General features: G+C 54.4%; 3 protein-coding genes across 7 annotated transcripts; all 3 read right to left on the bottom strand.

Moving 5' to 3' along the window:
- Positions 1 to 6392: 6392 nt before the first annotated feature.
- Positions 6393 to 28356, bottom strand: LTBP4 (latent transforming growth factor beta binding protein 4). Its single transcript, XM_080828940.1, has 30 exons — positions 28088 to 28356; positions 24632 to 24823; positions 24201 to 24448; positions 24022 to 24124; positions 23569 to 23643; positions 23332 to 23454; positions 22635 to 22799; positions 21859 to 22005; positions 21622 to 21729; positions 21119 to 21250; positions 20907 to 21032; positions 20023 to 20148; positions 19208 to 19450; positions 18592 to 18717; positions 18384 to 18503; positions 17369 to 17497; positions 17071 to 17196; positions 16581 to 16703; positions 16226 to 16357; positions 15108 to 15239; positions 14903 to 15028; positions 13354 to 13500; positions 11710 to 11976; positions 11358 to 11429; positions 10918 to 11046; positions 10580 to 10726; positions 9541 to 9693; positions 8483 to 8863; positions 7913 to 8065; positions 6393 to 6831 (listed from the first exon to the last, which is right to left on the bottom strand). Exons 1-30 carry the CDS (start codon positions 28326 to 28328, stop codon positions 6677 to 6679), a joined length of 4647 nt encoding a protein of 1548 aa, XP_080685066.1. The 5' UTR covers positions 28329 to 28356; the 3' UTR covers positions 6393 to 6676.
- An 8095-nt stretch (positions 28357 to 36451) lies between these two features.
- On the bottom strand, positions 36452 to 47986 carry SHKBP1 (SH3KBP1 binding protein 1). 4 transcript variants are annotated; one of them, XM_080828944.1, is made up of 19 exons: positions 47857 to 47986; positions 47592 to 47645; positions 47411 to 47456; positions 47229 to 47302; positions 46878 to 46936; positions 46576 to 46656; positions 45103 to 45264; positions 44926 to 45016; positions 44642 to 44832; positions 43897 to 44012; positions 43026 to 43113; positions 42795 to 42911; positions 40376 to 40546; positions 39274 to 39429; positions 38801 to 38897; positions 37449 to 37627; positions 37040 to 37154; positions 36652 to 36888; positions 36452 to 36488 (listed from the first exon to the last, which is right to left on the bottom strand). In XM_080828944.1, the coding sequence occupies exons 1-18, from the start codon at positions 47940 to 47942 to the stop codon at positions 36657 to 36659; spliced, it is 2115 nt and encodes a 704-aa protein (XP_080685070.1). In that variant the 5' UTR covers positions 47943 to 47986; the 3' UTR covers positions 36452 to 36488; positions 36652 to 36656. The 4 variants fall into 4 exon arrangements, with proteins under 4 accessions (XP_080685070.1, XP_080685069.1, XP_080685071.1 ...); XM_080828943.1 differs by having other exon boundaries at positions 36453 to 36888; XM_080828945.1 differs by having other exon boundaries at positions 36453 to 36888; positions 46576 to 46678; positions 46878 to 46967; positions 47580 to 47645; positions 47857 to 47919.
- Positions 47987 to 48380: 394 nt separating this feature from the next.
- Positions 48381 to 117559, bottom strand: SPTBN4 (spectrin beta, non-erythrocytic 4; the record flags this gene model as incomplete). Of its 2 annotated transcripts, XM_080828938.1 has the most annotated exons (35): positions 117373 to 117559; positions 104413 to 104564; positions 103105 to 103278; positions 101266 to 101357; positions 100250 to 100330; positions 98999 to 99114; positions 96947 to 97059; positions 96663 to 96850; positions 96470 to 96587; positions 96046 to 96204; positions 95186 to 95488; positions 94780 to 94930; positions 91601 to 92564; positions 90235 to 90372; positions 86245 to 86995; positions 84588 to 84790; positions 80839 to 80929; positions 77167 to 77313; positions 75648 to 75911; positions 65823 to 66047; positions 64791 to 64880; positions 61970 to 62248; positions 61749 to 61879; positions 60748 to 60952; positions 60016 to 60396; positions 58819 to 59063; positions 55976 to 56114; positions 55796 to 55880; positions 55238 to 55434; positions 53798 to 54417; positions 53030 to 53099; positions 52136 to 52428; positions 50809 to 50982; positions 50620 to 50662; positions 48381 to 49435 (listed from the first exon to the last, which is right to left on the bottom strand). In XM_080828938.1, exons 1-35 carry the CDS (start codon positions 117542 to 117544, stop codon positions 49277 to 49279), a joined length of 7713 nt encoding a protein of 2570 aa, XP_080685064.1. In that variant the 5' UTR covers positions 117545 to 117559. The 2 variants fall into 2 exon arrangements, with proteins under 2 accessions (XP_080685064.1, XP_080685065.1); XM_080828939.1 differs by lacking the exons at positions 48381 to 49435; positions 50620 to 50662; positions 50809 to 50982; positions 52136 to 52428; positions 53030 to 53099 and having other exon boundaries at positions 53794 to 54417; positions 58681 to 59063.
- Between the last annotated feature and the right edge of the window lie 288 nt (positions 117560 to 117847).

The following is a 117847-nucleotide window of genomic DNA, read 5'->3' as shown; positions in this document are numbered from 1 at the left end:
CAGGTCATGATCTCAGGGTCTTGGGATGGAGCCTCACATCAGGCTCTCTGCTCAGCGGGGAGCCTGCTTCCCTCTGCCTCTCTGCCTACTTGTGATCTCTCTCTCAAATAAATAAATAAAATCTTTTTTTTTAATTTTTTAAAATTTATTTGACAAACAGAGATCACAAGTAGGCAGAGAGGCAGGCAGAGAGGGGGAAGCAGGCTCCCCGCTGAGCAGAGAGCCTGATGCGGGGCTCGATCCCAGGACTCTGGGATCATGACCCGAGCCGAAGGTAGAGGCTTTAACCCACTGAGCCACCCAGGCACCCCTAAATAAATAAAATCTTTAAAAAAAATATTTAACAACCAGTGCTTTGGGCACTGAGCAGTCAGTCCCAGGCACCCCTAAATAAATAAAATCTTTAAAAAAAAATATTTAACAACCAGTGCTTTGGGCACTGAGCAGTCAGTATGGTTCACTGCTGTGCAAGACAGTGACACTTCTCCTGCTGCATTGTGGAGAGGTCTGGGACGCTCTGGGGAAGGGACCAGGGCAGCTGGAGTGGTCATGGTGAGGGACATTTGCAGGCCTCAAGGCAGCGTAATTTACCAACCAAAGCAAGCACTTCAGTATCTCAGCCACCAACACAGCGAGACAGTCCAGGCTGACTGTTCCGCTCTCCTTGCTGACTGATACAACCCCCTTTTGACATAAGCTCGTGTGAATGGATTTCTGTTTCCCGCAAGTGGAAAAAAAGACATCCTTTCATGAACCTGAGTCATGAATCAAACCTTTAGGAAATAACAAATAGCAGTGAGATCTCAGTGTAACCGAATGAGGTCATTTCAGCTTCGGGTCAGGCAGAAACTCTACCGAGATTCTGACGGAGCTGCCAGAGTCCGCACCCTTTGGCCCAGGAATCCCGCTTCTGGGACGTACAAGGATGTGGATCGCGGCATTATTTATAATGGGAGGAAATTGGAAACAGCTTCAATGTCTGGCAACGCTGCCTCGTTGAGTAAACATTGTGCAAACATTAGAAATTGTGTTTATACAAAGATGTTTTAACAGGGGAACAGCTTACGTTTTAAGAAGGGAAAAAGTAGGGCTGTATAAACAATTCGCTCACAGAGTTATGTAAAACACAGACACAGACACACACACATTTTCTTAAAGCCTGAATAAAATAGAAAAGACTCAATGGAAATACATTAACCTGTTAACTACAATAGTGTCGTGGGGTTTGCAGGCAATGGATCTTTGTCTTTCTAGTTTTCTTTATTTTCCAAACTCTGCTTAATGGACAGCAAACTTTTTTTTTTTTAAAGAAATGTTAACTATTGGGGTGCCTGGGTGGCTCAGTGGGTTAAAGCCTCTGCCTTTGGCTCAGGTCATGATCTCAGGGTCCTGGGATCGAGCCCCGCATCGGGCTCTCTGCTCGGCGGGGAGCCTGCTTCCCCCTCTCTCTCTGCCTGCCTCTCTGCCTACTTGTGATCTCTGTCAAATAAGTAAATAAAATATTCTTTAAAAAATAAATAAATAAATAAAAATGTTAACTAGTATTATATTTACGATTTTATTTTTAAGTAATCTCTACACTCAAGGTGGGGCTGGAATTCACAACCCCAAGATTGAGAGCTCCTCTCTCCACAAACTGAGCCAGCCAGGTGCCCTGAAACTTTTATTTTTCAAAATTGTAACTGAGATCATGAACATCTGCAGATAAAACAAAACAAAACAAAAACAGAGAGAGAGTAAACCCACACAGGCCCATCACCCAGCTTCAAGAACCATCAACATTCTGCCATTCCATCCTCTTTCCCCTCCCCATTGTTTCCAATACTTAAAAAAAAAAAACAAACAAACCACCAGACATCACATTCATTTAAATGATACAATGAGCGTCGAAAAGGGGGAGGGGTATATTTCCTTACATAACTACAATGCTTAATCACATCTAAACAAATTAACATGTTTTTAAACGTTTATTTATTTGTTTTTAGTAACCTCTGCCCCTAACGTGGGGCTCAAACACTGGACCCCATGATCAAGAGTAGCTTGCTCTTCTAACTGAGCCAACCAGGCACACCGATACATTTCTTACAGCCAATCCTTATTCTGGCTACATTCACTGTACTTGTTCTTAATTGTTGTTGTTTTAACGAGTTCTACTCCCCAAGGTGGGACCCGAACACAGGACCCCAAGGTCAAGAGTCACACCCCTGTTCTTGTTTCTTTTTTTTTTTTAATATTCTTATTTACAAACAGTGAAAGTCAAGTGAGTGTGTGTGTGTGTGTGTGTGTGCGCGTGTGTGCATGTGTGTGCAGTTCTATGAGTTTTGGCAACTACAGAATCATGCTAATGACCATCAGAAGCAGGATTTGGGGCACTTCTATTCCAAAATGCCCCTGGGTTTTGTAGTCAAGTGTGTTTTGTTTTTATGTTTCTGTACGTTTTTTTTTTTTTTTTCCCTAATGGAAGAGAAAGCAATAATCAGAGGTGATTTAAGCCCTGAACTTACTTAATAAGATTTCCAAGCATCAGGTTAGGTAGGAGACCTGGGCTCCTCTCCCCACTCTCTCCAGCTTGGGGCCTTCCTCTGTCTGGGCCTCAGTTTCCCATCAGTAAGGTAGGTGCTCTGAGGACCCAGTGAGTTAGGAAGGTTCTCAGGAAGCTCTCAGTGACGGGAGATGGGCGGGGGGGTGGGGGGGGTGGGGGGTGGTGGTCTGACCTACTCTCCCTTCTTTAATTACCGCCCCCTAGACTGAGTCATCTGGTCCAGGCACGAGGCCTGCGCAGAGCAGCCCGCACTCCTTGGCCCCTCCCCTTTCTCTCCCCGAAGCCAACCAGACACTGTTCTGTGGTTCCTGCTGTTAATGAGACTCTCAGCGGGCGGGGACCCCAGTGCCTGTGCCACCTGGGCCCCTGCCTGGCCTACAGCCTTCCCTTGTTTCCCCTGGAACCCGCTCCTCCTCCCGCCTTCCTAAATCACACCACACCCTGCGTGATATCCAACAGGATATCACAGAGGCCTGCCAAGTGCCCTCGTGCCCTATATGACAAAATTATTTCCAGTAATAATCAGAAAATGAAACGAACAATATTAATGGCCACAAAAAAATGCAGAGTGAACATTTTCTTTTCTTGAACCTCATATATATAAAATCATGCCAGTAGAAAAAGCATTTAAAAATAAACATTACAGTACAAAAAAGAAAAAAATAAACATTACAGTACAAAAAAAGAAAAAAACACTATTAATTATTCAAAGTTTATGGCAAGATTCAAAGTTTGAACTTGGGTCCTCTGGTTACAGTCTGATGTAATAAAGGTTTATGTAAATAACTGAGTTTTTTTCCTTTTGGACGAGAGCGAGATTGGGAGGGAGGGAGACAGAAACAGAGAGAGAGAGAGAGAGAGAACACATACAAAGAAGCAGGGTGCATTTCCAATGGCTCCTTTACAGGAAAGGCTCAGCTCTGAGTCCCATCTTCCGGACACAGGGCTCTGAGCACTAGGGGGCGCCCTCCAAACCCACCCACCCCGCCCCGCCCCGCCCCGCCCCCAGCCCAGGAGTTAGGGCAAGGGCTTCGCAGAAACCCTACCTCCTGGGTCCTGGCTCCCTCCAGAAGCTGCATCCCTCCAGTTCGCACCTCCAGCTACGCGCTGGCCAGCCCTGACTCCCCAGAGTTCTCTGCGGGGCCTGCCTTGAACCTGCGCAAGGAGATGGGCTTAGCAAAGTGGAGGGTGGGGCTGGCGCTGGGGCTGGGGCTGGGGCTGGGGCTGGGGCGGGGCGGGGGGAGGGGTGGCGTGGAACTGAGACCGGGGGCAGGTGTGTGGATATAAGAGCACTGGTAGTGGGAGAGAAAGGCCTGAGAGCTGAAAATGGCCTGCTTCCTAAGCTGGGCGGTGGGAAGAAGGAGGTTCATTTCTTTTTTTTTTTTTTAACCGTCTATTTAAGTAGACACACGTGCAAAACAGTACAATCTATAAGTGTACAGCGGGGTGAGTTTTTGCCAACTGAGGTCATTTTCATTGTGGATCCCCCTGTGTGACTATACCTACTTTATTTATCCCCTCTCCATTGGGAATGAGGGAGTAAGCCAAAGGGAAAGGGTTCACCAGGCAGACGGAACAGACAGTGCAAAGGTCCTGAGGTGAGAACATGTTTGCTATTTTAGAGGACCAACAAGGAGATCCGCGGGGCTAGAGAGGAGCAAGCAAGGGAGGTGGGGTGGGTAGATGAGGTCAGACAGTGCGAAAGAAGCCAATGGTGCCCAGTCTTAAGGGCGGCAGTGGTGAGTCTAGCTTTTACTCTGAGTGAAATGGGGCCAAGGGAAGTTTCTGAGCAGGGGAGGGACCTGATCTGACTAGGGTATTCAGAGTCCCACTAACTGTGTGAGGGAAGAGAGCCCAGGGGCAGGGGCAGGACGGGGAAGAGGGAGGGAGTGGGTAGAAGCAGTGGAGGTAGCCAGAAATGTTTAGACGCAGAATACACTTTTGTGTATATGATTAGGGATATATTTTATTGACTTCTGCCATCTTATTTTGTGATTCTGTTGTTCCCATTTTTGCTATGTATTCCACTCCCTCTAATGTAGGCTTCTTTGAAGTGGCTAGCTGCATATTTGGCTTGGTTTTGTCTTACCTCTTTTTTGCCTTTCTTTTTTTCCTTCCACTAGTTTGCAATTTATGCATTTTTTTGTATTTTTTTAGTAGTAAGCCTTTGCAACTTGGATTTGCAATGAATTTCAATCCTTACAATTCGTGTACACTTTAAGAAACCAGGCCTGAAGTTTAATGAAGAGTTTAATCATTATACCAGACGCTATTTGGGTCACGACCCCCAGTCCCCAGACCAAAGGCTGGAACTGGCCTAGTGTTTACTGAGGATTGTGCGAGCACCGGCCACCAGGGGGCACGAGCGGTTTGGGGTGCACCGGCGCGCAGTGACCGTCAGGGGGCGCGGTGGCGCTCGTCCCGTGAACGCCTTGACCACCCGGACTGCTTTCCTCCGGACATTCCAAACGGGAACGCGTTGGTCCCCGATTTGTGCCAATGGCCTCATAGCACTGGTTCTGAGGATTAGTGCGCAGGATACAGGCAGGATAAAGGCTAGATCTTCGATACACCGTCCGGTCCCCGGGGGGTGGGATGAGAGGGAAGCTGAAATTCGACCTCAAAGTTTTCCAGCACTGTTGGCCACCGCTGTCCCCATTCCTGGGACATTTATACCGCAAGGTGGTCGTGGGAGGAAATGGGATGAACGTGGGCTTCCAGAGGTGCCTGAGGGAATGAGAATGTGGAAATTGCCTACGTTTGTGTTTTTCTTCTATGAAGGTTCAGAGCTTCAACGGATTCTCAAAGGGACCTATAAACCCCCAACACAGACTGTTTGGAACCCTATCTCTTCCTCCAGGAAGCCTTCGCTGATGTTCTCTCAGACTGGGTCAGGTGCATTCTCTAGGCATCCACAGCCTCTGATCTTCCCCATCCGGGTCCTGACCCCTCTACCGGTGCCTCTGCTATCCCAGAATGGATTGCCAGCCCCCTCCACCACCACCCCCCGCCCCCCCGGCCGGCTCAGTCAGTTAAGTGTCTGCCTTCAACTTAGGTCATGATCCCAGGGTTCTGAGGTTGAGCCCCACACCAGGCTCTGCACTCAGTGCGTAGTCTCTTCTCCCTCTGCCCCTCCCCACCTCTCTCTGTCCCAAATAAATAAATAAAAATCTTAAAAAAAAAAAAAAAAAGACCCTAACACTGCTACGTGGGTGAGGAATGACTCAGGCAGAGACTTCCGTTCTGTTTTGTTTCGGTGCCAATGAGCCCTTCCACTCCCAACCATTCCTTGTACCCTGAGCTTATGATTTGCCAGGCTGTTTTTTGCTTTTTTTGTGGGAAGAATTTTGGACTCTCCCAACCGCCACCATCATGGCCAGAAAGTAGGCAGGGGTCACCGGGGTAGGGAGGCCTGTGTGGGACACTTCAGCATAACACACACAGCTCATTGTCACTTCCACATGTCCCTGCACAGGCCACCCACCAGGATGGCCACTCCCTGCTCCTAGCGGGAGGTCCAGGTCTCCTCCGTTCACCCCTCCAGGGACTCCAGCCCCCACCACCTCCCAAGTCCCACAATAGCTTTTGACTTTGGGGAGTAGGGGAAATCTAGGGCCCCCTCTAGCTGAGAAAAGAGGGAGCCTTCTAAGCAAGGCCCCACACGGCGGGGGTGGGGGGTGGGGAGAGGGGATCTCTCCCGGGATTAGAGAGATAGGAAAAAATAAAGACAGACACAGAGACTATGTCCCTGTGTCATAGAGAAAATGAAGCAGAAAGACGAGAGCCAGAGAGAAAAGAGAGGCAGAGAGAAACAGACATAGGAGGAGAAAGATACATAGGCAGACAGAAGCAGAAGGTACAAAATAGGTGTTTTTTAATTGAAAATTTTTATAAAAAGGAGAGGGAACGTGAAGGCGCCCATGGGCTAGTCCCAGGGCTCCGCAGCGTCGGTAGGAGGGTCTGAGGGTGGCAGGAGCAGTGAAGGGCATCCCTCTTTCCATCGGTTCATGCTTCGTGTGTCCCTCCTTGCTGGCCCTCAGGCACCCCCTGCTCATGAACACAAGCGGGCAGGAGGGTGCGTGGCAGGGACCTGCGTGCTCAGGCAAGGAGCAAATGGCCTGGGGCCACCGAGGCTCAGGCCCGTGGCCTGGCAGGAGTACAGTGGTGCGGCTGGTGCGAGGGTGCGAATCCTGGGCGGCAGATACAGCGGAAGGAGCCATCGGTGTTGACACAGCGTGCGTTGACGCAGAGCGGGGAGGCCGCCTCAGCCTCGTCACACTCGTTGATGTCTGCAGAAGGAGGTACAGGGAGTGCTGCTCAGGCCTTGGGACCCTGGAGCCCACTTGTCTGGCCCCTGGGGCTCCTGAGGCAAAGGGGTACAAATGCTGAGCCTCCTACTTGGAGTCGATTGTGGCCACTACCCCCTGCTGGCTGTGTGAGCCTGGGCAGGTGGCTTAACCTATCTGTGCCTCAGCTTTGTGTTCTGTGAGATGGGGACGGTAGCCCTTAGGTCACTAGGTTTTTGTTAGGAAAATAATACTGATAATGATATCACAACAACCAATGCTTACTCTATACCAGACATTGTTTAAAGCACATTACATGTATTTATCCTCCTAATAACCCTACGAGGTAGGTACCGTGATCCCGTTGCCATCCGGGCGAACTGAGGCCCAGCCTGGGGAAGCTCCTTGCCCAATATCACACAGCAAGCCCCCTTTCTGCCCAGCGAGTTCTCAGGCCAGCTCTCACAGTCTCTGAGTCCTCCGTTCCCTGCTATTTCTTGGCTGCGAGTCCTTGGGACACTCAGTCCTCTTTTCTGAGCCTTGGTTTACACACAGGCCTTGGTGTCATTGTCAATCAGTACTGATGATGGTCACAACTCTATGAAATGGGTTCTACAACTATGCTTATTTTTTGAATGCAAAAAACTAAAGGGCCAATGACCTGTCCAGGGTCACACAGCACGTTGCTAGACTGAGCCTGAGGTCTGTCCAACTCCCCTGGCGTCCTTGACTAGAACCACTTTGCCTTACTGCTCCCTAAACTAGGCAGCCCTGACTCATTCCCATTCTACAGAGGAGAAGAGGGAAGCTCTCCGAATCGGTCAAGCAAATCGCCCCAGGTAGCACCGGGAGATCGCACCTGCAGGATTCTGCAGGGTGCCTCGATCCTGCTTCAAGCCCAGCCCCGCCGAGGTCCTCCCAGCCTGACCTCAGCTTCTGCTGGCAAGCCCCATCCCTGTGCGGGAGCTCCTTCCTGCTCCCTGTGATCTGGCCCGGCCCCTTGACATCTCCGACTCCCTCCACCTCCGCTCGAGTCAGGGCGTCCACCCTCTCCCGGTGCGGGCTGGCTCTGGCCGCCCCTCACCGACGCAGGCCATGCGGGTCATGTCCAGGCGGTAACCACTAAAGCAGTCGCAGGTGAAGCCCTCGGGGACACGCACGCAGCGGCCGTGGGCACAGCCGTCCAAGATCCCGCACTCCTCCGCTTCCAGTCCCTCGTAGGGCCCAGACAGGGTGCCTGCAGAGAAGGCGGGGACTCCGGGGTTGTTGTTGGGGGGTGCGTGTCTCAGCCTCCCACCCTTGGAACCCCCACCGTGGGGCCGCGCCCCTGCCGGGTATCCTCTTCTAAACTGTGCGTCCCGCTCCGGGGGTCTGGGGGGCGCTGTGGGGCCAAGTTTCCCTCGCTCTGCTCTCCTGCGGTCCTCACCTCTTGGTCTGCAGGTGTTTCCGTCCCTCTTCTTCATGGCTCTCCGTTGCTCTCTCCGACTGTATCTGTGTTTTCCCATCTCTCTGAGCCAATGCTCCCCAGCCCCGCCCCCACCCCGCTTCTCTGTGTTTCTGGATCTCTTCCTCTTTCTCTCCCTGTTCCCTGTCTCCATCTCTGGGCACCCCTAACTCCCCATCTCAGTCTCCATCCCTCGGCCACAGTGCTCACCAGGATAGCCTCCACCTTCAGGTGACTCCTCAGGCTCTGGGAAGGAGCCACGCGTGTCGCGGGACCGATAGCGCCAGCGGCTGCCTGGGCCAGGTGGCGCGGCAGCCTCAGAGTCACTGTAGGGGCCGCCATCGTCCTCAAAGTCGGGCATGTCGAAGGGTGGTGCTCCGTACGGGGCCTCCCGGCGGGCGAAGGGCCCAGGAGGAGGCGGGTAGGGGTCGTAGGGTAACACGGCTGGCGGGTACAGTTCGGGCCCATAGGGAAGGCCCTGGTAGGGTGGACCTAGGTCAGGGCCATATTCGTAAGGGAGTCCAAAGCCACCTGGCCGCGGGGGACCGTAGGCAGGGGGGCGCAGCACATTACACAGGGCCTCAAAGTCATCTGTAAACAGGAGCCAAGCCTCATGGTTAGCCCAGGCTAGCCTCAGCACCCACCATTCATGTTCTAGTGTGGGAAGAGGAGCCCAGAGGAGTGAGGAGGGCCTAGGGCTGAGGCATGGGAGGGGCTTCAAAGGAGGGGGCTGGGATCCCTTGGTCAGGATCAGGGGTTCTGGAACTAGGATTAGGCGGCTGAGGGCTGAGACTGGGATTCCAAGTTGCTGGGATCAAGAGTACTAAGGAGAGCTGGTAGGAATCAGGTTTCAATGTTGGAATTTGGTGGACCCCTGGGATCTTGGACTAGGGGCCTAGAGAAATAAGATGGAAGGTGTTTTAGGGACCAGAGCTGGGGAGTCCCAGGAACTGGGGGCCTGAGGTGCCAGGATGCATAGGAAGGGATCTGAGCCAGGGGAGCTGGAGGTCTGAGGACTGAGGACCAGGGTTTTGGGCCTGGGTTTGAGTTCCCAAGGGCTAAGGATTGGGGGACTCAGGGGTTTTAAGAGCCAAGCTTTGGGGTCTCTGGGATTGTGTGCTGGGGTCTTAGGCACCTGGAAGTGAGTGTCCAGTACACTGTAGTCTGTGGGCCAGGATGGTGGGGTCAGGTCAAGGATAGAGGATCTGGAAGGAGGGGTCTCATGGGCTGTCTCGGCCCCTGGGTGTGGCCCAGGCAGGTGGCAGTACCTGAGTCCTGGGCGGGGCAAAGGGCACAGTCCATGCCCCAGGCCTCGCCATAGAGGCAGCAGCACTCTGTGTAAGTGGCCTGGCGGTCCAGCCGAGGGCGACTACACACGAGGTCAGCTCCCACTTCCTGCCAGCACACTCCCAGGTTGTCATCTGAGGGCAGAGGACAGTGTGCATCAGGGTGGGACAGGTAGGATCAGGTCCTCCTAAATGCTTGGAGCAACCCAGCCACCTGGTGCCTAACACCAGATGCTTCTCCTTAGCTGTGATCTGCCTTCCGGAGGCCCTCTGAGGTAGCTCCCGGGCTTGGTCTGAAATGAGGCAGTCATACAGGAGGTAGGGTCTGAGAGGGTTCTCTCCAAGCCCAGCCTCTGAAGGGCAGTTGCTTTTTATATCTGAGCACTGTTTGAATGGAGTCCCAGGATGTTTGGGGGGTGAGGGGCGGGGGGAATTTTAGAACAGGGCGTGGAAGGAGAAGAGAGCTTAGGTGAGTGCGCAAAAAGAAAGGACCCAAAGAGATAGAGACAAATACATCCCAAGAGTCAGAGACTCCCAGAAAAACAGGAAAGCAAAGATGCAGAGAGAGGGAAAGAGAGAAATGAAAAGAAACAGACCTAGAAAGACCCCGAGAGTGGCAGAAATTCCGGAAAGCCCAGAGAGGTGGAAAGAGACAGACACACACAGGGAAATCATCACAGGAAGCGCGGCTTCAGCGCTTAGTAAAACCAGGTCCCATAACAGAAATAAAATTCCCCATAGCCACCAATCGCCAGCGCACCCAGTGTGCCGAAAGGAAGCTGGGGCCCCGGGGCTATAATCAACGTGCAGATACACACGGCCAGCCAGTGGCAGGCTCCCCTGGGACCTCTGCTTTCGGGTGAACCCCCGGACACCACGCCTCACACACCGCGAGGAAACGGGGTTAGAGTTAGGGGCGTGAGGGGGCGGGGCCGAGCGTGGGGGCGGGCCCCGGCGGGGCGTGAGGTGGAGCCAGGGGAGGGACGAGGGGCGGGACGGGCGGGTCTGGGGGCGGGGCTACCGAGGCTCTGGCTCTCGTTGGATACGCAGCGGCGCCGGGAGCCGTCCAGCACCAGCGGGGGCTCGCAGGTGCAGTGGTAAGAACCCACGGTGTTGACGCAGCTGCCGCCCTCACACGCAGGCTCCTCGTCCGCGCACTCATCGTTATCTAAAGGAGGCGTGGAGGGAGTGGTTAGGAAGCAGCCCTCTATCCTTTCCCACTTGCCCAGCGCGTTGACAGTGATAGATGGAGTCTAGACTTCAGGAAGGACTTCCTGCTGGCGGTGGCCACATTCCAGAGAGGGACTGGTGGGGCAGACGGTTGGGAAGGTGGGGAGCGGGGGCGGGGGGGGCTCGTACCGACGCACTCCAGTCGCTGGGCATGGTAGTAGTAGCCGTTGCTGCAGTAACATGAGTAACCTGGGGCCGTGTTCACGCACACGCCGCTCTTGCACACCTGGTCTCGGAAGAGCTGGCACTCGTCCACGTCTGCGGGAAGCACGGTCAGAGGCGCGCCCCACACCAAGCGAGAGAAGGGGGCGGGCCAGGGCGTGGGGCGGCTGGATGGGGGGAATGGGTGGCTCCGAGGTTTGACCGGGGAAGAGAGGGACCGAAAGGTGGCGACAGAGACCCAGAGGTAGACAGACAGGGAAAGGTGGAGTTTAGAGAGAGAGCAGGGGGTGTGGGGGAGTGGGGGACACAGAGAACCGGTGAGTGAGAGAGGGGAACAGACCCAGCGGGTGAGACTGAGCTGGGCCTGGGGGCTGAGGGGGGATTTGGCGCTTGAAGTCTGGCCTTACCCCTCCGGAGGCTCAGGTCTCCACTCGGTGCCAGATAGCCCCGGCCATGGGGGCATAGTGACTGGTACTCCACTGCACACAGACACAAGGCTGAGCACAGATGCGCTACACCCAGCCCCTGCCCTGGGTCCTGGGCATACTCTTGCCCCCAGGGCCACCCTTCATCACCCAAGTTTTCAGGCCCCCTGCCTTTGTGCTCACCTCTTGGCTTCATGCCCACCTGGCTGGCAGCTCACCCTTGCGGTTCCCAGTACCCCAGCCCATGTCCCAATGCATCTGCTGTCCCAGTCCCATGCCCCCCTCTCTCGACCCAAACCCTCAGCCCTCCATCCACCCCGTAGCCCCTGCCCACCTGTCTCAGTGCTGGGGCACTGCTGGATGCGGCAGCCGCTGCCCCAGCCCTCACCCACGGTGCAGCAGCACTCTTGCCACGTCACATTCCGTGCCAGGATGTTGTCACACGCATCCGGGGCTGCTGTGTCAAAGTAGCACTCCCGGCGCCCGCTGCCTGCAGGGCCCTGCCTGGGTGGGCTGGGCCGGCGGGGTGGGGATGGCGGAGGTGGCCGGGCAGGGAGACCCGGGCTGGCAGGAGCCTGGGGCTGTGGGCCTGGGAATGTGCCTAGGGAAGCAAGGGGCTAATTTAGCCCAGTGTGGGCTGAGCCTCCCACCCCCATGTTATAGATGAGAAAACTGAGGCAGAACCCAACTCCACACCTCTCTCCATCTGTCCTCATTCATTCTCACTTCCTGTCGTTTCTCCATCACTTGCCTCCCCAGTTCACACCCTGCCAGGTGTCTGGGCCCTGGCCCAGGGGCAGTTTGGGAAGCGGGGGCAGGAGGGGGGTGTCTCTGGCCTCCTTTTTACCTCCTGGGTCCTCAGATCCAATGCATTCTAAACAGGCCCCAGAGTCTTCCCAGCCCTAGCCTTAGGCCTGGACACATCTCTCTCTTCCCCCAGGAAGCCCACAGCCTGGCCACCGGCTTCTTGCCTTCTGCCACCCACCCTCCCTTCCTCTCCCACAGCCCCCTGCCTTGGTCTAGTCCTCTCCTCTCCTGCCCAGGTCCCTGGCCCAACCCGCTCTCTAGGGTCCCAGCCCCTAGTGTCACCCACTCCAGTCCACCTTCACAGGGCAGCTGGAGGGAGGTCTTAAAATCTGATTATACCTCTCTCCCACTCAAAACCCTCCCCCGGGTGCCATAGTGCCCTCAGGAAAGGCCAACCTCCCAAAGATGGTAAATCAGTGCGATCCGGCACTGCGTCCCTTCTGTGGCCTCGTTTCTCCCTGCCCCTTCCCTTGCTCTGTACAGCATGCCACCCTGAACTTATTTTTGGTCCTCAAACAGGTCAGGTTCTCGCTTGCCTTGCCAGGCCTTTGCCCTTGCTGTATCCTCTGCCCAGAATGCCCTCCCTCACCCACTTCACCTGGCTTATTTCTACTCATCCTACTGCTCTCAGTTCAGACCTCCCTTCCTATAGGAAGCTGTCTCTGACTTTCATCTCAGGCTGGGGTAGGTACCTCCTCCGGATTCCCATAATCCCCTACCCTTGCCCCGGCACAGCCTTGTTCCTTCTGGCCTGGGCTTCCTCCTTCCAGCCCTGATTTCTCTGGCTGTCACTATCTGGTGATATCTCCACCTGTCCCTTCTGGTCTGTGAGCCCCTTAAAGACAGAGTGGTCTCAAAATTAAAAAAAAAAAAAAGAAGACAGAAAGACAGAGTGGTCTCTCCTCATCACTACTGTGTCTCTAGGACCTAGAATAGGGCCTAAACACAGTGGATGCCCTGTTAACATTTGTTGCATGAAAGAATCTGGTATAGAGTTAGGGACAGGGCTGACACCAAGTCCCGCCACCCGTGTTAACCCATGTGTTTTGAATTTTTTATTGTTATTTAAAACAGCATTTAACATGGCAGCTGTCTGTGCCTGGAATGGTTAGATCACATCATTTTTCTGTGAGCCCTGCAGCCATCAGTTAAATAGACGCATCAGTCTTACCAACAGAAGTTCGCGGGGGAACACAACGTCCAGTCATGGGGTCAAACTCCTCAGGGCTGGTGGGACAGACACAGAGGAAGGAGCCTTCGACATTCTCACACAGGGCAGCTCCACACACACGCTGTAGCGTTTCACATTCATTCACGTCTGTGAGCAAGAGACGAAGGGGAGGGGGTCAACGGTTGTAAATGTCTGTGATTCCAAAGCTCTAAAGGTCTGAAATACCCAAATGTAATGGGTATTTTTAATGACTCAGACCCCATCATTTACTTCTCTTTGGGGGACAAACCCTGGATTTCCCTTGGGAGCCTTCTGCTCCTCCATTTTCAACTCATGTATTTTTGAGTACGGTTAAATCTACTCCAAGTAGACCCAAGTCCCAGGCATGGCCGACCAGGTTACTGCATTTCTCTGGTTCAGAGAGACGGGTGGTGGCCAAGCGGGGGTAGTCAATGCCAGTCCTGGGACTTTTGCTAGGAATATCAAGAATGAGCCTCCCTCTTTCGCGTTAGGGTTGCCAAGCTAAGGATGTTAGCCTGGAGGTGCTAGGGCCTTCTTTGTCATTGTGAAGTGTCTGCCTGAAAATAAATACAACAGAGGAAAGCAGGGCTGAGAGGAGGAGACAGCTAGCCTTGTTAGAATCCCTGGATCTAAGTGTGCCTCAAGTTCAAACATTTTCTAGGACTTCAGCGTTTTAATTCTCTTCAAAGAAATAAAGCCTGTTGTGTTTGCACACAGGGTGCCTGAGTGGCTCAGTCGGTTAAGCATCTGACTCTTGATCTCAGCTCAGGTCTTGATTTCAGGGTCGTGAGTTCAAGCCCCACGATGGCTCAGCATGGAGCCCACTTTAAAAAAAAAAAAAATATATATATATATATATATATATATACACACATATATATATATATATGCACAAAAAACTAGGATTCATGCAACTCACTGTACGTAAATTGAACCTCAAGTGAAAAAACCTGGAAACTCCTACTGGACTCTGGTTAATGCGATACATACTTTAGAATTTAGGGAGAAATGTACTGATGCCTGTGATTTAATTTTAAACCAATCCTAGAGAGAAGATGAATTACAGACAGGTAGGTGAGCCAAGAAGTAAATAAAAGAATGATAGTGGAATATAGATTATGGGCATGTGGACATTCATTCTATAGGTCTTTCAATTTTCTGTACATTTAGATGTTTTCCTCACAAAATGTTGGGCAAAAAGAAAATGTTTATGTGCACTTAAGATTAGTGTGCATTAAAAAAAAAAGATTAGTGTGCATTTTACACACTTTACACATGTATTTTTTTAAGCCCTCCCCAAACAAGATCTGAATGAACAGGGTTTCTGTTGCTTGCAACCCAAAGGAGTCCTGACCAATAAGGAAATAATGTATATTCCAAGTCTAAGTTCCACAGGCCCAGTGTGTGTGTGTTTATACTGATTCACAGCAAATGTGAACTCAGAGCTGTTTGGGTCTGCAGAGGGGAGCAGGGCCTGACCAACCTCTTCCCCACCCTCTGGACCCATCCACCCCCTGGAGCCCCGTACCCACGCAGTGACGCCCGTCCCTGGCCCCCTCGTATCCCTGGTCACAGAGGCACTGGAAGGAGCCGGGCAGGTTCTGGCACACGGCGTGGGCCCCGCAGAAGGACCGATTCCGGCATTCGTCCACATCTGCAACCACCAGACAGTCAGGCCCTTGCTGGACTTTCCCTCCCCTCCACATCTCACCCAAAGCCAGACGGACACCTACCCTGGCATCCGCCCCCTGGCGTGGGCTGATAGCCAGGGTCACAGGCCGGTGTGCAGCGGTAGGAGCCAGGAGTGTTCTCACAGCGCTGGGCTCCACAAATCGCTGAGCCATATTCTTGGCACTCATCAACATCTGCAAAAAAGAGTGGCGTGGGTGGAGGGGAGGGGAGTCACACGACTGGATTCACAAGCTCCTGATGCTGTTTCCAGTTCCCGTGGCTGAGAAGTCTCTATAAATCTGGTATTCTAGGAGTCTGGGCTTCTAAGGACTCTTAAGTTCTTACTGCCAAGTTTCTCACACAGTCCAAACATGGTCCCACCTCAGGGCCTTTGCACTCGCTGTTCCCTCCGTCGGAAACATTTTTCCCTCAACTCTCTGCATGGCTCCCTCTCTCATTTCACTCAAGTGTCAAGGTCAAGCCCTCCTAGCACCCCTTCCCCCACCGTTCTATCATCTATGTCCATTTATCCTGCTCTATTTTCCTTCTTAAACTTGATATTATATTATCCATGTGTCTCTTGGCATACCAACTGTCACCTCCCTAGACTACAAACTCCACCATGCTGGAGCTTGTGTCTGTCTGGCTCCTGCCACCCACCCCCAGCCCTGTATCCCCAAGGTGTAGAACTGTGCCTGACACCCAGTAGGTGCCCCCAAAGTGTTTGCTGAATGAACCTTGCATCTATTTGCGTATTTATTGCCTATCTCTCCCCACCCCCTCCCCATCCCCCGTCAGCTCCATGAGGGCAGGGACTTTGTTTGACTCGATGCCTGTTGCACCCCCAGTGCCTGACACACAGGTGTTTAATGAATTCTTGTGGAATTTGAATGAGGTCCCCTGAAACTAGGCTTCCACAGATCAAAGGTCTGGTAGCCAGAGAGCCCAAGTCATTTCATTTGCTCCCCCAATCCTCCCACCTCACCTCCACGAGAAAATGCAAGGGCACACTGGTGGCTTATTTCCACCACAGAGATGGAGACACGGTTAAGTGCACGGGTTGGGGGCTCCTTCCCTCCCCTCAAGTCCCGAAGGCAGGGTGCTCCTCCTCAAGTCCCCAAGAGAGCTGACTCCAGCAACTTGTCCTAGGGGCAGGGGTGGGGAAGGAGAGTAGTCTCACCGTCACAGGTGCCCTCAGGGCCCGCGTGGTAGCCAGGGTCGCAGTCTCGGACACAGCGGTAGGAACCCGGGGAATTCTCACAACGCTGGGACCCACACAGGGCAGGGCCCCGCTCGCGACATTCGTCCACGTCTGAGGAAGGAGGCAGAGCAGTCAAATGGGGGAAGCAGGGGAGTCTGGGAGGCAAAGGAGGACAGGTGAGCGAGTTAAGGAAGGCAGTAGAGAGTCAGAACGGGGGTGGGGTGGGGGTGGGGGTGGGGATGGGGGTAGGGAGGAAGCAGCGGAGGAGAGCCTAATGGGAGAGAAGGGGAGGTAGGAGAGAAGGGGCAGGGATCGGGCCGGGGGCGCCTCTCACCCAGGCAGGAGGCGAGGTCTGGGCCGGCGCGATGTCCGGGAGGACAGACGCACTCGAAGGAGCCGTCGGTGTTGGTACAGATGCCACTCTGGCAGAGGTCCTCCTCGCTGCACTCGTCCACATCTGCCGGACCACGTTCGAAATCGCCGCCCACCTCCGCCGCTTAGCATTGCAGGCCCCGCCCCTCTGACTGAGGCCTCCTACTCTTTTCCCCGCCCGTCTTAGGCTCCTCCTTTCTCTGCAAGTCCCTCCCCTCCGACGGCTTCAGGCCCCGCCCTCTCCAATCACGGCACAACTTACTCCGACTCCGCCCCTTTCCCCTCCAAACCCCGCCCCTCCCTGATCGCCACCAGGAGGCTCCACAATCCCGGCTTTGAAGCTTTGCGACCTGAGTCCTAAAATTCAGACTCCGCCTTCCGCCCTCTCCTAGCCCTGATTTTCTTGGTGTAAGCCCACCCTTTCCCGGTCCAGACCCAGCCTGGGTACCGACCGAGGCAAGAGGCTCCACGGGGTCCGGGCCGGTAGCCGGGGGCGCAGGTGCAGGCAAAGGAGCCGTCAGTGTTGAGGCATTCGCCGTGGGGGAAACAGAAGTCGCCCTCTAGGCACTCGTTCACATCTAGGGTACGGGGAGAGATGGGACTCCGGGGTCGTCGCCCAAGTAGCAACTCCGCCCGCAAGCCCCACCCACAGCCAGCTTCCCCCTCTCCAACAGTGTTTGCCGAGGAACGCAGACCCCTGGATTCCCAAGTTCTCCGATCCCCCGCCGCCCTCTCCCCTGCCCTACCCACCTGCGCAGGGCCCAGGCCGACCAGAGGGCGCGCGGTAGCCCGGCTCGCAGCTGCAGCGGAAGGAGCCTTCGGTGTTGGTGCAGCGGCCATGGGGGCCGCAGGAAGCACCCGAGCTGCACTCGTCCACATCTGTGGGAATGCAAGTTTCAGAAGGGGTCTGGTCTAGGGACACTGCAAGGATCCCCTTGGGGCCGAGGGGTCTGGAGCAGTTGGTGGGTAGTGTCTCAGGTTGGATAGGAGGTGAAGGCTCTGTGGCAGAAGTGAGTGGGGGACACCAAGATTCTGTGATTCTAGGGACCATAATCCTGTGAATCTAGATTTCTGGGAATTCCCTGTGCTAGGATCCTGGAGTCAGGGAGGGACTCTGGACTAGGACTGGGGTCAGAAATTAATTAGGTTAAGAGGCCAGGTATTACAAGCCAGGAGCACTGGATGGCATTCTGCTGAATCAGGGGTCAGAGTCAGTGATTGGCATCTGAGACCAATTCGGATCAGGGGTGAGAGTCAAGGTCCAGAATTCTGCCTCTAGTCAGGGTCAGGTCAGGGGTCATGAACCCAATCAGGCCCCAGGTAAGGAATTCTGAGAATGGGCAGGGGCAGTGAGAGACAGGATCAAAGGTCACAGAGAGTCAGGGGTTATGGCAGGAGTTATGGCTAGGTCAAATGTCACAGTCAGTTTCAGGGGTCACAGGTCACATTCAGGGTCAAGGGACAGCCAGGATTAAAAGGGTTACAAGTGCTATCAGGGTTGTAGGGAGTGTTTATCAGCAGGGGAAATGGTTAGAGTCAAATGTCACAGTCAAGTTGAGGGTTCATGGGTCACAGAATTAGATGTCACATTCAGGGTCAAGTTTCATGGTCCAGATCAGGAATTGCAATACAGGTCAGGGGCCCATAATCTAGGTCAAGAGTCACAGTCCGACTCTAGGGGTCATGGTCCAGGGAACTGAGGTCCAGGTTAGAAGGGTATGGATCACGATGCAGGTCTAAGGTCATAGCCGGGGCTTGGTCTCACCAGTGCATCGGCCATGGTGCAGGTGGTGGCCAGCAGGACAGGCCCTACACTGGAAGGAGCCGGGTGAGTTCACACACTCCTGCCCAGGACAGGCCAGGTGATTCTCACACTCATCCACATCTGGGGGGCAGGGAAGAAGGTGGCCTTGAAGGAGCAGCCCAGAGCCCGCCTCACCCATCCACACTCCTCCCTCCCTCCCCGGCCTCACCCTCGCACTCGGAGCCGGCAGCATTGGGTTGGAAGCCCGTGGGGCAGACACACTGGAAGCCGCCTTCTGTGTTCTCACACCGGCCATAGGCGCAGGGCGGTGGGCTACGGGCACACTCATCCACGTCTGGGGGAGAGGGGACCACTGGGGCTGAGAAAGGGGCCTGGACCCAATCATCCCCATTGCTTTCACCATCTACTCCGACTTCTCCGACATTCCGGGCTGGAGGCAGTCTCCTGGACTTTGCTCAGGCTCATCCCACTCCCAGGAGAACAGACTCCTTTCCCGGACCCCCATCAATGGTCTCTCCAGCTGCCATGGGGAAGCTAGGACCCCACCTCCTACGTGTTGCCCTCCCCACCTCAGGGTGGTCCCCTCCCCAGACAAGCACATGAGTCATTCCAAAAGGGAGGAGGAATGCAGGGCACCCTCACATTCGGAGAAAGGGGAGAAGACTCTGGAGTCAAACCCTCCCCACCCTCTCAGTACCTCCACTCCTGTGCCCCTGCTCTCCATCACCAAGCCCCACCACCCTGTCTCTCTACTCCCCAACCATGTCTCTCTCCAGTCCCCACAGCCAGTGGGGGTGGAATGGACTTGGACCCAGCACCCTCACCTTGGCACGGGGCCCCTGGCCCTCGGGAGCGGAAGCCAGCAGGGCAGGCACAGTGGAAGGAGCCCGCTGTGTTGTCACAGCGGCCTGGCCCGCAGGGCGGTGGCTCTTGCGCACACTCATCCACATCTTCTTCACACGCCGAGCCCCGGAAGCCAGCCGGGCAAACACAGCGGAAAGAGCCGGACAGGTTCTCACAGACCCCTCTGCCACAAAGGCCCGGGCTCTGCGTGCACTCGTCCACATCTGCCCAGGGCAAGGGGTCAGCCAGAGTCACACCTTTTTGCCCCCCCCACCCCCTACCCCTGTGCTCCGCTCTGCCTCCCTGACCCTCCAACACTTTCACTTTCCCCTCTCCATCATTCTGCCTCCCTGTCCCATCACTCCCCCTCCTTGTCTGCCTCATTCTACGTCCTCTTCTCCGTTATTCAAATTCTCCGTCCTCCATCCCTCTACCTTCTCAATCCCTAAGCTTCCAGTCGCCCTCCTAGAACACTAGTCCCCATCAATTGGTCTCTTGCTGCACTCTTGGTAACTCTACCCCCTTCCCCCATAATTGACATCTCCATCCTCCATCCTTCTGCTTCTCCATCTTCCATGACTCAGCTTTTCTGTTTCTGACCACTTGGCCTCTCCATCCCCATGTCGGCCTGTCTCTACAGCCATCAGGCTGCCTGCCTGGCTCTTAGAACCTGGCCCCTCCGTCTCGCAGCAATCAGTCTCCCCCTGCCTCATTGCTCAGTTTCTCCATCCCTCATCACTGCCGCTCTACCCTTCCCCCCACACCCCCTTCCCCTCAGTCCCTCCCAGTTCCTCACCCTGGCAGCCGGCACCGTGGGGAGCCGCCTGGTACCCAGCGGGGCACACGCACAGGAAGCTGCCTGGCGTGTTCTCGCAGCGCCCGCGGTCACACGGCGGCGGCACGCGGTGGCACTCGTCCACGTCTGCAGGCACCAACCCGGAGGTTGAGACTGGGGCAGACACTCCCCCTCACTCCCCCCACGCCCGCCTTCAGAGGGCTCAGGGAGGATGGGAGGTGGGGAGGGCAGGGGCGGAGCCAAACTTGGGCCGGGGCCACACTGGGGCGGGAGCCAGCGGCAGTAGGACAGCCCGGAGTGGGTAGGTTTAAGGCGTAGGCGGGGAAGGAGGGAGGAGGGCAGGTGAGAGGGGAGGACCAGACGACGACTGGGGACCCGGCCAGGGCAGAGGCGGAGAGAAGAACAGCGAGGGGGGCAATTTGGGGAGGGCAGGACCTGGGCAGGGCTAGGGCGGGAAGGGCAGCTTTTGGGGACCGAACAAAGGGAAGGCAGGAGCGAGGGAAGGGGCGGTGCGGGGTGAGGACGGGGCAGAGGTGCGGCAGGTTGGGAGTCGTGGGTCGTGGTCAGGGGATAGGATGCGGCGGGTGTAGGACAGGGGCGGAGCCGGGGGGACGGCGGGAGCCCGTCGGGAACACGGAGGGGGCGGGGCCAGGGGAGGAGCGGAGCCGGAGCGGGTTCCCGAGTGAAGCCGGGCGGTTGTACAGCAGGGACCCGCCCCGACGGGAAGAGCGGGCTGGGCGCCGAAGAGGCAGTGGTGGAGCCGAAGGGAGAGCGGGAGCAGATCGCGGGGGCGGGGCGGGGGACGGGAGCAGAAGCGTGGGGAACTGCTGGAGGGTGACCCGGGCAGGGGTGGGGCCTGGAGCTGGGCGGGGCGGATTTCTCACCCAAGCACTCCGCAGCCCGCGGGCCCGCTCTGTAGCCCTGGCCACACACGCAACGGAAGCTGCCTGGCGTGTTTTCACAGCGCCCGGGGGCACAGGGCGGGGGTACGCGGCGACACTCGTCCACGTCTGAGGGCATGGACGGGGCTAGTCAGGAGGCGATTGGCAGAGCACCCCCCCGCCCCGCCTCCGTCCACCACCACTGCCAGGCTCACCGATGCAGTGTGTGCCCTGCGGGCTGAGCCGGAAACCGGAGTCGCACGCGCAGGTGTAGCCACTGGGCCGCGGGATGCAGCGTCCCGGGCCACAGGCCTGGGGATTGCGCTGACACACGCCCGCCGAGGAACCTGGGGGGGGGGGCACGGTCCAGACAACCAGGGTTCCCCCATCTCTGAATCCTCTGTCCCCTTCATCCCAGGACAATCCCCTCCGATCCTCTGCCTAAGGCACCCTCATGGATGTCCCTCTGCAAGTCCGCTTCTGAGCTCAGAGAGGTTAAATGACTTGCTTAATTGACAGAGAACTTGAACCCAGGCCTGTATGACACCTGCTCCTAATGTTACTCAACACTTGACCGTCGAAACCTTTCTCTCTTCTCACCCGTTCCTTAACTCCTCCTGCTGTAACATCCCTATCCTGAGATCTTCACCTTGGAGCTCCCTCCTAGAATCCCCACCTGTAATACCCCCATCGATGCCCCCGATTCCCTCTACTGCACCTGATTCAGGGATCTCAGGACCAGACCAGGCAGGGATGCTGGGCAGGGGAAGCTCAGGGCCCGGCCTGTGCTCAGGTGGGAGTTCTGGACGGCGGGTGGGCAGAAAGCCTGGCAAAGAAAGGGTACCAGTAAATGGAGACCTAGATTTGGTGTCCCCCCTCCTCTCTCTCCTCTTTTCCTTATGAGGCTGAGGCCTCCCCTTGGAGATGGCATCTCCTCCTCCAGAAGCCAGCTCACCTGTGGGTGGCCTAGGGGTGGAGGGTGGAGCCCGGTGGCTCAGGGACACTCGGGGTGGCTCCTGGCCCAGGGGTCTGGTGTTGTAGCGGAGGTCAGAGGCCGAGTAGTGGTAGCCAGGGCCAGCAGGGCAAATCTCCCGAAAACCCTCTGGGAACAAGAAAGGGAGGGAGAGAGACAGAACGTGAAAGTAGGAGGGAATGAGAAGAGGGGTCTAGAATCTGGCCTTGACTGGGGGCAGCGCTTGGCTTTAGGTGTGGGTCAGGGGTTTGGGTTAGATGCTGGTTTGAGGTAATATCCTGGCCAAAGAATGGGACATCTTAGAGGCTAAGGGTGTGACCAAAGGTGTTTTTCCTTATTTGGGATACGGACAGGGACAAGGGTTGAGAGTGGAATCTGGTTTCGTCTGTCGGAGGGTCTGGCTTTAAACAGGAGGCAGACTGCCGGGGAAATGTCTCAGGAAAGGGGGTGTCTGGGGTGGAGCCCAAGAATGAGCGTAGGCTGAAGGCAGGGTCTCAGGAACTTCGGGCTTGGCCAAAGCTTGGGGACACCGTTGGGCAAGGAGCATATCCAAAGGGCTAGGGGTTGTCAAGTCTGGCGGTGACTCAGGGGTGTGTCTCAGGGGTGGGTGTGGCCAAAGGTGGGGTGGGGCCCAGCCCGAGTCCAGTCTGAGGATCTCAGGGGCTCGGGGCGTGGCCAAGGCTAGGGCCCGGGGGCGGGGCTAGAGTGGGCACCAAGTTAGTCAAGTCTAGAGATAGGCCAAGGCGGGAGGCGCTCACCTGAGCCAAAGGGTGGGCAGAGCTGGCAGCCTCGACCCCAGGCTTTGCCCACGCGGCTACAGCAGCAGATCTGCTTGGTGATGTTGCGCAGAATGGGCAGCGAGCAGCCACCGTCGCGGAGCACGCGGAAGCAGGGCCCTTTGGCCTCTGAGATCACGTGCTGGGCTGGCGGTGGGGGTGAAAATTATTCAGGGCGGGCTTGGGAGTGTAGCGGAAGTAGGGGATCTGGGAGACAGGAGGATAGCCCCCGGGAGGGTTTAATGGGTGTAAAGGCCGTTCAGAAGAGGTCTGAGAGGGTCTGCAGGAGAGGTGAGGGGTCTGGAGGTCTGAGAAAGGTTTGGGCCCTGAGGAGGGAATGAGGGAATCTGAGAAGGATCTTGGGGTCTGCAGAAGGTCTGGTGGTGGAGGGAGACAAAGGGATTCCGGGCCTGAGAAGAGCTGAAGAAAATCTGAAGATCTGAAAGGATACAGACCTAAAGGTTTGAAGGGTTCTTAGATGGGCTAAAGAAGGTCTAGGGAGTCTGAGGGTGTGTAAAAGTCTGAGACGTTCTGAGGGGGGTGTAATAAGAGTGACGGGGGGAGTCTGGGAGGACCTGGGGAGTCTAAGGGAGTTAAGGCCCAGGGATGCTCTGGAATGGGTCTGAGGGCTGGGAGGACGGACTTGGGATACACCCTCAGCCCCCTCCCGGTGGCTCACAGATACAGCTGCTGCGGGATGAGTCGTGCAGGAAGCCGTCGGGGCACACGCACGTGTACCCGCCGTGCGTGTTCGCGCACTCCCCGTGTTGGCAGCGCCCACCGGTCGCGCACTCATCCACATCTGCCAGGAATTCCGTGGTCTCAGTAGCTTCAGGGAAGAGCTCCCTGCCAGCCCAGCTCATAGAGCCAAGCCCTTCCCACTCCTGCCCCGTGCCCTCCCCCTCCCCGAGCTTACCTTGGCAGGACCCATTAACCCTTTGAAAGCCGGTTGGACACGGTCCATCTGGGGTGCCCACTCGGTCTGAAATCCCTGTGGAGAGAAGAGAGGGGTGGGCCAGGGGCGGGCGGAGCGAAAATAGGTGGGCGGGGACAAAAGAGGGGTGGGAGGGGTTAAAAGATGTTGGGTGCGGCTTGAGGAGGTGGGACAGAAGGCAACGTGGGAGGCTCCAGAAATGCATGAGTGGGGCCGTGGCATAAAGGTGGGGTGAGGACAGAGTAGCCAAAGTCAGAAAGTGGAGTGGGCGGTCCCAGAGCGGTATGGATAGCTCTAGACTGGAAATGATCCCCACAGCTGGGCAGGTGTGGCTTGATTTTGTGAACACGGTTTGTCTGCGGGCAGAGTACCAGGAGCCACGGGGTTATCACCTCTCCCCAGCTCCGAGCACCTCAGGGACGTCCTGGGGCTTACCCAGGTGTTGCGAGCATGACTGACAGTCGTGAACGCCCCAGGCCAAGCCTGCCCCTCTGCAGCACACCTCCTGAGTCCGGAGCCCGGGCAGCGGGGACGCACACTGCGGAAAAGTGTTGGGTGAGCGCACCCCCGCGTGGTGGCACGCTCCGGGCCCCTCCCCACCCGCCTCGTCTCACTTCGCCTCCGCGCAGCTCCCGAAAGCAGTAACCGAAGCCGGAGGCATCAGAATAGCTGTCCTCGCGCGGAGCGCTCTGTGCCAGCACGGTGTAGGGCGCCGCCGCCTCCGCCCGCGCCGCCGCCTCCGCCCGTGCCACTGCCTCGGCGTCCGCCTCCTCCCAAGAGCCGGACACACGCTCCACCTGGTGCACCACCACGGACGCCTCCTGCGGGTGCTCCACGTGGACGCTCACCATGGACGCCACGCCTGGAGGGAGGCACGGCAGGGCAAAGGGGTGTCGCCACGGGTTCTTACGGACTGGGGCTAGGAATGGGGAGAAGGGCGCCCTGGAGAAGGGTACTCAGGGGAAGGCAGGAAAGATGAGGGTCAGAGAAACGGCGAGATAGTAAACAGATGGAGCAGAGGGGACCCGGGCCTCATTTTCCTCACCGTGCTCGTCGTCGCGGTGGTTGGCCAGTGGCATGGTGTACACCGAGCGGGTGAGGCCCGGCATGGCTGGGGCCGGTGGCCGGGCGCCCGAGGAATGCAGCTGACAGAACTTGCCAGCGAAGTCCGGGGGACAGAGGCAGCGGTCAGGCTTCACGCACACACCGCCGTTGTGACAGATCAAGGGACACAGGACTGGGGGGAGAGAGAGGGTAGCTCAGACCTTAACGTTATACTCAAAGTATGACCTCGTTGTAAGTCGCTCCGCCTTGAGCTGTCTTGTGTCACCCCCACCAACCCTGGCCACCTGCACTGGCTGGGTCCCGTCGTCCAGCCCTCTGGTATAGCTCCGCCCCCTGGATCAGGTCCCCAGGCCCTCCCGCTCTTCATTCACTCTCAGGTCACTCCGCCCTTCCTCTCCAGTCCCACTTTGAGGCCGGGTCCAGACGTTCCAGCCCCACCCAGACAGCGCTGTCCCCGCCCATTGGTTCAGCCCAGACCACTCTCGCTCTTTCCTAAGCAGTTAGCCCCGCCCACCTAATCATCTGGCTGGGTCTTTAGCTACGCCGGCCCGGCGCCGGTCTCTTCCATTGACCAAATCGACATTTTGGCCACCTGCCTGGCACCACTCCCGTCTCCCAACTCTATCTCTTTACCATTCTAGGCACACGCACATCCCGTCTGCAGAGGTCCACGACACTCAGATTCCGTCTACTGGCTGTGCGTCCCCTTGCAAGCTACTCGCCCACATTACCTTCTATCCACCGGATTCTAAACCTCGGCTGTCAAGGTGTTTAACCAGCTGCCTTTAGCCCCGCCCACCCGCCTTTCCTCACGCCGATTTCCCCCAGCCCACGCTCCTCCCGCCCCACCTCCCTAGCTATCTGGGCGTCCTAGCCCCACCCACCGCGCTTTGTCTCCGCCCACGTCCCCTCCGGCTCTGGCTGCAGAGTTTTCGCTCTGCCTTCCCGCCTCCTGTAGCCCCGGGGCGGGGCCGCGACGGGGACGCGCCTTCTCTCCCCTCTGCGCGCCCTCGCTGGGCCCCTGGCCACCTCTGGGCGGGGCACTGCCAGCTGTGCGGCGGGGTAAACAAAGAGAGGGGTGCGGCGGGGGTAGGGCGGCGGCTCCGCATTCCGGACCCTTGGGGAGCCCCGAGTCCTCTGAGCCAAAGAAGGCCGGACGTATCCTGAGAGGGCACCCCCTCCCTTTCTCCCCTGGGGCTGCAGAGAACAGCTGGAGACAGCTGTGCGGAGGGAGGAAGGGGGCAGGCGGCTGGGGCCGTCCAGGAAGGCGTGTGTGGGATTCTGAGCCACACAGTGGAGAGGGGAAAAGCAGAGAGGGAGACCCTTCTGTTTAGAAGGGTAGAGACTGGACTCCTGGAAGGAGATCAGATAGAGTGCAGTGCTCTGGGATTCAAAGATGGCTCAACTTCTAGAATGGAAAGAGAGCCTAGCTCAGAGGAAACTGAAGCTCCCTTTCATTAGAAGTCTGTTAAACTCTTTTGGGGAGAGTTACCTAGAAAACAGGACTCCAGTGCCTTCTGGGGGACAGCCAAATAGGGTGCTGAGAACAGGGTTTACATGGAGAAGTGGGATTCCCTGGGAGTCCCCAGTACACAGGAGCCTCAACTGTCTGGGAAGATTCTTACATACTGTGGATCCCCCATCCCCTCCCAGCTAAGGGATTAGGTGCCCAAGTTTTTGGATTAATGGCTGCATAGAGGGCACAGTGTCTGCAGAGTCTTCTTGTGAGAACCAGCTGATTAAGAGCAGTTCTGGGGTTCTCTGAAGACACATGGATCAGAAGTTCCCAGGGAGGGGTCAGCTGGAAAAGCAGGGCTTGGAAAGACAGGAATCAGGAATCTGATGGCACTCAGTTGGAAATATAAGAGAATGGTAGTCTTTTGTGGAAAGAGAATTCAGCGAGGGAATGGGTTTATCGCTGTACAGGGTTTGTAATCTGGGGTTTCTCTGAGAAGTAGGGAGGAGTAGCTGAGGGACAATACTACAGAGTTCTCTGGTGAGGGGCACAGTTTGGGGGGATTACATCAGAAGAATGGGAGGGAACTTTACTGGAGGGGCTGGTCTCTGGAGTCTGTTGATGGGGGGGGAGGAGGCTTAGGGTCTGAAGGCTGAGATGCTGAGCTCCCCTACTTAAGGGAGTCAGGCCAGGACTCTGGAGTGCCCTAATAAGGGTCCTTAATTGAGTAGCAGGAGAAACTTAACTAGGAATCACGGTTCCAGAATAGGAAGGGTCTCTGGTAGTGGTCACAGTAATCCAGCTAGGTCTCAGGGCATTTTCCAGCCTCCACCGGCATTTCTCCACCTTTTCTCCATCACACCACCCAGCCCCCTTGGGGCTCCCACACCCCGGACGGCTGGTTACACGGGTACAGCCAACTCCATGCCCCACGCCTCTGGAGGAATAAGGAGCTGAGGACATCGGGGTCCTGCCAGGGTCAGCCCCCCTTTACATGCCCCTCCTGAGCCTCCAGGGGCTTGGCACCCGCCTGGGCACGGCGCCTGGCACGGGCGCGTTGGGGCTGGGCCGGGAGTGAGTGTAGGAAGGAGGGAGGGAGGGGAGGAGGGAGGGAGTGGCAGCGGGCGGGGGCTGAGGCGGGAGATGAGCTCACGCCGGCCAGGGCTGGATTGGCTGGGGGCCAGGCTGGGCGAGTTCTCAGAACCAGGGGCCCCCACTCCCCACTCCAGAGGGCCTCTGAGGTTGGGGGCAGGTAGGCCCCGACCCTGAGAGCCCGCCCATCCCGGCATCCTGGGGCCAACAGGTGGCTGGCCCTCCCTACCTCACCTGAGGGGGGGGGCTTCCTACTGTAGGGGTGCCGGTAGAACACCCTCCTGTCCCCTCTGCCCCCCAGGGGGCGCCCCTTCCTCCAGGCCTCCTATCTGGATTTCTCTCCCACGTGGGACTTTTGCAACTCAGTGGCCTGCAGAGACCCTCCTTCTAGGGACCCTTTCCCTCTCAGCTCTTGGGATCAACTTTCCTCACCCCAATCCCCCTCTTCACAGGCATTCTCACCCTGGACTTTAATAATGCCTCCCACCCAAGACAGAAACTGGGACACCTCTCAGGGCCCTGAAGCCCTCCCTTGGTCTCCAGGGATTCCTTACAACCTCAGAATTGGGGCCCCCTTCCCCCAAGCTCCAGGCCCCTCAGTTCTGGTATCTCCCGCTTTAACTCAGAGGCATGAAAGCTGGCCCCAGTCCCCTCACGTGGGACGCCACAGGTCCCTGAGAATCCTCATTGCTTGCAAAATCTGGACCCTCAGGGCTCAACCCCAAACGCCAGGAATTTAAGTCCCCCTTCCTTAAATACCCCAGGGATTCCCCAGCACTCCTGCATACCGAATCTGGGCTCCCTCTCCCTGGGGGGCTGTCTCGCCCATCCCCGGGGACCCTCCTCCCCCAAGGAACCCCTCCCCCGGGACCACCACCCCGCACTCACAGGCGCGGAAGCCGGGTCCCCCCGGGGCCGCCCCGCCGGGCGCGCCGCTGTCCACGCTGGTGGCGTTGCGGGGCGCGCAGGTCGGGGTACAGCGGGAGCCGGTGGGGCCATGGACGCAGCGCAGGCCGCACACGGCCGGGGTGAAGCGCACGCGGAGGCGCTCTCGGGGCCGGCCCAGCACGGGCTGCGGCCCGAGCAGCGCCAGCAGCACCAATAGCGACACCCGCGCGCCGCCCGCCATGGCTGCAGCGCCGCGCTCCGCCGCGCCGCCGCCCCAGCCCGCCCGAGGGGCCCGGCCGCGCCCGCCCGCCTGCGGGGGAGGGCGGCCGCGCCCCCGCTCAGGCCCCCCCTCCCCACCACTCCCTCCCCGGCGGCCGCGCGGGGGCGCGTGGGGCTGGGCGCGCAGCCAGAGGCGCGCAGGCTGGGCGCTAGACTCACAGGGGGGAGGGGGGCGCCCCGTCTGCCCCCGCCTCGCACCAACAAGTGAATGGGGCCCGCAAGGGAGCGGCGGGGAAGGGAACAGGTGGGGGCGGGCCGGTTTCCCCCCAGACAGGGCTGAATCCACAAAGAGGAAAAGAGTAGTGGGGGCCACTTTGGGGAGGCCGGTAAAGGCTGATTCCCCGCCCTAGACACACAGAAAGAGGCTTCATCTGGATAGGGGGCTGTCATGGCACATCTGGGCAGCCAGGTGGCCCATCTGGGGGAGAGAAGAAGGGTCGGTGCACCTGGGAACGTGAAGGAATTGGGGGTCTGGATTGTGGGCAGGACGCTGGCGGGGAGGGGCACATCTGAGGATGCAGTCACATCTGGCCAGGACCCCCCACACCTGGTAGGAGAAGTCAGAATGGACAAGAGCGAACGGTGGATTGAGGCTGTGGGCGGGGGTCCTCACATCTGGCCGGATGCCCACATCTGGAAGACTTTAGGGAGAAGGGGACACATCTGGGCTGAAGGCCACAGCAGGAGGGGGACTTTAGAGGGTAGTTGAGACTAGGGGGTGTGCTAGCCCAGGGGCCGAGCACCGGAGTGGGAGGAGGGCAGAGGGAGGGTCGGGGAAGCAGGGGGAGGCCTTTGGCTCCGGGCCGGCCCACAATTTTGGGCATTCGGTGACCGGGCAGGCGCCAACCCGCACAATCGCTTTTGTTGTCTGGGCTAGTTCGGCTGCGCTCTCTGCCGGGACAGCGCCCCCCTCTTTGGCCGCAGGGAGCCCGGACGCCTGGCTTCCCGGCCCCACCCCCGCGGGTCAGCGCCTCTGGCCGGCGTCTGGTCCTGTCCCGGGCTCACCTCGCGCGGCGGGACGCCAGGGTCCCTAGAGGGTCGGTGTCCTGGGGGCCTGGATAGGGCGGGGGGCTGAGCTACAATGGGGGGCAGCTAGGCGGCGGCTGGACCGTGGGAACCAGACGGCTTTATCTGGCCCGGAACCCACCCCCCTGCCCCCCGCCAGAGGAAGGGCGGATGTTCTTACCCTGGGTCTGGCCGGCAGGGGCGCGCTGTGGGGGCCTCCTTCTCAGCAGTGCCCGGCCCCCCGGCCCCCGGGGCCGCCTTCGTCTCAGCAGAGCTCTGGCCTCCTGCAGCCTGGGTAGGAGAGGGCCGAGGAGACAAACGAAGTTAGGTGGACACTCCCTCCCCCCAGTCCCTAGCTGGAAGGGGCCTTCTGTGCCAGGAGATCTCCCAGTGGCTGCTCTCCAACCGCGCCCCCCCCCAAATCCCTTTCCAGGGACCAGACCTTGAGTGTTCTCCACAGGCTTGGGGAGAAACGGAGGCAAAGATGGGGCGGGGGGAATGGAGATGAGGAAGGGAGAAAGAGGAGAGAAGACAGAGGCAGAAAGAGAGAGACAGTCAGAGACACACAGAGGAAAATGATGGGAGAAACAGAGACAGAAATGGAAAAGAACACATACAGACAGAGGGCATGGAGACAGGGGCAGAGAAATGGAGACTGAAAGACGCAGAGAATGGGATAGGTGAGAAAAGGAGAGCTAGAAACAGCAATACAAGTTGAGAGAGAGAGACAGAGAAGGGAGAAGAGACACAGGGAGCAGAGAGAAAGGTGTGTGGGGAATAGTGGCGGAGCTGGGAGCTCCCGAATGTCTGGGCAGGGAGGGATCGCACACTCACGTCAGTGGCTGCCAGTTGAGGGACACCTGTCTCTTCCTCACGCTGGGGCTGGGGGTCGGCAGCACCAGGGGCACGGGGGTCAGGCACTGCGGAGGGCCTGCACACTTTTCAGGCAGGCAGCTCTGGACCCTGCAGGAGGCTTCGGAGACAGCCAGGGACTAAGTGGAGAAGGAGGGGACCAAGTCTTTCTTTCCACCAAGTGCATCCGGCATTCCAGCTGGGAGGCAGGGTGGGGAAGGGAGACCCCACCCCTCTGCTCTTACCCCCTTGCACTCACTACCCATACCCCACCTAGAAGAACCCACCTCTGAGACAGCGACTTCTCCTGGGCGATCGGCCTGGGCAGCACCGACAAGCAGCAAGACTATAAACAGGGGTGGAAGTCACTCAGGCCCCCAGTTCTCTAAGACTCCCCAGAGATGGAAACAAGGAGTAGGGGAGAGAAAGCCAAGAGAAGCCTTGAGAGCACTCGAAATAGATGTTTGATCAGTCTGAAGCACCATGCTGGAAGCCTCAGTTTCCCCATCTGAACCCTGGGAGGCAAATTGGCATAGACTCTCCAGGGATGGAGGTCACAGCAACCCTACTTTTACTTATTTTCTGAAGTGTTTAGTGGTAAAGTCTCATTGGTAAGGACATTTTAAAGTCTTTTTTTTTTTTTTTTTTTTTAAAGACGCAAAGAGGGTTTCTAAGCTCATTTCCAAGCCCCCGACTGTCTGGGAATCTAGAACCCAGCCCTCCCCGCTTATCCCTGTCTTTGACTCAGCCGTCATCCCGAGCAATGCCGGCAGGTGGCGCCACGTCCACAGGCCTCCGCAGCTGGGGAGGGAGGTCCTCTTTTGACTGTGGGTCCTGCAGGGTGCTGAGGTGGAGGGGGTTACCGAAGGAGCCACAGCCCAGAACTGGGAATCCCAAGGCCTGAGTTCTAGACCGTTCCTGCCCTTCCACGAGGTGTGTCTTTGAGCCAGCATCTCCTGGTCTTTGGGCCTCAGTTTCCCGCCTGACCAGGAGGAAGGAGTCGTTCTTCGAGAAATCTCTGCGCCCAGAGGGTCTCAGATTCTGGATAGCGGAGTCCTCAGCTCCAGCGCAAGTGCGTCACAACCAGGGGGCCCCCCAGACAAATCCATTATCTCCAGGCTAAGGGGGACGAGAGACGAGGACGCGCGCGCAGGCCCCGAGAAAAGGGCCGTGGGGAGATGCTGTGAAGGGGACGTCGGGCGCACGGACTCTTTCCAGACGGGTGGGGGCCAGTGAGGGAGGAGACCGCCCGGATGGAAGCCTCCGGGACCCCCGATATTGCCGTTATTCCTCCCGCCTTTTCTCCGGGTTAACCCCTTCCCGGCCCCGCCCCCGGCGCGGCTCGGGTTACTAAACGCATTCGCAGATACCCGGGCGGGAGCGGAGCCCGGGGCCTTTGTAACCGAGCGCTGGGCCGCAGGGCTGGGGGTGGGGGTGCTGGGCATACTGCTTTCTTCGAGATCTTCACCCGTAGACAGGAAGAATAGCTATAAACCTCAAATCTATAGGAAATTTTGGATCGCATGCCGCGAAATCACAGGTCCCTCATTCAAGCCCGGGATCCTCAAATTCTAGGAAACCAGAGCATTCCCAACCCTCATGAAATCCGAAGAATCTCCTCCGCACAACCCCCCCTTGCAAGCTCCTCGGCCATCAAGCCCGAAGTCCACGTCTTCCTAAGTTATTAGGAAAATCCAAGGGTCCCTTTTAATTCATCCAGACGTTCCCAAACCCTAGAAAACCAGGGCATCTCAACCCCACCATAGAGCCCCTTCATAACCTCCGCTACTCCTGTTCCTTCCAAGCACCTAAGAAGCTTGGGGAACCCCATCCCATCTGAAGGGCCCCACCCACCTATCATCGTGGGAAAACTCAAAACTCCATCCCCATAGAAGCTGGGACCCTTCGCCGAAAATACCCTAGAATTCCCTGGGGCCATATTCTCCATCTACCACACCAGCGACGAATCCCTCGCCTCCACATTTCAGTACTCCCCGATTCTAAGCCCTGCAAAATAGAGGGTCCTAATAAATCCAAGGGCTCTGGCTCTTTCATCACTACCCCCGAAACACTGGGTTCGTCATCCCCCTAAATCCGCAAGTCCTGGTGCTTCCGGACCACCAGACTTATTGGGTGAGGGGGCACAAGGAAGAAGGGGTCGCAGCGGGGCTTACCCTGCCGGGCGGCCCGGGATCCCCGCAACCTCGACGGCCTCGCTGGGGTTGGGGCTGGGGCTGGGGCTGGCGGCGGAGGCGGTGGCTGCGAAGAGCTGCAGCAGCAGCACCAGCAGAAGGGGGCGGCGGCCGCTGGGGCCAGGCCGCCGCCGCATCGTGTCCGGCGTGGAGTCCGGCTCCAGGCGGGCTGTCTGTCCAGCGGGTCCGGCCCGGCGCGGCCCCGCCCCCCGCCCCCGCCCGAGGCCGACTCATTTTCTCCACAGTCCCCGCCGCGGCTGCGAACTTCCCGCCAATCGGAGCCCAATGCCGCCAGGGGGCGCTGCCCGCTTGGCCAATCGGAAGGCGGCAGGGGAGGGGCTAAGAGGGACAGGTGCCGGGCGGGGGGCGCTGGGGCCCGGAGTTCTCAGTGCTGGAGGGGAAATCGGGAGTCAGGTGCCGACTCCGGAAGGAGAAGCTGAGGAGTGGAGATGCTGGGACCCCTCCCTATGGCTGGGAGGGATGCGTAGGCACTGGGTCGGCTCCCCTAAACTAGACTCTCATGCACAGGCCTCATCCTTCGTTCAGTTGTGGGAGAATTTAATCTGAATTTGCTCCCTGACTGGGATAAACGCTGGAAGCCCCCAAAAGTGTCCACTTCTCATGCGGGGGGGCGGGGCGGGGAGTGCTAATCCTGCAGTAGGCCCCAAGTCTGGCCCCTCTGAGGCCCCAGGCCCACTCTGTACCTTCCCAAAGGATTTCCTTTTCTCAAGGCCCTGTGGCTCAGGGGTTCCAGGTGCAACAAGCAAAAGCTTGTTCCTCAGAAGGCCGTAGCTTCTGTTCCTCATAGGATCCAGGCTCCGCCCCGACCCCCAGACTTGGCTCCCAGAGAGCTGTTCTCCATACACCTCTTCTCCACCGCTGCCCCGCGAGGTTATTAGACTCTCTTTCCCTAACCTGAGCCTTTATAAAGATTCCCAAGAGCGCACCTCCCAACTGACACTCCCTTTGGAAAATTCCAGTCCTCTCCCCTCCCAGGGTCCTCTACCATCCTTCTGGAGCCCCAAGCCACAGGGGGCCTTAGGCCCCACCTGCACTCTCTTTAGGGAGTTCCAGGCTCCAAGCCTTGCTTACAGCGGGCCCCCCTCTCGAAGTGGTAGGTCTCAAGCCCAGCCCCTTCCCTTCATTATAAATTCAAGGCCCCACCCTTTGTCTTCGCAATTACACATCCCACTTCTCTTCTTCTAAAGTCACCGCCCCCCACCCCCACCACCTTCAGATCCGGCTCCCCACTTGCCCCCTTCTCCTCTGAGTTTCAGGTCACTGCCCTTCCCACAGCAAATTCGTGCGCAGCCCTATACTTAGCATCCCAAGCCCCACCCCTTTCATGTCTGCCCCGCCTCGGGTGGGGGGGTTCCCAGGCCCCAACCCTCAAGGCGGTTTGAGTCTTAAGATTTCCAGTTCTGGAAACTTAGCTCCGCCCCCAGTGGGTCACAGGCTCCACCCCCACAGGATAGGAGGCCGCGGGCCCTGACCATATAGGGCCCATCCTAGGCTAAGAATATCAACCGATCCAGCTTCATCCTCACCCCCCCACTCCAGCTCCTTCTTCCAGTGGAGGGTGTGCAGGATGGACGGGCACCCCTCACCCCCCCATTACAGCGAGGCACCCCGGTAACTCACACAGCCACACGCACACTGTTACTGCCACCTACAGCAATCCACGCCTCCATCCCACACTGACAGCCAGAATCTGGGCCCACCCGCCATCCAGGGACACGCAGCTCTTTAGAGCAGTAACAGCGACACTCAGGCCCCACTCGCGGGCATCCATGGGCAGTCCTAGCATGATGATGGAGTGTCTGACTGCCCACTGAATTTGTGCTGTGTCCCTGTTTTTGTGAAGCCCCCGCAATCTAGTTAACATGGCCCGGCAGGACAGCGTGTCCTGACAACCCCCCGCCCCCTTGCCCTCCTCCTCACCTCCTACCCCGTGGCTGGAGCATTTGCTGGGGGCGCTGCCGAAATTTCTCCCTTCTGCCTGGGAGCCGGGGCATCTTCAATGCTTGTTGCTAGGCAACGGCCTCTGGCTCACCACTACAACTTCCGGGGATGGTGTTGGCTTCCCATCCCCCCTGCCTCTGGATTCCCCCAGGCTCCCAATCCCTCCCTGACAGTGCCAGTATCTCCCAGGGTTGTTTCTATGTCATCTCTTGGATCCTGATCTGCTTTCAACCCTTCAGAATCCCTCCGAGTTCTAGAGTCATGGCATTCTGGAAGCTTCCTTCCATCATGTGCTCACACCCAGGGTTTTATCCCTAGTATTAACAAACAGACAAATCTCCTTAGCATTCCAGATTTTTTTATTCTCTCTCTCTCAGTTCTAGAATCACCAGCATTCCAGAAACACAAGTGTTCTGCATTCCCTGGCAAGGAAAAACTATCTCAATATTCTAGATCTGGGAGCATTATAAAACATCCCACCTTCTAGATGCTTGAACATCCTAACATTCTCGACTTCCTAACATGCAAACACCCCCCCGGGGTTCTGGATGTCCCAACATGTAAAAACATTTCCAGAGTCTGAAATTTGCAGGTATTCCAGAACACTCACATTTTAGAATCACTCACGTCCCAATCATATTTTAGATTCTCTGACAATCCAGATCCCCCTGCCATTATGGATTTCTCAGAAATCCAACAAATCCTTTAGTGGTCTAGAAAAGCTGACATTCCAGAATGCCCCTATGCTCTAGATTTTCTAGTACTCCAGATTGCTTTCTGTGTCCTAGAATTGTCAGCATTCCAGAAACTCTGGCATACAAAATAGTCTTACAAGTGTAGATTCATATGTATTCTAGAACACTCCCCTATTCTAGAATCATTGACTTCCAGGTCCTTTTGCCAAGAAAACTCTTACAGACTGCATTCTCTGAAATGAGGGGGAGGACCCTAATGCTGTTCATCCACTAGCATTCTAGAAGATTCCCTTACATTCTGGACCCCTCTCCACTGTTACAGAAACTCTGGCATTCCAGAAACTCTGGGATTCTCAAATTAGCAATATTCTAAAACCCCTTGTCCTGAGTCTGGCCCCCTCTCCTCTTCATTGGCCCAAGGAAAAGAGGCAGAAAACTTTCCTGAGAAGTTGCCATAGGAATAGGTATTATTTGGGGGAAAACCTCAAGGATATTAAGCTGGAGTGAGTGGAACGTGTCCCACATAACTTCTCTGGTTGGGGCAGGAAAGGGATGAGACTGGGCAGCCAGGGATGTGGGCAAGGTGTTGGCCATGGCTAGGTTTAGGGTACAAATGTTAAGGATGTGGCAATTGTCTAGCCAACATCTGTGTTTCTGTTGACCTGCAGCCATCCATCCCCGCTTGTGGGAACAGTACCCTGATTCACCTTTCAGGAACTCCTCCTCCCGTTGGAGGGGAGAAATGATCTCACCTCCTGGCTTGTGAGGGCAGAGGACCCTTGGAACAGTGGAAGGCCTCCATCACACGGGGCACAGTGATTGGTTCCGGGGTGGTCATCTGACTACATTCGAGCCAGTAAGAATAGGGCATGTGATTTTTTAGCTGATGCTAGAGAGGAAAAAAGTTGCTAAGGAGGTACCTGGAGTCATCTTGGCACCCAGAGGGGAAAACCTGACTGAGAATGATGCATCCAGAGGCAAGCAAAGCCAAAAGATGGAAAGACATTCTGGATGGATTTTTGAATCCCTGGATCCAACTATGCCTGAAGCCAGGGGTAAACCATTACGTTCCCCTTCTTTGCTTAAACCGAAAAGACAGCCAGATGTTCCTGAATCTATAGCCAAACATCTGGTTGGTCCCCACATCTCTCCCACCCTTTCCCTGGGGGTCCCCAAACCTTCTAAGAATGTCAGCAAGGTTGGGGTGCCTGGGTGGCTCAGTGAGTTAAGCCTCTGCCTTCGGCTGGGGTCATGATCTCAGGGTCCTGGGATGGAGCCCCGATCAGCAGGGAGCCTGCTTCCCCCTCTCTCTGCCTGTTGCTCTGCCTACTTGTGATCTCTCTCTCTGTGTCAAAAAAAAAAAAAAAAGAATGTCAGCAAGGTGTTGGCAGTGAGAACTTTATTAGGGAAAGGTGACTTTGGCTCCAGAAAAGGGGGGACAGTGGGGGCTTAGTAACAGTGACCACTCCAAGGAGGCCCTGGCCCTGAACCCAGGGCTCTGACAGGAAGCAGGGAGGCACCAGAGGCCCCCCTGACCCCCCACCCCCAGGATCTGGGTATCCAAAGGCACCATGGTAACTGTGTTCAGAAGGAAGTTTCGTTGAGCTTCACCTTGGGGGGTGCAAGGGGGGCTCCCAGACCCGTGGCGGGCCGAGGGGCTGGTGTTGGTGGCCGGCGGGGCTCTGGTCCAGCCCGCACCAGTTCTTGGCAGCGTTCCACGAAGCTACCTGCCCCACGACGCCGGGCCTCAGCCTGTGGGGGGCTCGGGCTCCCGCGCCGGCCAGACAGGGAGGTGTTGCTGGAGGCCAAGTGAAGACTGGGGGGGCAGGGAGCGGTGATGAGGGTCAGCGTGGGTCATCCTGGGCTGGTGAGGGGTTGCTGCTCACCAGCAAACCCCCTCCCCCCACCCCACGGCCCTATTCGGCCCCCTCCCCCACCTCACAAAGGGGAAGTGGAGTCAGGCCTACCTGGTGACGGAGGTGCGGGGGGAGGGGCTGCGGAGGGAGCTCCGGGAGGCCGACAGGGGCGCCAGCTCGCACTGCTCCAGCTGCTGCATCAGCTCTTCCTCCGTCAGGCCACCAGCTGGGGGGCACGGAAGTGGGTCAGGGGGGCAAGACAAGGATCACTGGGCAAGGGACGAGGGTCATGTGCAAGGGCTGAGGTCAGGATGGGAGAAAAAAGGCAGAGGTCCAGGAACAGGGCTCAGAAGCTAAGAGGGTGGGGTGGACACGCTGGGGCAAGGTAGGGTTCAAAGGCAGAGGAAAGGGGTCAGAGGCCAAGGGCTTGGGGAGGGAGACTGATGAAGGGGGTTGAGGAGAGGGGCTGGAGTGGGGAGTGGAGGGTTCTGGGCCAGCACTGAGGCGGGGCAGGGAGTACCAGGGGCCTGGCCGAGGCCGTCCATGGCGGTGGTGAGGTCCCACATGGCCAGGCTGCCGTTGGCCTGCCCGGTGAGCAGGTAGCGCCGGGGCCGAGAGCCAAGCCGCCGGGAGCCCTCACACTCGAGCACCGTAAAGGCGGTGGTGGGGGAGCCGTCCACGGAGCGCACAGAGCACACCCTGAGACAGAGGGGAGGGGGTCACCCTGGCTGTGGCTAGTCTTCTTGTCCTTACACCCTTCCAGGGCCTCAGACCCCACCGTTATGGCCTCAGTTCCTGCCTTTGCAACCACCATCCCAAGGCTCCTTATCCCCCCGCTCCTCCGTGCTCTCTCTCTGGGTGCTGCTGCCTCAGGTGGGATTCTCCCCTGCATTGGCCGCTCTCCCCTGGTCCCACCGCAGGGAAGGCCTGAGTCATCCTGGGTACCTCCCTCATCTATCGTTCCCCCCAACCAGTCCCCTCCGCCTCCAGCATCTCTCCCAGGGCCCCCTCCTCCCCTCCTGTCTGACCCAGTTGAGAGCTGCCTGCTCAGGCCAGGCATCTGTCCCAGCCTCCTCCCTGGGCTTTGTGGCTCCTAGCCAACCTCCAGTCCAGCCCCCTCCGCAGTGACCATGGCTCCCCAGTGCCAACCTCCAGTCCAGCCCCCCCCAACAGTGACCATGGCTCCCTAGTGCCAACCTCCAGTCCAGCCCCCCCCACAGTGACCATGGCTCCCCAGTGCCAACCTCCAGTCCAGCACCCCCTGCAGTGACCATGGCTCCCCAGTGCCAACCTCCAGTCCAGCACCCCTGCAGTGGCCACGGCTCCCCAGCATGCGCCCCAGGAAATCTCTCTCCACTCTTCCACTGGATTGGCCTGCCCCGCCCTGCAACCTGGCCACTGCTCCAGCCCCCAGACTATGCTGCACCCCACTGGATGTCCTATTTGGTCACTTCTAGCCTTGAGGGCCTCAAGGCTCCCTCCTCAAGAAAAGCCTCACTGACACCCTTCCCAGGTTAGGGCGAGCACCCCCTCGGGGCTCCTACAGTGGCCCACAGCCCACACCCCACCCCCTGGCCCAGACACCTGCGCCTGTGCTCCCTGCCCCCACACCAGGCCCTGACCACCCTGGGCCACCTGCCAGACGTCCAGCATAGGCGCCTGGGGTTTCTCCTGCGTCACTGCCACCCATACGTGTCACACCTTTGCTTCCTCCAGCCCCCAAACCCAGGCCAGGCCTCAGGCTCCCTCCTAGCCCTTGCTCCTTCAGGGATCCCTCGGCTAGGACCCCACTTTTGGCCTCCATGCCCCAGCTGTTATCTTGCCTTCTCCTCTGACCACTCCCCACACCCTGTTTGATGGGATGGTCCTCACCTCTGGCCAGTGGACGAAAGACGCACAAAGAGCTGGCTGGCGCTTGGCACCACCTTCTGAATGAACACCTGCTGGTCATCCCGCTCGCCATAGGGGCCTGCACCAGGGTGGTGGTGGGGGGGGCGGGAGAGTCAGGGCCAGCAGGGGTCCCTGGGACTCCAGACTCCCAGGCTCTGCCTCCTTCCCCGCGGATGAGACCCTCCTAGGACCCTAGGTCCCCATTTCCAGGTTTCTGGAATTGGGTGAGCTCAGAGAGGGCCGGGGGTTAGCAACAGTCAGTGGAGTTCAGGGATGCGGGGTGAGGGGGCCTGGGTCAGGGGGCAGTCAGAGGACACAATGGGATAACAGAATTCAACGGAGTGGGAGGTGGCGGGAAGAGAATGGAGGTCCACCAGGCTCGGGGAAGGGGCCAATGGCGGCCAGTGGGGGTCAGGCAGGGCGCATGGGGCCAGGGGCCAGGGGCTGGTAGGCACCAATGTCATTGCCAGCGCTGCAGCCGCCATGCCCGTCGGCTGACTCCAGTGCCAGGATCTTGAAGGAAGCGAGCGGGGTAGAGCCGGGCTGGGTGGAAATCATGCCCCGGAAGCGAGTCACGGACCACGTGCGCACATGGTTGTTGTCGGCACAGACTGAGGAGCAAGGGGGTGGGCAGCAGGTCAGGCCAGCTACGGCATCCCCACCACCCCATACGCCCGAGCCCCAGGAGGACCCCCACGAAGGTGTACCGATGCGGGCCCCTATGAATTCCTCCCCTTTAGAGAATGCCCCAGAACGCCGAATGGTTAAAAATCCTCTTGGCTCTGCCTCCAGAATCATTCCAGAGCCTGATCTCACCTAACCCCGTCACTGTCCCCACCCTGGTCCTGTCCATCATCACTTCTTCCTCCCTGGACTCCCTGCTCCTGTCCTGCCCCCAGGGTCTGTCCCCACACGCAGCCAGAGTGACCCTGTGAACACATGGCCCTCCTCTGCTCACAGCATTCCTTCCAGAGACTCCTTCCCATTCAGGGTCAAGGACAAAGACCTGCGTGGCTCTGTCGCCCTTGCCACTCCAGGCACAGGGGCTCCCTGCTCCCCGCTCAGATCCATCCATCACCCTCCCAGCTCAGAGGCTTTGCAATGCCTGTTCCCTCTGCTGGAACGGCTGTCCCCGTGTCCACTCCTTCATTTCAGCTCCAAACTCCTTCCCCAGTGACCCCACTGTGCTCTAGCCATGCACACGGCTCTGTTTTTTTATTCATGGTCTTCATCACTGCTTGTTGGTGGTTTCTATTCTGATGCATTTGTTTATCATTTGCCATCCCCAGCAGAACATGAGCTCCCCAGGGGTAGGGATTTGCCCTGTCTCGTCCATCACTGTATCCCCGGTGCCTGGCCCACGACAGGTGCTCCAGCAATGTTTGCGGACTTGGTGAATTACTCACTCTCGCCTGGATGGGTCCCCTTATAGGATTCTCCCACTTCTGCAATTACCATTCCAGGTTAAAATTCTCTGCCACCCCCTGGTTTCACACTCCAATCTGGGCCACCATCCTGCAGGGAGACGGGCAGTGGGGGCAGCCCAGCGAGGCCCACCTGAGATGAGGTGCTTCTCCGAGAGCATGATCTTGGTGACGGGGCTGCGGTGCACAGTGAAGGTCTGGAAAAGCTGGGGACCTGAGCCCACGGTTTCAGGGTGCTGAACGATGACCCGCACGCCCCCGGAGCTGGTGCCATAGGCGATCTCAATCCAGTTCCCACTGTCACCTGGGGAGGGGCCAAGGATGAAGAGAGGAACCCATCAGAAAGAGAGAGAGAAGCAGAGACAGAAAACAAGAGAGAGAGACAGAGACAGAGCTCATATAGAAAAATAGAGAAACAGGGAGGCAAAGGGAACCAAGACTGGATCTCGGAGAAGGCTATAATGACCGATAGACTCAGAGGGAGATGGGGTTACAGAGCAAAAGACTGAAAAACAGAGACCTATAAGCAGACAGACGGCAAGACAAGAAAACGCAACCCGATGTCTGAGACACTGCCCACCCTCACCACCTTCCAGAGGGGAACGGTTATTTTGCAACGGTTGGAGACTTAATGGACTATCTTAAGGGATGTGGGTAGGTAAAACGTGGCTTTTGTATTTTGTGCAGCGGCTCAAAACCTTGGATTAGGATCCTGCACAGCCACACAGATGGACATGAAGCCTAAGGCAGGGTGGGCAAAAGGAAGGGGACAAGTGAGGTATACACCCAGGCTCATTTCTGCGATTTCAAACCCTGCTGACAACACCCATCTTGTAAGGACACAAACCAATGAAGAGAAAATGACAGCATGGTGGCATGCGGCAGGGAGGGGGCTGGGGAAGAAAGGAATAAATACATGAAATCAGCAAGGGGCCCTCCGTGGAGGAAAGGGGATGACAGGTGGGAAGTTAGGTGTGTTACTCATTTACTGCTGCTGGGGAAAAAAATGAACTGTGAGCCTTACCTCACACCATACATAAAAGGTAATGGGAAAGGCAGCAGAAACCTGTGTATAAAAAGTTAAAACTGGGGGTGCCTGGGTAGCTCAGTGGGTTGGGCCTCTGCCTTCGGCTCGGGTCATGATCTCGGGGTCCTGGGATCGAGCCCCGTGTCGGGCTCTCTGCTCAGCAGGGAGCCTGCTTCCCCCTCTTTCTCTGCCTGCCTCTCTGCCTACTTGTGATCTCTGTCAAATAAATAAATAAAATCTTAAAAAAGTTAAAACTGGGGGCGCCTGGGTGGCTCAGTGGGTTGGGCCTCTGCCTTTGGCTCGGGTCATGATCTCGGGGTCCTGGGATAGAGCCCCGCGTCGGGCTCTCTGCTCAGCGGGAAGCCTGCTTCCCTTTCTCTCTCTCTGCCCGCCTCTCTGCCTTCTTGGGATCTCTGTCTGTCAAATAAATAAATAAAATCTTTAAAAAAAAAAAAAAGTTAAAACTGGGGACGCCTGGATGGCTCAGGTGGTTAAGCCTCTGCCTTCAGCTCAGGTCATGACCTCAGGGTCCTGGGATCGAGCCCTGCATTGGGCTCTCTCCTCAGCAGGGAGCCTGCTTCCCTCTCTGTCTCTGCCTGCCTCTCTGCCTACTTGTGATCTCTCTCTGTGTCAAATAAATAAATAAAATCTTAAAAAAAAAAAAAAGCTAAAACTGCAAAGCCTCTAGGAGAAAGTAGAGGGGAAACCTTCAAAACCTGGGAACAGGCAAGGACTCAAGATCCAGAAAGCACTCCCAATGAAAAAAAAAAAGAAGAAAGAAAGAAAAAAATAAATTTATGCCATTATGCTAGCTGAAAAAAGCCAGATTGTTATGGTCCCGTGTCCCGTGTACATGAAATGTCCAGAATCAGCCAATCCACAGAAGCAGAAAGTAAATTAGGTCTCCAGGGGCTGTCAGGAGGGAGAACAGGGTATGACGGCTAACAAGTTCAGGGTTCATTTTTCAGGTGATAAAAATCCTGCTCAGGAATGACACAGTAGTGATGTGCTCACAACAGTGTGAATCTCCTAAAAATAACTCAAGTGCACACTTTACAACAGGGAATGCTCCACTAGGTGAATCACAGCTCAAAAAAACCCAAAAACCAAAAAAACAAAACAAAACAAAAAAAAGGAACCTATTGCTCTGGATTTGAAGTCAAGAAACAAAAAACTGCCCAAGTGCAAGAACTAGAAAATGTGCACCTTCTTTGTTTTATGAGCGCACAGGCGTCATGTCCTAAATGCAGAGGTGGGAAGAAAACTCAAAGGTGAACTACTAGTGGCAGTTCTGCCCCCGGCTGGAGGGGTCCGCCATGGTCCAGCTCCTGGAAGAGTGCTTTCATACAAGTGGTGCCCCGTAAGTGTTGGTTGAATGACTAAATGAGAGTTGAATCTCCCTCCCCACTACCCACCCCCCTCCCCCCGCCCCCAGCCAAATCTCACTGGGTCAAGCTACACAAGTGGTAGGGAGCCAGCTGGGGGCAGGGGTTGATGGCAGAGCGGGAAGCCCATCAGAGCTTACTGGTTTTGGGGGTGAGGTAGACGCTGAGGGCTGTGACTCCATCCTCTGCTGGGTCCCGGTAGAGCTCACTGACAAGGAGATCGTTGTCCTTCATGCGCAGGGGAAACTTCTGCACATCTGGGATGGGCGGAGAGGGCTGGGTGGGGTTGTTCAAACCACCCAGGCTTTCCCCTCCCTTTCCGCTTCCCCAGGAAGGTTCTGGGGCATGAGGGGGGGCTGGCTGCTGCTTACCCACGTAGTAGATGGAGCCATTGTCGCAGCCCAGGAGAAGGAAGGAACCTGCCGCGTCGTAGCTGGTGATGGGTTGTACCTCCTGGACCTGGACGCAAGCGGGGACTGGCTGTGGTTGGCGGCCGGGCACAGCACCCCTCAGGGCCTCCGCCCCCCAACTCCAGAACCCTCCCAGGGTTTCTAGGCCTGCTTCTCTCCAGCCTTACCTGCTCCAGGCCTATCTCCATCTGTGTCTCTCCATCTCTAGAAATCTCTGAGTCAGCGCCTCTGTCTCTTGGCCTCTCTTTGACTCTGTCTTTCTGGCTTTTTCTAGTCCCCTCTGTCTCTCTCTCTGCATCCCTTCACGTACCACACCGCCCTTCCCTCTGTCGACCCTTCCCGCTCTCTGTCCCCTCTTTCCGACTTCCTCTACTTCCTCTACTTCTATTTGTCTGTTTCCCTTTATCTCTGTCTGTCCCTCCCAAACACACTGGACAGGAGAGAGCCACACTGGAGATGTATTTTTCTTTCCATTTAGAAAGGGTTTGGGAGGCTGCAGAGGGAATGACAGACATTTGCACGTCTCCCTCTGGGTTTCTGCCTCTTACAGCGTCTCCATTCACTCGCTCCCCTGTTTAGTGCCTGGAGAATCCGCTCTCCTCCTTTGCAAATCCATCATCTTTCCTGTCGGCTCGGCAGCCCCTCTTCCAGAAGGCCTCCCTGATCTGACATCCCTTAAGCCTTTCTCCTGCCAGCACTCCCACCAGGATCTAGCTCACCACTGGGTTCTCTGGCTCTCTCCAGGCAGGGCAGAGCAGAAAGGCACCCCTCCCTGGCTCTGTACGGTCTGGACACCTGGGAAAGAGGCAGCCAGGCTGGCCAGCACCCTGACCTGCCAGTGCTTGGTGACGGCATTCCACACCCCGATGCGCCCCGTGTGGCTTGTGGCAATGAGCTGGTTCCCAACGAAGAATAAGGCCTCCACGGGCACCCCCAGATGGAAGACGCCTGCGGAGGGCAAGGAGCACTCAGCCGGGACCCCGCTTCATGAGGGAGAAGGGAGGGGGCAGGAAGAATTCCAAGGCCCGGAGGCTTCAGCTGGGCCGTGGAATCTTTACAGAATAGAGAATTCCAGCAGGAATTATAGAGGATTATATGGGCCGGATTCTTGATGGGGCGTGGAATTCTAACACTTGGAGATTTTCAACAAGGCAAATAGAGATTTTTTTCCCCCCAAATAGAGATTTCTAATGGGAATACCGCGGGGCTTGATCCCAGGACCCTGGGATCATGACCTGAGCGGAAGGCAGAGGCTTTAACCCACTGAGCCACCCAGGCGCCCCAAGGCCCTGGGATTCTATCCGCATGGAGATCTAACAGGGCAGGGAATTCTGACAGAGGGGAGGATCATATGTGAGTGGATTTTTCTACAAGCTGAGGCATTCTAACAGGATACAGAATTCTAAAGGGTAGGAACATCTTAATAATGCAAAGAATCTTTATGGGTGTGCGAACTGTATGTGGTGGGTTGTTTGAGCAGGCCACAGCGTTCCAGTGGGGTAGAGAATTCTAACAGACCAGAGGTTGAAGCATAATTCTAAAGGGCGGGAGGTTCTGGAAAAGTGCTGGTATCCTACCTATCTCAGAGCCACCGCCTTCGGCCTGTAGAGCCCACAGCAGGATCTCGCTGCCTGTGGCCGCTGCCACCATCTTGTCATGCTCACCCAAAGCCCCACCAAGCACCCGAGCCGTGAGCGCCAGTCGCTCAATGGGCCAGTCCAGGCGTGGACTGGAAAACACCAGCTGCCAGCCAGAGGCTTCCTTGAGCCTGGGGGATGGGGGGATATCATCAACCGTCACCGTGACCCCTCCCCCACAATCCACAGGGCTGGAGCCTCGGGCCACCACCCTCCCTGAGCACCTGTAGCAGACAAGGAACTGGGTGTAAGCCACAGCGATCCAGTTGTGATGCCCACACACCAGGCGCACCATCCCCGGCTCCTCTGGAAGCCCTTGAGGGGGTGGGAAGAACAGGGATCAGGACAGGGTCGCAGGGGCCCCACTAGCTGCCCCAGCCTCCCAGGGGACAGCAACATACCCGAAGGGGAGGGCGGGGCTCTCTCATCCAGCATGCGGCCCAGCAGCCCCGCATTGCCCAGGTTGGGGGGCATGGTGTTGCTGCGTCGAACGGGGGCTGGGCGTCCCCCTGACTGCTGGGGCCCCACTAGGCTGTGCCGGTTCCGCCGCTTCACTGGGAACACTATGGCAGGGACAAGAGCAGAGTGACAATAATGGTAACAATCGTACTAATGGCCACATCGTGAGCACTTAAAATATGCCAGATACTGATTTCCCCCCAGGTGGGGCAGAGTCTCCCAGGGAAAAGATTTTAGGTGGTGTGGGGACACTGCATTCAATGACACTGAATCACACAGCAAGTTACTCCCTTTTGGGTTCCTTTGAGCCCATCACAAAGGATGAATCAGTTTGGTGCTGCCCTCACAGGCTGCCTTTTCAGTGTTTGCTAATCTGTTTTAACAAATGGAAGTGTAGGGCGCCTGGGTGGCTCAGCCAGTTAAGCAGCTGCCTTTGGCTCAGGTCATGATCCCAGGGTCCTGGGATCAAGCCCCACATAAGGCTCCTTGCTCAGTGGGGAGCCTGCTTCTCCCCTGTCTGCCCCTCCCCTTGCTTGTGCTTGCTCTCTGTCTCTCTCATTTGCTCCTTCTGTCAAATAAATAAAATCTTAAAAAAAAAAAAAGAAATGGAAGCCTATCTTCTTGGCAGGCAACAGCATCACAACACTGGTATTTGGGGGGTTTCATTTTCATGTTTACTTATTCATGGCATAAAGGCAGTGATATAAAACTTCTATGTAAAATGACTCTTGTGCCAGGCACTGTGGTTGGCTCATTTGGGAGGGCATGGGACGCTTGATCTCAGGTTTGTGAGTCTGAGCCCCATGTGGGCCGTAAAGATTACTTAAATCAATAAACTTTAAACAATGACTTTTTAAAAACAATACAGTAAAATTAAGTTAAAAAAACAAAAGCAGAGATCTTCGCATTTGGCAAACTTCATGAAGGTCGGTATTGACTGAGGTTAGGGAAGTAGTCATAAATCAAACTTCCCCATTTTGTTCCTTCTACTCATCAGCAAAGCCTAGTGGACTGCAGTTCCTGATAACCACTGGGGCATATTTTCTATGCCCAGTGGGGCAACCGATCCAAGGTCCCATGGTGATTATAGCCAATAACTCCCCTTTTCTCCCTTCCATGCAAAGGACCCCAGTCCTTCCTAAGCTCCCCCACAGGGAAATCAAACCTGGACTGAAACCCCCTTCAGATTTAAGGCATATTTCTGAGCCTCCGTGGGGCTAGCTGGACCACTGCCTCACTGGAAAAGCTGTTTCCTACTTCCTTTCCATCAGTCTGGTCTGTGATATAGGACTACAATTCCCATAGTGTGTATAGTGTGTCAGGGCTCCCAGCACAGGCCCCCAAGGGCTGCGACCTTATGGGAAATGTAGTCTTTAGTCCACCCTCCCTCCCCTCCATCCTTTAGTTGTGCCCACCTGGCGGAGGCAGGTAACCGTTGAAGAGTACGTTTCCACAAGAAGACCGGTCCAACTCCTCCCGCAGTTGCAGGCGGCGAACTGAGGCGGAATAACTCAAAAGCTGGGACTTGGAGAGTACTAAAGCAGATCCTATCCTCCTCCCCTAGCTCATTCTCCACCACTCCCCCTGAGACCCAGGACCAATTCCAGTGCTCTCAGCTCTAACCCAAACTTCCTTCAGGAGAGTGGGGAGAGGGAGCATCAGGAGAGCTGGGGCTGGTTTTCTGTGCAATGAGGATGCTGATGGGGTCCCCACTTACCCAGAGGAGTGAGCCCATAGAACTGGGCTTCGTGGAGGAGGCTGGAACCGTGGACACCCCTGGGTAGCAGAATTGACTAAGAATCAGAGTCTGGGGAGTGGGAATGGGTAGTGAATTCTGAGTGGGAAGTTTTCAAAACTGCCCAGAGAATCCCAAAAGGTAGGAAATTTTGACTGGATCAACATTCTAAGCAGTGATGATATATATGGGCAATGAAAATGGGTGTGTGTGTGTGTGTGTGTGTTTGGGGTAAATTCTAAGGACGCGATTTAAACAGGATGGAAGAGCTTAAGTGAACATTCTGAGGGGAAGAAGGTGAAGACGGTGGGGTCCCTTTACCCCCATGCAAACCTGGGGTCCAACTCTTTGGTGCGCAGGAAGTTGAGGATGGGGGCAAAGACGGTGGGGTCCCTGTCGATGAAGATCTGCGGGAAGGGAGGCAGAGGATGGATGGGGCAAAGAGCGCGACTGAGCGGGTGTCCTGTCCCTCCTCCTACCCCCGCTGCCCCCTTTCAGGTCTATGCCCTACTCACGGCTCCGGTCTCATCTTTCAGTGTTGAGATGCGTCCACTCAGAAGACTGCAGGGAGGGGACACAGAGCAGGTGTCACGGGCCACGGCGTGGGGGGGGGAGGGTGAGTGGGGGAATTAGGGTTCCCCATACTGTTTCTTCCCGACCCCCCACAGCCCGCCCCAAACTCACTCTCCCGATCACCTGGAGAAGAAGGAGTCTGGGATCCAGGTGAGAGTCTGACGAGAGGTACTGAATCTAAGCGGGGGAAAGTAAGCAGACGCGAGACGTTGGACGAAGGATAAGGAATGCGGCTCCTTCCCCCAAGGCGTCAGTCCAGGCACTCGCGCCTTCAGAAAGAGGCGGAGCAATCCCTGATGGACAAGGATTCCCCCCAGGAGAGGCGGGTACTCCCATTCCGCTCCCCGCCCCCGGGTGGGGGGGGGTCTCAGGAATCTCCTACACTCACCTCTTGCCTCCCACATTCAGATGAATCACCTCCCCGGGAGGCCCCCGACCTGGGACCCCCTCGGCTGCAGGAGCCGTGGCTGCCATGGCCCCCGGGCGAGCCGGCCGGCCAGCACCCGCTTCCGGGTCTGTACTCGGGCCCCGCCCCCACCGCCTGCTCATTGGCCTGGAAACTCCGGAGCCGCCGGCGATTGGACAAAGAGCTCACCCGTCGCAGTTAAATTCTCCGCCTCCTTAAAGGGACTCGCCTTTCCTGTGCTAGACGGGGCGTACCGCAAGGCCCCTTTGGGGAAGTTTAGCTACAAGGGTTAGCAAAACATTCCGCTATCCTTCCGGTCCCCATTTAAAAAATAGAATCTAGGTATTTCGTCGGGGACTTGTGTTTAGATCCCTAAATGAGTACACACGGAGAGGTTATCTAAATGTTCTCTGCAGTCAGTCTTTCCCTGCGCCGCCCCCTCCACTCCGCCCAACACATCCTCCCAGGCGCCGCCCATGAAACGCGAACAAACCCGCATAGACCGTCAAAGCCAAAGGATTTATTATAGGTACATACAGTGTGCGCCTGCCACACCGCCCCACACCCCCGGGCCCCAGCGGCTCCTCCAGGCGGCCATGGGGGCTGCCCACAACCCGGTTCCCCCACTCCCTAGGGAGGTGCTCCTGCCAGAAGCATGCGGGAGGGCGGGGGGAGGGCTTCCCCTCGCCCCTCCCCTCACAAAGTGGCCTTTACAGCTGGAGGGGGGAGGCGAGAGGAAGACGGTTTTGAGCTTTGACGCCCCTCCCGTTAAAAGCCTTCGCGGATGCGGGGCGGGGGAGGAGAAGGTTGACGTTTTGCAAAAATAAACTAAGTCAGGAATTAACCGCATGGCTCTGAGACGGCGGAGTGCAGGGGCCAAGGCCCCTTCACTCCCCCTACCCAGACAGAGATCAAGGCAGCATTGGAAGTGAGGTAAAGGCGGGGAGGAGGCGTCCCCTCCCCACCCCCTAGCACCCTGGATGGTCCAGGGGACCTCACCAGCGGCCCCGTGCCCATCCCTAGGGCGGAGGGGGGGGCAGGAATTATCGCCCCTACCACCCCAGCTTCTTGGGGCAGGATCCGGAGATCCGGGCAGGGGGCTTGGCTCAACTGGCCCCTTTACCCGCCCCCCCAACTCAGTTATTGCATAAAAATAATGGAGCCCCAGCACCTGGGGTGGAGTGGCGAGCAGGAAGGGGCCGAGATATGGCTATAGGGGCAGCAATCCCCCCACCACTTCCTGGAGTGCAGAAGTCCCCTCCTTTCCAGTGCCCATCTTGGCGCGTCCGTCCGCAGTGTCGGTGGAACTAGGGGCTCCCGCCCCTGCGGAAGAGAAAGTGTCTTTGTGCCCACAGTGCGGAGAGAAGGGGCGGGGATTGTGTCAGGCCCAGGGGCTGGGAAGTCACTTCCGGCGCCCGCTGGCCCTGCGCTCCCCGGCCTCTCGCTTAGGGTTGCCCTCGTCTGTGGAGGACGTGGTGGGTAGTGTCTGTCCCCAGCGGGCGATCTCAGCGTGTTCTCCCACGGAAGCGGCCACAGCCTCCAGCCAGCCGTTCATCTCCTCCTGGAGAGAGAAACAGGGCACAGAGTCCGGACTTGGAAGAAGGGAGACTGAGTAATAGATGGGCCTGGAATTGGACCGCCCTCTGAACATCAGTTTTCCAATCTTACATCGGTTAATCATAATAATGCAAACAGTTACATAGCCCTTAATATGTGCCAGGCTCTGTTCTAAGTGCTTCTGTGGACTGATTCACTTAATCTTAGGCAATAGGATTATATTCCCACTATAGAGATAAACAACAAAAAACCAGTAACATCAGCAGACATTTCCAGAGCACTGACATTCACCAGGCCACAGAAGTGGCTCTGTATGTATCAACTTACTTACATCTCACAAGAACCCTAGAATGGAAAACTATTTTTATTCCCATTTTAAAAATAAGAAGGCATGGAGAGAATACAGGCCTACTCCGGAGCTTCTTGTAAGGATGAATAACAGCATTATTATTTTCGACCTCTCTTTAAACCACCGCCATGCCTGCTCCTCCTCCCCTGACCTCGCCCCTTAGCCCCAGTCCCAAGGTTCACCCTCAGCCAACTCCTCCCCTCCCACATGCCAGCTGGGGTCCAGCCTTGTGCCGTCCCCACGTGGGTCCCTGTCCTGGCTCCCTTCCCCTAGTCTACCCTGCATATTACCAGGGAGATCTTTCTTATACATCACTGTAAACTCCACCACCCCCCTCCCCAGTCTTGCTCAAAATTCTGCCATGGCTCCCCAGTGCCCTTAGGACAAACTCCAACCTCCTCCAAATGGCCCAGATTGCTCTGTGAGATCCAGCCCCTGGGAACCTTCCAGGGATCCTTCTTCTTTGAACCCTCCACCAGCACAGTTAATGCTTTGCATTTCCGCACCTCTAGTTCTCTGCCCTTGGCAGTTCTCTCTGCCTGTATCATCCCTTTTTAGCTAACTCCCACCTCTTTATCTGTCTGGTGTCCTCTCAGAGGCTGAGGCAAGGAGGTTGGACTTTGTTCTGGGGCCCCCAGGCAGCCTTCCCATTCCCTGTCCCCTGTCCTTATATAGGTTAGGAACTTCCTCTGGGTGCTCACTCCCAGTGGGCTTTCCCGTGACAGCCTGGTGACTCTGGTTTGTGTTTCTGGCTCATAGCTCCATTTCTCTGGGCCAGGAACCAGTTAACCAGGTAGTTCTTGAGGTCCAGATAGGGGAGAGAAAGGACCAGATCTCACCTCATCTTTAGCCTGGAGCAAAAACTCGCTGCCATCCTGGGTCCTGTAGGAGGGGACAACAGGACTTGGGGAATCTGGGGCAGGGGCTCGGCCCACCCGCCCACCAGCTAGCCTCCAGGGGAGCAGGGTATTGCTGGGAGGGGGAAGTTGGGCCTCGGATCCCTCCCTCCTGCCCATTGGGGGGCTCACTGGAGCTTGAAGACGTGCTTCTTTTTCTTGTAGTCACTAGCCACCTCGCTGGTGGCCTTGTGCAGGCTGAGCAGTGGCTCCCCGCCGTGTGTGCCCCCAGACGCCGGGCCCTTGGCGTCCTTGTAGAAGCCCAGCTCCCCCTTGCTGAGCACGCAGTACAGGCTCACCCACGACCTGGGGCGACGATATGGGGCTCAAGGCAGAGTCACAGCACTCTGCCTGGGAACTCTTCATTAACACCCTTCATGGCTGAAAAGGCCTGACCCTTCCTTCCTCTGGGCCCTATGTCTGGGGTCTATTCCTATGTCTGTTCCTGAGCTGAGGGGAGAATCTAAGACTCCCGGTTCCAAGCCTGCTGGGGTAGCCCTTCCATATCCGCCCCCCTAATCCCATGCTGAAAATTCCCGAAGACAAGACTTTAGCTATCTTCTCCATAAGCCTTTGCTTGGGCATGTTCCTTGCCACTCCTCCCTGCCACCATGGAATCCCCTGCAAGGAGATCTATTGGTCCAGTGCCTGGAATGAGGAATTCCTGTCTCCCCGTTCAGCCAAAGCCTCAGCGGAGGAGGGAGCCTCTCGAGAGTGAAATACACCGCAGGTGCCTCTTTATTACCACCTTGGCCTTGCCGCAAGGAAGAAAGACTGCCTCATGGCAAAATTTCAACCTGTTCCTTCCATTTCACATATATCTAGGCCTCCATCTGCTCGTTGGTCAGCACTTCCCATTTTGGCTGCACCTCTCCCCAGATTCTGCCTCCCAATTAAAAGGCTTGGACAACCTTGAGCTAGGCTCTCTTTGGACTTCTACATGTGCCCCTGACCTCAGACCTCAGACCTCAGACCTCAGACTTCGGGCTCTGCCCCTTTTCAGACCTCTTCCGCCCACTCTGACAATTTGAAATTTCGAGGGTGGCCCCACCCCATTCATTGGTTGGGTGACTTCTCCAGGCTCCACCTCACAAGCCATTGGAACTATGTAGACTGGACCCCACAATCCAACTTGCTCTTATTTCTAGTTAACTCCTGAATTTATTGCTATGAGTTTGGATTGCAGCCTATTTGCACTCGGAACATTTTCTTCCGATCCGGATCCCACCTAAGCTCCACCCCCTCGCCCACTGGACACACTAAGTTTAGGTCCCGCGCCTCCAGTTTATAGATTTGAGCGCTTGACGTTAACCCCGCCTCCTTCAGGCCCCTCCTACTCCCACCACCCGTTGGATTCCCTGAACTTTAGTACCACCCCCCTCCTCAAGGCCCCATCTAGTCACTTATTGGATACTCTGAGCTTGGGACCCGCCTTCCAAAACCCTGCCCACACGCTCACCGGTTGGACGACTTGCGGTTAGCGTCGAGCTCGCGCTTGCGCAGCAGGAAGCCCTCGTGCTGCACTGTGTGAGTGGGCGGTGGCGGAGGCGCGGGGGCGGAGCCGCCCTGGGCCGGGGCGGAGCGCGAGCGCCGGCTTCCCCCGCCCTCACCACCCTCTCTGGGCCGCGGCCGCCGTCGCGGCTTGGGCCGGTCGCGTGCCCGCGGCCGGTCCGGCCGAGGTGTCCGCTCGGGCGGCTCAAGCCCGTTGGGCAGGCGGCCTGGGGGAAGCTCGCGAGGCTGAGGCAGCGACGGCTGTGTGAAGGGAGGGGGAAGAGGGGTGCTGTCCATAGGGGGGCTGTTGGGGCCATCTCTCCGGGGGATTCATGGGTCTGGGGGGGTCCCATCTGTCTTGGAGGCGAGTATGGGAGGACCTCAGGGCTGGAGGCTTAGCTTTTAGGGGCCCCACCGGTGTTGGGAGTGAGACTGTCAGGACTCCCAGGTTTGGAATTGCTCTCAAGCTTGGGGAGGAAAGCACTCGATCTATGGAGGTGGGGATGCAGGGAGGTTGGTGCCCCAGCTGTCTGTAGGAGGAATCTGGGACTTCTGTGTGTGTGTGTGTGTGTGTGGCTGTCTGTGACGATATCTGAGACCCCGGGACAGATGTGGAAAGAGTGTGCAGTCTGTGTGTAGAGGGGGGTAGGAGTCTCCTTAGGCTGCTGGCCTTCTCTTTCTAAAGGAGAAATTTTCAGATTGTGGGAAGCATCTGGGGGATCTCCCCATCATCCCCTGAGAATCTCTGCAGGGCTCAGATTTGGGGAAAGCAGGTCTAGGCATTGGTGCTTCTGGGTCCTGATGCCTGCTCGGTGGAGAGGGTTCCCCATACCCCCGCCCCCCATCCTGAGGCTCAACTTACCCCAACAGGGAGCCCTGGGCCTGCTTCTTTCTCCTGCAGCTGCTCCACAATGTCAGCTAGGGTGGCCTTCCTGGGAGGGGGAGGCCAAAAGACCCAATGGAACTGGGATGCCCTCTCCCAGGGACCAGCCTGGTTGGCTGGAGGCGCCCGAGATGCAAGGCACCTGGCCGCTCCGGCAAGCTGCCTTTCTGAGATGCTTGCCTTATACACCATAGGTAATTGGGCCATGTCTGGCAACTGGTCATGATATACAAAATTAAAAAGGAGTCAAGAAGTCATTGTCTCCAAAACATATCTGACCAAATGCCTCTTTCTGGGGACACAGCTGGTTGGCTCACTCCGCTCCTCACACTGGTTAACACTGAGGTCTGGAAGGCCTGGGTTCCAGTCCTGCTTCACCCAAACTGAGTGATTTGCCCTTTCTGAGCCTCCACAAAATGGAGATGACAGCAGCTCCCTGTTTATAAGGTTGAGAGAGACTACGATAAAGGGTCTTATCTCTGCTCAGGGAGAAGATGGTCCCACCACTAGCCCAGTAGAGAAACTGAGGTGCAGAGAGGACAAAATTCCTGCCCAGGCCACCTAGCTGTGAGACAAGGGGCACCTCTCCTAACCTCTTTCAGCCCCAGCTTACACCTCTGCAAAATGCGTACCAGGACAGTATCTGAAGCAGTTCTGAGCCTTGTAAGCCCTCTCCATTGGGCCTGCGTGGGTCCGGGTACTCTGCATCCCCTTTCCCTCACTCCCCGGGGCACACCGGGGCCTCACCCCTTGGCCAGCTCTCCTCTGGTCGGCATCTCCTGCTCGCTGGACTCCTGCCTCTCCAGCCGCCTCTCTCGCCGCTCGCGCCGCCGCTCCATCTGCTCGTAGCGGCCCAGGGTGAGGCTGTGTGCCGCCTCGTGCTCCGCAGACTCCTGCCGCTCTGGCCGTCGCCTCCGCGCAGCCTCCTCGGATTGATCGGCGGTGTCCTGTCGCTCCGGTCGCCGCCTCCTGGGCAGCTCCTCAGCGCGATCAGCTGACTCCTGGCGCTCTGGCCGCGGCCGGACCTGCTCCGCCACCACGAGGGCCCCCGGGGTCTCCGCCACATCCTCTGGTACCGACGGCGGGGCCGGGGGCTCCACCCTCCCCGGGATCTCCGGCAGCCGGTCGATGCGCGGCTGGAGGCGCTCAGGCTTGAGCTCCTGGCGCACGTACCCCACGCGGGTCCGCACCTCCGCCGACAGTGTGTCCGAGGCCCGGCGAGCCAGGGGCTCCAAGCCCCTCTCGTAGCCCCCTGGCCTCAGGAGGGGTGCTGCCTTGGCCGCCAGTTCCGTGGGGTCTCCAAAGAACTTGCGCCCCAGCAGGGGAGTGGGGGGCTGCTTGCTCTGCTCCGCCTTGAGTTTCTCTATCTGGGAACGGAGGGCCAGGGTCAGGTAGAGGGGCATGTGTGTGTGTGGGGGGGGGTGGTCTGGGAAGACCCCTGTGGGTTGTCTGCCTTCCCGCGCAGTTTAGTAGTTTCTATTATTGAAAAAGCAAGGTTGTGCGGGCCTGAGCCTATGCTTTTTCCCTGCCGGGAACTTAATTCCTATTTTCCTTGGCATAAATAGTGTTCTTTTAAGAATTGCCTAAATCGGGGGTGCCTGGGTGGCTCAGTGGGTTAAGGCCTCTGCCTTCCTCTCAGGTCATGATCTCAGGGTCCTGTGATGGAGCCCCTCATCAGGTTCTCTCCTCATCGGAGAGCCTGCTTCCTCCTCTCTCTCTCTCTCTCTCTCTCTGCCTGCCTCTCTGACTACTTGTGATCTGTCAAATACAGGAAGCCTGCTTCTCCCTCTCCCACTCCCCTCCTCCTGCTTGTGTTCCCTCTTTTGCTGTGTCTGTGTCAAACAAATAAAATCTTAAAAAAAAATCGCCTAAATCATCACTTTCTCTAGGTGCCTTTCTGACTCCATCACCTCCTTCCTGAATGTCCCCCCAACCCAGGACCTCCTCTCATTCTTCAAGTCTCAGATCAGAGCTCCCCAAACCAAGACAAACGCTTCTGGGCTCCCACAGCCCCCTGTGTTTCCCCCATCCCAGCCCTGGGCTGTCACTGTCTGGCAACAAGGGTGTTCCCCCTTCCCCCACTGGACCGGGAGCCCAGTAAGAATCTGTCTCAGCCTCAACACAGTGCTGAGTCACACATAGAGGGATGGGTGTGGGGGTGGCTGGGGCAGGATCTGGGGTGCTGACCGTGGTCAGGCGCCGCAGGGAGCTGAACCTTTCTTCCCAGGCGGCAGCCGCTTTGCGGAAGGCCTCGTGTCTCCGGATAAGCTGTTCCACCTCATCCACGCTGCTGCCCAGCTCCCGGCTCTGCAGGATTGGCTCTTGGGCCGTCAGCCAGGCATCGGCCACCACGGCCTCCTGGGCAAATTGGTGCACTTCCAGCACTGAGGGGAGACATCGGTGGGTAAGGGTGATGGGGGCCCTTCACAGGGCGCTGGCTGTCTCCTCTCGCCCTCCACACCCTCTGGCTTTCTGTATCCCAAGCCTGACCATTCTGGGTTCTGCAGGACTGAGGGCGGGTTGGGGGGATTTCTGAGGGCACCGGCTTCTCCCCTAGGTGTCTGCCACTAGGTATTCAATGGCAAGGCGTTCCTCCTGTCCACCCTCCCAGGCCTTCATGTTTGCAGTGGGGCACCCACGAGTGGCGTGCAAAGCAGGCTGTGTCACCCTCTGGGCCTTTCCAAACACGCTGGATGGAGCTTGTCCCTGTGCCCTTGAGCCCCGTGTGTCCAGGTCCCCACTCACTCTGCTGCAGCCATTCCCAATGGCGGTCCCACTTGTCTGACACCTCTTCCTTCCTGGTTCCCAGCTTGTCCAGCTGTGCCTGGATCTGCGAGTGGCACGTGGGTAGGAAAGGTGTCAAGGGGGGCTCCCACTGCAATGGGCACGGAGGGCAGAGGGGGACCCCCCAGCACCCCTTCCCACCTCATCAGCCATGGCACTCTTGTTGAGCAGCAGAGAGCGCCCGAGCTCCTGGCAGGCCGTCAGCTCGGGCACCCGGGCCTCCAGCTCCGTCTTCAGGCCCTGGTGGTAGTTCATGAGCACCTCCACTGAAGACACGTCCCTGTGGTGGTGGTGGTGGTGGTGGTGGTGGTGGTGGTCGGGGGGCGGGAATCTGAGTCTCAGGTAGCCGCCCCCAGCCGCCATGACAGATGCAACTTCCAGGGAGCCCAATTCCCTGAGCGTCTCGGGACAGGACACCCACCTTCTCGGACCAGGTTCTCAGGGATTCCAACTTTTGCTGAGGTGCTAGAATGTCATACTTTGATGATTCTAACCTCAGACTTCAAGGTCCATTTTTTTTCTCGTTTTTTTGAAGCTATGCCTCTGAAGGCCAGTCAGTGATCTGAGCATCCCACGTCTGTGCTAACCAAACACTAGGTCGCCACTAGACATGGGTAAGCAACCCAGCCCTGGAAGTGTGGCTGGTCTGAACTGAGATGTGTGGAAACGTAGAGCACACACCGTATTTTGAGGACTGTAAAATATCGCAATACTTTTATGTTTTTTAAAATATTTTTAATTTTTCATAAAGTAAGCTCTACCTGCAGCATGAGGCTTGAACTCATGACCCCAAAATCAATAGTGAGTCACATGGGGTGCCTGGGTGGCTCAGTGGGTTAAAGCCTCTGCCTTCGGCTCAGGTCATGATCCCAGGGTCCTGGGATCGAGCCCCGCATCGGGCTCTCTGCTCAGCGGGGAGCCTGCTTCCCCCTCTCTCTCTCTGCCTGCCTCTCTGCCTACTTGTGATCTCTGTCTGTCAAATAAATAAATAAAATCTTAAAAAAAAAAAAGAGTGAGTCACATGCTCTACCGACTGAGCCAGGCAGGCACCTCTCAATAATTTGAATTTTGACTACATGTTGAAGTGATATTTGGGGTTTACGAGGTTAAATAAAATGAATTGCTAAAATTAATTTTTGCTTGCTTCTTTGTGCCCTTTTTTTGATGTGGTTACAAGAAAATCTTAAATTCTCTATGTGGCTCACATTTGTGGCTTGTGTTATATAACCACTGGACTGTTCTTAGCTCTCATATGTCCGAAACAAATCCGAAATTTCTGAAGGTTCCACCAGTCAGCAAATATAGCTTTATAAGACTTACTATGTCCAAACTTCTTCTTCTTCTTCTTTTTTTTTTTTTTTTGGTTCAAACTTATTTCTGAAGGTCCCGCATTATAAGATGCCTACCTAAGACTTGGTATGTCTAGAATGATCTCTCTGATTCTCTCCTATTTCCTCAAAGTGCCCTCCCCTGCAGTTCTCCGGCTCAGTAAATTCACCCATCATTCATCGATAACTTGTCTTTTTTTTTTTTCTCTCAGCCCCTGAAGCTAACCCATCAGTCACACTGTATATTTATAACGTTAAAGCACCCTGTGAAAATGGTGTGAAACCTGAGGTTTTGTTTTAAAAGAACTCAGCGAGGGGCGGCGGGGAGTTGGGGAGGATACGGGTGAAAAAGGACCAGATATTGATGGATGATTACTCTGCATGTGGGGGTGGGGGCTGTCATTCTACTGTTCTTGCTACTTCTGGGTATATTTGAAATTTTTCAAAATGAAAAGATGTTAATTCCTAAAATGAATCACTTCTCCCTCTCTCTACAACCATCAGACTGCGCCAAGCCACAAGCCACCCCACCTCTCACCGGGATTATAGCAGTGGCCTCCTGGCTGGTTCACCTGTTTCTACCCTTTTCTCACCGTACTCTTCCCACAAGGCATCTGGAGTGACCTTATGCTAAGCCCCCCACCTCACTCACTCCATCCGATCATAAGGATGGTCTGGCTCTTCCTCAAACACGCATGACCACAACCTACCTCAGGGTCTTTGCACTTGCTGGTCCCTCCACCTGGAAAACCCTTCCCCCAAAACTTTACCCAACTCACCAACACTTCATCAAGGTTTCCTTGCCCATATCCCATCCTCGGAGAGGCCTTGCCCACGAGCCCCGCATCCCCTTACTTTGCTTTATTTGCCTTCAGAGCACTTACTGCTGTCTGAAATAATGGTAGTTGCTTTTTAATTTATGGGTTACTTGTGCCCACCCTGCAGAATGTAAGCTGAACCAGGACAGCAGCTGGGTCTTGCTCCCCGTCCAGCACACGGCGGGCATTCGGTAAGTATTTGCTGAGTAAATGAACACAGGCAAGTCCCCACAGTCATGGAAATAATGCTCTGTGTCCACCACTCTCGAAATTTCCTGTCTTCCCGGACACACCACTGGCCTACGTTCCCCAGCCCCGCAGGCAGACAGGTTAGGGTTACCGGGCTGACAGAATGTGGGTGTAGGTTTAGTCCCCAAAAGTTCCCACGTGATCTTTTCCTCTGCTGTAGCTGAATGTCACTCCCAGGGCCAAGTAATGGAAAGACCCTGGGTCCCCATCACTGTGGGACAGTTCACATCAGACTGTCACATCAGCAATAAGTCCGTGCCCACTACTGGCTACGTTAACCCACAAATAACAGCCCTACACGTCGCTGTCCCTATCCCAAGGCCAGCCCCCTCCCACGGGGAGGGCAGTGCGGGGCATGTGGGAAGGCCAGAAGGCAGGAGGACACCCTATGCTCTGAGTCGCCGGGGCCAGGCGTGACAAGGGGTCCTAATAAACATGAAGCACTTAGTACAGTGCCTGCCCCCCACCCCCACCAGGGGCCCTCCAGGGGTCTCCCAGGTGTTGGCTGTTGTGATTTCTTATGGGCAGGGGACGGCTGACAGGCTGGGGGTGGTGGCAGGTGGGAAGCCCGCGGTGGGGGGAGGGGCACCTGGGCTTGTCGGCTGCCCCGATCTGGCTGGCGATGCCGTCCATCCAAGAAAGAAGGTCACGGGCCTGGCTGTGGAATCGCAGGGCGTCGGCTGTGGAGCTGACGTGCAGGCGGGCGTCCTCACAGGCGGCCAGCAGCTCCTTCCAGCCCTGCAGCACCTCCTGTTCCCGGCTGGCGATGGCCTCCGCGTGCTCCCCCGCGTACACCGTCCGCAGCTGGGCTGCCCCCTCCTGGAGCTGCCGCACCTGCGGGGCAAACCAGGTCCTGCCCCAGCCCCTCCGTGGGGTTCGGGCTCCGCCCTCCTTCCCCCATTGGCTGGCTGGGTGCGGGGAGCCCGCCCCCTCGTGATCCCACAGCGGAGTCTCCCTCTTATCGCTACCTACTGCCCAGTTCCCTTCAGAATGGCTACTCAGTTCCTGTTGGATCTCCTGCTCAATTTCTGTTGGTTGTGCCACGTGGGTTCTAGCAGACCCACTGCTCGCTGGTTCAACTGCCTGATTTTTTTTGGAGTGACCGCCCTCTTTCTATGAGACCCGCCACCTAATCCCTGTCAGTCTCTCTGCATGATTCCTAACAGTCAGCTGGATGGTTCCCATAAAGACGATTGTCCCGTTTCTGCTTTCTGCTGGACCCGCAGCCCAATTTCCCTGGTTGGGCCATGGGAGCTCTATTCCCGCCCACAGCCTCCTTTCCATCTCATTTCTCAGATCCGCCTCCCGACTCCTGTCAGATTCACAGCCTGATTTCTTTTGGCTCTGTTACCATGTCCATTAAAATCCACCTCCATCGAATTTCTTGCAGGAAGATCATATCATTTCCATCAGAGACCTGCTATCTAATCTCTATCTGCCCCACTGCCAAGTGTCTCTGAAGCCTCTGAAATTTCCTTTAGGCTCTCCATCTGGATTTGGATAAGATTCCCTTCACAGTTTCTGGGAGAAGCCCTGCCCAGTCTCCACTGGAAACAGTGTCCCATTTCTATCAGACATACTCAGCCACCTTTTCCGGACACTGTCTGACTTCTGGGCACCATGCAATCAGTGGGTTTTCTACCTGTCCCATCATCTCGCTTCTGCCTGTTCTCTGGTCTGTTTTCACCTGCTCCACTGTCTAATTTCCACCTGCTCTGTTGCCCAGCACCCCTCGGCCCAGTCACCCAGACCCTCCCACCTCCCCCCTCAGCCACCGGCACCCCACCTGGGACACGAGGAGCTGCAGATCATGCTCAAAAGCGCGCAGTGTCCGCTGCATGGAGCTGGCACTGGGTCTCGGCTCAGGCGGGGCAGTCAGACGGGGCAGACGCCTCCGCTTCTCCTCGATCTGTCCCTGAAGCTCTCGGGCGTCGCTGAAGAACTTATGCAGCTCCCGAGAGGCGGCCAGCAGCTGGGCCCGAGTGCCCATAAGCTCCAGCAGCTCGGCCCAGGCCTCGTTCAGCCCGTCCTTCCACTCGGCCATGGTGGCCGCCGCTGTGTGGCCGCACTCGATCAGCTCATCCACCATCTGGTTCACGGCCGCCAGCCGCTCCCGCCCCGCGGTGCCCGTCTCATTGGCGAACTCTGAGAATTTCTCCTGCAGCACCTGCCCCCCCAGGGTACACGGCATGGGCAAAGGTCCTGTGCACCCAAGCCCCCTCCAGCCTGCCATCTTGTAGCAGGTAAGAGTAATAATAATCATGCTGACCATGACGGTCATGATATAAAGGGAAGTGCTCCCGCTGTAGCTGTAGCAGTAACAAGAAAAATAAACACATGATAGTAACTAACTCTTCCTAAGCGCTTCACACTATGGTGAATCTTGGGGCTCCCAGAAGAGCCAGGAGGTGGGGGCTGCTATTATCCTCACATTATGACTGGGGAAACTGAGGCCCAGAGAAGCTTAGTTGCATATGCAGTAGCCACTGGTATTAATATTATTACTGGCAAAGCTCACCGTGACATGCTCAAAGTCCTGGCCAAGCTCGGGTGAGCCGGCCACCACCTCCTTCTCCGCGATCCAGTGCTCGAGCTCGTCCACCTGCCGGCTGAGCTGGTAGAGCCAATACTGCTGTTCCAGGCCTACCCTGCGCTCCTCCCCCAGTTCCTTGAGCGCCACGTACAGACGGTCCACCTGAGACTGCCGGCGGCTGATCTGCTCGCTGATGGGGGACAGGGAGGGGCAGGGACGGAGCCCCCTGAGACTTCCAGCACAGAGCTGTGACTCCCCCGCGCCCGGACACCCCCTGTTGAGGTAAGGCTGTGTATCCTCCCATCCTTGTTTTCTGCAAGGCTTGGATTCAGTGAACCCAATACTTGCAGCTGAGCACTCTGGGAAAACTTTGCTTCCCTAAGCTTGACAAGTTCAAGGCTCCCTCTTCCCCCAGCTTCTCTGTGATCCCATTCCCTGCCCCTCCAGTAGCCTGGGTGGGGCTGCTGACTCCCTACTTGGGTCCCCAGCCAGGCCATCTCAGCTCCAGGCCATCTCCTGGCTTTGGAGGACAGAGGTCTAGCCCTGTGCCTCCTCTCAGGTCTCACCCCTAGCCCAGGACTCCCAGATATGGCCCCTACTCCTGGTCTCAGGGAAGCCCTATACCAGAAGGTATCTGCCTAGGCCCAATCACAGCACTCCCAGCTTTTCAGTCCTCCCAGACACTGGGTAGGAAGGGATCCTTCCCTGTCCTGAGCTCTTCCTTCTCTCCTCAGTCTGAGACATCATCTCCCAATACCCCTGGCCCCATCCTCTCAACATCCCTGGGCACCGCCCCTCCATTCGCCGCCCACCCACATGCTGAAATCCCAGGACTCCAGCTCCTGGCAGGGAGCGCCTCTCCCACTCCAACGTCCATTGGGGCGTGTCCCAATTTCCAATAGTGAAGCTTCAGATCCTTCCCGACCATTCCTTAAGAACTGGCCCCGCCCCTGCCTGGCCCCAATCCCCCCTCCCCACCCGCCCACCTGTCCGGGTGCCCCATCTCCAACAGCGCCCGGCACTGGCGCGACAGCTGCGCGATGCTTTCCTCGTAGTTCTCCACGCCCTGCTCCAGCTGCAGGTGCTTCTTGAGCAGCTGCAGGGTGCTCTGTTCGTCCTGGGGGCACACGGCGCCCGCGATGAGGCGGCAGCGGCCGGCCCCCCGCTCCAGCGCCCCCAGGCCCCCACACCCCCAGCCCGGGCGCACCTTGCCCTTGTCCTCACTCATCATGAGCAGCTCCTGCTCGCCCAGCCACGCCTCCACCTCGGCCACATCGAAGTAGTACTGCTCCACCTGGAAGGCCGCGTCCAGCACCTGCTGCCGCCGCTCGGCCGCCTCCCGCAGTCCGGCCCAGGCGCCCTGCAGCTGCTCCCGGCCGCGACGCACGGCCTCCGCCTCGGGGCTGCGCAGCGATGCCAGCGCGCCAGCGCGCTCCAGCACCTCCTCCAGCCGTGGCCCGTGCGCCTGGATCTCCCTCCTCAGGCCCTGGGGATGGGAGGTGGGGGTGTGGTGGAGAGGAGCATTCCGAGGCCCGGGGGAACGGGGTAGCCCGCGTGCGCCTCAGAGACTGGCACATTCCACCAAGGGAACCCGCCACTGATCACCCCGATGCACCAGGCACCGCTAAGGGAGTTCGCTGTTCCTAGCTCACTCACGACCCCCTGCTGCAGCTGAGAAAACGGGGGAAAACTGACACCGAGAGCAGCAGTTCATCACCCGGGAACAAGCAGTTAGTAAGGGCGCGACAGGATTTGAACACAGCATGCAGGCTCCAGACACTGTGCTCCCAACCAAGACGCCTGGTGGTGTAAGATACCCTCTAATGGCCCAAAGGACTGAGAATCAGGCTGCTGGGGGGCAGCGCGCATGTATCTCCCGTGCAGTGAGGTGTGCACGTCTTCGGGGGTACAGTTCAACACGTTCACAAGCGGGTACACCGCATGCCCAGGTCGGGATATGGAACACTTCCATCAGCCCAGAAGGTTCCCTCTACCAGCCCTGGACTTGGCGCACACCTTACTTAGCTTCTCCTGTGCCTAAGTTTCCTTGACTTGCAAACAGAGGTGCTAAGGGGCGACCCTGAGTGCCTACCACCTGCCAGGCACTTGGCTAAACAAGGGCTTTGCAGGATGTGGCCACTCCTCCAGTCCTCACTGCCCCTCCAGTTCTCTGTCTCACTTTACAGATGGGGAAACTGAGGCACGGAGAGCTTGAGGAACTTGCCAACTTCCCAGACTGCCCTGTGACTGGTGGGAGTGGGTGCTTAATGTCCACCTCATGAGGCTGTTGTACCCTGGAGCACTCAGAGCTGAGCGGGCATACAGTAGGTGCTCAGTCAGTACTAGCTGCTGTTAGCCCTCCATGGGCTCAGAAGCATCCAGCGCTCCTGCTCACACACAGGGCCCCCACCCCCACCGCAGTGACAAGTGTGAAGTGCACTTGCACACTTCCGTCAACAATGAAAAGGACGGGCCAGTTCTAATAGTCTCCAACACTGTCAACAGTCATGAGTGTTTTCCGGGGTCTCCGGGTGGCTCGGTCTGTTAAGCGTCTGTCTTTTGGCTCGGTCATGACCTCAGGGTCCCAGGATAGAGCCCAGGATGAGCGCAGTCGGCTTCTCCCTCTTCCTCTGCCCCATGCCCTGCTCGTGCACATGCGTGCGCCTCTCGCAAATAAATTAATAAAATATTAAAAAAAACACAGCCAAGAGTGTTTTCAGCAAAATAGAAAAATGAAAGCTAAAAAAAAAACCCACAAAAAGACAAAAAACCCTTCAGCCTCTTAAAGAACTCCATCTAGGGCAGCATGGTCACAAACCTTTAAGAATCATTTGTAAGCCCACCTCCTTACCATCCTTCAGTGCCCGTTCTCCCAGCTCACATTTTTTGGTAAAGGGGAGTAATGAGAAGACCTACCTGATAAGGTTATTGTGGGGATTAAATTTTTAAAGACCCACATATAACCCCCTACGACCATACTTGGCACACAGTAAGTCTTTAATTAACCTGTAATTATTAGTATTAGTATTATTCGTTCCTCTCTCAAGCATCTTACACTGGGTTTGGTGAATGAGTGGCTTCGCCCAAAAAGTTCCTCTGCGAAGGGATTTGAAAACCACTGCTCTAAACCAACTCTCTGCTTTTTTTTTTTTTTTTTTAAGATTTTACTTATTTCTTTGACAGAGAGAGAGAGAGATCACAAGCAGGCAGAGAGGCAGGCAGAGAGAGAGGGGGAAGCAGTCTCCCTGTTGAGCAGAGAGCCTGATGCGGGGCTCGATCCCAGGACCCTGAGATCATGACCTGAGCTGAAGGCAGAGGCTTAACCCACTGAGCCACCCAGGTGCCCCTCTCTGCTTCTTTAGATGTGGAACTGAGGCCCAGGGAGGGGAACAGAGATCCAGAGATCTTAGGGGCTCAAGAGCTCCCCCTCCATGAGTGGAACGGACACTATTAGGAGTTGAAGTTCTTTTGCTGATCATCTCTGTCCTTTCTCTCTGTGGGTGGTTTGAGTTCTTACTTGTTGTTGCTTTTCCTTTTCTAATAAGCTATTCTCCTTACTGTTTCTCACGGGACCCTGACTTTCCTCCGGGGAACCCCCTCGTCTCCATCTCAGCTCAGGTAATTAAGTGAAGGCTGACACCACCAAGAGTGGCCCCTGAGTCCAGACCAGGCCAACAGAGCAGTCTAAATCCCTGGCCACCATGATTAGTTCAGGGATGGGCATGGGACTCAAGCTGAGCCCATAAGAGTTAATCCTGGGACTACTGCTGAAATTATTGAGAGGGAGAGAGAGGAGAGAGTTGACCTGAGACCAAAGCTAACACAGAAATACACACACACACACACACACACAATGGAGTTGCGAGATTCATGACATCAAGGAAGGACCTGGATGCAGCTATACCTGCTGTCCACACTCTTCTCAATCACAAGAGACAACACATTTTGGTTTTAACCACTTTGAGCTGTTTTTTCTCACTTGTCTCCAAATGTGCCCTAACCCACATCCTCCCTCTGGCTCTGCTCACCTGGTTCTTTTTGATGTACTGCTGGACAGCCTGTAAGCCACTGCCTCGATCCGTCTGCATGGCCAGTGGCAGTCGCTCCTGGACCCATGCCTGGAAAGGATGCAGGGATCAAGTCAAGGGGAGAATGCACCCAAAGACCACTGCATCCCAATTAAACTGTAAGCCACCTGCACAGGTGGCTGTAAGCCATACCACACAGGCTTGCTTACCTCTGTCCTTGGCACGGGAAGGTCTTGAGTCCTGTAATTCCCTTCCCTCTCCCTCAGCAGGCTAATGGGGACTCTTCCTTCATGTCTCAACTCAAGACATCCCCTCCTCTAGGAAACCCTCCCTGACTTTGGCCCATTGCCTCCTCTAGGCTCCCCCAGCCTCCTGAACTCGCTCATAACAGCCCAAACCACCCTGGGTTGTCACTGTCTGGAGATAAGTCCGTTTCCCCCTTCGGATTCTTGAGCCTCCTATGGGCAGGAATGGGGTCTGTCTTGGTCCCCCTGTGACCCCAGCATCATCCAAGTACAGAGCTTGGCCCATAAGGATCAAGCAAATGAACAAATTAGTGAGTGAAAGGATGAATGAGCAGATCAGGAAGCGAGTGACTGAATGAGGAATGAATGAGGGATGAGTGAATAAATGAATAGCAATAAATCAGTGGAGGAAAGAATAAAGATGAGTCAATGAATAACTAAATGACTTCATGAATAAACCAATGAATGAATGAAAGTGAGTAAATGCGAAAAAGTGAATGAATGAATGAATGAATAAGTGAACGAGTGAATGATTAAGGGAGGGAAGAACTGGATGACTGAGTCTAGCCTCGAGTCAGGGGGAAGGTCTCCCAGTTGGTCAGGGGGAAGGTCTCCCAGCCAGCTACGCCCTTGAACTCGCCAAGGTCCCACGGTCCCGCCCTCACTCCCAACCTCCACGCCCCCGCGGGCCCGCTGGCTCTCCCGCTGCCCCCCATCCCATCCCAGCCGCGCAACTATCTCCTCCGCTTTACCCGGGCCTCGCCCCAGTCCCCGCGCCCGTCCTCACCAGCTCGTCGTCAAGGTCGTGCGCCACCTGGTGCAGCTCCTTAGAGGCGAGCAGCAGGCGGCGGCGCTCCTGCAAGGGCTCGAGCAGGCGCACCAGGCGCTCGCCCACCGCGTTCTGCCGCTCGCCCACCAGCTCCTTGCTGGCCGGCTCCAGCGGCAGGGCGGCGGTCTGCGCCTGCAACTCTCCCACCTCGCGGTACCACTCCTCCACCTGCGACTCCATCGACTGTGGGGACAGGGGCACAGTCAAAGGGCTCCACCCTCCCTCCCAATCCTGCTGTGGCTCCCCAGTGCCTTTATGGTGACAGCCAAACCCCTTGCCAAGGCGCACCATTTCCAACCAGGCCCCTGCCCAATCTCCTCCAGAAGCTCTAGGCTCCTCCCTGATACCGCCACAGGCTAAACTACTCCTGCCTCAGGGCCTTCGGCTTTGCTATTCCCTCTATCTGGCTTGCTCTTCCTTGTCAATTAGATTTCAGCTCAAACATTACCTTCTCACAGCGGCTTACCTGGCCCTTTGGGCTAAAGTGACCCATTCATTCATTCATTCGTTCGTTCTCAGAACAACCCTTCAAATTTGGTGATATCCCTGTTTTACAGGGGTGGAAACTGAGGCCCAGAGAAGTTAGGTAATTTGTCCAAAGAGTCAACTTTTCCAAATGTCATAAATACGAAGGTATAGTGATTTAAGTGGTGCGTATGCCATAGGGATAAACACAGAGTGCAAAAGCAGACCCAAATACCCTGGAGAATTCATGCATTTTATAGATGCCATTTCAAATCCCCAAGGAAAAGATGGCTTATTCAATGAGTGGTCATGGGCCAATTTAGCTGGATCCCTTCCTCCCTCTTTATGCTGAAAACAATTCCAGATGGATTAAAGACTTAAATGGAATAAGTAAATCCATAAGGCACAGAAGAAAACCTGGGCAAATGCTTTTATAATCTTAGGATGGAGAAAATCTTTCCAGCCCCCCCAAAAAAAAAATCATAAAGGGAAAGATTTATAAATTTGGCCACATGGAATACTTTTGCATCAACCAAAACTCCTAGATGTAGTGAGAAGGCAAATGACAACCTGAAAAAAATATTTAACATAACTCCTATTATTAGAACAAGGAGTTACTTTCTTTGACAATCAAAGAATTCCCTTTATTCTGCTTCCTCTGTCTCCACTTACCACCATCAGCCAATTCTGTCTTTACTTGTGGCTTTTTTATTGGTCTCCTGCTTCTAGAATGGGAGCTTCTTCTTCTTCTTCTTTTTTTTTTTTTTTTTTAGAATGGGAGCTTCTTGAGGGCAGGGTTTGTGCCCGTTGACCTCAGTATTCCTGAGCACCTAGAACAGTGTCTGGCAAGTAATAGGTCTTCAGTTGTGATTCGATCAATGCACAGATGAATGTCATTGGCAAAGAAAAAGACTGCCCCCGTGTGAACAGGCACCTCTCCCAGTGAACAGGCAACACATAGAAATAAAAATAAGCACGAGGGGCGCCTGGGTGGCTCAGTTATTAAGCGTCAGCTTTCGGCTCAGGTCGTGATCCTGGGGTCTTGGAATCAAGCCTCGCATCGGGCTCCCTACTCAGCGGTGAGCCTGCTTCTCCCTCTCCCACTCCCCTTGCTTGTGCTCCCTCTCTTGCTGTCTCTCTCTCTGTCAAATAAATAAATAAAATCTTAAAAAAAAAAAAAAGCATGAGGAAGAGATGCCTAGTCTCACTAATCAGCAGGAAAATCAGATCAAAACAAGGTACCCTTTCTTGTTCACCAGATTGGCAACCACATACAAGACAGATAATATCTATTATTAGCAAAGATGCAGGGAGATGGGCAGGCACACTCAGCCGCTGTCAGCCGGTGGTGGTGTAAATTAGCAGAGCCTTTTTGGAAGGCAATTTGGCAGATCCTATCAAAATGCAAAGAAGTTCATATGCTTTGACCCAGCACTTGCACTTCCACTTCTAGGAATATAACTAAAGAAATACTGGCTCATGTGCATAAAGATGTTTGCCCAAGGATCACACGGTAAGCAGAGTTTATAATGGGAAGCAACTGGAAACAAACATGATGCCCACCAAGAGTGAAATGGTTAAACAAATCCGCATCAGTACGGAATAATGGCCAAGACTTGCTGTTAAGAGAAAAAAACAACTTAGAACATACATTTGAATATATTATATTTGTCATGGGTTGTGCATGCATAAAAATTCCCTGGAATAAACAAGAAATTAGTCACAGATGGTACCTATGGGCAGGGGAGGAGAACTCGGTGAATGGGGATAGAGGTGAAGGAGACACTTGTCACATAGGATTCTTAATAAAGTGTTTGATGTCTGAGCCATAAAATGTAATTATTAAAAAATTTAAATTAAACATTACAAATTAAAATTATTCAAAAACCACATAGGTAGTTAGTAAACACACAGAAAGAGGGCTAGCAGGATGCACCCCAAATCATAACTGAGGTTCCTTTTGGGGTGTGGGGACGGGAGGTGCGGTTAAGGGAGACTTTATGTTTCACTGAAGACTTCTACGTTAGTAAGATCTTTAACCAAAAGAATATAATTATGTATTACTTGTGTGACTCGAAACAGAGGGGGGGGGGGGAAGCCATAAAAGAAAACATTACAATAATGAAATTAAGTGGTAACAGATTACAGAAAATGACTGCAACTCAATAGTCAAAATCCAAGAACCGAGTGAAGACTGTTCTTCCAAGGTTCCGCAGCCCAGAACTGTTGGTTTTGCCAGCTCACGGTCCATCCCTTCTCCGCAGCACCTCTATGGACCCTCTCACACCTGAGCTCTGAAGCGACCATAAAAACCCCAGAGCTCCAAGGGTGGCCACATGAGCCAAGCTAGCCAATCAAAACACTGAAACCACCCTGGCTGGTGGGGATTGGGTAAAAGATAGCATGTGACCTAAGATCAGCCAAGGAAAGCCCACCTTTAAAAACTTTTTTTTTTTTTTAAGTAAGTGCCACACCCACCGTGGAGCCCAGTCTGGGGTTTGAACTCATCACGTGAGCTCAAGACCTGAGCTGACAGGTCATGATCCTGGAGTCCCAGGATCGAGGCCCGCATGGGGCTCCTAACTCCATGGGGAGTCTGCTTCTCCCTCTGACCTTCTCCTTGCTCATGCTCTCCCTCACTGTCCCTCTCTCAAATAAATAAATAAATAAAATATTTAAAAAAAAAAAAGATTTAAGACCTGAGCTGAGATCAAGAGTTGTACATTTAACCCACTGAGCCACCCAGGCGCCACCAAACACTTCCCTCTTTTGCAAGAAAAGTGTGTGACTCAGGAAGGCACTTTCTTTCCCATGGGGTTCCTCAGTTGGTAGAACATAGGCCTGGTGTGGGGTGGAGGGGCAACTTGCTGCCGACTTGCCAACTTGCTCCCGACAACGAGGCCAGCAGAGAGGATAGCAATGCCCAGAAACGGAGACAGATTGCTGAGGAGGACATAATTTGAGGAACTGATCCAGCCATGCCTGAAGCCACCTACCGCCTGGGTTTTTCAGCAACGTGAGCCAAGAACCTCCCCATTAGCCTAAGTCAATGTGGCTTGGAGTCCTATGAACTGCACCCCAAAGAGTTCCAGCTGATACAGTTCACAACCCGTAGGAGTCATGAAAATGGATAAAAAACAAACGTTGTAACAAGCCAAAAGCACACAAAAGGAATTTTCAAAAGGCACAATTACAAGCTGCAGAAATCAAAGAAAAATAAAAGTCACTCCAAAACCTTTTTCACTAGGCAAATCAGTGCACCAATGCGTAGCGAATCCAAATGCATTCAAATCCTGGAAACTCTTAAACATAATCTGAAATGCTACTAAGTTCCAGTTCTCTGTTAGATGAAAACCTCTCCATAACATGCCCACAAGAGGCCGTGTGACCCGAGATGGAATAATTCCAGGACTAACACTTTTCTACTTCTGCAAGAATGCCATGTTTTGAACGCCCATTTAATGTGGATCCTTCCTTGCAAACACGAGCAAAGGAAACAGAAGGACGGTGATCATTAAATGTACAAAGAGATGTTTAGCCTCCTTCAATGTTAAGGGAAATGCAAATTAAAATAACTTTAAAACAGGGGCACCTGGGTGGGTCAGTTGGTTAAGTGTCTGCCTTTGGCTCAGGTCATGATCCCAGGGTCCTGGGATCGAGCCCCTCATTGGGCTCCCTGTTTGGCGGGGAGTCTGCTTCTCCCTCTCCCCCTCCCTGCCCCCTACTCATGCTCTCTTTCTCTCTCAAATAAATAAAATCTTAAAAAAATAAAATAACTGCAAAACAGTTTCACTTCTCAGATTAGCAGAGGTGAGAAAGCTTGACCATGCCTAATGATGGGGGACACTCAGGGTGAGGATCCCTATCACGTGCAGGGGTGTCCACGACCTTTTCAAGGGGACACTCGGCAATATCTCTCAAAAAGTTTAAAGTGTACACCTTTGGGCCCACAAATTGTACTTGGAGGACTCTTTCCTTTCCTTTCTTTTTAGATTTGGTTTATCTATTTGAGAGAGAGAGAGAGAGAGAGAGAGAGAACATAAGCAGGGAGGGGGGCAGAAGGAGAGGGAACAGATCCCCTGCTGAACAAGGAGCCTGAGGCGGGGCTCAATCCCAGGACCCCAGGATCATGACCAGAGCTGAAGACAGATGCTTAACCGAGGCATCCACCCAGGTGCCCCTGGAAGGCTCTTTTCTACAGGCTCAAATTCATATGGACGGGAATGTCTACTGTGGTGCTATTTACACTAGTGGAAGACTAGAAACAGCCCAGACATCTCTCAACAGAGGGCTGGTTAAAGAGAGACTCTTGGGTCATCCCATGGAATATCGTGCAACCAGGAGATCCATACATTCTAGGACAAGAAAGGACACCTGGCCCAGCGAAAGGGGCAAGCTTCCGCACGGTCTGTCTCAATGTCACATATGTGTGCATATACATGGAAGATTTCCAGGACATAGAAGAAACTGTGACAACAATGACACCCCCATGGGGCGACTGGGAGGGTGCTCACTCAGTTAAGCGTCTGTCCTCGGCTCAGGTCATGATCTCAGGGTCCTGGGATCAAGCCCCGCATCGGGCTCCCTGCTCAGCAGGAAGCCTGCTTCTCCCTCTCCCTCTGCTCCAGTTTGTGCTCTCTCTCTCTCAATAAATACAAATCTTAAAAAAAAAAAAAAGAAAGAAAGAAAGAAAGAAAAAAAGAATGACACCCTGGGAAGTAGGAGCATGTATGTGTGTGTGGAGAGGGAAGAAAGCCTCTTCATTTTTCATATGATATTTCTTACCATAACAACAATACTAGGTAACACATCCTGGTGCCTGCCCCCAAGCCGGCCGGTGCTCTGAGCACTGGACTAGGAATAATTTACGTAATCCTCACAGCATAAGGGGCTGGGGGAAGATAGGGATGTTTATTTCATTCACGGTTGGATCCCAGCTCTTAGCCCTGTACCTGGCACGGAGTAGGTCTCTGTAAATGTGCGCTAACTGCCTTTGTTGGGCTGATCCCCATGCTGGTGTGTTGGGCCGTATTAGAAATTAAGAACTGTCGGGGCGCCTGGGTGGCTCAGTGGGTTAAAGCCTCTGCCTTCGGCTCAGGTCATGATCCCAGAGTCCTGGGATCGAGCCCCGCATTGGGCTCTCTGCTCAGCAGGGAGCCTGCTTCCTCCTCTCTCTCTGCCTACTTGTGATCTCTGTCAAATAAATAAATAAAATATTAAAAAAAAAAGAAATTAAGAATTGTCAAAAATTAAACCAGCTTTACAAATATCAAAGTCAGAGGAGCCACAAAGTACTGATACATTCTACCACAAGCATGACTTTTGAAAATGTTGCTCAGGGAAAGAAGCCAGACACCGAGGACCACATATTGTATGACTCCATTTATATGAAATGTCCAAAATGGGCAAATCTATAGAGTCAAAGAGAAGACTCGTGGAGGGAGTAAACTGGTAGAGGGAGCTAATGGGAATGGCATTTCGGGGGGGAGGGGGTGATTTGCAAATACATGAAAACCACTGACTTTTACACATTAAAAGTATGCATTTTATGGTATGGAATTAAATCTTCATTTTATGAAAAGACATTAAATATAAGAAAAAAAAGCAAAAGCAGAAGAGCCTACTTGGGAAAAAGCCTCAGTCACTAGCCACGTGGTAGGTAGGAATACACAAGCTTTGACCCCCAGATCATTCTCATCCCTACTTGGATCCACCTTGCTGCTTTTCCATTTTCCGGTTGGGGAAACTGAGACTCAGAGGAGCAGTCCCTGGTCCAGAGTAAAGACTGCCACAGCCACAATTTGAACCCGGAGCCAGGTGACCACAAAATCCTAGCGGCTCTCAGTCACTCTGCTTCTCTAGAATGGAGGCTCAGAAAGGAGGGGTCACTTGCCCTGGGTGGCGCAGCAGTGGGATGGGGGGGGGCTTCAAACCCTGGCTGTGCCACTCCTGTACCCCGATTCTCCCCATAGACTGCACTGAGCTCAGGAAGACACATGACACAAAGAATGAGGGGGGTGTTTCCTTAGCCAGAGATAGTGCCTTGCTTGGGGCGGGGGGAGCTTGCGGGGGTGAAGTGGGTGGTAAGGAGTCCCCAGGGACCCAGCCTAGCAGCTGCAAAGCCTCCAGTGCCTTTTCCCCTGGCCGGGCCCCCTCTGATGGCAGGAGACCAGCTTCCCCCACCCGCCCCAGGCAGGAGCCCGTGGCTGAGCCAGACCAGCTGGTCAGACCCCTGAGGACTGGCAAGCGGGGGCCTGGAACACCGCCATCTGGTCCCTGGGCCAGGAAGGCCAGTTGGCTAGGAGGCTCTGAGAGCGGACTCGGGGTCACATGGCCTCCATCTCAGGTGGGCTCCTAGGAAGCCTACTGCAGTGGTTGGGGCACGGGACGCAGGAGAGGACTCAGGAGGGCACAGGGATCAAGGGACAGAGGCAGAGATGAAGAATGGAAACAAAAAGAGAGTGAGAAAGCAAGAGAAGCAGAGACACGGACACAGGAGATGGCAACTTGCAGAGTTTCCACACAGAGGATCTCGGGGACCAGGACGGAGAGACAGGCCCAGAGAGAGGCCAAGGGGGCAGACCACTCACAGATCCACACCCCTTCTGCCTGAACCAGCCTGCTCCAGCCCAGCCGGGCCCCAGGGCCGGAGGGGTGCGGCAGCCAGGAAATTTGCCGGCTGGATGGCAGCCGCCCTCCCTCCTGCCTGTGCCCAGCATCTGAGCTCTCAGGCGGCCCCGGGGGACAGCGGGGGCCTTGGGCAGCCCCTCCCCTCCGCAACGGCAGCTCCGGAGGCCCAGCTGGGCTCCATCTGGGGGCCAAGGCCTACTGAAACACTCCCTGCCGCCTCGGGCTCCCTCTGCTGGGGAAAGTCCTGTGCTGGGGCCTGCCCCTGCCTCCCATCTCTGTGTGGCCCCCAGCCAGACCCTTGTCTCCGCTGGGCCCCGGCCTTGCCCTGGAACAACGCTTCAACAGGGCTTCCTTCTGTGGGGAGGGAAGGACAGGAGGCCCCCAGTCCTCCCTCCAAAACCTAAACGCCCAGAGTAAAGAGGGATGTTCAAGCTCACTGGTCACCGGAAAAAATACAAACGCAAACACCCATGCATGAGAAAAATCAGACTGAGAAAAATCTAAAATGTCTGACGATACAGGTGCTGGCGAGTATGGGCAGAAACAGGAACTCTCACAGGCGGAGAGAGCATTAACTGGCAGCAGACTTCGGGCAAGCTATTTGGCAAGATCATGTGAACTGAAGACCCTTCTAACTTTTGGCACTCTATTAACATTTCATATATCACCCCCCGAAATAATTTTTTAAATATTTTTATTTATTTATTTGATAGAGAGAGAAAGACACAGTGAGAGAGGGAACACAAGCAAGGGGAGCAGGAGAGGAAGAAGCAGGCTTCCCGCTGAGCTGGGAGCCCGATGTGGGCTCCTGGGATCATGACTGGAACTGAAGGCAGACGCTTAACCAACGGAGCCTCCCAGGCACCCCACAGATCCTCATCTCTTGAGAGCTCACCATATCCCCAACATCTTTCCAAGGGGTCTGCAAGGTTCCAACTATTTTATAAGAATACCATGGCGCTGGGGCGTCTGGGTGGCTCAATGGGTTAAGTTCTGGTCATGGTCTCAGGGTCCTGGGATCAAGCCCTGAGTCTGGCTCTCTGCTCGTGGGGAGCCTGCTTCCCCCCGGTCTCTGCCTGCCTCTCTGCCTACTTGCGATCTCTTGCTCTGTCAAATAAACAGATAAAAAATCCTTAAAAAAAATACCAAGTCACTATTTGCCTTTATTCTCATTCTCTCCCAAGGGTATAGTGTGGTTTTGTGGGGACCCTATGACTCATGCTTTTGCCACAGAAAACAGAACATGTGCAGAAGCAAAGGTAAGAATCTTCTAGTAGGGCGCCTGGGTGGCTCAGTGGGTTAAGCCTCTGCCTTCAGCTCAGGTCATGATCTCAGGGTCCTGGGATCATCTCAGGGTCCTGGGATGGAGGCCCGCATGGTGGGGGGCGGTCTCTGCTCAGCAGGGAGCCTGCTTCCCCCTCTCTATCTATGTCTGCCTACTTGTGACACCTCTCTCTGTCAGATAAATAAATAAAATCTTAAAAAAAAAAAAAAAAAGAATCTTCTAGTAAGCCAGACATGAAAGAGTTGCAGTACTGGAGACAGTGCCAATCTCCTAATTTTTTTTTTTTTTTTGGCTTGGAAAAGAGGTATTCTTCATAAAAGAATGCTCTGGGGTTAATATAAAAAATGGATTTATTATCGTTGTTTTTATGTGAGTCATTTATTTGTTTTAGTGCAGTAAATATTGATAGGTAAAATGCACCAGAACCAAAGCTCTTTGGGGATCGCCATGATTTCTAAGCGTGGAAAGGTGTCCTGGAGACCACACGTGGGGGCTGCTGCTGTGTCTAAAGCAATGACATCACTGGCATCAGATTCAGCTCTGTGTATCTCTTTGCTCCTTTGCCTGTCCCCCTGACCAGAACGTGAGCCCTGTGAAGGCTGCAGGTTCGGGTCACTTTTGCCCACTGCTGCTCTCCAGCACCGAGAAAAGCGCCTGGCATACAGTCCGTGCTCAGTGAACATTTGCCGCATGAATGAATGAATAGATTCTAATCAACGTCTTTCGGCTTTGATTATTAGCTAACTTTTTTTTTTTCTTTTTTTCTTCTTCCCTCCCAGACCCTATGCCGAGCCCTCTAGCAGTGTAACTATGCAGGGGGCATGTCCAAAGCAGCAGTGAAGAGTCAAGGGTCCTGGATTTGAATCCAGGCTCTTCACCTGCTCCCCTGGGCCAGTAAGGTTGCCTCTTGGAGGCTCCGTTCCCTGTCGTGGTCAGGCGGCATGCCTGGCACTCGGAGGCAGGAGCTGTTGTGCCTCGAGAGGGGATAAGCAACATCCGCTTTTGAACTTCCAGCCAGTCGTGTCAAACGATCAGATCCCAAGCACTGACCAGCGGCCAGCTAGGAGCCGAGACCATGCAGACCCTGCATCTATCCTCCAAGCCCTCCTCACGTCCTAAGGGAGCCGCCGGCTAGCTGTGTGTCCTTGGGCCAGGTGCTTTACCTTCTGTGCCTCACTTTCCCCATTGGTAAAATGGAGGACAGTCACTGGACCAATCTCTTAGGGTTGCTGGAAGGAGTGAGTTACCATTAAATGCATTCCCTTGGTACCCCCTTTCTGCTCTTCCAGCCCTTCTAACACATCTGAAACAAATCCCTCTACTAAATCCCCTCTGTGTGCAATACCTTGACTCAGGCTCCCCGGGGGCACGCAGAGGCCCTGTCGAGGTTGGCCAGGTCATACCTGTAGCTTCTTGAGCTGGCTGTTGACGGTGGCCAGGTCCCCGCCAGGATCCACGTCCTGCAGCTGGCTTTCCATGTGAAGGAGTTTCTTGTCCAGCTCGGCGAAGCTCTGCACCAGCTGGTCGGCCTTGCTGGCCTCAAAGAGCTGCCGCGCCTTGGCCTGGGTGGTGCTCTCCAGCTCGGCCCAGCACTGCCGGATCTCCCCCAGCTTTTTCCGCACCGAGGCCGCCAGCTCTGGCTTCTCTTGCATCAGTTGCTGGCCCTCCTGCCCCAGACAGGTGGGAGACAGGAAGGGAGTGGGAGGGGGGCAGGTGGTGGGGAGGGACAGAGAAGTATGGGGGCAATGGGACACAGGGAGAGACATGGAGACAGAGACAGGCCCAGAGATGGAAGGAACCAACACATGGGAAGAAGGATGAGACAAAAGACGGATAGACAGAGAGTGAGGGACACAGGGACATGCCCATCAAGTCAGAAACATGGGAAGAGGCCCAAAGAAAGACAGATGAGAGAGAGAGAGACAGAGAGAGAGATGGAGACAGAAGAGACAGGGGGAGAAAAAAAGAAGCAGAAAGAATGAACTTCAGTTAAACTCAAAGATTGACTTTGCCCCCTGCCACCATTTATGGGGCATAGATGAGTTTAAGGCTGACGTGGGTATCCCCTTTGAGTCAGGAGAGTGGAGATACTGAGGGCTGTAGGTCTAGGGCTCCAACAGGAGTAGGGATCAGTTTTGGGGGTTGAGGCTGGGTTCCTCCAAGACTCAAGTCAAGCTCCTTGGTGGTCTAGAGCTACATATGGTACAGTACATATAAAAAATAACAATACCGTACCAATTACGTTTCCAGGTGCCTGGCCTTGTATTAAGGACTTTATATGTATGACTTAAGAGCCCACGGAAGTAGCAATGTTCATTGCTTCCTTATCTAATTTTCTTTCTTTAAAGTTTTATTTATTTAAGTAATCTCTGCACCCAACACAGGGCTCGAACTCACGACCCCGAGATCAAGAGTCAAATGCTCTTCTGACTGAGCCAGCCAGGCATCCCTCTTTCCTTATTTTTAAAGCAGAGCAAACTGCGGCTCAAAGAAGTTAGCACAATTCGCCAAGGCTGGTAAGAGGCATAGACACAATAAAAACCCAGGGTTGGACGAATCCAAAGTTCACATTAATCCTGGGTCTCCCAGGACGGCTCCAGCCTGTCTACTTGACCTTCCAGCCTAGGTGCTCCATGTGGAATGGGGGAGGTTAGAGGAAGGGTAAAATATTTAAAAACCAGACGGGTATGGGCACCATGCAGAAGAGATGCGAGCCATTTTACAGATGGCAAAACTGAAGCTCAAAGAGGTTACTAGAATTGCTCACGGCCCCATGGCGAGGAGCAGATGTGGAAATGATCTGTTAAGGGTTCAGAGGGGTAGGAAGGGCAGGACAGCAGTGGTGGGTTCTGAAACTGAGATGTGGGTGCCCTGGAGGCCTCCAGCACCTGACACGGGCAGAGGGACGCTCTACATCCTCACCCTCTCGATCTTCTCCAGCCACTCCTTATTCTGAGCCAGCTCGGCCATGAATGCCTGGTGCCGGAGCCATCTCTTATGCAGCTTGTGGCCGTCTTCCCTCGTGCCATCCCGCGCCATTAGCATTTTCTCATGGATCCAGCCATCCAGCTGTGCAGGACAGGGAGAGGAGCACAGCTGATTCCCCCAGCCTGGCACAGTACCTCTATCCATTCCAGAACATCCCAGATTCAAAGCTTAGGCTGCTAGATTTAGGGGGAAGTTGGAAGGAAGGGATGGGAGAAGCTTTACAAGTACGGTCTTTGTTGGGGGTTGGGGGGAGGCATTCAGGCTTTCTCCTAGGGGGTGGAGGATGGATGGGCATCCCCCCAAATGCCCAATCTCTTCGTTGCCCCATCCTCAGGGCTGCCCTTCTCAACTCCTCATAAGCCCCCAAAGGCACAGCTTCTGGGCCAGTCAGGCTCCTCCCTCCCAGGGACAAATCAACCCTCCAAAACTAGACCTCCAGCTAATTTAGCTAACTTCCAGTTTAGCCCCTGCTTCCCACGCCATTTTCCCAACAGCAACACTTTGACCCTTCCATCTAGTTTTAGCCACCTCCAATAAGGACCAATTCGAGATTTTCAAACCATTCCCAAGGGTATCAAATGAAGCCCGTATCTAGCGCTAACCTCCCAATATGGCCAGTTGAACTCCTAAACAACTTCCCAACTAGAGCTTAGTCTAATTCCCTCCAAACTAGCCCTCTGATCTGGGGTAAACCCATCCCCCACAACACATATCCAGCTTCCCTAATGAGCCCACAGGACTTGCCATATTCAGCCCTGGGACTCCAAGACTGCAGTCCCCAAACCATGACTAGTTCTAGCCCCCAGCCAAAGCCAACCTCCTAAATGTAAGCAAAAGGACCACCTTCTGGCTCCTCAAACGAGCCAACCCCAAAATCTAGCCCCAGACTCCTCAACAGGATCAGACAGAACCTTCCTATGCCAGCCCCCTTCCCAAACTAAAGCCGGTTCTATTTCCCCCACTGGCCAGCAAGACCAGTCATCCAAAATGCAATCACAGAATAGCCCCCTCTCATTGTCCTGAGCAGGACCAATCACAAGGTTGCCTTCTGAGCCCCCCTCAAGACTTGTCCCCCAAGCCGGAATCTCCCCACCCACTCATGACCAAACCTGGCACCTGGGACATTTTGCTCCTCCCCCTTCCCCCCCCCCCACGTCACAAGATCCTCTTCTTCCCTCCTGCAAAAAAAAAAAAAAAAAAAAAAAAAAAAAAAAAAGGAAAAAAAAAAAAAGACTCTAGCTCCATCTGAGAGGCAAATGCAGTCATAACCAAGGACAAATCCTGAGCCGGCCAAACCCCACCCTGTGTCCCTGGAGCATGTGCTCCCTAGGGGTCCAGGTCAGCTTCAGACTCCGTCATACACACACGCGCACACACACACACAGACACACATGAGCCAAGTCAAATGCTGAACCCTCCAACTCAATTCACAGGTTTCTGACATACAGGGAAGAGCTCGCCAATGGCAGCCACAGCGCACAGTCAAGGCAAAGCCCCTAAAGGAGACGGTACTTCGTCATCAAGGTAAAGTACCCCCAAAGTGACTGACCCCCATCACCGAGGACAAAGCTAGGGTCCTGAACAACCAAGGAAACAGCCCTCAAAATCAGAGCCTCCAAACCCAGAACAGATCCAAGTCCCTCACCGCCCAAAGCAGACCCCCGCAAAAGTGATTTGCTCCCATCATTTAAAGCTAATACAGATCACGCAAGAACCAAGGAAGATACCCCTCAAAATGTTGAGAGCCCCCAGCCCCGGGGCAAAAAATCAGATCCCCCGTTACCCAGAGGAGAGCCCCCTAGAGAGGATGAGACCTCCCTAACCCCCCGGGCAAATCCAGACTACCTCCGGAGTAGCCTCAGAAGTCCCCCTTTTCCGCTTCCCTCCCTTGGGACCCGTCCCCTCAGTCCCGCCCGCACCAGCACCGCGGACAGCTCCCAGCTTCGCTGCCCCTCCCCAGGGCTGGGGTCCCTGCGCAGGTCCGGCCCGCCCCCGCACCGTCCGCGCCCCTCCTTTCCGCGGCCTCGGCGGGCGAGCACGCGCTCGAGCCCCCTCCCCCGCACGCCTCGGCGGGGACGCGCGTCAGCCCCTTCCTCTGGGCGCCCCGGGGACCTGAAGTGGCGGCGGCGTTGGCGGAGCGTCCCTGCGGCGGGCGGGCTCTCGCCCCTCCACTGCGACGGCGGTGGCAGCAGCGGTGGCGACCGCTGAGACGCTCGCGGACGCGCGCCCCCGCCCCCGCCCCCGCGCCGCGGCAGCGCGCCCGCCCGCGCGCGCCCCCTGCCTGCCTCCGTGCCCGCCTCCTTGCCCGGCCTCAGCTGGGGTGGGGGGTAGTGAAGGAGGATTCAGCACCTCCCTAAAGCATGGGGAGGTGGGGGGTGGTTCTGCGCCATCTCAGATTATTGCTACTTGGTCCAGAACAATCTCACAGGAGGGAGAAGGAGCTCCTGGACCTAATGGAAGGGCAGGAGGGAAGGGGGCCCTGGGACCTGGGCTACCGCAGCTTCGTGAAGTACGGGATGGGGTGGACTCCTAAACCATCTCTAATGAGAAGGGACTCAGGTTCCTGGCTATCTCAGGAATATAGATACCGGATATGGGAGGGGTCCTAGAACATCTCATAAGATGTTCTGCCAGATGGACTTACAAAATGGGACTGCCAGAATAATCTCCATTGGGAAGGAGGGAGACAGGGTGTTCCTAGGCCTATCTCTAGTGGGCTTGAGTCCCAGACCCATCTCTAACGGGCTTGAGTTATGTGGAGGTGGGCGGTATGGAGGCCCTTGTCCTTCATATGTGGAGAGAACCATCTCCCGTGGCGGGTCACCATGGAGGGTGTCAAACCATCTTTAATAGGAGGAATTGGGGCCTGTTTCTGAGCCATCTTTGTTTAGGGGGAACTTAGGCACTGGATCGTTATGAAGGGGGTGGTGATGATCCTGGGTAGACGGATGAGGCCTGGATCATCTCTGGGGGTTACGAAAATGTTCACTGGGCCATCTCTAATGGGATGCTCTTTTACGTGGTCCAGAACAGTTTCTATGGAATGCAGGGGAAAGGGGGGGAAGGGGGTAGCATGCCTCCTGAACCGTCTCTAATGGGGAAGAAATCCTGAGCCATCTCAGGATTTGGGGCGATCCTTCCAGATGTGTAGGTCATCTCTAAAGGGGTAAAGCTTGATTCCTGGACACTTTTAAAGGGGTGAAGGCTTGTTTCTGGACGGTCTCTAACCGAAGTTGCGCTCTGGGCAGCTGGTCTACCCACACCTGCCCCTGCCCGTCTCCCAATACTCTCCCCAGCAAGGCGGTTCTCACAAATCTCCTGAGAGAAAGGTGAGATCACCGCGCGTTCCCGCGGGACCCGTAGGCGCGAACGCGCGCCGTTGCCAGGGGCGCCCAGGGCCCCTCCCTCTTCCCGCAGCGCGACAGGAGGCGGGGGCTGCGGAGCTTGCGCACTGAGGCTGGAACCCGCGCGCCTCCTGGCGGCTCCGAGTGAACATCGCTCCACGACCCACTTAGACGGGGCGTCCCCGCCCCGAGGAGCCTCAGCCCTGGAGCACTTCCCTCCTTAGGAAAGAAGTCATCGGCCCCGCACAGCTGGAGATCCTACCTCGTGGCAGTCTCGGAGGAAATGCTGCAGCCCAAGTTGGTCGTGTAGCTTCTGCATCCATTGCTGGGCCCGTAGTTGGTTTTCTTGGCTCCTGAGGATGGGGAGAGAGGGGCTGGGGCAAGCCTGGGGGTGGGAGGGTGGGGGGACACTGGCGGAGGGCTGTGCGTGCATCGGGCTTGTCAAGGCTAGGAACCGGGGGCATATGTAATTGTGAGGAAGAGGAGAAAGTAAGGTGGGGATGGGGCGATAGGGAAAGACACATTGGTGAGGGCAGAGCCAGGGATGAGCCAGAGAGGGGCAGAGGGAGACAGAGAGAGAGAGAGAGAATGGGAGAGACAGACAGAGACCTGGAAAGAAATAGAGACACTGAGAAAGAGTGACAGAGAGACACAATCCCAGAGAGATAAGAGATTTGCAGAGTAGCGATACCAAGAGACAGTAACTTAGAAATCAAGAGACACCTAGGGAGAAAGAGAGAACAGGAGGGGGAGACAGACTCAGAGAGAGAGAGAGAGAGAGAGAGAGAGGTGCAGAGGCCTGCAGAGAGACAGATAAACACACAGACACAAGACCAGAGACAGGGAGAAACAGACCTCAAGAGGAAGTGATTGATAGAGACCCCCAGACAGACAAAGAGAAGGAAACCCAGGGAGAGAAAAAAATAAGAAAGAAATGCATCAGGGTAGTGCCAGTCAGACAGAGAGACCAAGAGCAGTAGACAAGGAGAGAGAGAGAAGGCAGAGGGAGGGAAAGTGACAGAGTCGGGGCAGGAACAACAGGGAGAGGAAAAGGCAGAGAGGTGCCAAGATGATACCGGTAAAACACAGCTAGCCAGATGGGAGGGTCCAGCAGAGCTGGAGAAAGGGAAGAGAGTACAGCACGGGCAAAGAGGGTGGGCAGGTGCACTGGCAAGCAGGGTCAGACCTTTGGCCTGAGTGAACTGGCCCGGCTGGACCCAAGCCCCGCCACCCCGGAGCCAGCAGGGACCGCAGCCCCAGGCAGCCTGGCCTCCTGCCCACAGTACAAAGTGCCCAAGAGTCCTGGTGGAGGGGGCTGGGGACATCCCATTTTCCTTTGCCTTGAACAAGCCATTCCCACCTCAGGCCCTTGGCACTGGCTGCTCGCACAGCTGGGAAAGCTCTTCCCACCTCCCATCATCTACTTAAATACCACCTTCTTAGTGAGGCCCCTCCTGATTGCTCTCCAACACTTTCTGGCTTTCTTTTCTTCTTTAATTTTCTCCCTTGCACTTAGCAGTGCTATATGTTACGTATTTGTCTTGTCTGTCTTCCCCACTAGGGTGCCATTTCACCAGGGCAGGAATCTCTGTCTGTTTTGGTCACAGATGTATCCTCAATGCCTAGATAAAGACCTCGCACACATCAGGTGCTCAGTATACATTTCTTGAATGAACAAACGAATGAATGAATGAATGAATGAATGAGACATAAGGCAGAGGGAAAGAGAGATGACAGAAGCAAAGGTAAAGTGTCTGGAAAGACAGAGAAAAGAGCAGAAGAGAGCACAGAGTGAGAGAGAGGCAGATGGAGGGAGAGAAAAACAGGGAGAGGCATGGGAGGAAATGGAGACACAGAGATATACAGATTAATGGAGGCAAAGAGGGAGAGAGGTCACCAAACACCAGGGGCGTAGCTGGAAGGAGGAACAGGACAAGCCAGAGACAAACAAGCAAAATACTAATTCCCTTCTGCCCAGACTCAGCTCAGGAGCCAGGAAATAGTAAATGCCTCTGAAATTGAACGGATATAATCCCTCCAGGTCTTTACCAGCCAACTTGCAAGCATCAGTCCTAGGAATGAGGAAAATCCCTCTTTTCCTGGAGGGCAGAGGACAAGAAAACAACAGTGGTCACATCCTTCATATCCAGGCTGGGTCACTTCCTGGCTATGACCTTGGGTAAGTCAGTTCCCCTAACTGAGCCTCTAGACGGCAAAGAAGAGCACTTCACACACAGGAAGGGGCCAGGTTCCAGGTCAGGGGAGACATGTGGAGGGACTAAGTGACTGGCCCTCAATCTCCAGGGTTGAGGAGTAGATGGGACTAGCATCTGAGCCACAGCCTCCAGCGAATGGATGTTTTTTGACTTCTAGACGGTAGGAAACCTGTCTCTAGACAAACAAACTGCGGCCTGGGGGTGAAGGGGGCAGGGATTGGGACTGTCTCTGTTCCTGCTGTGTTCCCAGCCTCACCCAGCACAAGCCTAGGGCAGATGCCCCCCTCGGGGTTCCCACAACCCCCTGTATTTCTTTTATCCCGGTCCTGACCATTCCAGGCCGTCCTTGTCAGACAGCATGTGAGCTCTGTGAGGGCAGGAATCGTGTGCTGTCCTGGTCACTGCTGCATGCCCAGAATTGGCCCCCATAGGGCCTGGAACAGGGCATGGACTCAGTACCTGTTTAATTAGCTGAATAAATAATAGAATGAAAGGAGCAATTAATGACAGGAAAGGAAGGAAGGAAGAGAAATCACAGAATGAGCAGTCCCCCAGGCTTCACCTCTTCATTCTGCAGAGCCTGGCATACAGCCGGTACTCAAGAAATGTGGGGTAGGGGCGCCTGGGGGGCTCAGTGGGTTAAGCGTCTGCTTTCGGCTCAGGTCATGATCCTGGGATCCTGGGATCGAGCCCCACATTGGGCTCCCTGCTCAGCAGGGAGTCAGCTTCTCCCTCAGCCCCTCTCCCCTGCTCATGCCCTTTCTCTTTCTCGCTCTCTCTCAAATAAATAAATAAAATCTTAATTTAAATTTAAAAATGTGGGGTAAAGGAAGGGCAGGTCTAGGCCTGGCACTGGGAGCCCCAGCTCACGAGTTTATACCCTCAGGATCAGACTCCCCATGAAAGTTCCCCTTAGAAAATTCCAGCCTTGTCCCAGATGAATTTAGGGGGAAAGGACCCCTGAGCCCCAGACAGAGGAAGGGCTGGGGTCTCCGGGCTGTGGATGGTGGTGGAAAGACCAGGCATGTTTTCCATCAGGATGGAAGGACAGAAAGAGGGGTGCTGGGCCATCGATGACTCACCCCAAGAGTCAGAAATAGCGATGATGATAGAAATCAGCCTGGAAGAGGCCCTATGAGAGGCTCTACTTGAGGGCTGGCATTTGGGCGGGGAGGCTGGTAGGGAGTAGTGTTTTGCTCGGAGCCTAGAAGAGTGCCTGGCACACAGTGGCTATTCAGTAAATGTCTTTGCCTCATTAGCGCAAAGACAGACAAGAGACAGGGCAGTGGTGAGACAGATGGTGGCTGATAACATGCGAAGGAGGCATGAAAGGGACACAGGAACACACGTGCTCTGTGTGCTTCCAAGGGAACGGGGCCTCCAGGGCCTGCCCACGGAGCTCAGTCACCGTATCCAAAAACCCAGCACGCCAGGGTGCGGCATCCTGTCTGGAAAGCTAGAACAGAACCTGTGTCTGGCCTTTAGCTGCTGGATCTGGGGACCAGCACAGCAGGGGGTGGGCATCTAAGAAAAGGAGGTCACATTTTCACCACCTGTCCAGCTACGTGGGGCTGAGGGCCGGCTTGGCAGAAAAACTTCCCTGTATATCCCAAAAAGGGCTTCCCACCACCAGTTAGTCACCTTTTCACAAAACATCAAGTTACATCAAATCTAAGCCAGTATGGAATTAAAGGGACACTGGAGAGCGGGCAGAGAAGCAGAAATGCAGATGGAAAGGCGAGGAGCCCTGACCGCTCCCTCCCTCCCTCCCCTGTGCCCCCAACCAGGGACCTACTTCTCTAGCAGCCGGGTCACAGCCTCCTGGGCCTGCTCCCCGTAGACGTTGCCCTGTCTCAGGAGGCCCTCGGCCGCCTGCACGGCCACCTGCATCTTTTGCTGGTTCAGCTCCATCGTGGTGAGAAAATCCCGGTGTCTCTTGAGCGCCTCCTCCACTGTCTCCACGGTGCCTGGGAGCTCTGGACCCGACAGTGCCATCTCCTGGGGAGAGGGGAGGGGGCAGAGGGAAGGGTGGTGCTCAGCTCAGCCCTGCTCAGTTCCAGGACCTGGGAGACGCTGCCAGCCTGGCGTGCCACCTCCCTCTGTCCTCCCACCTTGCTCACCATGCTCTAGCATCGAACCTGCCAGGCAGGAGCCCACCTCCGGGCCTTTGCCCATGCCAGGACCTCTGCCTGGCAGTCCCTCCCTCCAGATATCCCCCCAGCTTGGCTCCTTCACTTTCTTCAGGTCTCTGACCGTCTGCCAAAAAATACCACCCTCCGCCCCAGCCAGATCGCTTCATCTTGCTTTATTATTTTTCATAGCGTATGCCCAACATGATATTATGTTTGTATGCATTTACTTGTTTATCATCTTCTCCCCCCTACACACACACACACACACACACACACACTAGAAGGCCAGCTGCATGAAGGTGGGATTTTGTGTTTTGTTTCCTAAGACTAGTGCCTGGCACAGAGGAGGCATTCGGTAAAGATTTAGTTAATCCATGAAGCCTGAACTGGGTGCTGGGTGACCTCAAGGAAGTTCTTTCCCTCTCAGAGGTTAGTTTTCTAACTGGTAAAACAGGGGGTTCAAAGAGGTTCTCTTAAGGCCCCTCCACTCCCATATTCAGTAGCCTCAAAATTCCAGGGGCTCCCTGTCTGTCCCCCCAGATAATCCTCAATCTGGATGAGCTTTCTCTAAGATAACCAGCATAGGTGATCACCCTTTCTAAAATGATGTCTAAAGCTTGTGGGTACTCTTGGACAATCTGAGAACAGGATGTTCTACCTTGTCCAAATCCTCAGACTCGCTTCCCATCCCAGAATGACCTCCAGCCGGATCAGCTGTTCCCAGATACCCACGGCACCTTGCTTGATTTCTTAAACCATACACAGTTGGTTCCCCTCTGCAGGAAGCACGCAAATTGCCATCCCCAAAGGTAAGATTATCTGCTCATTTGGGCACCCACAACCACATAATCCATAATCAACTGCTAATCCAGATAACCTCTGAGCCTGAATTACCTATTTCCATAATTTTGATCCCCCATCATCCACCCCAAGATCTTTGAAGTCCTTTAACCATCACCAATCAACCTGGCGATCTTATTTCCTTCCAGACAATTCACAAACCCAGGGAAGTCACTGCAATGTGTATCCAAGTGCTTTACTCACTTGGGATAGTCCACAAGCTGTCAGCCAGCCTCCTGCGATAACACGCCAGTCTGCCCATCATAATCCTTAAATCCTGTTACGCACAGGCCCGCATGTGTTCACACTGGCTGATCCACAAAGCAGCCATCCATCCCAGACACCTTCCCCATGCCCGCAGACCTCGGAGCCACGAACCCGATGACCACTGCAAACACCGCTCCGTACACTTCCCTATCACTGCGAGCCCCCGCGGCCTCAAGCCCCCACCGCGCGAACCGCAAACCCCGAGGCGGCCACCTGGTTGTGGAGCACCGCACAAGCCTGGCGCAGGTCGCGCAGAAAGAGCTGGTAGACGTGTGCCTGCACCAGGGCCTCCCTGCGTGCTTCCCACAAGCCGAGCAGCTTGTGCCAGCCAAGTTCCAGGTGTGGCAGCCACTCGTCAAGCGCCAGGCCCGGGCCCAGCTCGGCACCATCGGCCGCCAGCAGCGCCTCGCTGGCTGCCACGATGCGCGCGTAGTCCTCCTCGCGCTGGTCCACTTCCTCCTTGAGCGCAGCATGGCGAGCCAGCAGCGCGTCCGCCTCTTCCAGGCTGCTTGGCAGGGGCCCCTCGACGCCGCCTGCCGCCTCCTGGGCGCGCACCAGCCAGTCCAAGAAAGCGTCCAGGTCATGCAGGAAGCGCTGCAGGCGCCCAGCCGCGGCCACCGCCTCGCCGCACGCCTGAGCCGCGCTGGCCAGCGCGCCCCACTCGGCGCCCAGTTCTTCCGCACCCTGGTGCAGCCGCGCCGCCTGGGCGGGGAAGCGCACGGCCAGCAGGGCGGCCTCCTCCTGGAGGGCCGCCTGGCGGGGCTCCAGCGCTTGCAGGGCCGCCTCCAGGCCGCTCAGGCGCCACTGCAGGGCGCCGCCCGCTCGGGGCGCGCTCTCCACCGCCCTCCGCTTCTCGCGCACCTGGGCGCGCACTTCGGCCACCTCCAACACGTGGTTCTCCACCAGCAGTACGGCGCTCATTTCCTCTTTGCGCTGTTCCACCAGCTCCACGATGCGGTTCCACCTGCCCGGGGCGGGGAGGGGGGTAAGAAGGGCGGTTTGAGGAGGACGGGGACTCCTCCCGGGCCTGGGGGAGCCCACGGACCTGGGATAGAACCCGGCCACTGTGTGACTTTGGAAAGTCACTTTATCTCGCAGAGCCCTGGCTTCTGCCTTTGTAAAATAAAACCCTACAAGGCACACTTGCTTAGAGCAGCAGTTCTCAAAATGTCATCTGAGCTAGGTCAAAGCCATCTTTATAATAGTGCTAAGATGCTATTTGCCTTTTTTCTCCTATTCTGTCCCAAGTCCAGTGTAATTCTCAGAGGCAGCAGGACCAAGAATGAACGCGGGAGCACACCCCAGAGCTCAGCTGCCTTCTCAACCAGACAGCAAAGAGATCTGCAAAAATGCATCACAAAGCCACTCTTCTCACTACATTTTTTGTGTTGAAAAGTAGTTATTTTTCATTAAAAAAAAAACACACCAAAAACATTAGTGACATTAACATTCTGGGTTTATGATTGTGATTTTATTTTTTTATTTCTATTTTTTTTTCAGGAAGGCATATGTTTATTAAATCTTATCTAGTCAGGCATATGATTGTGATTTTTTTAAAAAGATTTTATTTATTTGACAGAGAGCGACAGCGAGAGAGGAAACACAAGCAGGAGGAGTGGGAAAGGGAGAAGCAGGGAACCCAGAGCGGGACTCGATCCCAGGACCCTGGGATCACAACCTGAGCCGAAGGCAGATGCTTAACCAATGAGCCACCCAGGTACCCCATGACTGTGATTTTAAAATGACTTAATAGTTTTACATTTCTCAGTATCAGTTTACAACGCAGTAAATATTGATAGATACAACCCACAAAACAAGCTCTTTGGGGTTCCTAACAGTTTTTAAGAGGGTTGTTGAGCCCAGAGTGTAAGACGTGCTGGCTTACAACATCAGATACGATGCTGGGTCCAGCAAATAGAAACTGAGCATGTCCAATGAGCCAGGGGCTGAGGATCAAACTGCAGAAAGGCAAACATGTTCTATAGCAAAATAAGTTAATGGGGAAAAAATTATGTATTGCTCTGTGCCCTCGGGCAAGTGATGATACTTCTCTGGTTCTCAGTTCCCCTTCATAGGCTGTGTGTGGTCCATGCTGGACTGCCTGGAGTCAAAGCTGACCTGTCTGCCCTTTGGTAAGTAATCCTCCCTGTGCCTCAGTTTCCCTATCAGTAAAATGAACGCGATCATAGCACAGCACCTACCTCATGGGTGTTGTGAGAGTCCAATGAGTTATGATTTATGAAGTGGGTCAAACAGGACTTGTGCGCTACTATTATTGATTGGGGACAATTTGGGGGAGCATATCAAACTCTTTTCTGCCTCAGCTGTGCTCCCTGCCTGGAATGCTCTGTACCCTCCAGTCCTTTCCAGTGTGTGGCTGGCTCCTTCTCATCCCGTTTGAGGGCCCTGTTCAAAATGTCATGGGTGACCACAAGATCTAAAATCACCTCCAGGCGCCTGGTTATGTTCTATCAGGTCACAAGAATTCTCTAAGGATCTTGTTCATTTATTAGTTTATTTGTTCACTGTCTCTCTGTCCCCTCCAGAATGGACATGCCACAGGGCAGAGATTAGGACTCTGAAATCAGAAGAACCCAAGTTCAGGGGCACCTGAGTGGTTCAGATGGTTAAGCGTCTGACTCTTGATTTTGGCTCAGGTCATGGTCTCAGGGTAATGTATTGAGCCCTGCATTGGGCTCTGTGCTGGGGATGGAGCCTGCTTAAGATTCTCTCTCTCCCTCCACCCTGTCTCATGCTCTCTCTCTCTTAAAAAAAAAGAAAAGAGGGGCACCTAGGTGGCTCAGAGAGTTAAGCCTCTGCCTTTGGCTTGGGTCATGATCTCAGGGTCCTGGGATCGAGCCCCGCATCGGGCTCTCTGCTCAGCAGGGAGCCTGCTTCCCCCTCTCTCTCTGCCTGCCTCTCTGCCTACTTGTGATCTCTTGTCTGTCAAATAAATAAATAAAATATTTAAAAAAAAAAGAAAAGGAAGGGATGCCTGGGTGGCTCAGTTGGTTGAGCTGCTGCCTTCCACCCAGGTCATGATCCCGGTGTCCTGGGATCGAGTCCCGCATGGGGGGGGGCGGTCCTTGCTCAGCAGGGAGCCTGCTTCTCTGCCTCTGCCTGCCACTCTGCCTGCTTGTGTGTGTGCTCTTTCCCTCTCTCTCTCTCTCTCTCTGACAAATAAATAAATAAATAAAATCTTAAAGAAAAAAAAAAAGAAAAGAAAAAAAGGACCCAAGTTCAAGTTTTGCTTTGGCCAGATTCACCATGTGACCTTGGGCAAATTATTTCCTTCTGATCCACACTTTCCTCATCTGGAAAATGGGGATAATGTCCATTTCAGTGAGTGTTTAATGATATGTGGCTAAAGCACTTGGCCTATACCTTTACTAAGCAGCAAATTGTTATTGTTATTATCATTTAAGGCCCTGATGCTTTGAGATTGCCAAGGGTAGAGAGGTTTTAAAATCCCTGGTTACTGGAATCTTACAGCACAGTAGTTAAAAATAGTCTTTGGAGTCAGACAAATTCAACTTCACATCCCGGCTTGAGGCTGTAATTGGCTGTGTGACCTCAGGCTAGTGTCTTCACATCTCTGAGCCCCTGCTTCCCCCTCTCTGACATGGGGCAATTTGTGCCCCATAGGGTTGCTGAGAAGACTCAGTATAAGTGCTCAAGACCCCAGCTCCGGATCCAGACAGAACTGGGTTTGACTCCTACTTATCGGATTGAGTAATCACGTTACGGATTTCACCTCCCTGGATCGGTGTCTTCATCTATGAACCCTACCCACGTTGGAAGAACAGCTGGTAGTGTTCTAGAGGGAAAGATACTACTTTGTTACCATTTTTAAAGAGTTCTGAATTCTAGAAACTTTACTATGGAAATTGGGATATTGGAAGATAAAACCAGGCACATGAAGTGCTTAGAAAAATTCCTGGCAGAGAGTAGATCCTCAGTGAGTCGTTTCTATACAAGTAAGCTAATAACCCACTAAGATATATTATATCCTCATATTATCACATCATCACTAACACTGGGTATTACCATGTTCCCCCAAGATTTTGCTGATTTCCTAGGTAGTCATTACCACCTCAGGGAGTCGAAATTGCACATTCTTGATTTCTGACAGTTGAGTAAATGAGGAAAATAATGATGGAAAGAACAGGTAAGGACTGGTGTGAGGCCCCAGGCCCCGCCTACCTGCTGTTAAGGTGGTCCTGGCAGGAGCGCACCTCCTCTGAACTGGGGTGGCCTCCTTCCACCAGCTCCTGGACTGTGTGGTTCACATCCAGGACACGGCCCATCAGACTGTTCATCTCCTGGTCCAGACTTTCAAATCTGTAGGAGGAAGATGGTCCTGCTCAGGTAGGCCTGGACCCTGGGGACCCACCCACCTCTTGGCCTTCTCCTGCATTTCCTTCTAACTCTTAACTAACTCCCTTAGCTTTCTTTCCCACCTTGCCTGGGCCATCCCATCCATCCGCACAGTCTCGGTTCTCTTGACCCTGGTCTCATGACCCCCACATCTCTCTCTGCAGCCTCAACTTCGTTCCTTTGGAACATGTCTGCAACCTCAAAGCTGCCAGACTCCACCACGGGGCTACTCCCAGCCACTGTGACTCAAACCAGCATCAGTATCTTCCCCCAAATTTGGTTTTCCCCTGGGTCCCCATCTCAGGGGCAGCCCCACCATCCCCTAGGCCACAGCTCTGGGTGCTGTTTCGGACAACGGCCCTCCCCAGACTCTTCACCCCCATGGCCTCTCCACTTGGCCCCCTAGCATGGTCCAGTCCTGTCCCCTCCCACCCGGGGCCCCACCTGGGGCCCCTTTCTGGGCTCCCAGCCACCATTCTCAACTACTCCGACACACCCTCTACATGGCACCCGGGGAGATCTTTTTAAAAGCTGGGCACAGTCCTCCCCCTTTTAAAACAATGCCCAAAGCTGTGGCTTGGATAACTGCGGGCACAGTAAGGGTAGGGACCAGGCCTATGTGTCAGTGATGGCCAGCACAAGACCTAGAACACAGCGACAGCTCAGTAAGTATCAATTGAACGAAGGAATGGATGAATAAAAGGGGTCTACCACTAATTTCACAACTCATTACTAAGTCAGCCATAGACGAGTCAGTATCTCACATATCACATATCAAGAGGTGGCTAAGTACTATGAAGAAACATCAAGCAGGGTAATGATGGAAGAGAAAGTGACAGGGTTGGAGCTACTTCATGAGCTAGGGAGGTGACAACTGTGCAGGAACTGTGGCAGTCCCAGGGGAGGGGCCAGGCTGGGGTGTCTCCGGAGAAGCTTCAGTTAACTTCCTGCCAGGTGAATATAAGCCTCATAATAATAGCAAACGCCCCGGAAATGCTCCCTGCACCCCGGCATTTGCGAAGTGTCCTACAAGTACTCATTACACGTCACCCGCGAAGTGGGGACTACTGTCATTCCCCTTCCCCTGGAACCCCCAGCTGAGCGGAAGTGGGAACTGCTGAACCAAGGAAGGCGAGACTGCGTGAACTGAGGAAGGGCCCCCTCTCGCGAAGTCCCGCGAGGGCGTGCTCACCGGTGCTGCACCACCTCGACGTCGTCGAGCGAATCGGGCACGCGCATGGCCAGCAGCCATTGCTCCTTCTCCCCGATCCACAGCTCGCACGCGTGCACTTCGCCAAACATGCGGTAGACGGCCAGGGCGTCCCGCAGCCACTGGCGCCGCAGCGCAGCCACCTCGGTCACCTCGGAGAACAACTGCTCCGCCTCCACCACGCGTACCTGCAGTGCCACCACCAGCGGCCCGGCGCCGCTGGCGCCCCCCAGGGTCGCCAGCTGACGCCGCAGGCCGCCCACGGGCCCACGATGCGCCTCCACCTCCCCCGTGAGCGCGCGGTGCTGACGGGCCAGGCGGCGGCTGGACGCCTCGTCGTGGCCGAAGTCGCCCGCGGCTGCGAGGCGGTAGGCGTCGCGAAGCCAGTCCAGGAGCCCGTCAAGGTCAGCGCCGAACTGGTGCAGTGCCCGCGCCTCCTGCAGCCGCCGCTCGCGCCGCGCGGCTGCCTCTTCCAGCCGCTGCCAGCGCCGTCGGGCGCTCGCCGCGCGCTCCGCCAGGCCCGCCAGATGCACCGTCTCGGCGCCCGGGCCCACGGCGCCGCCGGCAGCAGCCAGCTCCTCGCCGCGCCGCAGGGCCTGCTGCAGCAGCGCCCGCCGCCCGCCCAGCTCGCCCTGCAGGATCTTGTGCTGCGCCAGGAGGCGCGCGGTGCTGGACAGGTCGTGCGCGCCGCCTGCCGTGCCCCCCGTGCCCGCTGCGCCGCCGCCGCCGCCGCCGCCGCCGCCGCCACCGCCTGCCGCCTCGAGGAGGCGCTCCTTGTCGCGGGCCCAGCTCTCCGCCTCCTCCAGCTCCTGCAGCAGCGCCCACAGGCTCCGCGAGGCCTCCAGCTCCGCGCGCCGTCGCGCCGCCTGGTCCCGCAGCTCGGCCAGACAGCCATGCACGTGGTTCACGCGGTTGCAGATGACCTGCGGGTCGCAGGGCTGGTAACCTGAGCCGGGAGAAGGTGAGGATCCCCGGTTACGCACGGGCCAGGGGGCGCCCGAGAGCCAGGTGCAGGCCTCCTGCCCTGTCCTTGTCCAGATAGGGTTCATCAGGTGCCAGGGTGCGCGTCCCCTCCCCCAGGCAGCCTTCCCGGACACGCTCTCTGGAGCAGGCGCCTTCTCTGATTCCCCGAGGCTTCTCTGCTTCCCCTATCCCAAACCTGACCCTTCTGCCTGTGCCCACCCCCCACCCCCATCCTGGCACTGACCCCTGTGGCCTATCATTGCCTGTATTTTACCCTCACAGGACTGGGAGCCCCACGAGGGCAGGGCCCGGGGCTGTCTCTGTCACACTGTGTCCCCACCATTGCCCAGCACCGGGTGGAGCTCAGAGCAGTACCTAATTAAAACGGTGACTTATTACTGATTGAATGATGGGTGGAAACTGAGATTCAGAGAATCCTAGAATCTGTATGTTTTAGGGTAAATTGTATTTCCTTCAGGACTGGACCAAATGAGACATCTCTATTCTTTTTATTTTTATTTTAAGTAATCTCTACACCCAACATGGGGCTCAAACTTACAACCTGGAGATCAAGAGTTGCATGCTCGACCTCTGAGCCAGCCAGGCAACTGGAAACATCTCTATTCTTAAGCCATTTTCTGGGTTCCCCCTCTCATCCTCTGTTGCCTTATCTTTTAACTCCAGGGATGATCTGAACTCCCTTTTTTCTCCAAATAGTTTGGCTTCCTCCCAGACCTCTGGTTTGTGATGAGAGAATTGTGAAATTAACTTAATGGCTCATAGCCAGCATTCCTTTAATGGAACAGAATAGAATGGATAGAAAATGTCGGGATGTCACACACAGGACAAGGTGAAGCATTGTTTCATAAAACCTTTGTGCTTGTGTGTGCATAAGTGTGTGTGAACTCTGGGTCAGGAGGTAAACGTATTTCTTACTGGGTCAAAACACCGTAAGAGATACTGCCCTGGATGGACTGCGCCATTTCTGGAATTCTGGACATTCACTGAAATTGACCTGAATACCAAGGCATCCAACTGAGTAATCAACAGCAACAGGCATCTGTGTATCCAGACCTGACTCTGGCCCTGGCCCAGTGTCACTTCAACCTCACAGCCATCCTCTGGGGCAGTATCTTTATTAGCCCCGTCTTATAGATGAAGAAACTGAGCTTTGGGGAGGGAAGCCACTTGCCCAGGATCAGCTAAGAAGTAGCAGATCGGGAGGCCAAATCTCTGGACCACATATCAGGCAGTGCAGCCTCCCATCACCATGACAACCCCCCCCCCACACACACACATCGGCCTCTTTGCTGTTTGTGTGGCCGCTGGCTGCTACCAGGTGCCAATATCTCACAAGGAGAAGACAGAGGGAGCCTCCTGGGGTAAACATCCATAAGGAGGAGTGTCTCCTGCTGGGTCTCCTCAGTTGCTAGGATGTAAACACAGGGCTGAATGATCCCAGATTTATACCACAAGGGGAGAGACGGCCCAACAGTGACACAAACATAGACACTACAGTGAGAGAGATGGAGTCTTAAAAGCATCATTGGACCGTCCTTGGATCCAGCCATGCCTGAAGCCAAACTTGCCCCTCTCTGGACATTTTAATGACTCTCCTTTTCTCCTTAAGAGAACTGATATTTCTGGGGCGCCTGGGTGGCTCAGTGGGTTAAGCCTCTGCCTTAGGCTCAGCTGATGATCTCAGGGTCCTGGGATTGAGCCCCGCATCAGGCTCTCTGCTCTGCAGGGAGCCTGCTTCCCCTCCTCTCTCTCTGCCTGCCTCTCTGCCTACTTGTGATCTGTCAAATAAATAAATAAAATCTTTAAAAAAAAGAGAGAGAGAACTGATATTTCTGTCAGTTCCTGCCAAACAGGTCCTGACTATATATTACCTTACACAGTCTTTTTATGGTATTCACTGACCTGTAGCTGTGAAGGGCTTAGCACAAAATAAGTGCTCGATAAGAATGTACCTATTACCGTAGAATCTCAAAGCAGGAAAAAGTCATGTGGTCTAACCTCCACTCCATGCAATAGTTTCCCCCATGATATCCCCAATGGAGTGTGATCCTATTTTGTGCTTGGATGCCTTCAAAGACGGGGAGCTCACTCCTTCCTCCTGTCTCTTAGGAGTCATTCTGTTTCTACAGGCACCAGCCCTGACAGTCTCCACCCCCACCCCCAGGGCCCAAACTCACCCTGCAGCTGAGAGAAGCGCAGGGCAGCAGCGTTGAGCGCCTCTACCCGCTCACTCTGGGCCGCGATGTCACCCTCTAGCAGTCCATGTTTCTGAAGTAGGTCCTCGGCCTCCACCAGGTGCTGCCCGCATTCGCGGGACAGCAGCTGAGCCTACCAGAGGGGGCAGCACTGAGCACATGCTTGGCATCGGCGACAGGCCGGCCCCACCCCTGCACTGCCCCGTCACTCTTCTACTCCTCCAACCCATCTCTTGAACTCTGATCTCCGTCTCAGTCTCCTTGTCCCTGTCAGCATCTCGCTCTCTCTCCGACCCTCTCCAGCTCCCCGACAACCCTTGCAGTGACTACGGCCCTCCTTCGCCCTCCAGGCCTGCCACGCCCACCCTCTGCCCCTGGGTCCGCCCACCTGCATCTCCTCCATCCAGTCCACCATGTACACCATCTCCTGGAAGACCTTCTGCAGGGCCAGGTTCTGCTCAAGCCGCGTCCGCCGGGCCCCCACCAGCCCGGTCAACAGGGCCCACTGACGCAGGACGCTGTCACGCTGCGCCGCCACACGCCGGGCGTCGTGGTAGCCTTCGGCCGCCAGGGCCTGGGCCAGCTCGGCCACGCCCTGCACCCGTTCCTCGTAGGCCGCAATGTCGGCCTCGATGGCCTCGTGCTTCTTCATGGCGGCCTCCACCGCCGGCAGCTCATACCCGAAGTTGTCCTGGGGCGGGGCAGGGCAGACATTTACCCATGTTGCCCCAGCCATCCACCTGTTACCCTGTCCCTGCCCCCAGCATCCCCAGTTACCCTGGAGACCAGCCCCACATGTCTCCATCACATTTCTAGCCTGAAACTCATCACCCAGGAAACAGTCCCCATCCTACCATCGCCCTAGAGACTAGGGACCAGGCCTACCGTACCCTGTTACTTAGGAGACCGATTCTATCCTCCCAAGTTACCCTGGACACCAGACACAACCTCTTCTGTCACTAAGAGTCTAATTAAATACTCTCCCTACTTCTGAAGAGACTAATTCTGTCCTCTTTAGTTACCCTGGAGACCAACCTCACTCTCCTGTTACCTTGGAGATCAGGCCCACTCCCCTCCCCCACTGCTCACTTAGGAGACCAGTTCTCCCTTCCCACCCTCATTTGCCACCTAGGAGACTAATCCAACACTTCTCTGTTGCTTTGGAGATCGAGTCTCCCTCTCTGGTCCCAGGGCCACCAGCCCTGCCCTCCATCCTTCTCCCCCAGAACCAAGCCCTGCATGCAGTACCTGGGAGACCAGGCGCTGGTTCTCATTCAGCCAGCTCTCCCTCATAGCGACCTTGTGGTCAAACCTCTGGGCCAGTAGTTCCAGCTTCTCCTGCCTGATCAGCTCAGCCCGCAGAGCAGCCTCCCGTTCGTGCTCTGCCTTCTCCAACTGGCCCCATGCCTAGGGAGACAGGAGGAGGCAGTCAGACCCCAACAACACCCCACATTTTAATGGCCCTGGCTTCTCTGTCTGAGGTGACTCCAAGCAGCACTTTTGTGTAAACTGGGGGGAAAAATTGCTCCTTCATGACACTTCCCTGCTGGAAAACTGTCAGGATGAATATCCAGTCCGTGGTGTCTACAATGTAGATGGCTGCCTTGAGCAGTGCACAACCTACACACCCGCACGGAGCAACCCTGCCTCTCCCTGACATTCTCAGCCTCACCTTGTCGATATCCCAGATGCCACAGCCCTCCCGAGGCACAAAGAGGCGACGATTACAGGCACGCAGTTTGCTCTGGATGCTGAAGAGCAGCACCTCCAGGTTCCCCTTCTCCTGAAACCTGAAAGGGGCTGGAGCTCAGGAACCCCGCCTCCACACCGCCACTTGCCGCCCTCCCTCCTGAGTTGGGCCTCACTTGACTGGCTTCTCCAGGGTGCAGTAGGCCGTGAAAGCCTGAAGCTGCTGCTGCACCCCACTCAGTGAGTTGGCAAACTTCTGGTTGCTGATGAGGCCGACTGTGCGGTGGATCCAGGCCAGCAGCTCGGCCGCCAGCTCCTCATAGCGCTCAATGATCTTCCCCACCTCCAACACCTGGTCCAGGACCTGACCCAGCAAAGGAAGCTGGGGTCAGCTTTGTCCCAGATACACCTCCAGCTGGTTCCCAAGCTTCCACCCACTCCATCCCTCGACTCCCCAAACCTTCCCGATCCTCTTCCCCTCCACAGCCAGGGCCTTCATCTTGGAGAAATAATGGTAGAAAGAGACCACATAGGTGATGATGGACTTCTCGTCGGGAGCCTCCATGTTCACATCTAGGGGTTAAAGGAGAGTGGGGGAGCATGACGGTGAGCATTCTGACAGGGATCAGGCAGAGGGAGGGAGAACCCACTCTTACTAGCTGTGTGACCAAGATAACTAACCTCCCTGTTTCTTAATTTTAATTTTCTTAATTTTTGTATCTGCCAAATGGGGATCTGCCTCATGGGATTGAACAGTATCTGACACATGCAAACCACCACAGAGAAACGATCCATAATTATTTCACACCATTCTGCCTTCTGCCTCAGGGCCTTTGCACATGCTGTTTTCACTAGGTAGAACAATGTTCCCTCTTCTGTGTGCCTAGCTCCCACTCATCCTCCAGGTCTCAACTCAACTTACATTTCTTCAGATAAGCCTCCCTGTTCAGCGTGTGTAGAGCTGGTTACCACTGTTAGTCTTCCTCATGGCATCTTATCACTGCCTCCTGGAACTTATAATTTGCACTTAAATATTCATTCATGTGATCATGTCCTTAGCCTGATTAAGCTCAAGGAGGACAAAGGCTATGCCTGTCTTTTTTTTTTTTTTTTTAGGATTTTATTTATTTATTTGTCAGGGAGATAGAGTACAGGCAGGTAGAGTGGCAGGCAGAAGCAGAGGGAGAAGCAGGCTCCCTGCGGAGCAAGGAGCCTCATGTGGGACTCGATCCCAGGACGCTGGGATCATGACCTGAGCCGAAGGCAGACGCTTAACCGACTGAGCCACCCAGGCATCCCCCCCCCCTTTTTTTTAAAGATGTATTTATTTATCTGAGAGTGAGAGGGAAGGCACGTGTGCAAGTGAATGTGAGCGAGAGGAGGGGCAGAAGGAGAGGGAGAGAGAATCCTCAAGCAAACTCCCCATTGATTACAGAGCCCTACCTGGGCCTTGATCCCGTGACCCTGAGATCATGACCTGAGCTGAAATCAAGAGTTGGACACTCAACTGACTGAGCCACCCAGGAGCTCCTATGGCTGTCCTTTTTCACTATTGTCTCAGTCACGCCCAGCACAGAGTAGGAACTCCATAAATATTTAATAAGTATATAAGTGATGTATGAGATCAGAGGTCAAGGACATGGGCTTTGTAGGCAGCATGTGCTTAAATCCCTATTCAACCACTTCCTCAACGTGTGTCCTTAAGAAATAGACCTCACTTCTCTGATCCTCAGTTTCCCCAGTGTAACAGGAAGGATAATCACCTTAAGTATTAGAAAGACTAGCCTGGCACAGAGGAGAAACTTCACAAATTCCGATTGTCATTTCGATATGTCCACTGAATACACATTATTACACTTGGCCTTTACTTTTCACCAACTCCTGAAACCGAGAGCCACCAAACACCTTCCGTGTGCCAGGCCCTGAGCACAGAATCCAGCTATCACAAGTCCCCTTTGCCGGTTTGCTGTGTGACGCTGGGCAAGTGACTCCACCTCTCTGAGCCTCCGTTTCTATCCCTTTAAAAACAGGATGGATAAGTTCTATCCAACCAGGTCAGTGTGAGGATGAAGGGGAGAAGTTTCCATTAAATTCACGGCCTTGTGCTTGGCACAGAGTAGTTGCTCAGAGAAGGGAACAGCTGTTACTCCAGAGATTGGGGATCATGTTGGGGGCAGGCTTTGCTTTGGGGCTGGGACTGGAGTCAGGGAGGGAGAGGGGATTGGGCTTGACGGGAGCTGATTCAGGAGGGGGTTGGGAAGGGGAGGGGGTTCAGCTGGAGACAGGAAGGGGGATGAGGCTGAAGTTGGAGATGGAGATGCCAAAGGAAGGGACAGGAAGATGGGGAGGAGGAGGGATTGGAGATGAGGAAGGGGAGAGGGTGGGAGGGAGCTGGGACTTGGAAGGCCTTGGGTTCCGACGGTGTTGCAGCAGGATGGAGTGGAGTTTGGGATGGCACTGGGGTTGGGAGTCCCCCCAAGAGGAAGTCCGGCTGGGGCCGTGCAGGGCTCACCCTCAGGGTCCAGCAGACGCGTCAGCCCCAGGTGCTGCTCAGCCGTGCGGAAGGCTCTCTGCAGGTTGTAGTTGGCGTTGGACTTGGTGAGTTTGCTGAAGTCCACGAGATCGGGCCTGGGCAGGGGCACAGAGCGGGCAGGCAGCAGGCAGGCTCCAGGGCCAGTGGGCAAGGGGGCAGAAAGACGTCCTCGTCTGAGCCCCACCCATGGCAAGGGGCAGAAGGGGCGCCCCCTGGGCCCAGGGAAAGCTGTGTGCGCTGGTGCGTGTCTGTGCATTTAGCTGAGGCTGTGAGAACAGCATGAGGGCATGTGCGTGACTGCATTCACAAAGCTTATGTGTCTTCTTGGGTGTGTTTCTAAACAGTAGCACACAGCAGTTCGAAGTGTGGGGTCTACAGTCGGTCTACTGAGCCCAAACCCCAGCTCAGCCCCTTCCTGGCTGTCATTCTGGGTAAGCTATTTTGTCTCTCTGTGCCTTGGTTCTCTCCTCTATAAAATGGGGATAATACTAGCATCCGCCTCATGGGCTCACTGAATATTAAGTGACTTATTGGAAAGCATTGAGAACAATGGTGGGTACACAGGAAACGCTCAGTAAATGTTGCCATCAGGTAGAGCTGGTGGGTTTCTGGCTGTGGGGGTGGGGCTGGGTCTCCCCATGTGTATGAGTGTATATGTGTGACAGGCAAGGCTTAAGAGTGAACACGTGTCTACAGCAGAAAAAGCTGGGGTTCCACCCTCTCCACACCAGAGCAAGTCTTTCCCGGGCTCTGGGCCTCAGTTTCCCTAATCTGCCATGTGTATGATCACGATGTGGGTGCAGTTTTTCTGGATGCCCACCCCTCAGGCAATTCAGCGCCAGGCGTGGGGGTGTGAAAGGTGGGTCAAAGGCAGAAGGGGGGCTCTGGGGCTCATCTAGAGGAAGGACTTGCTGAGAGGGGGGCCCCCCACGCACACACCAGAGAGGACAGCCCCTGGGGAAGTGAGCTCTCCACCCTGGGGGCATCAAAGCAGCAGGCGCAAGCCGTGTATGCGCACGAGTGTGTGTATACACATCTGTGTGAGGGCACGTGTATTTCCGCGTGTACACAGAGTACATGGCCTGGACAGGGTTCCATAGGGGTGTGTGCCTTGTGCAAGTGTGAAGGGCGTGCGTGTGAAGGGGGGGGTCCTCAAGTCTACATGGGTCATCTACATGCACACGTATGCGGGATTGTACCCAGGCAGGGCAGGGAGGGGCTGGGCAGTACCTGTGCCGGTGAATGAGAGCATTGAAGGCCAAGCCATCCCGCCAGCTGGTGGTGAAATTCTGGATGTTAACCTCAGGGTAACTGGCAGCATGGAAGGGAGAGACAAAGGCAGAGAGGGAGACAGTCAGGAGGAAAAAAAAAAGGGAGGGAGAAAGAGACAGAGACAGAGATGGGTGGATGGGTGGGTGGTTAGATGATAGATTGATCGATTGATCGATCCATCCATTGAGGCAGGGAGATGGAAAGAGAAAGAGAGAGAGGGAGAGAAAACAAGATATAGACAGAGACGGGGAAAGAAAGGAGGGAGGGGAGGAGTGAGAGAAGCAGGAGGGAAAGATAAGAACAAGGAAAAGCAGACACAGAGGTCAACACAAGACACCAGGAAAGACTGCACTACAAGAGAGCCCGCCAGCCCCAGAAGGCTGAACATCAGAGAAAGCCCCTTCCTCCCAGGGGCAGCTCTCCAGAGGGCGCCCGAGTTCCAGGCCACACCCCTCCCACAGGACAGAGCACTGAGCGTCCTGGGGACCTCCCAACAGAGCCTGCACAGTTCCCTTCTCAGCCCCAGTGAAGGTCCCCAGAAGCTGGAACTTCTCCCTGGAGCTGCCCGAGCCCCAGGGTGGACCCTCTTAGACTGAAGGGTGGTCGCTTTCAGGGTCAGGGGGGTGGCCACAGCTCAGGAACAGGGCTGGGGTGTCCAAGCAGGTGCACATGAGGCCTCTGGAGGTGGGGGGACGGAGGGGAGCAAGATGGGGGCAGTCCACTACTCTCCAACATTGCACTCTGGGGAGCCCGAGTTCTAAATTTGAACCAGACCTTCCAGATTGTTACATGGGTTTATTGTCAAGGTCAGAAGAGTGGACGTATTTTATCCAGTAGTTCATTAACTTCAGATGTAACTTTTGACACTGAGGACTTGGGCTGCCCCCTTGCATTCCTGTCCCAGAAGGAACCCTCCAGATTAGGTTAGGGCCCTGCCTGCCTGGTGGGGGCGCCACGTGGGGGGGTGTGCTTACCCAGCTGTCTTCATCTGACACCACAGGAGCAAGGCGTCCTTGGCTGAGCGGGTCTCTCTGTTGTCCTCAGTCTCGATTTTGATTACTTGAATCTGTGAGGATACAAAACATGGCTGCTGGGACCAGGATGGCAAGAGCCTGGGAGACACCGGCAGACCCTGTTTTGGGGGGGGGGTGGCAGGTGACAGAAGAGATGGGAGAGGGAGCTTCAGGCTGGGGCTGGGGGTTCAGGATTGTGAGTGGGACCTGGGGTGAGCTGGGACATCTACAGTTGGGGGAGGCGGTTGTGGATTAGGGTCTCAGTTTCAGGTACGCCTCCATACTTTGGCATCTGGCCCACTTCCTGATCCAAGCCACCATCATTTCTGGGCCTGGGCTAGCGCAGTCACCTCCATGCTGGTGTCTCTGCTCCTGCCCCCACAGTCTGTTCTTACGGCAGAGAGAGACCCTGTGAGCCCCCAGATCAGATCACATGCCTCCCTCCCATCCTCAAGACCCTCAGTGGGTCTCACTCACGGCAAAAGTAAACCTCCCCTTGTCATGTCTCTGACCTCATCTTCAACAGCCGACTCTGCTCTGTCTTAGAGACCTGCTGTCCTCTTTATTAAATCACCAGTGTCCTTCCGTCTCAGGGCCTTTGCACTGCCTGTTCCTTCCCTCAGGGGCCCACATGGCTCCATCCCAACTTGAGGTCTTGATTCACTGGTCACCTCTCAGTGAGGTCTTCACCAACCACTTGATTTTTTTTTAAAGATCTTATTTATTTGTCATAGAGAGAGCACAAGCAGGAGGAGAAACAGGCTCCCAACTAAGGAAGGAGCCCTATATGGGACTTGATCCCAGGACCCTAGGATCATGACCAGAGCCAAAGGTAGATGCTTAAGTGACTGAGCCACCCAGGCAACCCTATGTCTATCTTCTTGATAAAACTCTAATTTCTCCCCATCTCAAACAGAATAAAATCAAAACCGCTCATTTCAGATCACCTAGGCCCCATCAACCCTTCTGACCTCATCTCCTTCCTGGCTCCCCCTTGCCTCCCATTCTCTAGCCACAGTGGCCCTCCTATACCTCTGGCATTCCAGCTCCTTCCCAACTTAGCAGGGCCTTTGCACAAGCTGTGCCTCTGGCCTGGAATGCTTTCTTCCTTCATCTTCATGTCATGCAGCCATCAGCTTCTCAGAGAGCCCTTCTCTGACCATCGAGTCTAAAATCTCAGCATCATCAACCTGATGTTTTGTATTTCTTTTACTGCTTTATCATAATCTTTTCTGCATAACTCTTACCTAGAGCTGATCCTTTTCTCATCCATCTCTTGTTCTATGTATTTAAGGGTTTCTTTACTGTCTGTCTCCCCCACCACAATATGAGCTCAAATAGAGGCAGAAAATTTGTTGGTTAAAAAAAAGGAGAAGAAAAGAATATTTGTCGGTTTTGTTTCTGAACTAAAGCAAAACTGCCTGGATTTGAATTCCAGCTCCACTCCCCAGCTGTGTGACCTTGGACATATTACTTCACCTCTCTGGGCTTCACTCTCCTTTTGGTAAAACATAATAAATGGTACCTAATTTATGGGGTTGTTGGGCTTTTAAATGCCAAGTGCTTAGCACAGTGCCTGGAACAGAGTAAAAAATATGTAAATGATTATAGTGATGGTGGTGATAATGATTATTATTTTTATCATAATTTCACCCCACCACCACGGGGATTAGGGTTCCTGGATCGTATTGGGAAAATTTTTGGAATGAATGAGTGAATAAGTGGGGGGAATGAATGGGGAACGCCCTCCTAAGGCCACACGGTGGGGAGCAGACCGGGCCGGGGTCACTTGGGGATCACCTGGAAGCGCAGGATGATGGTCCAAACTAGCCCCAAGGTCAGCCGGTGGTTCCCATCCACAATGTCATGCGACCCCACGTTTTCCAGGTGCACGCGCTGCTCCTTCAGAAACTGCAGCGCCTTGTCCACGTTTTCCAGCGAGTGGATCCTCATGCGACCGCGCGTGGGTCTTGGCTAGGGTGGCAGGGGCGTTGGGGGGCGGCCTGGCCAAGAACACTGGGCCCTCGGCCTCACCCCTTCCAAAGAGGCCAGCCCCCATAGCCACGCCCCCTGGGTGCCCAAGCTCAGGCCACGCCCCCTCAGTCTTTTTGAGGACCACGGACCCCATTCTTTTAAAAGAAGCCCTGCCCCTTCCCGTAGCCAGACCCTTTCTTTTCTTTGGCCAGACCCTTTCTTAAGAGCCCGTTGCCTTCTTGGCTCATTCTATTTCCTGTTTCCACCCATTTACCTGAAGCTCCGCCTCCGATCTGATAGCCACACCTCTTATCAAGGAGCCTCAGCTACCTGCCAGTAACCCTACTCCCGCCCCTCCCCCTGGAGGTCTGCCCCAGGCCACCTTGGTTTGGCCACTGGATCGTTGGTCACACACTCCCATTCCCACCCCTCACCCCACCCCCCCGCACCTCCCTCTCTCAGGTCCTTGCCAAGAGCCACGCCCATTTCCCCCAGGTCTCTCCTTGTTTACAGCGCTAGGATTTCCAGTGGCCTTTGTTTCTATTCTCTAGCCATGCCACTTACGATTTCTGAGCTCCTTTACTAAATCTCTAGTTCCGTCAGAATCCCACCCTTTGCGATGTAGCCTCATCCACGCCCAGAAATACAACGGCAACCCATACCACAAACCAAACTCACACCAGAGTTCTGTCTGGTGCCCCAGATTTCCATGACCTAGGCCTCCCCTTCCGATGACAACAGCACCCTCACCCATCGACCCCTGCAACAGGGCCCTGCCCCTATTTTATAGCCTTCGGTCTTGCTACGGCGCTACGCAGACCAGCCCCCTCTAATAAAGCCCCTCCCTTCTCCAATAGCTCCACCCCTTCCAAAAGAGCTCCTCCCCACCCCATCCCCAGAGGCCGCAGGAACCACCGCCTTCACCTTCCACCGAATCCCCACTTCCGTTCCCAGCCACGCCCCCAGGCTCGCTCAAGCCCCACCTCTGGGCCATAGCCCCACCCACCTGAGTACGGAGGCAGCTAACCCGCGTGTCCTTCTCGGATGTTCCAGGTATCCATTAGCCCGACCCTGTGATAACCCAGCCCCGATCCCAGGGTCGCGGCCTTCCCCCAGGCCCTCAGGTCCCCTCACCAGCTGCTCCCCGGACAGCACTTCCAAGAGCCGCGTGAGCACAAAGCCGTCGCGGAGGTCGGCGTAGAGGTCCACGATGTGGCAGCCGACTCGGGCGAGGTGCGAGTTCACCCACTTGGTGAAGGTCTTCTTCTGCACCGCCTCGCGCTCATCTGAAAGACGGGCTCTGAGGAGCTCCCGCATCCCCAGGATCTCCCCCTTGCAACTTCTCCCCAGTCCTCCACTCAGGCCCAAACGCTGTTTCAGCCCAGCTTGCAACAATCAGGGCTTTGCACAAACCCTTCGCTGCCCACCTGGAGACAGGTCCTTTAAAGCTTTCCTGAGATACCACTTCCCGCAAGAAGCCTTCCCGGATTCTCATCCAGTTGGCCCTGTTCATTTTGTCAATCAATAATTGAGCACCTACTATGTTCTAGGCTCTGAATACAAACAGGCCTTCCCTCCCAGAGCTCAGTTTACTGGGGGCACAGATACTACACTAGGGAGCTATGGAAAGTTAAGGAGGGGGTGGGGCAGAATGAGAGTTGTGTTTCAGGTGGCTGCCGCGGAGAATGGGAAGGGTGGGTCAGAGAGCGCAAGAATGGCAGCTCAGGGTGGAGACTGGGGAAGCAATTCTGGAGAGAGAGGACAAGTGGAGAGGGCAGAAGCTGGGAATGGGAGAATAGAAGACTAACATACTGGACAGTTAGTCACAGATGAAAAAAATAAGACTTGGTGTGGGGGATGAAGAGGAAGGAATACGCTAGTAAGAATGCCCCCTGAGGACAGGAACCATGTCACACACACACCCGAACCCCCACCCTGTGGTAGTTGGACTGCCAGCTGGACCCCGAGTTTCCCACATCCCTAGGGCGCAGAGTAGGCAAGCTACTGCCAACAGGAGGGGGCGGAGGAATTTGTGCAGCTGCTCAACTGCTGCCTCACTGACAAAGACATTGCTTGGGAACGTCTCCTACTACCTTTTTTTTTTTAAGTAGCCTCCACCAAGGGGCGCCTGGGTGGCTCAGCTGGTTAGGTAGGCTCCTCCACCAAGCCCAACATGGGGCTCGAATTCACTACCCTCATATCAAAACCTGAGCTGAGATCAAGTGTGAGCCACCCAACTTTCCATCCTTTTTTTAAAACAACAGCTTTAGTGTGAGCTATAATTCCCATACTATAAAATTCACCCTTTCAAAGTGTAAATTCAGTGATTTTTAGTATTTTCACAGGGTCGTGCAGTCCACATCACCATCTAATATCAGAACATTTTCATCCCTCCAAGAAAAAACCCTGTGCCCAGGAGCAGTCGCTCCCCAGTCCCCTTTCTCCCAGCCCTAGGAAACTATTAATCTATTTTCTGTCTCTATGGATTTACCTATTCTGGGCACTTCATATCAATGGAATCATACAATATATGACCTTTTCGGTGTCTGGCTTCTTTCGCTTAGTGTCATGTTCTCAAGGTTCGTCCGTGTTCTGGCGTGTGTCAGTACTTTATTTCTTTTTGACCGCTAAATAATAGCCATTCTGCGGACAGCCTGCATTTTACTCATCTATTCTTGTGCGGATGGACATTGGGGTTGTTTCCACTTTGTGGCAATAATGAATAATGCGGCTATGAACATTTGGGCACCTACGTCTTTGTGTGGACACATGTTTTCAGTTATCTTGAGTATATACCTGGGAGTGAAATGCTTGGGCTCTATGTTAACTCTATGGTTGACCTTTTAAAAAAAATTATTATTTACTTATGAGAGAGAGAGAGAGCATGCACAGACAGGGGGAGGGCAGAGGGAGAGAGAGACAGAATACCAACTAGGCTCCCTGCTCAACGCAGAGCCTATGAGGGGGAAGAGGGGCTCAATCTTAGGACCCTGAGATCATGCCCTGAGCTGAAATCGAGAGTCAGATGCTCAACTGACCGTGCCACCCAGGCGCCTCTAGGATTAACCTTTTGAAGAACTGCCAGACTGTTTTCCAAAGTGGCTGCACCATTTTTCCTTTCCCACCAGCAATGGACGAGGGTCCCAGTGTCCCCACATCCTCACCACTCCTTGCTATTTCCTATCTGATCATGGCCATTAGAGTGGTATGAACTGGTCTCTCTTTTTTTTTTTTAAGATTTTATTTATTTATTTGACAGAGATCACAAGTAGGCAGAGAGGCAGGCAGAGAGAGAGAGGAGGAAGCAGGCTCCCCGCTGAGCGGAGAGCCCGATGCGGGTCTCCATCCCAGGACCCTGAGATCATGACCTGAGCCTAAGGCAGAGGCGTTAAACCACTGAGCCACCCAGGCGCCCTGAACTGGTCTCTTAATGTGGTTCTGATTTGCATTTCCCTGGTGACTAATGACGGTGAACCTCTTCTCATGTGTTTATTGGCCATTTGTGTATCTTCCTTGGAGAGACGTCTATGCAAATCCCTTGCCCATTTTTAAATTGGGTGAATCTTTTTATTTATTTTTTATTTTTAAATTTTATTTATTTATTTGACAGAGAGAGCACACACAAGCAGGGGGAGCAGCAGGCAGGGGGAAAAGGAGAAGCAGGTTCTCTGCTGAGCAGGGAGCCTGATGCAGGACTCGATCCCAGGACCCTGAAATCACGACCTGAGCCAAAGGCAGATGCATAACCGACTGAGCCACCCAGGCACCCCTATTTTTTATTTTTTAAAAAAGATTTTATTTATTTCCTTGAGAGAGAGAGAGAGCACAAGCCAGGGAGGGGCAGAGGGAGAGGGACAAGCAGACTCTGTGCTGAGCTCAGAGCCCGACGTGGGGCTTGACCCCATCACCCATGCGATCATGACCTGAGTTGAATGAAACTAAAAGCCGGACACTTAACAACTGAGCCACCCAGGCGCCCCTCGGTGAGTCTTTTTATCATCTGCACTTTCTCTGCAACTTTGTGTGGATCTATGATTATTTCCCAATTTAAAGTGTTACCAGATCAGGAAGCTACTACCTGGCCTTCCTTTCTCTTCCCCAGACTCCCACAAGCTTGAGCACAAGGTCCATAGAGCACAGGACAGAAGAAGGCTGACTGCTTGGACCAGAGCCTCCCCTGCCCACGAGGCTGCTGGTGTCAGAATTACCGAGGAGGGAGACATAAACCTCTATCTCCTTTAAGGCATTGCATTGCTGGGTCTGTTGCAACGGCTCAGGGGCACGGTATGCATTTCATTACTAAATAACTTAATTATCACACTTCTAAGTTTCCTATTAGTGCAGGAAGTAAGATTTGAATAGCCAGTCTGTTTCCCTTTTTAACCATTTGAAATCTCTCAATAATGTATTTTTTCATAAAAGTTACCTTTTGTAATATTTTTGTAAAGATTTTATTTATTTATTCATTTATGAGAGAGAGAGAGCACACAAACAAGCAAGTGGAGGGGAGGAGCAAAGGGAGAGGGCCAAGCAGACTCCCTACTGAGCAGGAACCTGACATGCGGCTCGATCCCACGACCCAGAAATCATGACCTGAATTGAAATCAAGAGTCAGACGCTTAACTGACTGAGCCACCCAGGTGCCCCATGATATTATTTTTGTTATTAAGTAAACTCTACCCCCAACATGGGGCTCGAACTCATGACCCGGACATCAAGAGTCTCATGCTGCACTAAATGAGCCAGCCAAGTGCCCTTTTTGTAATATTAAATACTGCATGTGATTCTAGCAGTGAAAACATACTTACATTGCTAGAAAATATCCACTGACTGTCCTCTTGGTTTTTTTGTTTTGTTTTGTTTACTTTAAACAAGATCTTGAATGTTTACTTCTCATTTGAAAGTGAATATGCAGGGGTGCCTGGGTGGCTCAGTGGGTTGGGCCTCTGCCTTCAGCTCAGGTCATGATCTCAGGGTCCTGGGATCGAGCCCCACATCGGGCTCTCTGCTCGGTGGGGAGCCTGCTTCTCCCTCTCTCTCTGCCTATTTGTGATCTCTCTCTCTGTCAAATAAATAAATGAAAACTTAAAAAAAAAGAAAGAAAGTGAATATGCAGAAATTAATAGTAAATCCATAAGAAATATCTTGTTTATTTAAATGTGCATATTGGGGAGCACCTCATGGCTCATTCAGTTAAGTATCTGCCTTTGGCTCAGGTCATGATCCCAGGGTCCTTGGATCGAAACCCGCATCAGGCTCCCTGCTCAGCAGAGACCGTGCTTCTCCCTCTCCCTCTGCTACTCCCCCTGCTTGTGTTCTCTCTCTCTGTCAAATAAATAAATAAACTCTACAAAAAAAAAAAAGAAAGAAAAAGAAACAAAACAGTGTGGGCAGGGTGCCTGGGTGGCTCAGTCAATTAAGCTTTGGACTCTTGGTTTCAGCTCAGATCCTGGATCTCATGAGCTGTGAGATCAGCCCTACACTAGGCTACACGCTCAGTGGCGAGTCAGCTTCAAGATTCAATCCCTCTCCCCCTCCCCCCATTCGCATACGTGCTCACTTTCTCTCAAATAAATGTTTTTCTTTTTTTAAGATTTTATTTCTTTGTTTGTTTATTTGTTTACTTCTTTATTTATTTATTTGACAGAGAAAGCACAAGCAGGGGGAGCAACAGAGGGAGAGGGAGAAGCAGGGAGCCCGATATGGGACTCAATCCCAGGACCCTGGGGTCATGACCTGAGCCGAAGGCAGATGGTTAACCGACTGAACCACCCAGGTGCCCCTAAATAAAGAAACCTTAAATTAAGGAAAAAAAAGAAAAAATAAAAACCACAGTGGAGGTGAAACCAGATATGTCCCAAAGGGCCCCTTCTGACCTCAGATGACACTGAATGTTTACTGTGCTGGTGAGTGTGTTTGGCTACCATGCAGGGTATCTCCCATTTGCCCCTTGGGTGCCTGCCTCTACTGTTCTGCACGTGCTCTGGGCCCGGGGAAACTGCCTGTGGGGGCTGTTACGAATGGGCTCCGCAGCCCTCAAAGGCCTCAGACCCTCTTGGGTTTGGCTAGCAGGAGATTAGAGGAGAAGGGGGTAGCGCACCTGGGTGGCTCAGTCGGTTGAGTGTCCGACTCTTGATTTCGGCTCAGGTCATGATCTCAGGGTCCTGAGATGGAGCCCTGAGCCATGAGCTGGGGTCTGCTCTCAGCTGAGAGTCTGCTCGAGATTCTCCCTCTCTCTCTGCATGGTCTCTCTCGATCACATAAGTAAATAAATTAAATTTTAAAAAAATAAGAGGAGAAAGGAAGGGCTGAGGAATTTATTCCCTCCCTGCTTACAACAGCACCTGCTTCCTCTCTCTAAACCCCCAACTTGGGAGCCCTCTGCCCTCTCACCACTCCCGGCCCTGCCCCAGTCCCCAGGGTGTCCACTGGCCTTGTAGGTTCCCATAGCCTTGGCTACACCTCTGTAATTAGTCCCTTCATTAAGCTCTCCTCAATTTTACCCCCTTGAGGGGAGCCATCTGCTTCCTGCCGCGACTCTAGCTGGCACCCATGCCTTTGGGTTGTCAAGACTCCAAGCCAAATGACAACCTTCCTACCCCTGCCATTGTGTTCATAGTAAGTTGTCATTTTTTTATGTAACTTTTTTTTAAGATTGCATTTGTTTATTTGGCAGAGGGAGGAGAAGGCTTCCCGCTGAGCAGGAAGCCTGACCCAGGACTCAATCCTAGGACCCTGAGATCATGCCCTGAGCCCAAGGTAGACGCTTAACCAACTGCACCACCCAGGCGTCCCATGAGTTGTCATTTATATGTCTTCTCTGCTGTGGTAGTCACTAGTCAGAGGCGAAACACATTTCCTTAGAATAAGATTTCAACGTATTCTCTTTCATACACTGAGACTTTCACAGAGCTGAGGAATAACTAACTATGCTTTTATCCATTGTGGGTTAAGGGGAAAGGCTATAGTGACACTTAGCACATCAATGATGTTTGGCTACTGGTCTGAGAAAAGTTAGGAGGCCATGAGTAGTGGTGGAAACGTGCCTGCTGGGGGGAGTTACACACTGGGGCAGCCATCTTGGAAGCCATCAGAGTCAAATGAAATTAGGGCATACCCCCACAACAGAGCAGTTCTTTCGCTGTGCTTAAGTCCTATAAACTTTTCCACGCTGGTGTATAGGGAGGATGTCCAGTGCAATATTATTAGGGGGGCAGGGGGTAGGGGCAGGTTGGCAGTTCAAGAGAGCCTCGTTGTCTATCACTGGGAAAATCGGATATGGTGAGTTCATACTAGAGCCTCCATGTAGCAGTTATGAGCAGTAAAGTCGATGCACACACTGCCACATGGCTGAGACTTTCCTTTTTTTTAAGATTTTTATTTTATTTTACTTGAGAGAGAGAGAGGGCATAAGTGGGGAGTGGCAGAGGGAGAAGGAAGAGAGAATCCCAAGCATACTCCATGCTCAATGGGGAGCCCGTCCCGGGGTGTAATCCCACAACCCTGAGATCATGACCCAAACTGAAATCAAGAGTCAGACCCTTAACCGACTAAGCCCCCCAGGCACCCCCACATGGCTGAGTCTTAAGGCATAGTGCTGAATGGGGAAACAATGCAAAAAGTGCAATCTTAGGGGCATCTGGCTGGCTCAGTGGGTAGAGCATAGGCCTCTTGATCTCGGCGTTGGGAGTTCAAGCCCCATGTTGGGCCTAGAGCTTACTTAAAAACAAAAACCTGCAATCTAAAATATGCTAAAGCCTTCACCAGTTAGAATGTTTGCATGCACAAATTCATGTACATAGAGCTCTTGGATTTTTAACCGTGAAACTGCAGTTCATTAGGGCAAAGAAAGTCTTTTCAATAAATGGAATGGAGTCGACTGGATTTGCATGTGGCAAAAATAAGAACCTTGACTGACACTCCACACTGTACACAGTAATAAATACGGTAAATATCAGCTGGCTTATAAGTCTAAATGTGAAAGGAACAGATAAGACCTTTAGAAGAAACATCAAAAAATATCTCCAGGGGCGCCTGGGTGGCTCAGTGGGTTAAGCCTCTGCCTTCAGCTCAGGTCATGATCTCAGGATCCTGGGATCGAGCCCCACATCGGGCTCCCTGCTCAACAGGGAGCCTGCTTCCTGCCCCCTGTCTGCCTGCTTCTCTGCCTACTTGTGATCTCTGACAAATAAATAAATAAAATCTTAAAAGAAAAAAAAAAGGTTTCCTTTAAAAAAAAAAAAACCTCTATGACCTTGAAGTAAGCAAAGATTTCTTCAAACACTGTTAGCCACACAGGAAATAATTATTAGTGATTTGATTAGACTATATTTAAATTAAGAAATACTGTTCATTGGGGCACCTGGGTGGCTCAGTCAGTTAAGCCTCTGCCTTCCGTGTCAGGTCATGATCTCAGGGTCCTGGGATCCAGGCTTGCATTGGGCTACCTGCTCAGCGGGGAGCCTGCTTCCTCCTCTCCTTCTGCCCCTCCCTCTGCTCGTGCTCTCCCTCTCTCAAATAAATAAATAAAATCTTAAAAAAAAAAAAGAAAGAAACACTGCTTATCAAGAGGCAACCTTAAAAGAATAAAAAGACACGCCACACAGTGGGAGAAAATATTCACAACACATCTATCTGACAAAGGACTTGTACCCAGGATATATAAGAACTCCCATAAAACAATCAGAAAAAGGCAGGAAAATTAAAATACAAATAGGCAAACGACTTGACCAGGTACTTCACAAGAAGCTATCCAAATAGTCAGTAAACATATGAAAAGCGGGGTGCCTGGGTGGCTCAGTGGGTTAAAGCCTCTGCCTTCAGCTCAGGTCATGATCCCAGGGTCCTGGGATCGAGCCCCGCATTGGGCTCTCTGCTCAGCAGGGAGCCTGCTTCCTCTTCTCTCTCTGCCTGCCTCTCTGCCTACTTGTGATCTCTGTCTAATAAATATATAAAATATTTAAAAACAAAACAAAACAAAACCATATGAAAAGCCAGTCAACTTCACTAGTTGTTATTAGTGACCAGGAAAATGTACATTAAAACCACAATGGAATGCACACCCATCAGAATGGCTAAAATAAAAAAGATTGACCATACGAAGGGTTGGAGGTACAGTAAGTGAATCCCTTATACACAGCTGTTGGGAATACAAAATGACACAAACTGGCAGTTTCCACTCAAGTTTGATATACACCTACCCTATGACCCAACACTTTCCCTCCTGGGTGGAAATGAAGGCTTATGTCCACAAAAAAGTTACTGTAGTAGAACATTTAAAGCAGCAACAGTTTGTAATAGTTTGAAATACCAGGAATTACAGGTTTGCAATAGTTTAGCTTGGGATAACCCTAAAAGACGAGTAACCCCAATCCTCATCAACCTGTAAATAGATAAACTATGGCACAGTCACACTGTAGAATACTATACAGCAATGAAAAGGAAGACCCAACAAGGACAGAGAGACACGGTTGAATCTTATCAGCACAGTGGTGAGTGAATGAAGCCAGACACAAAGGGTTACATGCTTCAGGATTCTATTCATATGAAGTTCAAACACAAGCCAAACCAGGGTGTGCTCTTAGAAGTTAGCATAGTGTTTACTCTTGGGATGTATTGAGAACGGCAGCCCGAGGAGGACTTCCCTGGGGCAGTCACATTCTGTTTCCTTATCTGGGGACTGGTTACCAGAAGGTGCTCACCTGTGGAAATGCTGGACACTCACGATTTATCTGCATTTTTATGTGAATGTCATGCTTTAATGAACAGTTAAAATATATGTATACGTGCACACTAATTAGCAATGCACATTTTGCAAAATCATCGGCATGCAAAGATAATCATTTGCATTAAAACTATCAGAATGGGGGCGCCTGGGTGGCTCAGTGAGTTAAGCCTCTGCCTTCGGCTCAGGTCATGACCTCAGGGTCCTGGGATTGAGCCCCGCATTGGGCTCTCTGCTCAGTGGGGAACCCGCTTCCTCCTCTCTCTCTCTCTGCCTGCCTCTCTGCCTACTTGTGATCTCTCTCTGTGAAATAAATAAATAAAATCTTAAAAAAAAAAAAAGCTATCAGAAAGAGGGGGGGGCGCCTGGATGTTTCAGTCGATTAAGTGACTGACTCTTAATTTCAGCTGAGGTCCTCATCTCAGGGTGGTGGGATCGAGCCCCACAGTGGTCTCTGTGTTGAGTGTGGAGCCGGCTTGAGGTTCTCTCTCCCTCTCTCTCTGCCCCTCCTCCAACCCCGCTAGAGCACATGCATGCATGTTCTCTCTCTAAAAAAAAAAATAAAAATAAGCAGATAGACTGTTCTTCAAACAAACAAATGATTAGAATGGTTGCCCATAGGGGAGAAGGCATTGGTGTGAGATGTGGAAATAGGGGCGCCTGGCTGGCTCAGTTGGTAGAACACAAGAGTTTTGATCTTGGGATTTTGAGTTCAAGCCCCACGTTGGGCATAGAGGTTCCTTTTTTAAAAATGTTAAAAGGGGGCGCCTGGGTGGCTCAGTGGGTTAAAGCCTCTGCCTTCGGCTCAGGTCATGATCTCAGGGTCTTGGGATCGAGCCCCACATCGGGCTCTCTGCTCAGCAGGGAGCCTGCTTCCTCCTCTCTCTCTGCCTGCCTCTCTGCCTACTTATGATCTCTGTCTGTCAAATAAATAAATAATAAAATCTTTAAAAAAAAATGTTAAAAAGCAAAGAGAGTAAATGAACAGATGAAAAGGAGGAGAGAATCCTCCCATAGACCGATGAGGACAACAAGCCATAAACTGGGGAACATCATTAAGGGAACTCTCTGGAGCATGAGGTCCAGACAATTTTCTCAAACGTGTTCCTACAAAAACATGTTACTCAGGACTCTGCTCAAAGGTTTGGACTTAGGGGCGCCTGGGTGGCTCAGGGGGTTGAGGCCTCTGCCTTCGCCTCGGGTCATGATCCCAGAGTCCTCTCTCTCTGCCTGCCTCTCTGCCTACTTGTGATCTCTGTCTGTCAAATAAATAAATAAAAATCTTTAAAAAAAAAAAAGGTTTGGACTTATAGTCTGAATAGAGAAAAAGCATGAGAGAAAAGCTATAAGGAAAGGGATGCAAAAGAAAATGCACCCTAGGGGCACCTGAGTGGCTCAGTGGGTTAAAGCCTCTGCCTTCAGCTCAGGTCATGATCCCAGGGTCTTGGGACCGAGCCCCGCATTGGGCTCTCTGCTCCGCAGGGAGCCTGCTTCCTCCTCTCTCTCTGCCTTCCTCTCTGCCTACTTGTGGTCTCTGTCTGTCAAATAAATAAATAAAATCTTTAAAAAAAAAAAGAAAAGAAAAGAAAGTGCACCCTAACGATCTATGTCACAATGTTAGGATTTCGAGCAGCAACATCATTTAAACAGTATAAACAGCATCCTGACGTTACTTTAAGCTGAATCTTATTTTAAAAGATTTTATTGATTGGCACCTGGGTGGCTCAGTGGGTTAAAGCCTCTGCCTTTGGCTCAGGTCACGATCTCAGGGTCCTGGGATCGAGCCTCGCATCGTGCTCTCTGCTCAGCGGGGAGCCTGCTTCCTGCCGCCCCCCACCGCCTGCCTCTCTGCCTACTTGTGATCTCTGTCTGTCAAATAAATCAATAAAATCTTTACAAAAAAAGATTTTATTGATTTATTTGAGAAAGAGTGAGCACAGGCTGGGTGAAGGGGCAGGGGGAGAGAGAGAAGCAGACTCCCTGTCGAGCAGGGAGTCCAACAAAGGGCTCCATCCCAGGACCCTGGGATCATGAACTGAGCTGAAGGCAGATCCTTAACAACTGAGCCACCCAGGTGCCCCAAGCTGACTGTTAACTGATTTTGCACCTTGGTTCTGGAGTCCAGTATAATGTGTTTTAGTTTTAGAGAACTGTAGGCATGAGAGACAGAAACGGAGTTGTGGGTTTGTTGCATTTAGGAAAATTATAGATATAATAATTTAAGTAGACACAGGGAGTGCATGAGAATTTTTTTTTTCTTACAGGGAACCAATTATTTCCCTGGACTAGATGTTTATCTGTCTGTGGTATTTGGCACTGATGTTCTTCTCAGATGCGAAGAGTCCTTGATCCCCACATTACCACATCCCACCTCTGCTTAAACTCTTACCATAGCTCCCCAGTGCCCTCGCACCCTGCATGGTGGCTTATAGGGTCCTCAGGCTCTGACTCCCACTGCCTCCTTTCTCACTGTCATTTCCTCATTACTTCGATCTAGCCACTCCCAAGTTTTGAAGGTCTTACATATGCTGTTCCCAATGCCTGGAATACTCTTCCACTCTCCACCCCAGGGTTCGCTATTATTCATCCTTTTGGGGCTCATCTTTGGCACCTCCTCCTCCAGGAAGCCCTCTGGGTTCCTCCAGGGCAGTCCCCTGGACTGAAGCAGGGACGTCATCTGAGCTTTCCCATCCCAGACCATCCAGGCCCTGACCACTCAGAGTCATCACTCTCTGGCTGGACCTAACTCTCTCAGTGGCCTGGGAGCCCTAGGGGCTGGCTCAGTCACCATCATGTCCCTCATATTGTCCAACACAGGTCAGGCACAGAGCAGGCACTGAATAAATATTTTGTGGATGAGCTCATAGTTTTTAAGGCTCAAAGAGTCTGATACCATGATTTTTTTTTAGATTTTTATTTATTTTATTTGACAGACAGAGATCACAAGTAGGCAGAGGTAGGCAGAGAGGGAGGAAGGGAGGGAGGCTCCCTGCTGAGCAGAGAGCCCGATGATGCAGGGCTTGATCCTGGGAACCTGGGATCATGACCTGAGCCGAAGGCAGAGGCATTAACCCACTGAGCCACGAGGTGCCCCATCTGATACTATGATTTTAAGTTTCCAAAAATACATTTTATACCATTCTAGTTTCTCAACCAGAGGAAGCTGGCAATCTGTGAATTAATATTAATTCAGACTTTGTGGCGCATACAGATTTTTTTTTTCAATTGGGAAATTCTGGATAAACATCACAGCTAGCAATCTGGGGCCCACATTTCCCCATGGCTGGAGCTGGTGTTCAGGGCACTGCTTTCCAGCTGACCATGATCCCCAGTCTACTCTCTCATTCCAGTCACCTGTTTCCCAGATGCCCTTGGGTTGGACATCACTGTTCAAAATCTTATAATTATGAAGTTCCAAGAATCTTAGTAGCAAAGATCCCATGATTGTCAAATGTTGAGTTACTAAAATTCTTGAGATTCTCAGGGAACTGATTCTGACCTTAGGGTTTTAAGATTTCATGATTACTACAATCTATAGTTTCTGTTTCTAACATTCTGCGTTCCGAGATAACAAAGGTCCCAAAGGTCTAATATTTTAAAGGCTTAAGGCTAATCATTATGAAGTTACATGTCTCTAAAGGTTCTCAGGGTCTTTGCTCATAGTTTTGTTTTGTTTTTAATATTTATTTATTTTAAAGATTTTATTTATTTGTTTGTCAGAGAGAGAGCGCGCAGGTCGGGGGAGTGGCAGGCAGAGAGAAGCAGGCTCCTTGCTGAGCAGGGAGCCCAACGCCACGGGGCTCCATTCCAGTTCCCTGGGATCATGACCTGAGCCGAAGGCAGATGCTTAACCTCATTTCTAAAGGCCTCAAGTTGGAAGAATCCCTGAGCATGACATTCCAAGGTCCAAAAATCTAGTATTTCAGCATCTTGCGATTCTAAGGAAGTATGCTTATAAAATCCCACATTTCTGAACTCTACTTTTCTAAGGCTCTAAGGCAGCCCTGCCCCAGCCAGTATCCACCAGCCACATGTGGCTATTTAAATTTAAATTAATTAAAACGAAATACAATTCAAAATTCGGTCCCTCAAGAAGCACTGGCCACACTTCAAGTGCTTACAGCCACAAGTATTAGTGGTTAGTGGTTCATATATTGGACATCACAGATAGAGAATGTTTTGCTGTCACCGAGGAATGTTCCATTCATTGGACGGTGCTGGTCTAGAGATTCCCATGCAAAGGGTCTGTGACTCTCTTTAGCATCCTCCAGGCTGCCAAGGTTCTCGACCGAGGAGGTACCCAGACACCAGCCCAGCAGCCTCTTCCCCTCCCCTCCCTTCTCCCTCTCACCCAGCCCTCCTCCAGGTACCTGCCAAGGCCTTGATCCGGGAGCACTCAAAGAGCGAGGCGGCCGCGGTGGAGGCTGCTGGTTGCTCCCGCTCCCAGCCCCGATCAGGACTCTCCCAGCGGGCCGCAGGGTTGTTGTTGTTGGGGGCCGGGAGGCCCTCCATGTTGTCCACTTCCCCTGGAACCTGCGCCATCGGGGAAGGTGAGGCCTGGGGAGGAGCAGAGGCGCATTAGGCTAGAGACAGAGCCCGAGCTCAGAGGTCCCGCTTCTAACAGTTTCCCTGTCTTTCAAGTGGACAGACTACTAGTGACAGTCACGTTCGCCCAGGCCACTTCTCAGGGCTGTGGCAAAGCACCCAGCTTAGCACTCGGCGCAGGGTAGGGGCTTAGCAAACTGTCCCTATATTATTGTTAGAACGACAACACTGTTATCGGTAGAACTCTCCAATGCAGTAAGAACAAGAATTAACATTTATCGAGCATTTGTGCTTCCCCCA

Source organism: Martes martes (assembly GCF_963455335.1).
Source record: "Martes martes genome assembly, chromosome: 17".
Classification (NCBI taxonomy): Eukaryota; Metazoa; Chordata; class Mammalia; order Carnivora; family Mustelidae; genus Martes; species Martes martes.
This window is presented reverse-complemented; position numbering and strand designations above follow the sequence as displayed.

Excerpts from the sequence above, each read along its gene's own strand:
- LTBP4 (XM_080828940.1), bottom strand. The coding sequence starts at position 28,328 with ATGGCGGGCGGCGCGCGGGTGTCGCTATTGGTGCTGCTGGCGCTGCTC. Across the intron at positions 24,125-24,200 it reads GGGAGCTGCGCGGAGGCGAA|TGTGCGTCCCCGCTGCCCGG; the intron begins GTGAGACGAGGC and ends ACTTTTCCGCAG. Across the intron at positions 11,047-11,357 it reads AGACCTGAGCCTCCGGAGGG|ACGTGGACGAGTGCCAGCTC; the intron begins GTAAGGCCAGAC and ends TGCTTCCCGCAG.
- SHKBP1 (XM_080828944.1), bottom strand. The coding sequence starts at position 47,942 with ATGGCAGCCACGGCTCCTGCAGCCGAGGGGGTCCCAGGTCGGGGGCCT. Across the intron at positions 47,457-47,591 it reads CCAGACTCCTTCTTCTCCAG|TCTTCTGAGTGGACGCATCT; the intron begins GTGATCGGGAGA and ends CCCTCCCTGCAG. Across the intron at positions 43,114-43,896 it reads CCGTCACCAAGCACTGGCAG|GTCCAGGAGGTACAACCCAT; the intron begins GTCAGGGTGCTG and ends GCTTGCGTCCAG.